Source organism: Dermacentor silvarum, chromosome 9 (assembly GCF_013339745.2).
Source record: "Dermacentor silvarum isolate Dsil-2018 chromosome 9, BIME_Dsil_1.4, whole genome shotgun sequence".
NCBI lineage: Eukaryota > Metazoa > Arthropoda > Arachnida > Ixodida > Ixodidae > Dermacentor > Dermacentor silvarum.
Genome location: NC_051162.1, coordinates 155,237,481 through 155,368,248, shown reverse-complemented (window position 1 = coordinate 155,368,248; position 130,768 = coordinate 155,237,481). Strand labels below are relative to the sequence as shown.

General features: G+C 47.0%; 3 protein-coding genes across 5 annotated transcripts; all 3 read right to left on the bottom strand.

Annotated features, from left to right (window-relative positions):
- Window positions 1-11,623: 11,623 nt before the first annotated feature.
- LOC119464554 (zinc finger protein 329) lies at window positions 11,624-50,062 on the bottom strand. 3 transcript variants are annotated; one of them, XM_049656360.1, is made up of 9 exons: window positions 49,829-50,062; window positions 47,712-47,819; window positions 44,157-44,252; window positions 33,647-33,705; window positions 30,740-30,790; window positions 29,171-29,225; window positions 19,782-19,944; window positions 14,864-16,592; window positions 11,624-13,291 (listed from the first exon to the last, which is right to left on the bottom strand). In XM_049656360.1, exons 1-8 carry the CDS (start codon window positions 49,872-49,874, stop codon window positions 16,127-16,129), a joined length of 1,044 nt encoding a protein of 347 aa, XP_049512317.1. In that variant the 5' UTR covers window positions 49,875-50,062; the 3' UTR covers window positions 11,624-13,291; window positions 14,864-16,126. The 3 variants fall into 3 exon arrangements, with proteins under 3 accessions (XP_049512317.1, XP_037581499.1, XP_049512316.1); XM_037725571.2 differs by having other exon boundaries at window positions 49,823-50,023; XM_049656359.1 differs by lacking the exon at window positions 49,829-50,062 and adding an exon at window positions 48,673-49,124.
- Window positions 50,063-60,831: 10,769 nt separating this feature from the next.
- LOC119464552 (zinc finger protein 184) lies at window positions 60,832-88,711 on the bottom strand. Its single transcript, XM_049656361.1, has 8 exons — window positions 88,373-88,711; window positions 85,843-85,975; window positions 78,580-79,463; window positions 76,951-77,006; window positions 73,642-73,765; window positions 73,002-73,164; window positions 62,525-62,687; window positions 60,832-62,433 (listed from the first exon to the last, which is right to left on the bottom strand). Coding segments are annotated over exons 1-8 (1,800 nt in total). The 5' UTR covers window positions 88,374-88,711; the 3' UTR covers window positions 60,832-62,157.
- Window positions 88,712-115,555: 26,844 nt separating this feature from the next.
- On the bottom strand, window positions 115,556-121,820 carry LOC125939925 (uncharacterized). Its single transcript, XM_049655459.1, has 10 exons — window positions 120,993-121,820; window positions 120,572-120,666; window positions 120,263-120,424; window positions 117,815-117,907; window positions 117,012-117,370; window positions 116,660-116,895; window positions 116,395-116,604; window positions 116,069-116,336; window positions 115,887-116,000; window positions 115,556-115,593 (listed from the first exon to the last, which is right to left on the bottom strand). The coding sequence occupies exons 1-10, from the start codon at window positions 121,818-121,820 to the stop codon at window positions 115,556-115,558; spliced, it is 2,403 nt and encodes an 800-aa protein (XP_049511416.1).
- Between the last annotated feature and the right edge of the window lie 8,948 nt (window positions 121,821-130,768).

Genomic DNA, 130,768 nt, shown 5'->3' with positions numbered 1-130,768 from the left:
CAAGGAGCATCAATAAAAGCGCAAACAAAGGCAATGCCATGTTTGGGTGGTCATGTGCGCTGCCATGAACGCTGCCATAATTGATGTCTATAACCGTTAGGCTGCCAAAGTAAATGATTTCGATTCCGGTTTCTAATTTGGAAAACAGTACCGATTCACACCACCCCTCATATTAATGTGAAGCATTCTTTGCGGTCTTCGGGCGTTTTGAGCGTGTCTATTTACCTGTCTAGCCTCTTACGCCGACGGGGCCTACCAAATTGAGCTGCTGCTTATGTTCGCGTTGGCGACGTTGTCACGGCTGCTCCTCCGATTCTCGCGTGCGCCGAGCCAGCTGGCGCGCGTAGGAAGATCCGGGCATGTCGACTTCAAAAGCAAGAAAAGCAAGAAGCTCTTGGAAAACCGCAGTTTCGTCGAGAAATGCGTCAACTCGTGCATAGCATTCCTCAGAGGTTTACCTGAGCCGCTCGAGGATATGGAGTACTACTGGAGTACTTAATTGGCGCATAGAAAGGGGTGCGTGTTCGCAAAGATCGAGCAGCTAGGCAAGTCCACGTAATTCTGACCAATGCCTCCTTTTTTTTTTTTTTTTTTTTCCTGACCCTCAGCATGTCCCAGCTCCATGATGAGAGCCTGCTTGAAGGCATCGAGAGAGTCAAAGAGCCGATCCAGGGTCGATGCCATAGCCAGCTACCTGCAAAATTCTTCTTTCTGGGGTTTCACGTGCCAAAACCAGTTCCGATTATGAGGCACGCGGTAGTGGGGGGCTCCGGATTAGTTTTGACCACCTGGTATTCTTTAACGTGCACTACAACGCAAGTTTGCGGGCGTTTTACCCGCAAAATGCTTCGCATTACTTCGATTCCCACAATAAGTGGGATCTGCAGACTTTTTTCTGCATTATTTCTTTTCGACATGCCATCTGCTGGAGGGATTGTTCGATTGTGCTTTGTCAAGCAGCCATGACCTGGGTACAACAAAAGGTCATTGCTTGAAATAAAAAAGAAGTACAGGCAGTATACCTACAATCTAAGCTCATCCAACTCTATGGCTCATCCTGCCCACATGCAACAGCGGAATTCACTCCAAGTTGATGCTACCATGTCTTGCAACACAAAATGTAACTCTCCTCCTAGCTCATTAGCCAAAACATGTGGCACTTAATTATTGGCTAGGATTTACACGGGAACATGAATAAGAAAATCACGAGAATGCCGCCGCGAAAATTAGTTATGCCAGAGCTTCAATAACAGATGTTTAATCTTGTCAACATTTGTAGTAGTATTCATCCTTTAAAAAATGATATGTTGCTGAGCAAACAAACGTGCACGGATTTTTAAACCCTTGTTGCATGCCGTCCACTTCAGTGGACAAATTTCCGCGTGTTTCGGAGCAAGTGCAGCGCCTCGGAGATGCTCCTGTGCACATTGGCAACTACAGTGGACAAAAGGGGGTTTTCATTCGCCGTACTAGATGGCGCCACCATACCGCGATTTTTACCATAGATAACTGATTGAGTCAGTATATTAACTCTGATTTTTCCCAAACTGGGCTTCGAAGATGGCAACCGTCTGCTCCGGCGTTACATTCGTCTCTACTTTTTATTGCGATAGCAATTATATGGACACTTCAACTGGACTTCCGCCGTCGGCGTAGCCGTGAGGTTCCGTAAAGATTCCAAGGGCGATAAAATCGTCGCCGCGCGCCGTATGCGCGAGCGAAATCGCGCGGGGGACGCGTGCTATCACGGAGAGCGAACGCACGCACGGCGGAAAGCAAACGCGACCGTCGCGCGAAAGGCCATGGGGGTATGGGAGGGAGGCGGGGCGGCGCTGTGCTCCGGCAGTATCTGGCTACTCAATCTCCCACGCGAAAGCAACAAAGCGGGAAGGCAGCGCGAGAAGGAGGGGGGGGGGGAGGGCAGCTTCTCCTCTGCACAACTTGCCGTGCGTTGACGGTCGCCCGCACCGTCTCTTATCTCCACACGGCTCTGACCTTTGTATGCGCTGTGCATTCGCCGCTTAGTTTCCGTTGAAACGATAGACCGCGCGAGCCTTCGCCCGCTGCGGCTTTTTGACAGTCGTTAAATGTCTACGGTCATTCAGTGTGATCTATTCATGTTTGCTTGTGCGCGCTGACACCACGATTGTTAATTCAGTTAGTAAACGAATGTGTCCAAGTTTATGCAGCCGATAAAACCACTATCCCTACTCCGAATAGCTCTCTACTAATTTGCTATCGCAATCGATGCTTCGCCTTTCGGGCGAAACTGCGACATTTTTTTTTTCTTATAACTCAAACAAAAATTCCGCCATCTTCGCTATTGAGACGCGAAGACTGAGCAAACAGCAGAGCTGGTGGTCTATCACTAATTCTAGCCACTGTACTATCACACACTGCACAGCTGCTGCCAAACTCCATGTTGAGAAACTCACGTTTGAATCGCCCATCGGCGCCAGTCGTGGCCAGTCTCTCTCTTCGTCTAAAACTTTGCAAGGCTCGCAAGCCGGGATCGGAATCTCTTCGCTGCTGGGCTGCCAGTCTTCTCTCTTCGCGGTGGGCTGCGTCGTATTGTCGATCGGCAGCGACATTCCTGACCAGCAACTCATGATCTTCAGCCCTCCTTTGCCTTTTAGCTTCGGCAGTACTCGCCCGGAATTCTGGATCTTCTCGACGCCGCTTGACACGCTCACGGTCGGCTTCCCGCTTCCTTGGCCGACGCTCTTCTTCCTCGGGAGAGGGCAGTTTATTGGGTCAGCCTATCTTATCGGTAGATCGGACACTGCCGCCGAGCGCACGCCGAACATCTGCGCCGCACACTCCCCATTGGCTATCGTCACTCCTCTAAGCCCCGCCCCCTCACACTTCCTGGCCTAGCATTTTCCTCCTCTCAACTTTGCTGCGTCGAGTTTTGAGCGACGCCCGGCAGGGCTCCTTTTTCCCCTTCCCCTGACGCTGCGCCGTGCTCCCTATTGGACAGCAGAAATAAGCGTCACTTCTTCTTCAATAAAATCACTACTACTATGGCTGCATGGAGCTCGAGCTTAAACAGCTCCGCTGTTAAAATCGTGATTGGCTGCGAACTATCATACGCACGCGACAGGGGATGCATTCGTAGTCAAGAGCTGTAAAAATTGCGGCTGAGTTAAGCCAAGATTTTTTTTTTTTTCAGAACATTTTTCATAGCATGTCCATTGTGGTGGACACTATGCCTGGTGGGTACAGTCGCCCATACATTTGCGGGTCTTGTGCGCTGTGTCGCGCTCGCTTCTTGTAGCCTCATATTCGCTGCTTCTGATGTTTACATCAGTTTAGTAACACAGTATTTTCCTTGTTGGTTGCAGTGAGCTACTAAAAAGAAATCTTTGACTGCTGCCGAAATTGATGAACTGTTGGACGTCCCGATCGGAGGATCAAGAGAATGTCTTGCTGGACAATGACGGGCCATCTGGCAGTGATAACGACTGCCTTGAGAGTGAAGGAGATGGCAATGATGAGGCAGAGTTAGAGAGATGGAGCGACATCGTCGATAGCAGTGACGCTGACAGCGATGCGGAGGAACAATGCGTGACAAAACAGCGTTGAGTACAAAAGGTCAAGCCGAAAGGTATGGCGCTGGTAAAAAAAGGGATATAGCTGCATCTACTAAGCTCTTTATTGAGCTCAAGCCTAAAGCTACAGCTGTAAGTGGGAAAACTCCCCTAAAAATTTTCCGAATCATGTTTGGTGAGGACCTTGTCAAGCGTCTGACATTTGAGTCAAACCGATACAGAATGTGCAATCGCCCCAGAATGAAAGTGATATCTCAAAATGAGATGGGAGTGTTCTTGGGCATATGTATGTATATATGTCCATTGTGGATATATAATTTAGGCACTCCTATTGGTCGTCGAACACAAGGCAAGATATGATAGGGGATGCCATGACCGTCAATCGATGGGAAGAAATACTGTGTGTTCTTCACCTCAATAATCCCGCTCTAGAAAAGAAGAGCAGCGAGAATGGTTTCGATCGTCTCCAGAAGATTTGTCCCATGGTGGAGAAGCGACATTCAGTAGTTTGGCTGATCCAGAGACCTGCCAGGCGGTAGATGAGCAAATGATCCCTTTCAAAGGGAGACGCCGACCCAGTCTACACGGCGAAGAAGCCAAACAAATGGGGCTACAAGGTCTGGGTCAGAGCTGGTCAGTCTGGATACGTCCATCAAATCAAGTTTCATGGCGACAATTTGAAGTCGGACCCACCTGATGCACCACTGAAAATTGACGCGTCAGAACGCGTGGTGCTGCGCCTAGTCAGAAGTGTACCTTCGGGTACTTTCCTCCTTTTCGATAACTATTTTTTATCTCCAGAACTATTATCTCACCTGAAAGACAAAGGATTGCGTGCACCATGCGCAAGAACCGAACTGCCAAATGCCCCCTCATGACAGAGAAAGAGCACAATCAAAAAACAAGGCAGGGCTCATTTGACTACAAGGTCGATAGAGACCATAGCATTATCGTTTGCAAATGGTACGACAACAAGCTTGTCGTAAAGGGGTCCAACATACATAAGTTCACCCACTCGTAAAGGTGAAGCGGTTCGACTGAAAAAACAAAAAACACGTTGAGGTCTAATGCCCTGCCCTAATCGCACGGTACAATGAAAACATGGGCGGTGTCGACAAGTGCAACATGCTACTTTCGATGTACAGAACGCACCTGCTGAAGACCAAAAAATGGTACAGACGGGTCATTTTCCATCTCGCAGATTTGGCTGTTGTGAACGCATGGCTCTTGTACCGCTGTCATATAGCAGAGTGCGCCATGCAACTTGGTGACTTCAAGCTCTCGGTTGTGATTGGGCTGATAAAAAGCTCAATCAAGGACCACAGCTGAAGTCGATCCTTCTATGGAATCACCGGCAAGTTCTGCCACAGCCATACGAAGGCCACCTGCCAAAGCAAGTTCAGTTTCCACAGACAAGCGTTACGACAACGTCGGTCATTGTCCCCGTCAGCAAGCATCTGTCGCTCAGAGATGCAAGATGAACAAATGCAAGCGCAAGACTACATATCTTTGTGGAAAGCGCAAGGTGCACTTGTGCATTGACTGCCAAAAGTGACTGCTTTTTCCTTTTCCCTAACGCCGAGTAGCGTGCACCGTGTTCAAAGTTTTTTGTTGAAGCATACAAGTGTTCGAGAAAAAAAGTTCAGCTGCTGTAGAAAAATTATCCAAGTTTCTTCCACCAAAGCTGGTGTTCATACTGTCCACTGTAGTGGACATTCTGTATCTTGCAAAAATAACGTTTGACTTGAATGAAATTTTTTTCTCTGCTTTTTTATAGATAAACAATAATAGAAAACAAAGTAACCACAGTTTGCACACATAGTTTCTCTTCATGCAACAAAGGGTTAACTTATCTACAGAGGCAATAGACTAAAGGGATTAGCAAAACATAAGTGCCCTTACGTGCCCTAGTCTTCCAATATTGAAATAATTGCGGTAGAACTTGTCTCACGATGAGTGTTGATGGCAATGTGATTAGCGTTCGAGTAATGTAGCCACACACGCTGTATTTATGAATTCAACTTAATTTAACAGCTAACAGCTATAGTCATTGTGAGACTAAGTTGCTTTGGCTATGTGACATGATCCGGTGCCCTCCCATGTTCCCATGGCACTAGATTGCCAAGGTGGCCGATGAGCACAACGGCGACTGTAAGATACCGTCACACTGACGATGATGGAATGATGTTGATGGAATGTGACGGCAACAGCAGGACAATAAGATGACGATTCATAAGTGATGACGATGGTATAACGACGACAGCAGGGCAAGGAAATGACGCTGAGTTTATGGCGATGACGGTACGACAGTTGATGCATGGTAGCTACTGTCTACGACAACGATGGCATAATCGCGATTAAATAGCAACGTCATAATTATGACAGAATGACGAAAGGCTGATGTCAATGGAACAGCAAGGACAGTAGATGATAATGGGACGACGCTACTGAAGTGATAACGATGATAATGGTAAAATGATGATATGACGATGAGGGCCTGACAACGCAGGAACGACAGCGTTACAACGATATGACGAGGAATGGATGATGACGACACAATGACGACAATGGTATGACAACGTAATGAGGAGAATCGGATGAAGTCATGTTATGACGATGGCTTGATGAGAGTGACTAACAAAGCTGGAATGATGACGATAGAACGATCTTGACATTACGACCACGAGCACATACCTAGTGGTCCAAGCTGGTAGACAACTTGGGCCACTGGGTCGGCATAAGAGGCTAGAGATAGACAGCCTCAAAACGCCTGAAGTAAGCAAATAATGCTAATTGCATGAATACCAACTAGCCCACAGTATCCATCCTAATTCAGCTAGCACAAGACAGGGGTAATTGGAGACCGCAGGGAAAGGCCTTTGTCCTGCAGTGGACATAAATATAGGTTGATGATGATTCATCCTAATCAGGTCACGTTTTGCTGGCTACTATGCCTCCTATCAAACACGCTGAAACTTCCATTTTCTTAAAGTTTTAACGCCATGCAAATTTGCTGTTAATGGGAATCGACTGCAATTGACAAATAATAAACAGAACATGTCATGTTACGGGAGCAGGCACATAATTCCAAGGCAGGGGCACTGGCCCTGTTCTACGAGTTTCTCCCTTTTTTGCCTGTGAGTGCTTTGTTCTCAGTAGAAGTCATGCTTTGTACATCTTTGAGCATTAATTATTTATTCCATCACTTCAGCATGACTAAATATTTGATTTGGTGTCCATTGAAGATTACTTGTTTATTTGAAGCAGAGGAGCCACTTTGCTTCACTTGAGTAAAGAAAGATATCTCATTTATTTGAATAAAGAGCGATACAAATTGCTTCACCAGATTCTATTAACATGTCCCCCCCCCGACAATGAAAACACACTCATTCAAGCCAGCAAAATTGTATAACTAGGGCAAGAGACCTCACATATTGTGTGCACATGGAATGACAATCTTTTTCTAGAGTGTCCTTAATTCTCAAATTTGTTTATTACAAGCACTTAAATGTGGACAATGGGCATTTTTTAGCTATTTGCAGCCTTTGTGTGCATGTTGCACATATACTGGCAAACACTCCTCGTGCTAGGTATCCATTGAAAACACATATCTATCCATTATCAAGCAATACAAAAAGTGTTGAATAAATGTACATGTGAGAACAGACAAAGCAGTGCAGCACTGTCAGAATGGGTATTTAAGATGAAAACCTTTGCATGCAGCAAAACGGACAGAAAAGTACTAAATTGAGAGATTTTTTAAAAAGAAATGCTTACACTGCTGCATATTGTATAAAATTTGGTTCATCTTTATTCAAACAATGTTGGAGTGCAGATTTCCATTCTCGAATTACCCACATTTGAAAGAAAGAGAACATTGTACATATCATCAAATGATCTGCAAACTTTCAAGTTTACCCCCTCCTATGGATCGAATGCCCTCTGCAGAGGAGGTCAAAGATTGGAACATGAAAGAAAAAAAAAAAAAAACAAAAAAAAAAACAGGAGGGGGTGGGGAGTTACTTGAAAACACATGGGTTGCAGTCGAGTGAAAGCAAAGTACTTTGATTTCGAGGAGTCCATAACATAAGACATCACAAAGTATTGAAACCAGCAAGCTGTACAAACTACTAGTAAAACCCATAACAGTTTAAACATAAGTAAAGCAAGCAAGAGAGAGTCAGTGTAACGCAGAGGCGAATGACATAGCCAAAACGCAAACTATGCAATAAAACTCTAACTGATGTATATCGATTGATGTATATTGTCACGAGCTCTCATAACAGAGGGCAGAAACAGCGCGAATGCCCACGGGGACTGTGGGTGGAGAAGGAAGACGACGTTCGGCTGGTTGCTTTTGTGCCGGCTTGCAGCACGCTAACCATTCTGATTTATCTGCCCTGCAGATTTAAATAAACGCTTCACGGCGTAACATTTGGTGGAGGTGCTGGGTACCTCCCACGACCGACAACGGAATCGTCCGTACAAGACCTTCGGAGAAGCCGCCGCCTTGCCAGACTTTTGCCATCGGCCACCATTATGCCTAGAGAGGAAGATGCTCCGAGTACTGCATCGGCAGGACCAGCTCCGATTCAACACTACCGAGAGTCACGCACGCTCTCCGCAAAGGCAGGGGAAGATGTCGATGAGTGGCTCACCCATTATGAAAGGGTAAGCCAGTACAATCATTGGAACGCCGCCTCCCAACTGAGGAACGTTGTTTTCTTTTTGAGTGGCACAGCGATGGTGTGGTATGACAACCATGCGGACGCGCTAACTACCTGGGCCTGTTTCGTTGACGAGATTAAGAAGTGTTTTGGCGATTCGGATGCCGAGAAGAAACGAGCGGAATTAACGTTAGCTCAGAGGGCTCAGGTCCCCGGAGGGACTTGCACCACATTCATCGAGGAAATTATAAAACTATGTAAGACCGTAAACCCCCGAATGTCAGAAGAGGATAAGGTGGGACACCTTTTGAAGGGAATCGCGGAAGATGTGTTCCAAGTTATCTTTCCTCATTGGGAAAGATAACTTGGAAACCATGTCAGATGTGATACGGCGCTGCCGTACCTTTGAAACACTGAAGACTCGTCGAATTGCCCCGAAATTTGGACGGCTAGCTAATGTGACGACTGTAGCCAGTGTGGACACGAATCCTCCAACAGACTTATCGTCCACCATTCGGCAGATTGTCCGCGAGGAGCTCCTTTGACACGAAGAAGAAGCACGGTATGTGGCCCCACGTTGAGCTCCTGCGCTTTCCGAGACTCCATTTTGTGCAACGTCCTCGACTCATTGGCAGCACTCAGTAAACGCAGCGGACTTTGACAGCTATAGAGATGGTCCACATTATGACCTGAACCAGCCGTCCTATAACGATTATTTTGACCAAAGCCTTGATCAGCGTCCACGCAACGGTTGCTCACGACGACCAGCCACTGCCTATGACTCGCAAGGAGAGAATATTCGTTACTCTCAACGCACGGCCACAGCTGAACAGTGTCATCAGCATCCCGATGTTCGCCCTATGCCTGTGTGCTACAGCTGTGGCACACCAGGTCACACAGCTAGATACTGCACCCAACGTTGACCATCGAGCTATCGGCAATCGATGCCGTCTGCGTGGCACAGTGGTCGTATCATGGACAACCAGCGGCCAGGGAACTCAGCTCTAGGAAGCCGCTCCCGAGATGAAAGGCCACGTAACTACACCTTAGGAAGCTACTTTGGAGAGGGAAGACCTCGTAACCGTTCGCCTGCTTCCAACCGCACCCTGACACCACCACCAGCTTTCCGAGCGTATCGATCACCATCGCCTCGGCGGCGCATCCCGTCATCTTCTCCGCAGCGCCGCTTCCCGTCACCCCCGCCAGAAAACTAGCCAGCGCGACCGATGGGGGTGAGGTCGTTGGAGATACCTCCAACTGACTGAGATACCTCCAACTATTTTCATGCTGAAGAATAGGGTTCATGTGTGTATTGACGGTGTGTCTACTATGGCTTTAGTCGACACGGGTGCAACTGTTTCCCTCATGAGTGTGCTGTTTAAAAGTCTTCTGGGACGCAAGGTCATGTTTCGTTGGGACCAGAGCACAAGTTTTCGTGGAGTGGGTGGTGACTCATTATATCCGGTCGGAGTTTGTAATGTGGATGTGTCATTAGGTGGTCGAATTTTTAACACTGAGTTTATTGTCCTTGCTCGTCCCCCCCACAATGTGATTCTAGGGATCGACTTTTTACAGTTGTGTGGTGCCAATCTTGACTGCCGCAAGGGAGAACTCAGTGTGGGCGAAAGTGCTTTATCTGAGATCTTGGAAGACTCACCCAAACAAGAGAGTGTGTTTTGCGTCTCCGAGGATACCGTTGTGCCCGCTTTATCCGCGATGGGTGTTTCAGTTGTTTGTTCTACTCGCAACCCGTTCGATGCTGCAGTGGACCCTGTACATGCGAACTGCCTAAAGAAAAATGTGTTGGTTCCTCATTGCATGGTATCGGTGCTGAATGGACGCACACGACTATGGGTGATAAATTGTTCTACTGAAGCGGCGGTGCTGCCTCAAGGCTTAAAGCTGGCCACATTTCAAGAAAACTCGCCGATACCCATGGCAGTGCTAACAGAACTTCCGGACACAGCAGAAGCCAGAAACATGCACCCTGTGAACTCAAAATTCGTTTCCATGGTCGCTAAATCGCTCAGTGACCATAAGCGTGATGTGTTGGTGGCGCTCCTTGTGAAACACTTCTCAGTATTCGACTTCACGCAGCACGACGGCCCGACATCGGTCCCTGTGTCTAGAACTTGCCACCGCATCAACACAGGATCTGCTCAACCGATTCGACAAAAACCCTATCGCGTGTCGCCTGCAGAGCGCGAGATAATCAGTGAGCAAGTCGAAATGCTAACCAAAGGAGTCATTCAAGAGTCATCTAGCCCTTGGGCAGCACCAGTGATATTTGTGAAAAAGCAAGATGGCACGTGGCGATTCTGTGTTGATTACCGACGCCTAACAACGTTACCAAAAAAGACGTGTACCCGCTTCCGCGAATAGACGACGCGATCGATTGCCTTTATGCGGCCTCGTACTTCTCCTCTGTTGATCTGCGGTCAGGTTACTGGCAGATTCCTATGCACATTGAGGATAAGGAAAAAAATGCATTTGTAATGCCCGACGGATTGTTTGAATTTAAAGTCATGCCTTTCGGGCTGTGCAACACGCCCGCAATGTTCGAACGGTTCATGGACACTATACTGCGTGGCTTGAAATGGGAAGTTTGCATGTGCTACCTGGACGACGTTGTGATCTTCGGCCGAACATTTAGTGAGCATAACAAGTGGCTGGAGTTGGTGCTGAACTGTTTGGAGAAGGCTGGCCTGGTCCTCAATTCTAAGAAGTGTCATTTTGGAGAGCGACAAGCTATTGTGCTGGGACATCAGGTCGATAAAGAAGGCATCCGACCAGATCCACAAAAGACTGGCTGTAGAGGCATTTAGGGAACCTCACAGTGTCAAGCAATTGCGAAGTGTTTTAGGCCTATGCTCCTACTTTCGCCGATTCATTCCCAGATTTGCTGACGTGGCCCATCCTCTCACGCGCCTTCTCCAGAAAGGCGTTCCTTTTGAGTGGACCACAGAGTGCGACTCATCGTTCCCCGTCAATTAAAGTTCCTCCTGACGTCACAGCCTATTCTTCGCCACTTCGATCCCTCAGCACCAACAGAGGTTCACACGGATGCGAGTGGTGTTGGCATCGGCGCTGTGCTTGTTCAGCGCATCAGTGAAAGCTGCAAGCCGGTGCAAAAGCAACCAGCCGAACGTCGTCTTCCTTCTCCACCCACAGTCCCCGTGGGCATTCGCGCTGTTTCTGCCCTCTGTTATGAGAGCTCGTGACAATATTATGGTCTCTCTCGTTTCACTGGATTCTACTCAAGTATACATCAGTCAACAAACAAAACAAATAAAATGCATTAGAAGACTTGCAGTAACCCTAACACTTGCAAGAAATCGTCATTAAAAAGAAAAGACAGAATTTGCTCACAAGTATGTACTGAGAAATCGTGACCATGAGCGTTAAAATACAAATTTTCTTGATTCTGGGTTCTAAGTTTCAACAGTAAAAACAACTTCACAAATTCCCAGCGCATTCCTGGTGGATAGTATCTCGTCAGTAAGCACTTATAATCAAATTGCTAGAAGTTCGGGCAATAATAGCGCGATTACGAGCGCAAGCGCGTGCGGTGTAGATCACACCGAGAGCAAGGCATCGACGTGGCTCACGGCATCAGAGATTTGCTTGTGTTGTGTCGCACGGCGCCGTACATCTTGGATGTCATGGCTGACCATGCTTAGTGCCCACAGCTGGTGCCCACCAATCAAAAACAAAAGTGTAAAGCGAGAAATGTTTGTCCTGAGCAAAAAAAAAAAAAAAAAGTCACAGTTGCGTGAGAAAGGTGTCAGCATTGTTGGCGATGGCAAGGCAAAGAGGCAACTACACAAAGTAAGCTTCATAGTTTCATCAGTGTCACGTGCACACAGGCAAACATGAACAGATCTCATTCAATGACCACGAACAATGTCCCAACGCGAGCGAACGATTCACACCGTGCCTCTGAAAGATGAGAGTATGCTACCGCCAACACTAGACGCGCAGGGAACGCAATGCACATCAAGGCACCAATCGTCTCGGCTCGGCCTTTGCACTTGCTGCGGAGAGATTGCCTCCAAGATACGGCACATGACCCGCCTATGGACGCGTGCGAGGAGGGCAGATAGGCGCGTGCTCCTGTCCTTAAAATTCCAGGGTTTTTCAAGGACCTGCGAAAATTCCAGGACTTTCAAGGCCTTGAAAACGTGATTTCAGAATTCATGTTTTCAACGTTTTCCAAGGACCGCATGGACCCTGTAACCATTAGACCATGAACTACGCAATGACCCAAGTTGGCGGAGAAAAAAAAAAAAAGTTCCATTCGGACATAGTCGGACTCCGGAAAGTGCGGGAAAAGGAGGAGAAACAAACATTAGGTAGCCAAAAGTTAGCCTCGAATGTTCAAGATCAACATGCAATGAACAAAAAAAGTTTATAACAAATCCGATGCACTACAAGGAGACTTCATAGAAATTCATTACAATGCTTCCATTACGAGATGGGAAGCCTCAAGCTTGTACAATGCCTCACTGCTGCCAATACTTGCACAGGCAAGTGACAGTCTAGGGCAGACACTAGCAGTCACATTCAAAATGTTTGCAAGCTACTTCTGCAATAAAGCAGCCCACGCACACAAACACGCACACACACACACACACACACACAGGTCAAAAGCATTCATGCTGGACATCGAGGACTGCCAACAAGGATGCAGTGGCGAAAAAAAAAAAAAAAGCACCTCAGGTTCATATCTGGAACAAGCTCACAAAGTGCGAAGTGTTTCGTGCCGAGTTTCAATACGATTTACTTTGCAGACCTTCAAAGTCGAATGATTGCACAGAGTGAAGTGGAGTGGAGTTGCAGATGTAGATGGTAACTATTTCCTGGCGTTGCAAACGGCGGCAGTAGAGTCGAAGGAAGGTAGGTTTCAATCATCGGCACTCTTTGATCAGGGAGCTTAAAACAGTTGTCGAAGCAATGCTGTTGAGTCTCTCATTCAAACCGACTCACCGCTTCACAAGCACCACGCTTCAGACTTCCAACACTCAGACACTGTGCTTGGTTCTTTTTAGATGTCTAAGTTCCTCTGTGTGTCCCCTGAAGAATGTGCAAAACAAAGAAAGAACGGGTGCGGATTGAGGCAGGGAGTACAAAATACATCGAGTTTAGCAAATCAATGAAAACTTCAGTCTGGGCTAGTTCTCTCATCGCTCTACTGAATTCATAAACATATATTTTAGGGCCATCCACATATATACAGGGTTTCCTTTATAGCTTCATACTGCCGTTTCATTACCATTTCTTCCTTATATCGAAGTTTCATATGCAACAAGGGATATTAAATAAGGTCTTTATCTCCTTCAGTCACGAATTATGATTGACTGCTGATAAATGTATGAAGTTTACATAATTTTATGCCAAGGTGCTGCAGACTCCATTATGAGCAAGTCAAGGTGGTAGAATGACCATTTCCACATTTTTTGAGTCACCATAATTACAGAGTGATTAAGTATCTAATTACTGTGCACTCGGTAATGATACGTTTAAAAAAAGAATTGAATCACCAGCGCAAATTACTAGCACAAGTTAATTATTGGTTGCAAGCATTACTAGACCGAAAAAAAAAATTATTTCGCAATTGCTACCAAAACGACCCACGTCACACCTCCCGTCAAACACTGAAGTGCCTTCTCGAAAGCGATCTTCGGTAGCGATAGATTTCCCTCAGAAGTAAAATGAAGGTACTCGAGGTAAGCAGAACGTTCAATTTACCCTAATTTTTACGGTCCATTCCTTGCCACAACTGCACAGAAATGGCAAAAATAAGTCGCGTCCACAAATGTGTACACCGTGACTAAAGGGGTTATAAATCTTAAAACACAAAGCAATCGAAAGAGAAAGGTGTTCTGAAATATGCAGTAAAGGTCGACATTCAACTTAAGCAAACTAATGGATGCATTAATGTTTTTCGTTGGCAAGAACTGCACATCACTGGGCTGCCACTTCTAGTCATATATTCGCAATTATGATCAGCCAGCACCTGTTCTCATCTATTGCATTGCTGAACTTCATCATCACACGGACTGCAGACGACAACACTGTCCAATGTAAGGAAGCCTTTTTTTTTTCTTGTTGCCACTGAATAATTTACCAAAGACCTGAGCATTATTCTACCAAAAGATAATTCAATAAAGTAATTTTGGAGTAATGACAAAGAAATTGCCATTTTCGAAACAGCAGCCGAGTGGTGGGCAACTGATGCCTGCCAAGGAGGTAAAAAAAAACAAAAAACAAGTAGTTTTTGTTCCACATTAACATAACACTTGGCAATGTCTGCATGCATTGTCCAGACTGTCAATAAAACTTTGAACATGTAGTAATGATCCACGCATCTGCAACAGCATGCTCCAGCAATGGTGAGGTTACACAATGGGCATTATTTTTTCTGAACAAGGCTGACCAGAAAATATGATTGCAGACAAATTTCGACTTTCACATTCAAGACCACAGCGCCTGTCCAGTTATATGATGCCGCGAATCTCAAAGTAAATTTACCATTGGACCCTTATTGCTCAAAAAAAAAAAAAAAATGTACTAGGTTACGCCTGGTTCTTCTAGTCTAGAATATAATGTAACCCTTGTATATTGATAAGCAAGTGCAGTACATACCTGTTGTGGCGAATCAGTAGCCATGGTGTTCCATTGCAGAGCCAAGGTTGCAAGTTCAATTCTCAGCTGCGGCAGTAACATTCTGATGGGGGTGGTGTGCACAGATGGCTTGTGTACTGCGCTTTGGGTGCACGTTACCGGACTGCAAGCGGTCAAAATTAATCCAATGCCCTTTATAACAGCGCCTCTTACAACCTACCATGAAGTTTAGTCCGGCGATTAGTACGGAGCAGATGTAGTTATGGCATGATATTGCTAACATCTTGCAAGAAACTTCCGCGTTTCATTCTTCACATTTCTGGCTTAGAAAGACTACACTTAGTACTTTGAAGACTCGAACGATCCAGAAGTGTAATTTGCCAATGCAGCTTAACTAAAAGATTTCTATTTTACTGTCCCTTTTATGGCAAATGAGTTCGGCGGAATCCTACAAGGTGGAGTGAGTGTCATTAAAGGAAAAATTGTCATCCATTCAAATGGAGCACAAGGCTACAAATGAAGGCTATAAGGCTCTACCATCTGAGCTAGCCAGGAAGTTAGCAGATCGCAGTTTGAGTTGTCAATGAGTTTGCCCTCGCGCTGCAATCTGCTAGCTTCCTGCTTAACTCAGATGGCAGAGCGAAAAATTTTTCCTCGGGCTTTCTTCGTGTGGATGACAAGATGACAATTTTCCCTTTCATACCTTTTTTAATTTGAAACCGGACTACAGGCCTGTACCAAAAATCTGCAATCAAGCTCATCGCTCTATCAAATCTTCTGCTGCCATCGGACTATTTCTCCCTGCCTTTGGCCTTCATTCGTTTACCCTTGTAGGCAAACCGTTACATGCTCTATGCTATCTTGGCCAGAAATGACACTTTCTCTAACCTTAAGACCGTCGGCCCAGATCTGATCCTTAGTCTATATTGCCATCTTTCTATAAACGTTACATCAGTTTTTTTTTGTTTGTTTGTTTGTTGGCACAAAAACTGTCCCTCAAATGCAGTTTGCTTCTACAAGCCCCACTGCCCCAAGAGTCGTAGTGTCCAGAGTTCCAAGACCTTCGGCTCGAAGCTGCCAGTCAAATCCCTGTCAAAGCACAAGCTTGCAAACACTCAACAGCTGAGCCTGACTCGGTCTTTCTTTTGCACTGCACTGCCACACCTATGATGCCAGACACTGCTTCACCGCACTTCGTCCCCTCGCTAAACACTTGGTGCATTTCCAACCGCATTCATTTCTTCGTCGTCGTCTGCGTCGTCTGCTCCTTCTCGTCCACCGCACTCAAACTCGGCACGCACGGACGTGCTTCTTCAGTTTGAAGTTGTTCGCCAGGCCCTTGCCGCAGTTCGGGCAGTGGTGCGGGTACTCGCCCGCGTGCATCATGCGCTCGTGCTTCCTCACGCTGCCAAGCTCGGTGAAGCGCTGGTGGCACTGGCTGCACTGGTAGGGCCGCTCGCCCGTATGCGTGCGCAGGTGCGACTGGAGGTGCGCCTTCTGAGCGAATGTCTTGCCGCAGTCGGGGCAGGTGTGCACCTCGGCATCCCCTGTGTGCATCTTACGGTGGCGCTTCATGTTGGAGTGAACATTGAAGCACTGGCCGCACAGGTCGCACTCGTACGATTTCTCATTCGTGTGTATGCGCTTGTGCCTCTTGACAGCGCCGGCCCCGGAGAAGCCCTTCTTGCAGACGTTGCACGTGAACGGGCTCTCGCCCGTGTGGACCCGCTCGTGCAGCGTGATGTGATTCCTGCGTGCGGGCGTGCAAATATGTGAAACAATTTGTTAGCACATCTGCTAACACCTGCGAACTTTAAAATTAGCAGAGATACTCACAGACATGACAAAATAGCGGGTGAATGCGGAGCAGGAAGCAGCAAGCACTTTTGTTTATGTTTGCTCTGAGCACACCCTTTTGTGGGATACATATGTACTACAGCACAAGTCAGGTTAGCATAACAGCACAAGTAGTGTCATAGGGCTTACTGTATTTACTCGACTCTAAAAAAGCACTATTTTTTTCTGGAAACATTCGCTAGAATAATATATGCTCATTTGAAAAGTGCTCAAACTGAATCTCGACCCCCCATTATTGCATCCACCTCGGTGGCCTCGTACACTGATGCCAAGTGATTCCTGGTCCACTGTGGCTAAGATGGAACTTTTCCTAAGTGAGAATAAATTGCTGCTTTTATCTCTTACCGTGAAAATGAGCAGCATATTTGAAAGTAAGTAAACTCTTGTTGTAAACCGGATAACTCGAAGCATACCAACAGGCTGCTCTGCTTTTTTTAACTGGTCGAGCTTATTTAACTACTCAAGCTTTTTTAACTGGTCGGCTGAAAATGTCACGGAGGGAGTCTATTCGTGCCTACGCCCTTGAATTAACTAAAGGTACCGACATCCCTCCCCTCCTGGCCTTTCCTTCTCATCGCACGCGCCTTCCCTCACCGCTCGCCCTTTCAGTTTACTCTTTTTGATCGTGACGATCGCGCCGAGTGTGGTGATCGCTGGATCCACGACCAAAAGCAACTGTCATGGCGCCGGTGCAAGTCAACACAAAGACCAAGAAAACAAAAGGCGTGGTCGACAGCTCGTGGACGCTCGTGCTCTTGTTTCTGCGGAAACGGTGCAAGTGCAACCACGTGACTCCGCTCCACCACATGGATATGTGGATAACACACCTCCTCACCTGCCCTCGCTCGCTGGCTCAGGTGGCAAGATAAACGAATGTCGCTACCTTTAGTTTTATTAAAGAGACGTATTCGAGTCGAGCGAGTGACCCTTTCCGTCAGCGCACCTCTCTTCCTCCGTGCTGCGCAAGCGCGCTATAAGCTGCGAGCTACGGAACAGACAAATAATACTATGTGCCGCCTTCCGCATACCCGGCATGGCCAAAGTCACCTGAACCACCCTATAGATTGTTTACAGCTCCATACCCAAGGGCGCTGCCATGTTTGGTCATGTGACAGCTCCCGCCACTGAGCGGCATTGAGCTCTTGTTTGGTGTGGTCATGGCAGCCGCAGGCACGGCTCAGACAGCTCCTATTTGGGCCACGATGGTGAGCAGTGAATTGGTAGACGACACCGACACTTTGGCCAAAGATGCAGAGGCAGTGTTCCGTTCTGTCTAAGCTGCAGTCTTACTAGTGTGCAAGCTTATTGGCTGAAGGCGACAAATGTAGCCGGATCTTTTGCTTTTACTCTTTACCATTCAGTCTTTAGAGCGGTAGATTTGTAAGGCTGTTACGAGCGTGCGCCCTCTGTCGTCATTAACACTATGCGTGCAACTACTTCGTTCGTCCATAGGGGGTGTGACCGCATGCAGAGAATGCATATTTGCGACCTGCTCTGACCATGGTCGTTCGTTACAACCGCATCATTATTGTCGCCAGCGCCAATCAGAGAACTTGAGAATAGTTACAGTCAAACCTCGATATAACGAACACGAACATAACAAATGTATTTTCAGGTCAGATATGACTTCGTTGCGACGAGGTCCAACTGTACTTATAGCACATATTAAAATGTATTTGCGTACGCGTGGACAGAAATGGTGCGAGTAGCTGAGCGATCGTTTGCCTGCTGTCCGATTCCTGGTGCACAAGTAAAACTTGCGGTGCCTGCCTATTATTACACGTTTGACTTCGCTGCTATAGAAAGGGCAGTTAATTAAGAAAAATTTGACATTGGGCTTGCTGGTTGAACATGCTACAGTATGTGCACAAAGACAAACGAATGAACCAGACCTTGAGTGAGTACACAGACACTGGCACTCGGTGTCCTGTGCTTGTGTACTTGCTCCAGTCTGGTCCTTTCGTTGTTTTTGCGCACAAACTCTACTATGTCAGTAGCGTGTGCGTGGGGCAGCACCGACTTGCATGCTTATCAAAAGTTTAACATTCCGTGACAATTTGTGCCAGCGGTGGCAGTAATGTTGTGTTGTTGCTGCAGGCAGTGTTAGCCTGGAAGTCAATGCCGGCAACTGGCTATCCAGCACTGGCGGTTGAGCGAGTGGCTTGTGCAAGTGGTTTGTGCAAGTGGCTTGATCGCGATCGAAAATGACACCCGTATTAGTGACACCTATGGGTGTCACCCGTCTTACACTCCCGTCTTATACTTCTGGGTGTCACCTGTAGTGACACCCGTAATACACCTTCGCAGAGCAGCACTATTTCAGATCTACTTTTTTTTTAGCTTTTGTGAAGCAGTTGGTTTTATCTGCTTTTATCCCCTTATGTCGAAGTCTTTCGCTGTCCTGTTCATTTCATTATAATGAGGGTTTATTGTCTTAAAATCAGAGTATTACAGTTAAGGGCATGTTACGATTTAGTAAATATGGTAACTTCTCAGCAACAGTGCAGCTGTAGAGGTGCCTCAGCAAAAGGGCTCCACATTTAAAGGGGCAGTAAAAGAAATAAATAAGTTGAGCTGTATTAGTAAATCACCCCGGGGCAATACCCCCCCCCCCAAAAAAAAAAAAAAAAACACAAAAAAAAACAGAAAAACAAACACGCACAGTCTAAACCATAACAGGAGGCTTAGTAAGCAAGAAAAGATGCAAATACAAAAAACAGGGGGCAATGCAGCTTTGAAGTTCCTGCCCCAGATGACTTATAAATTTTCACAGCATCTGTTCAAGGCCCGACAATCCTTTAATGCGAAGTATTTTTCTCCGAGCCAGGCCAGTTTTTGTGGTGTATCTCACCATGCATTGGACTTCTTGTGGGTCAATGAGCAGACCAGTACCGACACCACCTGCAGTCAAAGATGGCAGGTAGCTCAGGCTTCAGTTGGTGGCTGCTACGGTGACGACGGATAAAAGGGTTCGCAGCCTTTTGTACCTTTCATGTCGCCGACGCCGTTTCACTCAAGCTCGACTGACTAATGAGACATGCAAGGCTCTTGCCTAAACAAGAGCAACAGAAGAGAGGCTCACCTGTTGTCGCTGCTGTAGGCGCAGTAAGAGCATTGGTGCTTGCCCTCTGGCTTCGGCCAATGCGTGGTCTGCCGATGCTTGTGCAGCTGCTGGGCCACCGGGAATGTTTCGCCGCATTCCTCACAGCAAAACACCACACGCTCGGTGATAACATTGTCCTCGCCTGCAGCAAAGAAAATCGTGGTGCTCATGCAACAGCACTTTTTCATTGCAACTATGGTTTCAAAACCTGTGCTTTAAATAATAATGTATACTACAGTAGTATCTCGATAATGAATTTCTCAGGGCCTCGATATGAATATTCATATCCGGAATTTGCATACAGTTTAACCACAGCATAACTAACACGGATATATAATGAATCATCGAATATAAGGAAGTACTTTCTTCTTTCTGGGGTTTTACGTGCCAAAACCAGTTCTGATTATGAGGCACGCCATAGTGGAGGGCTCCGGATTAATTTTGACCACCTGGGGTTCTTTAACGTGCACTACAACACAAGTATACGGGCATTTTTGCGTTTCGCCTCCATCGAAATGCGGCCGCCGTGGCCGGGATTCGATCCCGTGACCTCGTTCGTGCTCAGCAGCGCAACGCCTTAGCTGACTGAGCCACCGCGGCGGGTCGAATATAAGGAAGTAGATATAAAATTTGGTTGGTTATGCTTTAAAGTGTCCCTGAAATGGTTCCGACAAATTTTGTAGACGCGTAGGGTACAGCTACAGTAAAACATTCGCGTCACAATTTAAGTGAAGCATCTCATATTAAGAAAGCCACAGACTACTACAAGTTACCCTCCTCCCTAGCCACGCATTTCCTCAACTCGTTCGCCGAGTGACCGGGGCTAAGCTCCGCCTTCGCTGGCTCTACGTCATGTTGTGACGTGATGTCGTCTACTTCCGGTTGTCTTGGAGCCAGTGCGCGAAGGCTCTCCAACCTCTCCACTAGCCGCCTATCCCCAACAAGAGTGATCAAGCAGCGTGCGTTGCGAGCGTCCTGTCGCAGCGCCGAACGTGTCCGGCATTCCGGTAACCACAGGCGAGCTGGGTGTTCTGACGGATGGGCGGAGGCATAAACTAAAGCCCCTCCATACTACTACAGCTGTGATGAAGGAGCTTCGTAGACGTACGTGAGCGGCCTGATCGGCATGCACAGTCCAGCCATCTGGTTGCGCAGAGCTTAAACAGCCAAATACAGAGCTAATATTGTTGTAACCAAGGGTAAAACATTTTATACATATAAAAAGACGTGTTCAAGATTACGCTCCTGCTGAAAGTTTGAGCCAGCAGCAAAGTAGAAAAAACTTGGTTACTGCTATATTAGCTCTGTATTTGGTTGAGCTTTGTGCCGCCAGGTGGCTGGGCACCGTGCAAGCAGTTCACGTTTGCGCCTCCGTTCATCACGTAAAACGCCCAGCCACTACAATGCACAAGAAAATATCGTTCACTGCACCCAGCAGACTTGCGCTTACCCGAATACCTGACACACTAAACTCTATTGTGGTAGTAATCCTTTGGCATGAAGTGACGGCTGCAAACGCGTAGATGCTGGCACCGTTTGGATACCGACAGTGCGATGCACTGCAGCCACTCCGCTCTTCTGCTGCCTAGCAGAGGGACAAGATGTCGCAGCTTGATATGTCGCCGATCGCTACGTCTGCAGCCTACAACGCAAGGGCGAACCATGGTGTTCACGAAAAAAAAAAAAAAAAAAGAACGAGACCAACACTGACCGCGCAGCTCTTGTCAACAAGGAGCACGTTGTAACACAAGCAGACGACACTGGCTGTGGGCCGGAAGTGCTTTTAACGTAGTGATACATGTCCTTGTGCATTCTCTTTCTGTTACTTTCTTTTTTATAGAAACAAATTAACATCTAAACTATTACGAAGAACATTTGTTCACCATAATGTTGGAAAAATTATCGATGATGCGCCCTGGGCAGCCAATCGGATAGCTCGCCCTACTGACGTGATATGGTCAAATTACGTCACTTGGTCAGGGCGGCTGAAAACTCGGCCGATTGGTGCGCTGCGATCGGTAGCGATATACCTTTTTAAAACCTTATAATAAATTACAAGCTTTACGTGGAGCGCTTAGATGCATCAATTAACCCTTTAAGGACGAGACATATAAATAGCCAGAAAAAAATAATTGTTTTCTATCTAAATGTGCAAAACATATCAAGAATAGGCATTATTAACAAAAAGGAAAAATGTTTTGTACAAATTTTTTCAGCAATAGGGGGAAAACCCTAGGCGGGAAATTGGAAGTGGGCTTCACCCCAAGGCACCTAAGGCTTTGTTTTCAATTTGTACAAACAGCTCTCATCATATGTGAACCATAGGTGTACATTTCATTTGCTTTACATCACATGTGTGACACCACTGCAGCTAGATAGATACCTTGGATCGGCTTTTCTCCACTGACCTCGTTTTCAAAAGACAGTAAGTCGCGTGCCAAACTTCTTCCTCAACCAGTGTTCCTGTTCTAAACCGATATATGATGCTTGCTGCCTGTCATTCGGTGTTGGCCGAAGATATTTAGCCAGGAACTTCGTACTTAATGCTGCAACTGGGTGAGATTTTTTTTTTTCTGGTATGTTGCCTGTAGGCAACACTCGTCAATAAAGGGTTAATGATCAGATGGGTCTACTCTAACGACTCAGTACGGTTGTACAAAATCGTCAAAATCGTTTCAGGGTCCCTTTAATTCAATGAAGTACTTTCTATAATGAAATAAAGAATGTGGAAGCTGACACGATATTGGTTATATCGAAGGAAATATTTTTTTTGTACATGCCTGAAAATAAATATTCAGGTGGCGAAAATTTCAAATACACTTCCCGACCAACTTTACCCTAATACTTAGGACCCTAATAACGACCCTAATACTTCGGACCTGCGTGGTTATATGGATTTGCTCGTGGTCGCCAGAGATGGTGGCTGTGAATGCGAAACAGGTGGCAGGTGCACCAAATACTGGCAACGTGCACGCTGTGCTGAGGAATAAGGCCCAGTCCAGCAGATTTCAACCACCGCAAAATGCGGCAAGCAGACACAACAGGCGACACGAAGTGGAGTGCACACACTGCATCGGAAACACTCCCACAGCGGGAAAACTCAAGTTCCGTCATGCAAAATGCTACTGCTGTCATCGACAAGGGCAACTTGGCTCGTACTTGCCAGCAACGACAGCTTCAACAGAGCAGCACAGCTCACTGTGAAGGGCACTGGATGGACAATGATGACTTTGAGAAATTCCTGCTCGACCTACAAGTGCCGTCGGTAAACATGGTTCAGCCAATTTCCTACACCCTGGAATGGGATGGCGTGCCGCTTCGAATGCAAGTGGACACCGATTCAACCCCTGTGTCGATCATCATGTGGCCCACATACGCCGAGAACCGTCAAAGCTGGCCTCGACTTCAGAAGATATCTTTGAAACTGACCTGCTTCCTCGGTCAGCTTCCCATCGAGGGTCAACTGAACGTCTCAGTAATGTACAGCAGGACAACTCTGGAAGCTGCCTTGGTAGTACTGCGATGCTCTGGGCCTAACCTGTGTGGGCGGGACGTCATCAGAGCGTTTGAACAGCACAGCAAACAGGTGCTCGCAGTTGGAATCAAGGCTGCTCCCGGTAGGTCTTGGTCTACTAAGGGCTCGGTGCAAGTGAAGCAATTACTTAGGGAGTTCGACGACTTGTTCTCGGACGAGCTAGCAGTAATTAAAGGGCCACCCGTTCAGCTGCGATAGAACAGTACCTTTTGTTTTGTTAAAGCTCGCTCGGTACACTATGCAATGAGAGAATCAGTTGGCACGGAGATAGACCGCCTCATTGCGACAGGATTTTTGATGCATGTTGCTAGCACTGACTGGGCAACGGCGCTCATTTCGGTCGTAAAAAAAAAAGGGTCAATTCAACTGTGCAGCGATTTCAAAGCAACTGCCAACTATGTGTTCCACACAGAGAGATACCTGCTGCTTAAAATACAAGACATCTTTGCAAACTTGAGCGGAGGAAAAGGAAAGTTATCACCACCATCGATCTGAAGGATGCAGAGTCAGCTGCCACTAGATGAGGAAACAAAGATGCTTTTAGTGGTGAACATGCAGAAGGGACTATTCTGCTATAACAGGCTACCTTTTGGCGTGGCTTCTGCCCCGGCCATTTTCCAGAGACTCATGGAAGCCATACTGCAGGGAATACCGAGTGTTCAAGTCTATTTGGACGACATGGTTGTGGCAGAGGAGGAGGATAACTGCGACAAGTTGCATGAAGTGTTCCGGAGGTTTCGAGAATGCAGTGTCAAGCTTCGTCCAAGCAAATGCAAAGTACGACAGAAAGAAGTCGAGTATCTCGGGCACTGCATATGCGCAGATGGACCATTTCCGAAAAAGGAAAACATTGAAGCTGTACTAGCAATGCCAAGGCTGACGTGTATGTCTGAGCTGCGTTCCTTTATCGGCTTCGGGACATATTACAATGTGTTTCTGGGCAATTTGGCCCCGGTTCTCGTGCCACTCTACAAGCTGCTAAAGAAAACCACGTGTTGGCAGTGGGGAGCCAGACAACAAGACTCGTTCGATGCAACAAAGCACTTGATAAAAGGCACCAAATTTTTTAGCTCATTACGATCAGGAAAAGCCCATCGTCTTGGCAAAGGACGCGTCATCGTATGGCATCGGCGCTGTTTTATACCACCACATCAACGGAGACTCGACACCAGTCAGTTTCCAGTCACACACCCCGACGGCCGCGGAGCGGAGGAGGACGAGGAGGAGAAAGAAGAAAGGAAGGCAGGGAGGTTAACCAGACGCACGTCTGGTTTGCTACCCTACATGGGGGAAAGGGTTTAAAGGGATGAAAAGAAAGGAGAGAAAGGGAAGAAAGTACGCGGAATTATGCACAAATCGAGTGTGAAGCGCTGGCAGTGGTCTTTGGCGTGACCAAATTCTTCGGGTACCTGCTTGGCAACACTTTCACATTAATTACAGATCACAAGCCGCTGCTGCGACTTTTCAGTCCAGACCTGCGCTGCCAGCCGCACGGATTCAACATTGGTCTCTGCTGCTCAGCGGCTACTCGTGCAAAATAGAGTATAAGCCGGGAAAGGCTCTTCCGGTAGCAGATGCTGGGAGCCACCTCCCGGCATGCCTTCCACACGATGACAGTACCCGGGAGTCCATAAGCAAGGACTCCATCTGGAGTGCCTCGGAACACAGTTCTGGGACACTCTGCACCCTATTTAGTTCGTGTACCCTATTTGGTACAGGAACTGGAAGATGTAAGCCAGGCGTTGTGCAAGCCCCGCAAGGCTGCCACATGGCAATGATCAAGGCAGAACACAGCAAGCTTCATCATCGACACGACTCCTTTGTAGCAATTGCTACATTTGGGTGGATGTCTCTTTTTCCCTTTAATTTTGACAACCAGTTGAAGGCTAGAAAGATCAGCCACGAGGCATCCGTTTCCAGTGACATGGGGATCGAGCATGAGTCGAATGTTCAAGCAGAGCAAGCCTTAGCTGCAGAACCCGACGCTGTGATGTGTTTGTCACCGATCGCGGGGGCGTGCGGGTGTTAAAAGAGACAGGATTGGGAGACGCATGGCAACACAGCAAGCAGATTTTTAATCACACTCAAAACCAAAAAACCTCAAACTGAAAACTCAAATACACACTGAGCTAAAACACAATGATTAAATAAATGTTAACAAAAATATACAGCCTAATAAATCTATCAACATGCACTTAACTTCGCCTCCGCTAGTCCTGGGCGTTTCTTACACAAAAGTCTGGCAACTCTGGCCTACTGGTATCTCCCTACAAGAATAGATATCTCTCACTCAGTTCGTCGCTGTTGCTCGTATTTTCCCTGGCGGCAATCTCGTTGGTCCTTTCTCAATGTTGTTGCTTTCACCGAGTGTCGCATAGTCGTTGCTGCCTTGCAGTCGATCCTCCAACTTGTTCGCCTCCGAAGCCTGTATAACCCGGTCGCTTTTGCTGACGTGGCAGGGAGGCTCGACAGGTTACGCCTAGCGACGTGTTCGGCCGCCGCTTCGGTCCAGCTCCTTTCCTGAGTGCCGACGTGGCGTTCCGGGGATCATCGAGTGCGCTGGTCTGCCGATGAAGGGGGATCCTCTCTGGAGTGCCCGGCCATGTGATGCGGCAGCTGGTCCAAGTAGCCTCGCTCGAACGTCTCCGAGGTCGACGGCTGCACCTCGGACTGCCCGCTTCATGGACTCGGCCGGACCTCCAAGTCTCCCGTCGCCAGAGCGTAGCTGACGATGCGTCCTTCCCGGCCCAGAGCCACGTCGATAATACCAGCTCAGCCTCGCTTACGGTTCGGTTCACGCGCCTCGCGCGCTCGTGCCGTTGGGAGCGCTCCGTTCAAATAGTCTTTCTCTTTTCTTTCGCCGCTGGCCAGTTACTCATGACAGACGCACAAATGGAAGAAAACCCCAAGAGCGAAGGTGTGCCAGCAGGCGGCAGCCAACAAATTATGGATGGTAGCCAAGTTCAAAACAACATCCGCGGCGAGAATGGTGATGCCAATAAAGATTCTGAACCCGGCCAGAACATGTTCGAAACCGACGCGCTCCGGATCGTTAGCAGTCTTGAGAGGAAACAAAGATGATGCAGCATCATTTGGCACATGTCTTTTGTCTACCGTGCATGTTCCTTGCGTATACTGCCCGAGGCAATACAAAGCCTCCGTTCCAATAAAGCTTGTTCACTCTCGCACGTTCTTGTCTGGACGCTTCAGGTGGGACTGTCACTAGCTTGTTCGCTGGGGCTATTAACTTACACTGACAATCGGCATCGATGGTTTCTGCATAACCTTTTCTCTTGTGCCTCCTAATGACATGGCAAGATGCTGAGGAATAATAAAAAATCGGAGACCCCTTGGTGGCCCATGAGAGGCACTCCGCTTGCATTCCTTTCGCATAGACCTGATCGCACATTCTTTTTTTCCGACAGTAGGGCTATCTTTTTAAGGCGAAAGCCTTAGATTTCTGTTTCAACATTGCATTGTGAGGTACAGAAAATGACGTGACCCAAGGATGGCCAGAAGCGAACCAAAGCAAGTCCAGCCATGTATAAGAGATGATTAATGATTAGCAAAGTTAATTAATGATGGATGAGTAATTAGATTATGGTGGACTAAGGTCGATTAAAGTGTATTAAGGTGGATTAGGGTGAATTATGGTCGATTAAGATGGATTGAGGTCGATTAGGGTGGATTAAGGAGGGTTAAGATGATTAAGGTGAATTACAGTAGGCTTTACAAGGCTTTCACCTTCGCGTCTGTTAGGCAATAGCTAAGGACACCTGAGAATTTTTCAACCTACACTTCATGCATGCTCATGCAGATGAGTGTAGTGCAGGGCAGAGGCTATGACATTTTGCACTGCATTTGGCTGGCAAGATTTTAGCCAATTAGAGCCAACTGAATGCTGTCTTCTGCTTTAGCAGATGAAAATCGCACGACTTCGCACCAGTGGCGGTCCAAGACATTGCCATGGGGGGTGAGGCACAGCAGGGTTTAGTTTTTCAAGAAACAAAAACGATAGCATTTTGTTAACAACCTGATGCATTTATGTAACGTATGTTGGTGAGCTAGTTGGTGCGTGACTAGGGGGAAAAAAACGCCAACAGGACTAAACAAATACAAGACAGTGCACTCTCTTTTAGTCCCATTTTTAACGCTGTTTGTTTTTTAAGCATTTATATAAAGCAGCAGTATTTATGAACCCATAGTGAACATTGTAACCCCTAGTGGCCCACCATTTGCAGATATATTCTGTGCATGCGCAAGAGATACATTTTCCAACCACAATACTCTCGTTCACAGACTAGCAGAACAAACTACAGTGCCCGTTTAACAGCTTCGCCTTCCTGAGTTCACCGGTATCAAAGGCTCTTCAATGTCAACAATACATTCCCGCTCGACAGCTAGGTTAAGGGAATCACGAGGACATAAAATTTTCGAAGGAATTCTAGGAAAGCCTTTGCGCTCGCACTACATCCCTAGAGGGACCTCAATTAGAGGGAGAAATGCAGTCGGTGGAGGGCTTCTGGTTAGCAAATGCCAAACAGCCGGGCAAGGTAGCAAACCTTGGGTTTTTGCAAAGGATTGATAAGAATTCGCCATCTGCCCATTTTTTGTGAACGGAAACGGACTGGAATTTCCTTCAATCGTCATTTCGTGTAGAAAAAATCCGGCAGAACCCCGTCTCACAATGACTGTCAACGGTAATGCGTTTAGAATTGAATCAATATAGCGACACAATATATTGCCACCATCGAAACGAGTTATGTATGAGACATGCACTGCAGCGGCTCTCTCCTTTCGCACTTTCCTAAGAACACTCAGTGCCATCTGATGGCAGTGGTGCAAAGCCTGCACATGGCCTTCGAAATGCATGGCGCACCGGTGCGTGCAAGCGTCATACGGTAGCTGGGTTTTTTTCTTAGGCTTCTTTCTGGACACTCTGAGTCATCTAGTGGCGCTGCTGAGAAGTTAGTGCGTGGCCTCCGAGACGAGAAGCGTGGCACGGCGGCGCGTGCGAACGCTGAGAATTGTTCCTTCGCTTGCCGGATACCCAGTGGCACGTACAGATTGACTGAAGTCGGCGAGCGGTTCGCTGAAGAGTGGCGGGTACTCAGCGAATTTACGGCGCAGCTCGTCAAAGCGTTGGCGTGAAAGACGTTCATTGAAAAGCGGCACATACCCAGTGCATTTGTGGAGCAGCCTGCTAAAGCGTCGGCGTCGGAGAAATTTCATGGATCCTTTTTTTCGTGATTTTATCGCAGCACACACCTGCTGGCATGTACCCATTGACTTAAGTTGGCATCAAAGAGTTTCGTGGGACAGCGGTATGTGCCCAGTTCGCATCTACAGTGACCCATGCTGGCGTGAAAGGGGTTCGTTGAAGAGCAGCACATATGTACAGATTGCCACATACTCGGCCACCCAAGTTGGTCTGACGGTTGGTTTCGAACCCTGTTTTCTCGGCACAGCAGCCCAATGCGCTACCCATTTGACCATGTGACCCAAACCCAGTAGACCCAGGAAGTGGAAAAACGGTTAGATGTAAACAAACGTACATAGAGACATATATAGTTAGCTAGCCTCCAGGAAGTCTGCGAAGCACCCTGAGAATGCACTTAAGAACTTCGCATTAAAACCAGTGAGGAGAAAAAAAAAAGGCACGGAAAGAGATCCGTTGAACTTGAAGCCCAGGTAACAGCGGAGATCAGCGTGGTTTTACAACCCGATATTCTAGTGAGTGGTTCAGCCACAGCTATGGATGAGAGTGCTGCACTATTTTGCAAGTTGCCTATTACTGAATCGGGCTTCCTGCGTTTACAGGACTCCTGCTTACCTTCTTCCTCATCCTCCGAAGCAGCCTTTTTCCGTTTCTTGGTGGTTCTGGTCGTCTGTGCGCAGGCAACAAAAAAACAAAAATATGTCGTTTTATGCATCGAAGCACAAAATTAACAGGAACTGCCCAATGCATTTCTCTGCAAAGTTCAGGAATTAATATCTCGAAACTGGTGTCATCCTGAGAATTCGTTCCAAGTCGATCCACCTTGCGAACTCCACAGCTAGAATTTGTAAAGAGCAATATGGGCCATAAGGTAATCAGTTAAAAACTTAAATAGTTAATTTTGTTAATTAGTCAATTATGCATTTCAACTTTTTGTGCAAGTAATGTCCGCCTCTTCAAGTAGACCTACTCATGAACTAGAATTGTGTTTATCTGCCACAGGCAACGTTTAAAAAATTTTGAAAGTGTTCGCTGAAACACCCGGTATGTCAGCAAGCTCCCTTGCGGATGCTGAGTACGAGCATCTAACTCACGGCGCGAGCCTTGCTTGTAGTACGGTGGAAGGAAATCGGTGCAGAAACAATCTACAAGCTTGCCCCAGGACACGAAAGCTTATAGACCAATTAGTACTTTCTCCAAAACTCACTTTCATTGATTTTGCCGGTGAGTGGCCGATTGCAAAAATATAAAATGAAGGACAAATGTTAATGTTTAAATTACGCATTAAAAACGCCAGTGCCAGTACCGTCACTGTACACAGACAAGGGCTCTAAACACAATGCACAGTACAGTTGGACACCGTTATAACAAAGTGGTATCCGACACGAAAATACATTCGCTATATCCGATATTCGTTATAAGTATACATTCGCTACACCCTAGTACTGGCGAGAATATTTTATCTTTACTTCGTTATATCCGATAATTCGTTATATCTGTGTTCGTTATATCGAGGTTTGACTGTATGCGTGGCTTACACCTCCCTTCAGTGGGGGATAAGCCAGTGCGTGCCACATTATGCTCGTCACCTTTTAATGTAGAGGAGCATCAGCTACGCATACAAAAAAGCTGCTACGAAAAGCACCTGTTACCCCTGACAAAGAAAAGTCTGCTTCTTCAAATAACAGCTTCAGTGACATTCTTTGTTTGGCCAGAGCTTTCATTACAGGTACCTTCCCATGTACAGTTGACCAATTATTTAACATTTAACAGTACCATGCGAGTGTCGACTGGCCAGCCGGTTGAGATCAGCAGGGCAAGAGAACAGCAAAAGATTAGCAAGACGTTGCTGATCACATCACTTCACGCCGTCAGAAGGCACTGACCGGCTGGCCAGTCGATGCTCGCGCAGTCCTATTAAAGAATCGGTTGACTGTACATCGTTTCTCGTATTTGGAGCATTCTGGTATAAATAACTAATACAATAAATACTATTATTCTAATATACTAATCAGGTAATGTATTAAATATAATCTAGTAATATAGCTCAATTTACATTTCTTTTTAACGTCCTTTTCACGGGGCACCATAGCTGCCGAGACACTATGAAAAAAGGCGGCGGGGGGGTCTTGAATGTGACTACGTTTATACCAAAATTTAATGCGTGAAAGATAGGCATCATACCTGACATGCCTTGGAGACCATTTTCTGCGGTTTTTCTGTAGCTATGCTGACCTGAAAAGAAATTTTGACAATTGGTGCGAAAACAATTTCGAAACTACATTCGAAGAAAACTCGGGCTATCTTTTTTTGTACTAAAAGTGCTATGTTCTGTTCTACACAAGGGCTATACTTTGGTACTGAAGCAAGAATTTTTATAAACGAGATTAAAGCTCTGGGTGCAACATTTTCCGAAAGCGGGACTTGAACCTAACATATTAATATGTCTGTAGCAATCTAAATAGAATATCAGGGCTACTAAATCATCACTAACATATCAGTATGTAAGATGTAATCGTTTTTTTTATATACAGGGTGTTCATTTTTAAGTTTTACAGAATTTTTAGATCGCCTGTGGCAGGCAGCGTAACTATTTTCATTGAGCTGGGTTATTCAATGAGGCAGACATTAGTAGCACGAGAAATCAAAACACATATTCAACTAATTAACAAGAATTATCTAATTAACTTCTTAGTTAATTACTTTACGACACATATTTCAATTTAGGAATTGTAGCTGGTGAGCTTGTCAGGCGCATCCACTTGCAATTAATTTCCAGAATGACAAAAGTTAGGAGATATGCACCATCAAACTTGGCATAAAAATGCACTGTTGTTCCACTTTTTTACCAAAATGCTGTTTTATACATTGAAGCACAAAAGTAACTGGAACGCCCATGCATTTCGTCCCACACTTGGGGAAAATATATCTTGAAACTGCTGTCATCCTGTAAATTCATTTCAAGTGGATGCGTCTTGCAAACATGCCGGCTACACTTCGTACATTTCAATATGTGTCGTAAAGTAATTAACTACGAAGTTCATTAGTCAATTTTCGTTAATTAGTTGAATCTGTTTCAATTTCTTGTGCTATTAATGTCCGCCTCTTCAAATAATTCAGCTCAACGATAAGAATTATGCTACCTGCCACAGGTGATTTTTAAATACAGTTAAACCTGGATATAACGAAATTCACAAATTCCCGCAAAACTTCGTTATAAAGACGATTTAGTTATATGCAGGTTCAGCACGAAAGTTCGAAAAAGAAACGCTTACTGTATTTACTCTATTCTAACGCGCCCTCGATTGTAACGCACTCCCGTTGTCCGTTTTCATCGAAGCACTCATCCTTGGAATGTCACACCAGGTACTGGATGCGTGTCGTTTCGCACAAGCGTGAGGCATTGGAAACGAAGAGCGAGCGTCACAATGCGTCGTAGCGTCATATAGTGTTACAGTAGAACCCCGCTGTTACGTTCACGGGTGCTGCGTTTTCCCGGCTGTTACGTCGTTTACGGCCGGTCCCGGCACAGCTCCCATAGAACCCAATGCATTGGTAACCCCGCTGTTGCGTTTCAACTGTGGGACTGTTCCCGCATCATATGTTGCGAACTGCCACCCCGCGCCGGCCCGAGCAGCCATTTTGACTTTTCATGTCGCTTGGCTTGGTGGCTTGACGATGGCATTGGCCGCCTAAAGTGCCGGGGGCGACAACTATGACATATTTTCGGTTTCCGCCAGCAAAAGTATGGCCCTTGAGATCCGTATTTGCTATCTAAAGATGGTGTCTATGACGCATTGTGGCCCTAAAATTGGTTTTGGCTCATAGATGTTCCGTATAATGTCCAAGGGCGGTAACGCAGTCGCCGCACGCAGTATGCTGTATGTGCGAGTGAAAACATGCGAGGGGAGCCGACGACCGCTTCTAAATCTCGCGCGCACACGAAAAAAAAAGCAGGGAGGAAGCGCGCCTTCTTCCGTTGCGCTCGAGGTACCGGCGAGGAAGCAAGGGGGGAGGGATAGCGGGTGGCGTTGTACTGTACTCTGGCATCAACTGCGTACTGCGCGGCGGCGCGCAGTCGTGCGGGCCGTACCTTGAAAGCGATCTGCGTTGGGGGCAGAGTATACTCAGTGTAGGTGCGTCGGCGGCTCGTAGCTTTGTGCGTGCTGTGTGTTCTCGGCGCTCAGTTTACATTGAAGCGACAGACAACAGCACAAAGGTCACTTCGCTCGCTTCTGCAGCGGCGCTTCCACACGCCGGCAGCGTTTGACAGCGTGTGTCCGCGCTCATTGAGTGTGATGTGTCACAGCGTCTGCCAGCGTGTCAGCAACATCAACTGGAAAAGGAGAGTGCCGGCTTGGCAAGCTAGGCCAGCTGCAGCAAGCGGCAGGATCAGGGTTGAATGAAGAGAGCGGGAAAGGTCACGCTCGCGGCGGCAAGATCGCCGGGTCGAGGGATGCAGGCCCGGCCTCGCACACGGTCGCACGCACGCACAGGTGTGCTCGCTTCGCATTCCGAAGAGGCGGAGAAGGTGCTTCAGGTTGTTGCTCGCGCAAAAATGACGAAATTTGGGGCGAAATCTCTAGGTTGCCGGCGGGGAAAATTCGTTATTTCGAGGGGGTCTCCCGCTGCCACTGCGTTACGTAGAGGTCTCAAATACATGTGCTTCTATGGAGTAACGGCGGGGAATAGAAAAACTTCGTTATATCCAGGAATTTGTTATATGGAGGTTCGTTATAAGTAGGTTTAACTGTATTCCGTAAAGCTTAATTTTGAACACCCGGTATATTATACTACTGTAATTTAATATGAGGAACCACAACTAAACAAAGCAAGCACAAGTTGATTATGTGCCAAAAGCATGCCATTCGTAACATTGAAAACACACCTTATGGTGCACATACATATTATTTTTCTGAGTGCAAAGTACTCCCCACTGAAACCATGCACACGTTGTGTTTAGTTTGTAGATGTCGATAAGCTATCATAACATTCAACAACTTAAACAAGTTGTTAGGGACAAGTATGCTTTTGTCAGCCGCAATAGGGAGAATCAAGTAAAAAATTTGATGCCCGAGATAGCCATCATACCTGACATCCCCTGGACACCACTTTCTGTGTTTTCCGTGGCTTTTCTGTAGCTGGTGTTTCTGTAAATAGATTGGTTTACTGATAAGGGCATCATAAAAAAGAAAAATAAAAGCGCTTATCTTTTTCATCCTCAACATGGCTGAGGTACTAAGCAGTAGCCACACTACGGCATGAGCTTGAAGGCCAACTGCAGCAAACTTTGCAGAGAACAATTGCGTTTGCAAAATGGGTACGACTGCAAAAAAAAAAAAAAAAAAAAAAAAAAAAAAAAAAAACTTGATAAATTCTGTGTTTCTGTGCCGAAAAATAAAAGTAACAATAAATAAATGGAAAGATCCCACTCATATGTGGGAATCGGTTATGAGTATTAGAGTTATGGCAAAGCGAAATGGTGTGCAACAGCTCGCTTTGCCAAGCAAACTGCAACATGCTTTCCGGGCGCACGGGAAACCGTAGCCACGAGCGAAACGTGTCGAAACGGACCTGTCAAGTGAGAGCACTCTCCCCGTCGGTAAGACAGAAGCGAAACACAAGTCAAACAGTCAAATCGAGCTGCGCTCCAGCTATCATCAGCAGCCAAAAAAAGAAATAATAATAAACATACCGAAATAACAGCCCACAACACTTCGCGGCGCTGGCGTCAGTCCAAGTCGGTGCAGGTCACGCTGCGGAGCGTTCCGTGTTAAGCGTGCTGATGACGATACAGTCACAGAACAAATATTGCAAGACGCAGGAGCGCCGTTTGAAAGCCGCCTTTTGGACACTAGGCGGCGCAGTGTGCGTCCTATATTCGCTCGTTTGCCTCACCGATCGCCGATTTCGCGTGAGGAGCTCCTTATGCTGCGCTCGGGCCGTACGGCCGTCGTTCTCGGCGCCCGCTGGTTTTATCTCACGTCTTTTACGAGAGACGAGGAACACCGTCTGTTTTTTTTTTTTTCTTTCGTTTGATAGTCTTATTTATCATTTCCTTTTTTGCTTTTGAGAGACGCTTTGTTTCCCAAAATTGCCCGCTACAATGAAAACCTTTTATCGTCACGAGTAACTCGGGCCGCAGATGGTGCTCCACTTCTCTCGTAAAACCAGTGGGCACTGCGAACACATGCCATTGGGTTAGTTAACTGATTGCGTGCCGAGAATGCCGGCCGCACAGTTCGAGCAGTGCGAGTAGTGCAAAGCGACTTGCCGTGCCCGAGCGCAGCATAAGCAGCTCCTCAAGTGAAACCGGCGATCGGTCAGGCAAACGAGCGAATATAGGACGCGCATGCGCTTAGTAGTCGTCTGAGCACCCTCGACTAAAGTCCCTAGGGACTTTACCCTCGACGCGCGCACTGCGCCGCCTAGTGTCCAAAACGCGGCTTTCGAACGGCGCTCCCGCGCATTGCAATATTTTGTCCGTGACTGTACGTAGGTGCATTGCGTGACTGACGCCGACTCTGGCCGCCCACGAATGTGGTTTGAAATTCAAGCTCTTTCCGCGGTGGGTAGGGATGTCCTACTTAGCAGACACGATCGTTAGCACGCATTGTATGCACTGCGCTTGTCAGCTCAAAATGGCCAGACCTGGTGAGGGGCCCTTTAATGAAATGTCTTCACTTAGCTACGTTACTTCTATATAGCTACCGTATTTACTCGAATCTAGGCCGACTCCGATTCTAAGCCGACCCCCCAAAAGTTCGAAGTCCGAAAAAAAAAAAAAAAAAAAAAACTTACCTCGAATGTAGGCCGAACGAAAAAGCGAGGACAGCATTCGCAAAATGAAACAGCATTTATTAAATTTGAACATGCCGAGCTCATTCTATGTCACCATCGCTGCTAGCCTCGTCGCTATCTTCCTTACTGCTGACATCTTCAAACAGTGCGCTATATTCAGTACCATCCAGCGCATTAGAGATGCTGCGTTTTTGGAAGGAGCGCACGTTGCGGCGCACGCAAAAACCATCTCCCGTGGCCCCCTCCAACGAGTAACGACAGACCGATGCCGAAGTTCCGCCCGGCTTGAACGTTTGACGATGCCTCTACGGCTAGCTCAACTACCGTATTTACTCGATTCTCACGCTTCCTCGATTGTAACGCGCACCCGTTTTCCGTGAGGAAAAATTTGGAAAAATAGATTTCCTCCCGATGCACTGATGTTGCGATGAATAAAAAAAGTCGCAGTTTCGCCCGAAAGGCGATGCATCGAATGCGGTAGCAAATTAGTAGACCGCTATTAACAAGCACGGTGTCACGCGCGCTCAAGCAAACATGAACACACCTCGCTCGTTTACCGCGGAAACGAACTGTCAAAACGCTGGAGACGAAGCGCGCCTTCGTGCTAGCATGCCTCTCGCTTCAACGCGGCGAAAACACAGCGCGCGGCGGACTTTACCAGTCGCAGATTGCTTTCAAGATAGGGCCAAGCCTGATCGTATCGCCGGAGTGGATCGTCGCAGATTACGTCCTGCTTCGGTCCACTGAAACCGTTCCGCATTGCTTTGCTGGCGAAAATCCTCTCCTTCTGTTTGCGCCAGTCCGCTCGCAAGTTTCGGATTCTCCGAACGCCCGTGATGCGGCCCGATTTCCGTCCGTCTCCGCACAGATGATCACTTTCCCTTTAAATGCGGCATCATGATGAACTCGGTACTTCATGCTGATAGATAGAGCAGACGCTGAGAACGTGAAGACAGACGGTAAGCACGTGTACTGCAGCACACGGAGGAAGTTTCCGCATGCTACGGTAGCTAGGCACGACGCGCGTGCGAGGCGGCCATTTTGAAATGCCGACGCAGATTTAGGGTCGTGTTGAAAGTGCGCGTTAGATTCGAGTAAATACAGTATTCGTTTAGAAAACGGCACTATATAGTGGCATCGCCCATTTGGTGCCATTACGATAACGCCACACCGCGCGCCGATGCTGCACCATACCGATACTACCGATACGACGCAGGTCAAAATGGCGACGTCGCTCGTGTACTTCAGCTGGCTACTGGCGCGACTAGTAGCGGCTACGATACTGACTTTTCTAGATGGCGCTAACTATGCACCATATTTATCAGTTTTAGTTAAAAACTGGCGCGTTTTTTAAAATCCTCGAATCTAAGCCGACCCTAGAGTTTCGTATGTGATTATTTGAAAAAAAACTATCGGCCTAGATTCGAATAAATACGGTAAATGCTCCTCACTTAATGCATGGGCTTTTCCTATTTTGTTCACTTAACTTCTTTTTCCACATTCAGTTGCTTTTGATGCTGACTTCTTCACACTGCCTAGTTTCTGCATCTGGTGCCTCGTGATGGCATCAGGTAAAAAGTGTGAAAGAACAAAGCACTCACGTTCATTACAAAATGGACATCATGAAAGCCGTGAAGCGCGGCGAAGCTTTGTATTCTGAAGTCCTTGCTGTCATACATCGATAATGAAGGACTATGGGAAGATACACACTCCCCAAAACGCCGAGCTGTGTCCCTGCAAGTGCACTTCTCTTAACGAGACAATTACTTTTTGTGTCATCAGAAATATTATTGCCAACGAAATGGCACTGCTTTGGCAGATGCTGTCAAACAAGGCACTGAATCTGAAATGCCACGGAGGAAAATGAGCAGGGTGTGTGCCTCAAAATGCGGCGGCTCGTGCAGCAAGGGCCTTATTTGTGCTCCATAATGGCAGGTTTTCCTTAGTAAGCTTCACCGCAACACACACAGCTATGTAATACTACCTGAAGCATACTACCTGCGGCCGCTCGTTCTTGGAAAGAGGATCGCCACGCTGCTTCAAAATCGTAAAAGGCCTCCCGGCAGGATAAGTGCGTTCCACAAGTAAGTGTGGATGGCAGTAAATTTTTGTAGTTTCCGCAAACGGCACTTTAGGGTTCCGTGAGCAGCAAAAAAAAAATAATAATAATAATAATCCGACCCGACAGCAAATAAAATGCCCAGTAATTATAATAATAATGACACCAAGGATGATGACAATGTTTATTTCTTCAGCGTTTTACTCCAAGTAATTTAAGAGTGAATAAATAAATACAAGACAGTGATAGAGTGTTTTTGTTAACCAGGAAAATTCGACTTCAAGCGACCTCCTGAATAGTAATGACAATGTGAACAGAGCACTGAAGGTACACGTTGGACTGACGGGGCTAGACGCGTCGGGGGGGTTACAACACCTGAAATCCTCCCCCCGGTTTGTGCGCCACTGTAAGCAACCACGGCTGGTGGACTTCGGTGTTCTGCAGGCTGAAAGCCAACTTTTGAGTCTCACAGCGTCTGCCTGGATGACTTGTTGCTAATGTACGGCGATCGGCCATATTGTAACGGACACGCGTTTGGGCTCTTTGACATGTGATTCACAGTACAAGTGCACGAATGGTGGCACGGCGCATATCCATAAAGGCTGGCTTGCTTCCGCGCTGCGTCCATTTTTACCTTATCCTGAATAAAAACGCGCAGTAAGCACTTCGACACACGCGAGGTGCACAGCAGTCGGGCGGCGGGGCGATGCAGGCTTTTCAGGTTAGCATTGCAATAAATTTATCAAAGACCATAGTGCTGCGCGAGTGACTTGCGAAATTCACTAAATAAAAGCAAAAAAAAAAAAAAAAAGAACTTGTGTGTATTTAACATGGCTTTGGAGAGAAACAAGTAGGTAAATTCTTGCTTTTCGTGATCTCAGGGGACGGTGTGAGACATGCGAATCAAGCTTTCGATAAGCTTCAGATATACATATTTCATACTTCGAATTATTGACATATGTAACTATTTCGCAATGCTCTTCGAGTTCGATATACAGTGTAGACCGCTTATAACGTAAGCCACCGGGGTCGCGAATATCCGCACTATAACCAAAACAGCGATTTTATTGAGATAGCAATTATAAGGACACTCCAGGCACATTTCTGCCGTTGCCGTGAGGTTCCGTATAAAGTCCAAGGGCGATAAAATTGTTACCGCGTGCCTTATACTGTATATGCGAGTGTAACCATGCGAGGATGAGCCGGAGATTGCGGCTCAATCTCGTGCACACAATGGAGGAAAGCAGGAAGGAAGCACGCCGAATTCAGTTGCGCGCAAAGCTCCTGGGGGGGAGGGGGGTCTCTATTTCGCGCGCGCTCACCTGCCGGGGCCACTGTATCTTAAAAGCCATCTGCGACGGGGGCACAATTCACCATGCGCTATGTTTTCGTGGCTTAGTTCGCGTTGATGCGAGACGCAGCACGGAGGTCAATTCACTAGCTGCCACGCCTCCTCACTCCACCGTTTTCACAGCTAGTTTCCGCGGTCATCGAGTGAGATGTGTTCGTGCTTGCTTGTGCGCGCGTCACACCATGCTTAGAGCAGCCGCGGCAGACGCGCTTTCGAGCGCTCCCGCCATTGGGTCATTCTGCCTGCTCCGCGAGAGGCATGCTGGGATATGTGGCAGGCCCGGCGGGCGAAAGATAGGAGCGGAGCTATTCACGCGCCAGCAACATTGGAACGTGCCCAACGGCGCCAGACACGCCGGGTGCGTCGTGTCGTTAGAGTATAGACGACGGTTGTTCGCCACCGTAACGTTGCGGAGCTCGACGCGTGCACGCTTGACATCGGAATATATCTACGGCTTGAGGGGAGCATTTGCCGTCTCGGTTGACTGCCAAATATCCAGTGTCTAGATCGCAGATCGCTTTCAAGATGGGGCCCACACGGCCGCTACATACGTAGCCGCCGCTGTAGTACAGTTGATCACAGTTCATAATGGTTCGACGCGGATAGATAAGGCGCTAAAGAGCAATAACAGCTTACAATGATCAAAATGTCATGAGCGCACCTGGCGCCAACACCTGCAGTAGTTTTCTTGCGTCAATTCACCTTGCGCTGCTAACAGCAGCAGTTCATGTCGCCGCAGTGCTGCAATTTATACTGGTCAGATAAAGTTTCATAACATTGATAATGACACTGGCCTGCGAGTAGACGAGCAAGTGGCACAATGGTAACACATAGTTAGATAACTTCCAAAGGGGTTTCTGCGTGAATGTTTTTTTTTGTGTGTGTGTAACCCGGTTAAACAATTGCCAGTAATTCAGTCGACTTCCTTTAATCGGTCGCCTGACGGAACCAACGAAACTAATAGAATTCTCTGGCAGGTCGAATTAAACAAAAGGCAGTAAAAATGCCAAAACAAGCTGAAACACGCCGTTGATTTACTTCACAGTATGGCCTTTAAAGTTCACTTTGCTGTGATACAGATGTCTTATGCGGTGAAGCATACCAAGAAACGAAAGGTACCACTGTTATGGGACATAGCACAAATTACACACACACACAAGTGCTGTCTCTGATTACAGTACAAGCACTGAGATGCCTAATAAGTTTATTGGCAGGCCTTCAGAGATTTCTTTTGTTGGCTTTAACGTCCCTTCAAACTTCAGAGTATTTTTCGTCTTACCGCCTTCCTTTTCGCTAGCTTTGCCAAAACACAGATGGTTTTTCTCAGTTTCGTGGTGCATGGCGTGCGTATAATTAAGGAACGCGTACTAGGCCCCATTAACAGTCTCATATATGAGACACACATGGCGGGCGAAACAAGGGCTCAAATCGCCACAGCAACGTCACAAACAGCTCTGAATGGGTGCCAGTATGCTTATCAGGCATCTAGGTGCTCGTACTGTGACCGGAAACGGCAGTGAGTGCCTGTATAATTAAGAAGCACGTACAATGTCCTGTGACAGTGACCCCTTTTCATTCTTGATATGCTTCACCCTAATAAATTGCGTATGCTTCACTGCATACCATAGCTCTACTGCGGTGAAGCTGACCAGTCAAGTTTGAATTATATGGCAAAGGAAAATTTTAAGATCATAATAACGGAAATTTGGGGCCATATAAATGTATGGGCGCCGACTGGGACCTTCGGTTGGGATTGAATTAACCAAAACATTGAATTACCCGGAGTCAAATTAACGGAAGTCTGCTGTATTATAAATAAAACTTTCTTGGCAGTTGAATATTGTGATAAATGGGTTCTACTGTATTTGTGCATTCTACTTATATGTGCACCGAGTGAAAGTACCTGCGAAATGGCATATATAAGCTTGTATGCTGACCAAGTAAGTGCACCTCTGTTTTGAGCAACAAAATAGTCGCAGTTTCGCCTGAAAGGCGAAGCATCGGTTGCGATAGCGAATCGGCAGACAGCCATACGAAGCAAGAATAGTAGTTTTATCAGCCGTATAAACTTGCAAACATATCTTACTAACTATACATAGTTTGCAAGTGACGTCATACCCGCCGCCTGCCCCGACCGTCCGCCATCGCTAGGCACCTCGCTACTAGCCTCTGGTCCGCTGCATTTGTGTTCGGCGTTCGCTTCTACGTGGTAGCGCCGCATGTTTGCTATCGTGAAAGCTTTGCGATGGCAAAACTCAGGAGCCCTGAATTTTGCCCTTTCTACATGGACGAGCTTGTAGGGCCGACGCGGGCTCGCTACAAAGAAAAGGTCGGAATGTGCGACGGCGTGGACCCATACTAGCTGCACCTTGGCGTGGATACTACTCCCGTATGTGGATATTATTATCTTGTCCCGTCCACGAGCTATGTTACGCTGAACGAAATAAAGGCTTACAAATCGCTGAAGGTGCACAATTACTTCACGAGCGGTTGGATGAGGAAGGTTGCAGCGAAGCGCCTGTCGTCGGGTCTTACCATCGTCCTCGGCGAGGTGAGTCAATGAAAGCATGTGTTTCTTGGCGTGCGGCAGAGAAAACTATCTCAGTATTTTTTGTGCTGCTCCATTCAGGGACAGCTTTCTTGCCATAATGGTTCACCTATATGCACTTTTTCCCCAAACTTCAAAACGTGTGTTCGCTTCTTTCTGCGAGTTTTGGTTTAGAGTTCGGTGCATGTCCGTGCATGTGAATTTTGTTGCGTTAGATAGAAGTAGCCCACTATATTGAAAGCACGCAGACATTCAAATATTGCTTAGCATATCGCTAAGCGAAGCACACATACCAAGAAATGACGATGCGAAGCAGTTTGTAGGCCGTTAAAAAAACAAAACTGGGGTTTTCCGTACTAAAATCACGATCCAATTGTGAAACACGCGGCAGTGGAGGGTTCCGGGATAATCTTGACCGCCCAGAGTTCTTTAACGTGCACTACAACACAAGTACACGGGCGTTTTTCAGAGCGGTAAAGGCGACTATGCGTGTGGGAGCGGGCGGTCACCAACCAGTACGGGGCTTTCGCTGCCGCCCTTTCACGATCGTGCGTGATGTGCAGTGTTTTGGCGTGTTATATACTCGCCCGAAACAAAGTGACGACACGCACGTTGTTCAGGTCCTTCCGATTTATCCGGGAAAGCCACAGGCACCGACGTTTCTCCGACAGCTTTTCTTGTGCGTTCGCACTGCCATGTTATTACTTTTGGTGTGGACCTATACGCCCGGTTCTGCATAACTCGGCTTCGCGGCAGTGGTAATTCTTGTGCGGCAACCGAAAATCACGCAGATTGGCATGATCACGACGCGAGAAGAGACTTCGGATCAACAACGCGTCAGCGCGCGCAGCCTGCCCCAGCACGCTTCCGCAGGCCCGCAGGTGCCTAAAGATGGCGGACAGGCTCGCGGACCAGTGCGGAAGTGACGCATGTGGAAACTATGTATATTGACAAGCATGGCGTCAGCGTGCCCAGGCAAACACATGCCCGCACACACAAGCAAACATGAACACATCTCGCTCGATCGCCCACTCGCTGTCAAAATGCTGGGGTGACGAGGCGCCATGGCAGCAAGCGAATTGACCTTCGTGCCGCCTCTCGCTTCAACGCGAACCAAGTGACAAGAACACAGCGCACACGAAGCTTTGAACCCTCCGCACACCTAGACTCTGTACTCATCGCGGTTTGCTTTCAAGACAGAGCTCACGCGGCCGCGCCATACACAGCAGCCGCAGGAGTAGAACGCCCTCCCCTCTCCCCCCCCCCCCCCCCCCCGTGCCTTGCGTGCAACGGAAGACGGCACGCTTCCCTCACTTTCTTTCCTTGCGCGCACAAGATTGAGCCTCCATCGTCGGCTTGCCCTCACACGCCTTCACTCGCACATACAGCACACAACGTGCGGCAACAATGTTATTGCCCTTGGACTTTACGCAGAATGTCACGGCGACGACAACGGCAGAAATGCACCTGGAGTGTCCATATAATTGATATCGCAATAAAAAATAACTTACTGCATAAAACCTGAACATATAATGTTGGTTCACAGGCATCTTAAAGCACACCAATCTGTTAATGGAATGGTGAATTTTATCAGAGAAATTCCTTGATTTATTTAGCCATTCGGTATGTGCCACAGGGGTGTGACTGTCCTTGGCGGATCCTCCAGAACAGGTGTGTCCCACTGACGGAATACCTTCAATTTCATTTCAATTCAATTTATTTTGAGTTTGTACAAGTGAGAGCGGCGAGAAAAAAAAAAAAAAACAGCCTCGTAGCACTGCTAGACAAACGTTGCATCAGCAATGTTGCTTGATATGTGTAAAACATCTTGAAGGGGCAGCGCAATACGACTAAGACAAAAAGCAGGAAAGACGCACGACAGCGCCGAGTACTTTGTGTAGTACTTTTCTGTGCCTACACCTGTCGACACCATTCTTTCCTCAACAAGCATTGTACAGTCGGTTTCACACTTAAGGGAAAACTCGGAGCGCATTGCAAGGCGCTCCGAGTTTTCCCTTAAGTGTGAAACAGACTGTACATTGCCTTCATCCTTGCGACCTCGCTGCGTGGACGTTTCGCACCACGTGCCTGCCCGATTTGAAATTTGCATTTCGACACAGCACGTGAGCGATGTAGTGCATAAACATAAAAACTGCATGACCATAAAGTTGTGACCTTTGTGGTCAATAAACATGAACATTCCACGAGATTGCACGTTGCATAGCATGAAAGCTGCATGCACTGTTGTTAGTTGTAGAGCATTTTATTAACCTTTAAAAAACGGGAGGGTGAACCATACAAGTGTTTAGTTTGCTACCGTACACTGGGGCGTACACTGGGGTTTAGAAAAAAGGGGAAATAGAAACAGGAAAAATAGAAGAGGTTGAGCACTGTATGCAAACACAGCAGTAGGATGCACCGCAGAACTACAATCAGTCACTGAGGCCAGTGTTCCTCAAGAGTTGTAAAAAAACTGCAGAAGCGGCGTACAAATCCCTTTCTACGCCATGAACATATGTGGCCCAAGGTGAGGGTATTTTCGTTTCAGAAAGTCTTACGAATCCAGTCGGCTTAGCACGGTAAACAGATGTGCTGGATGTTGTGCACAACAGGTGTTCGATAGTTTCTTCAGACCCACAAGTACCGCATCTCGGTGTTTTGGCAATTCCCAAGAAGGAAAGAATAAGTGTTTGTGAATGCCGCACCCAGCCATAGGGGGTACAGCAATGTCGCATTGCTGCGAGAGAGGCTAGTACACTAGTTAGCAATGTGATTAACAAGCCCAGGCGCAAGCCGTTCTTTGCTATGATGCTTCTGTGGCTTGGATCAAGCAGGTACTTACCGACCAGTGAAGAGCCGCACGAGCCCTCGGCTGCATGGTCGACCTCCTCCACCTCAGACTTGATAGTGCAGGGCCCAACATCACCCTCACTCGAGCCTGCACCAACAAATGCAACAAACTTGCAGACACTCGAGAATAACATGTTGCAGGGCTAGCTGAAACAGGTTTTTGAGCCAAGCGGACGACCACAAAAGGAACACGCAGACAGACTGGACTGTCCCGTTTGTGTGTGTTCTGTTTGTAGGTGTCTGCTTCATGCAGGAATCTTGTTTACTATCATTCCATTTTATTACCTTAAAGACCACGAATGAAAGGGGTAGGTATAGTCGACCGATTCTTTAACAGTACCGCGCGAGCGTCGACTGCCCGACCAGTTGACGCCTCCTAAAGGTGCGAAGCGACAGGATTAGCAAGAGCGCTTATCACGCATCATTTAAGCGCCTTTAGGCGGTGGTAATTAGCGAGACCGGCAGTACTCTCAAGTGCACTAAGCACTCTCCTGTGCAAGAGTCGTCTAATGCGATGTTCCCTTCAGGACGACATACGACCATATTATAGTGTTCTCGCGCGATATAGCTAAAAATGTGGGAGGCTGTACATACGTTGTACAGATACTGTCTTGCAGAAACTGAATACATGTTTTCTTGCAACACAACACTCCTCTAAAGACAAGGAGAACAGAAAACAGTTCCTCCCCATAATAATATTTTTACCCCTGATTAACCACGAAATTTGGCTGACAATTTAACATTACATTTCACTTCCACATAAGCACATTGGTGTTAGCAGTGGCCCAGTGTTAACAAGTAGGACGACAAATCTTTTTTTTCATTAATGTAGCTCCAGATTATTTCATCCAAGATCTCAGTGCAGGGACATTTTTCCCCAAATGCACTGAGGTCAGGAATAAAATATGAGATCTTAATCCACAGCAGACCCCATCAGAAAATCAGGTCATACACTGAATATTGTAAGGCACATTCCGGGAACCCTTACAGGATTTGCCAATCTTAAAAACGTAAAATACACTACTGTTAAAACGAAAAAATAGCAAAATATTATGAGAAATAATAAAACGTGTTTTATTACTCCTACATACACTGTTTTGTAAAATGAATTAGCCAGCTTTGTTCTGTAGAGATGCTGCGAAGAGGCAGGATGCTCTATACTCGCAAGCAAAAATGATCCGCATCACAGAAAAACGGAAACGTTCAAGATGTTATATGTGAAATGTTCATGTAACAGCAGGCAAAAATTTCAGCTGCCTATTTAGTATTGCCGCTGCTGCTAGTACGCCCAAATAATTGAGCGGGTCTGAAAAGTCAGGCTCCAAAAAATTTATCGATGGCTACCATATTTATTCAAATCTAAGCCGATAGCTTTTTTAAAAGCACGAGTTATGGTACCTCAGGGTCACAGACTTAGTTCGAGGATTCCGCCAGTGCCACCGCAAAAACACATTATAGTCATCACGATCCGCTAGGCAGCCAAGTGAAGCATAGGTATAAGGTTGCCGTTTTGACTGTTTTGAGCGCATGCAATATGGGCGTGCATGCATGCAACGTTTCTTGTTTTCTTTTTTTTCTACGTTTGCTTACGGCCAAACGACAGTACTATAACGGCACTGAGCAAGAGGCAAATGTGCGCTGCAGGAGAAAACAAAAAATTGTCACGGCGTGGGACGACATCCCAAAAGACCCTATTAAACATGCATCTAGAAAGCGTTGCATTTCAAATGCACTACAGAGCACAGAAAACTGCGCTTCATTAAGGAGACAGCCGCAAGAGCCCCAACGATGACAATGAAAACGATAAACCCAGCGACAATGACGGCGGGTGAACCGGGACAATTCTGCGGCTGGTGCCGGATGCTGGCAATAAATGCTATTTGCCTTGGTGGCTGTTTGCTGTATCTTGGGCGGCTTGTATTTGAGGAACTTTTTTTCTTCTCCGAGCTTCCGAATTGAGGGTTCAGCTTAGATTCAAATAAATACGGTATATTGGCCTTCTGCAGAGATTAGTTTTGGCCTAAATCGGATACGAATGAAAAGGCATAAAATTACTGCCGTCAATAGAACAACCCTAACCCACTTCTAGAAACAATCGGGCATTTTGTGATAAAATCGTAAAAGTTAACAGGTATACATTCCACTGCAATATTTTTTTTTTTTATAGGGCTCGGTAATAGCGGAGATACTATAAGCAAATGAAATGTTGCAAGACGATGTGAATTGAACTTTATTCCACAACAAAGTTGCAAGAATGCCCAGGCTCAAAAAGCTGCAGGTTGCAGCTTGAGAGGAACCTGGCCACGTAGTACACGGGACAGTTTCTTAACAGATGAAAGCATGTGCTTTACATAAAGCACTATAAAAACGAAAATGGAGACTTCGCAATAAAAGACGCAGAAACCACTGATAGATTACATAAACAATTATTGTGTAAAGGTTTTACACGGCCTTTTAAAATGGGTGCACTAAGTCGAGACAAGACAGAAGCCAGGTAGGAACCCAAAAATTGGCGGACATGGCGGAGTGCGACATGGGTACTGAGACACTTTCTTTTGCCGAGCAGATAAGAAGCATTTTTATTGCCTATTTATGCTTGCATGCAAGTCACACCAATGAGGAAAGACTGTTAGATAATGAAACCGAAGCCAAAACAAAGTTGAGGAATATTAAAGAGCGGCTGCAAGCGAACGCTTTCACAAGTGTAGTGGTAATTTCAACTACAATCAAAGTTAATCAAGACCACTGGAGTTTCCAGTGAAACGAGAGCTGGATCACCTCTGCAATGAAACGACCTGTATAAAGAAGGATTGATTATGTCCCGGCCACATTTCTCGCTTTCATGTGCATTGTGAAAGCCTCTAAACGAAGACCAGAACAAGAAATTTGCCTGTAAAAGTAAGGAATTTAGGCATTCCCGATGGCAGATTTGCTACTTCACAATGAACACCAGTGGTGCCCCTGCCAGGTGCCATGTGGGAAGGCGTAAAATATTGGTGGAGTGTCCAGTCTCCCTCTCCAATGTAGAAAGAATTTGCGATGCACTTCCAAGAATTCCTGCCAACTGGATACGAGTTCAAGAGTCCAGCATGAGCTCGATTTGCAAACGCAGCACCCAGACGAAAGCTTGCTCAATATGCCCAAACAATGCAGGAACTTTATCACAGAATGACACCAAATGTGCCTGAGGTTGACAGAGTAGCTCTGGTTATTCGACAGAGTAACCCCTGGTTCAGATCATTTTTGTATGGATGCACATTCGAGACCCTGGAGCAAATTGCACGGGTAGCGCGTGGGATTCAAGACGCCCTGCTAGCCGAAAGCACCTATGTGCCACTGCTGCCGCCAAGCTGTGCCCTAGAAGCCTTATTGGCCTGGCAGTATTACCCAACAAAAACCCAACATGTCATTTACAGATTGTGCACATGCAGAGGCAATGACCCTATTTCTCTACGAAGCCCCGTAACCTACAGCTGTCTAAAATCAACAAATTTCAGGCAATAAAGATGTCACAAAGTGACAACCACCGAATTAAGCAGGTACTTACCAATATGGGTCAGCAGAAAGCCATCTGAGCAGTCGACAGCACAAACGATTTCCTCAGGCTCACGCTTTGGCGACAAGAGCTCGATGACACCAGTAATCAGGCCAGGACCTACGAGAGAGGACAAATTTGCCTATTAACATTGTCATAGCACATTGTCATCGACATCTATCACTTTCAGACATTTTCCACGTAAGATCAATTTCTTTTGCACTAGTACAATAACATGTCCACTTGCACATTCACCCTCATCTGCAGGGGCCAGTGTTAAAACTGTTAACGACAACCAACTTCATCCAGTCATTTCCATGTTTTATATATAAAAAGTGGTTTCCTCATACTTCAGAGTACAGAAACGGCAGAAAACACGCACGGCCACATTTCCTGGGTTGCAACTCTTTCCACCAGTTGCTGTAATGCTCTTTCAATCTTGCATTTGTACATCTATCTGCTTAATATATCTTCTGGAGGACAGAGAGATGCTGTAAACAACCTCCTTATGGCATTCAGCAAACATGTGTAAATAATATGCTGCAAGGCCTGTTCTGGATCTAAATTGCATGCATGCTTACTTCCTTATGCTTAACACGCATTCAGTTATTTGAGGGCAGCAAATAACTTGCGCACCGTGCCTGTTACCCACCTTTTTCATTTTATAGGAAACTGTGTATATCAGAACCTTCCTTTCTTTTGTTATATCTCAAACATTTAGTTTTCCCTGTCAAGCTTCTTTTTCAGTTATCGGAGAGGGTACAATCTCTTGAGACTAGCTGCATTTTAGTCCAACAATTTTAAGTCTTCTTCCAACCCTGTGATGACAGGACTTTGCAGCATACAGGGAATGGCCATGCTCCTTTTCACAAGCCTTGAACGACAGAAATCGAGTCGCATGATTGATTTGTTTCCTTTTGTCATAACAGCTTATCACAAGAAAGCCAAGGCCAGACTGCCATTGCTGGCTCACCTTTTCTACTTCTTTTCTCGCAATAAGCTATACTTCTAGCACATCCATGTTGCCATCTCATGCTCCACGAATTGCTGTGCAACTTGCAGTCGCTTCCAACATGTTCGATCACTTTTGAAATGCTCCATTTAAACAAGAGGGAGCCCTTTCATCGTCATGGTCCCCCCAGGCATGACGTGATGCAGAGCTTGCTCTGATGCAGGCCCCCATAGACAATCGGTAAGATGGTTTTCAGACGACACCCTCGCAGAAAATAATGCTGCCCGCGATAGCAGACTCCCTATGGCTACCAATGCACTGACTCTCAAGAGACGTGGATACCGCTTCATAACATCGGAACCCGCTATCGAGCGAGATTTCGTCTCTGTTCCAAATTCTGTGCACAAAGCACTAACGGCGGATCCGATAACGCATAGGCATCGCGATTCCATCACCACCAGCCAAGGCGCTTGAGGTACACTCTACATGAGGTTCCCTACGCTTGACCACGGTTGTGGTTTTAAACCACCCGTCATCGTCGGTCGTGCAGAACTGCGCTTGGGGTTCCCTACGCTTGACCACGGCCGTGGTTTTAAACCACCCATCATCGTCGGTCGTGCAGAACTGCACCATTTGAAACGGGCTGCACCGATGTACTTTTTTTCACGTGACGCTTCCGCGCAGGGGCCAAGCAGTACTGCTCGCGTGTATTGAAATATAGCAGAATGAAGTCCAGCGAGCAATAAAGACGGAACTTCACGGCTGCTTACTACATTGAAGAAGAATCTTGCCGAATTCAGAAAAAAAAAAAAATTATGAACACAACAGCCTCCCCAACAATGCTCACGCGGATTGCCACTAACATGCCTGCGCTACGAGAAGTCAACTGCAGAAGCTGTCTTCTCACGCGCCCACAAAACACACTCGATAAAAGATAGAGAAGCTCTCGTAATTCACTTTATATGTCTGCTTGCATCACTTGGTGAATAAATTATCCTTTGCTAAGGAGCGAAATCAAACCGTCGCGAGAAGAACCCGCGCACAGACGACTTGCACAGCGGGAGCGCATACGAATTGAGCACGCCGAGTGCGCATGACGTTAAAAGCTAAACCTTGTAGGAAACTATGTGTCAGACATGTGAAGCAGGTCACAGAACGTAAAATAACTTACCGTCACCGTCAAATTCTTCTTCGTCACCTCTGTTATATTCTGCCTCGTCCATGCCTTCGATATCTTTTATTTATTTATTTCCCTACCGCGCAGGGCTGCCAACCTCCGAAGCGAAATCCACTGGCCTTCCACCTTCCGACACGTGCATACACGCGCGTGCACCCTGCGACAGCCTTTCTCTTTTCCCAGAATTTTTTGCCGAGTCAGCGCCAAGTGTGCTGTTCAGTTAGTCAGCCTGTAAAATTTTGTTTGTATTATGAAACTAGCTGCACATACAATAGGTTAAACTTATTTCTAAGCTCCCTCGTATCAAAATATTTAAATAATTAAGTCACTGCACAGAAGCTGAAGTGATATTCTCGAGGAAGTTATGTTAAGTCTCCTGCTTGAAGCCATATTCACAGAAGACGTCAGCACGTTTGTGCATTGCTCCGTATGGGATTAAAACAAGTTTGGACAATAACGAAGTGCCAACTATAGCCGGAAAAGTTGAAAGCAGTCGAATCTCGGTATAACGAACACAACACGGATATATAACGAATTATCCGATTATAACGAAATACATACAAAGTTTATTTGCACATCCTTTATTTCAATGAAGTATTCTCCTGCCATAACGCGAAATTGAAAATGCTGGAACATAGATGCGAGTAGGATTCTACAGTTAAGGCTGCATTTACAGTATATGCCCCTGCCCAGTCATGAACATAAACTTCAATATAACCTCCAAATTGATATTTTACAATAAATCAACGTGACATTAACTCATTAAATAAAAGAATGTGCCATAGTATTCATTATTCTGCGACCACTAAATTAAGCAGTATTTACCTGACCCCCCATTCTACACTGCACGCCATGTTTGCTCCCTGTGGCAGGAACCCTCCGTGTCAGGATTTGTGGTAAAGCATACAAAAAAAGAACATGTACTGCAGAAGTCAAAGGTGATGATACACAGGTTGACAGCAGTGCAGCTTCTATAGTTTTTGTGGCGTCGATGCGAATAGGGAAGCTAGGGCAGAGCAGACAGAAGTGGCACGTGCACATGCTGTAAAGATCACTTACCAGCAGAAGCACAAGCAAAGAGACAGCAAAACTGATCATCCGCAAAATAGTCTTTGCTCGCACACCACACACAATCAACCACCGTGTGATTTTTTCAAGATTTTTCCAGATAAGGGCAAATTTCTCTACGGTTGGCCGAACTGTTTGAAGGCCCTTTAGCAGTGCTGCATGCATGTTTTCGCGTGAGCTTTGGCGGTAGCACGCCCTCTCCTGTTATTTCTTGATTTCCCTCCAAGATGCCCGGCTCCGCCTTAGTACTGTCTTGCACTGCGCGCCAGCCGTTTGCCAGCTTTCGTGCTTTTTTAAGTTGTTGGGTGTTTTCGCAATAACAATAAAATAAGTAGCCGTCATGCACCATAAATAATAATGGTGAAATAAGTCGCAATTATGTCTCTTATCTGGCCCCTAATTCACACCTCAGTCAACTTGCAGATGACGAGTTTAACCTGCACGTTGCTCCCGGTGGCAGTTGAAGGTCCATCTGTTTGCTGCAACAGTGATGTTCTGATTTTTTACTGACCAGTATGCGCTGTTTTTGTGGGCCGTTTTGTTCCTCTAGTCAGTGAAACAAAGAACCAGGAGTGTCCTTTAATTCCCGACATAACCGTGGACAGCTACAGGAGCGATGGCTATGAGCTATAACAAAAAAGAGCTTAACTCAACTTCAAGTTACTCGGCCCTGTGAAGTCTCCACTTTCTTCAAATCAACTTTTGTCAGGATACGAAAGACGCATCTATGCTCATGCATGGGCAGTTTAGCAAGATTTCTTTTCCCAACTATCCGTCCAAAGGCACAGCTAAGATGAGGAGTTTCAGCAGCACACAGGAAAGGAAACCCAATTTCTCAACCAGCTCCGCTGGCTAGTCTACCTTCTGCTGATAATGAAGTCTATTCATGCCCTGTATCAGCATCAGGTGCATTGGAAGTTCATGTAACATGCCCGATCAGTTGACTGAGCCCATCATCATGCAACAGCCGTCAGGGTGCGTTTCTGCAGTTTGCAGCGAAGGTAATGCACCTGATGTAGCTCCCTGGCATGAAAAAGTGGCTGCTGAGGACCTGCAAACTTCTTCGAGCGATTATACTCCCGCTGGTATTTGTTTGTTTGTACGTACATTTATTTAACATTTACGTTTAGAGTTTTTCTGAAACTGCGTACTCTTTTAACTCAAGCAATGGCTTTCGCAAACTCTTGTCTATATTGGCACGTTTTGCTCTGTCACTACAGCCTGCATTTCAATTTCATTCCAAGTCGGGCTTTTGCTGCCAGCAGAGCACTTCACAACGGACTCTCCGGCATAAAGAAACGCAAGTTCTAGAACGCTCCTTCCCACACCGTGCTCTCGTAGGCTAATACGAAGGATTTGTAAGCACTGAAGACTACAAAAAGATACTCTAAAAAAATTCAGGCAGCACCCATCTCACGATGAACATCGATGCGAATGCGATTAGCACTGTAGCAATGTAGCGACACGCCATATTGCCAACACCGAAACAGGCATCCAACTCGGCTCCTCGCGCTTCCCACTGCCCTGCTGCTCCACCTAAAAGTGCCGCCGCCGCAAAGTTCATGCACGGCACAGGTTCAATTCCACAGAGCACCAAAAAATTTTTAAAGGAGCTTAATTGTCATTTAAGAGCGGCTCATACACAGTGGCATATGCCCAGTTAATCAAGTTAATTAAGGGTGACAGGCTCGTGCCATCACGCCGTCACTTGGAGAAACAAACAGAGCGACAATCAGAAAGCAATCGGAACGGGTGTGACGCAACAGGCACCGATAATGAGAACTGTTAAAAGTATAATAATCATAGGCGCTGCCTTCATTGATGTTTATGGTCATTAGGCTGTTAAAGTGAATATTTTCGATCCTGGTTCCTCTTGCCCCATTCATTTTTCATGCAAGAATTCGGTGAAAAGTAGTAATACTTGCTGGTGAAAGAAGCCTCACCTGTGCCAACCACATGTGTCTTCTTTTTTTTTTGCTTGCAAAGACTTTGTTTTAAATAGAAGTCATGCTTTCGACATATTGGAGTATAGTCTACCCACCACAATTAATCCACGACTTCAACATGACTTGAAGATTACTCATTTATTTAAGAAGCAACTAGTAGTTTGTTTGAATTGTGTAAGCAAATATATGTCATTTATTTGCATTAAAAGATACAAATTGTTCCAGCATAAATCTATTCACATGTGGACAATGAAAGCACACACTCATTCCAGCCAGCAAACTTGTGTCCAGTACTATTAACAAAAAGGTAAAAAAATCAGATATTGTGTGCACATGAGCTGGAAGTCTTTCTCTGTAGTGTTCTTATTCATCCATTTCCTTATATCACAAGCACGGAAATGTTGACGAAGGTCATGTGAAGCTGTTCACAGCTTTTGTGCATGGTGCACATAACTGTAACACTGCTTGTGCAAGGTATCCATTGAAAAACAAGGGCACACATCATCAAGTAATGCATAAATGTAGATTGTACATACATGTGAGAACAGACCAAGGAGTGCAGCACTGCCAGAATGGACATTTTAAGAGGAAAAAAAAGCACCTTCACTACCTCATTTTGTATAAATGTTGGCTCATGTTGATTTAAACGCTATTAGACCACAGATTTACATTCTTGAGTTAACCATACTTGGAAGGAAATGTGGTACAAGAGCTACAAGAGCAGAATTATATATATATGTATCGTTTCATTGCTGCATGCTAGAAAATTTGCCTAAATCTTAAAAAAAAAACCTCGAGTGTGGGGGCAGGTTTTGACTAGAATGCTTTTTTTTTTCTGTCAAATTTTTCACACTTGCTTGTCATTTGTATGCAGTTTTAAACATGCATTTCAGTTCCAAATTTTTACGCTTTTCTTTTTTTTTTGCATATAAGTGTGCTGTTTGTACACTTGATCTCTCAATCTCGGTTTCTTGCACAAGTTCACAATAGCTAGAACATTAAGAGTGCACACACTTTAAGCATTCATATGCCTAAGTAATGTCCCATCACCTGCCATTTCTGGCTAGACTAGTCAGTCTTGAGAAGCTAAGAAGTCTTTATTAACCTAATGTTTCTATTAGGTGTTTCCAAAATGCATTGAAAACAAACTGGGCTAACAAAACATTGTTTGTTTTACACAACTGCCATTTCAATTTTTAAATGTTTCCTCGCAGTTTTGACCATCTTTTTTTTCTTTTGCAGCGATAGTGCAGCCTTTTCTTTCCCTGCATATCATGACAGTAGTGCCCAGGCCAGCGTATTCTAGTTTCTAACCATCACAACTAGTTAACTTAACAAGAAAAGAATAGTTGCAGTGCAATCGAACAGAGACCACCCACCAACAAACCAACAAACTCTGTGGGTATTATCATGCACAAGATAAAAAACAAATAATGATTACAGCTCTGAAATGAAGTACTGAGAGGTGCTGCATAAATGATAAAAGTAAAAACTGTAATTACTACTGCAGTAATATTTGTGCACTTCTGGCTTCAGCACACTCAATCCCGATGCAACAAAAAAAAAGAAAACAAGGGGGGAGGGCACCATTCCAAAACACATGGGATGCAGTCAAGTGAAAATAAGGTTGTTTTTGTGTCCGAGATGTCCACAACAACATAACATGAGAAGGCGTGCAGTAGAACTACTACTTCCAAGATGTGGGCACGAAAAAGACAAACTCTGACTTTGCTCCCCAAGAACTATGTTAAAAAAATCATTACAATACACACAGAAGCATATCAAAGATGAATGATGTCGAGCAGAAGAACATCGCTACAGCAGATTATTTTGAACACAATAAAAAAGAGGAGAAAGAAACACAAAAGTTACCTTAGAATTTTCAAGATCAACATGAAATTAACAAAGAAAATTGCAAACAAAACCAATGCTCTGCAAGGACTCTGTTGTAGAAAATCGTCACAATGCTTCCATTAGGAGATGGGAAGCGTCCAGTTTGTACAACGCCTCACTGCTCTTGATACTTGCACAGGCAAGCGATGGTCGCGGGCAGACAGTTGTGTCACATTCAAAATGTTGACGTGCCCCTTCTGCAATCAAGTACACGTGCTGACAAAGACACACGCACAAGATTCTTGCTGGAGCTCGGGGACTGTCAACTAAGTTGCAGCGGCAAAAAAGCACCTCATATCTGGAAACGACAGCAAAAACTGCAACCTGCATTTCACGCTCAGTTTCAGCCTTTTAAAATTTACTTCACTGACCCTCAAAGTCCAGCAGCTCGGCAGTGCAGAGCAAAGTGGAGTGGGGCTGCAGATGTAGATGGGAACCGTCTTCTGTCATAAACGGCGATGACACAGCGGAAGGTGATTTCAGTCATCGGCAGTTTTTGAATGCGGGGCTCGAAGAAGCTGCTGCTTGAATATTTGGCTGCGTCTCGTTCAAACCAATTCACCACACAATGTGTGTCGCGCTCACGTGACACTCTGACAGACACTGTCCTTGGTTCTCTGTATCCAGCCGTAGACGTCTGAGCTCCTGCATGTGTCCTATGAAGAATGTGAAAAACAGAGATTGAAGGTGCCTGGGTTGGGGCAGGGGAGTACAAAATGCATCGGAACTTAACAAATTGGTTTTGCAGAAATCCGCCAGGTGTAGGAAGTTTCATAAAAAAAAATCTTACGATCCATGTTCACATGACAGTAGCAGAAGGCTACAAAGGAAACCTATACGATTTCATTAAAAAGCTTCGCAGTTTGTCCTGCTTCAGGGCTTCCTTCCACAACTTTGTGCTACTACCATGTAGATGACAATTCCTTACATGTTATCTTTTCCTTTAGGTAAACGGCGCGTCACACAAAGCACTTTTGTGTGCCTCAATGTATGTGTGTGTCGTCATTTGCGCCCCTTTTTACCTATAGATGTCAAACCAATATGCCCAAATTTCTATCCCAACACCTTACATCATAATTTGACATATGCATCAAGTGCAACAATTAAGTGATGGCAATAAGTAGAGAAACCAGGATGAGTCTAAAATGCAATGTAATCAATGTTTTAATGATGAGCCATTGATTAGTCTGTATCCACTGCGGTGATGCAGTGTCCATGGCATTCTACTGCCGAGCGTGAGGATGCAGGTTCGATTACTCGCCATTACGACCACATTCCAATGGGAGTGGAATGCGAAAAAATGCTCATGAACTGTGCCTTAGGTGCACGTTATAGGACCCCGAATGGTCAAAATTAATGCACAGCACTCCAGCTAAAGTACCCTTCATAACGGCCTGTTTAGTTTCGGGACGTTAAACTACACAATTTTAAGTCATTAGTCCAGAGTGGGCGTACATGTCTCATAATCAGTATTGCCATTCTAGTGATTTTGTCGCTAGATTTATTGACCTTTTTAGTCTGATTAGCGTCAAAATTTTCCATTTATCGACCAGCGACTGTTCAGTGAGCAGGGAACAATTCATGACATGTTATCAGCCTAGAAGTTAAGCTGAGCCGAAAATGGCTTTCTGGAACGTACTTAACTATTCAAGAGCTGCAGAAGATGGTCGAAATAGACTATACAGTGTGTGGGCTCTGTAACCATGATGAAGGCACAGTGGTGTCTGCTCACGGATGCCATACGCTGTGGTTAATTACACCGAAGAAAACTTGCTTCCCATTCTGGTCGCAAAATGCGAGTTTTTTATTCTTTATTAAACCAACCTAATGATAAGGACGCTGCACTTTCACCAAAGACCTTTGATTGGTGGTCGTTTGCAAACGTTGAAGTAAATTATCAGAACATTGCGATACACTTTACGGCGAGATTTGGGACACAGCAGGTGACTAATTAAACACAGTTCAACTGCATGTAGAAAGGCACGCATATCAAAGTGGCTGGGCATGTTCACACGAATCTGAGCAGGTTGTTTTCGCTCCTTGTGGCTTTTGGACAAGGTTGATACTGCATGGAGTTTTCAGGTGGATCAAAGGGTGGCGACTTAGTATTTGACCTGTATAAAGGTCACGTAATTACCATCACCGAGTTAATAAAGGAAATGTGCGTCACGGAATTTAGTTATCCTTCTACGAGTGCTGAAAACTTGAAAATTTGCAGGCACGACGCCAAGCACGTGTTTTTGTACAAGGCTAATCAGGTTACCGTGTTTTCCTTCTTTTCAGCTGTGACGAATTTGTGAACTTGCAATCTCAAGGAAAACAAATAATGTAAGCTGCCATCACCTTTGTTTTGTAAATATATTAGTAAAGCAAGAACCCTCTGCTACAACTTGCTGCTAATTCTTCACCTGCATGGACACTACATTAACACGAACGTTTCAGTAGATGCATTCCGCCATGTTAGCCTATATTAGAGTTTCGAAGCGCAATATGCTTAATTAAAATTCCCTCAACCGTGTTAGAGGCAATTTTAGCGACAAACTTAGCGACATTGAAGCTAAATTTAGCAATACGGTCTAAAATAAGTTGGCAACACTGCTTGTACTGTCACAAGCACTCAGAGCAGTAACTCGAGCCGATTCTGGCTTGCCAAAACTCTGCTCACTTCCAAGACGTTCCTGGTACAACTTACCAATCCAGCTTAACATGCAACATTCCTATTTAGTGTCCCATTGAGTCAAACTCCGAATAAAGGCCTCTCCCGAAAATCCACAATCAAGCTCATTGCTCCATCAAATTCTCTGCTGCTCTAGGACCATATCTCCCTTCCCTTGGCCCTTATCCGTTACACTTGTAGGAAACCCATTATGTGCTCTATGCTTCACATGGTCTGTCAACCACACTTTTTCTAATCTTAGACATATGCCCATATCTGATGTCTAATCCATATTACCGCTTTTCTGTGCACTCATCACCTATGAACCCGATTGGCCCACGACGGTGTCCACTGTACACCAATACCATTGTCGAGAACGGATGCAGTCGCAAGGCTTCGCTCCGCTCGCTCGCGAGCTAACACTGACTCTGTGAAACACAAGTGAATTTCTCTCTCCCCAGATTGGATCCGCGTCTTCCACGAGGAATGCCCCAAGCAAAACCAACAATTCTGTGCCACCTGTGGCTTGGCGTGACCTTCACAAACGCCTATCCCTTCCGCATTGGAATGGCCGTGCTTGCGACAACTGTGACTGCGAGGAGACGATCAAGCACCTCCTCTACGACTGTGCCCGTTACAGTGCGGCAAGAAAAGTGCTTGTGACTGCGCTCGAATAACTGGACAATCACCCCGTCAAGGGGTGATCGCCCCTTAAATGTCCTTGGCTTGCAGTAGGTATGTATTCTTTTTACCTTATTTGCATTTTCATGACTTGCTCCTTTTCTGACTGCCGGGTGAATGAAGGGCTAAGTGTGAAGGGGTCCCTAGACTCATGTACGTGGACGACATGGTGCTACTAGTGGACAATGTAGGGGATTTACAGACTTAAAATAGTATGCAACAAGGAAGTGACATGTCAAGGCCTTGATATTCAAGGGTATGGTCATAGACCAACAAGCAAAACTTCTTAGCAAACATAATTTTTTGTAAAACTGCGGAACAATCCCAAATTCATAAACCTTTCAAAGAATTTGGGAGGGTTCGCAGCCGTCGTTTAAAGGTGTCAGTAAGCTGATGTTCACAACTTTAAAACCGTCATCCAAATGTGCTACACTAACATTACACATAATTTTTCCTTGTGTCGTCCTTCAGTCAAATTACAAGTTTCCTTCTTTTCCAGTTACCTCCCTCATGAAATGAAGAGGATATTTGTGATTATGGCTCACTTATCTCCTTCACAAACCAAATGCATGCCACCTTTTTAATAATTTCGTAAATGGACTCACAAGTATGGCTGAATGGGTGAGTTGGTGCATCATATTCTTGTCTTGCTTTACAGCGCAACTCAGTTTGTGTATGAAGGAAAAAAGCGCTCACCCTGTCATCTTTCTGTTCATTTTTCCTTCATACTCAAACTGAGTTGAGCTAAAGCAAGACAGGGTAAATGGAAGTTTGCTAAAAATTCTCTACACAGTGTTCAAAGTGATTTTACACGTTACACAACATTAAAGTGCGTGGTTTACCGTCCCAAACTGCACAATCTGGACACCATGTCGGAGAGCTTCGGATCATACGTAGCGGGCAACACTACAAAAGGCAAAAGAGACTTCTCTCACTGTTCCAATCCACGAGCAAAAAGTAGCGCATTACGCATGAAAGATATTAGGCATGTGCCATGTAATTCAATGTAAAATTAAGTCTCATACTTTCGCGTTAAAAAATACAATGTATTTATTACAAGACAGGCGCTGGAGATCCATACCCATTTACCACCAATTGAGCGGAGTAACATGTTTCTGCGACCTGCGGCCACAATGGATCACTTGTGCTCGCAACCAAGATGTAGTATGTTGCTTACTAGAAGCACAGATATGCACAAGTAACATTATTTGACGTAAAATTCTCTTCACAAGTTGTGGTTGTAATACAGTGGAACCCACTTATACCAATATTCAAGTGCCAAGAAAATCACATTGTTATAACCGATAATTGTCATAACCAGGTGGCACAAGAAAAAAAAAAAAGCAGAGGCAAAAACAAGAGTAAAAACATTCAAGCATTTTATTTAGACAGAAAGAAGCACAGTCAAACCCCCTTATCGCATTAATGGTTTTAATAATACTCAAATGTAACGATGAGCAGCTGTCCCACCCTGAACTTTTGTGCGTGTTCTACAGGTAAAATAAACCGCTCACTACAATGTTCCCATACCGCAGTATTGGCTATAATAATGTGTCTGCACCTCAAGAAGAAACGCGAAATCCTGAAAGAAAAGAAATATGCGAGCCGCTTTTCCACCTCCACTTTTGCGCCGCACACGTTGCGCTTCAGTCACCCCTCTCCAGTCTCCTTTCCACGCCTCCGACGTCGACGAGAGGGTGCAACGAAGGCGTAGCGTGCGGATTGTGCGGCACAAAGGTGGAGGTGGCAAAGTGGCTAGCGTTTTTCTTTTTTGGGCAATGCGACGAAATGCTGTGCGGGGGCGGCGGGGTGTGCACAGCACAAAGGCGGGTGTGACCAACGGCAGAAAGGCTCGCATTCATTATTTTTTTCGAAGCACACGCTATAACCGATAATGTGGCATGGGCGCATTGTAGTAAGCAGTTTATTTTACCTTAGAACACACATAAAAGTTGACTGTGAATAATTGGCTGCTCATTGTTATATCCGATATACTGTTAACCCCGGTATCGTTATACGAGGATTTGACTGTGTATGTAGTAGTTTTTTCGTAGAAAACGTTTCAAATCAAGAACTGGGGCGCGATAGTTGTTCGAAGCGCGCATTCAGTTACGCCGCGCGCGATTGGCCTAGGCTGCGCCGACTTCGCACGGCTGATGAACTTGGTGCAGCCTAGGCCAATCACGTGCGGCGAAACTGAATGCGCGCTCCGAACAAGGATCTCCGATCTTGCCCCTGCACTACGAAACACGCGGGATGGAGCTTCTCTAGCCACAACTTCCGTAGCTTCAGCAGGGGAGCCTGCTACGTACGAGATGGAGTATAGTTTTGAACATTCTTTAACATCTACCGAAAGACCCATACACGAGCACTATTGCAATCAGAATGTGGCGGCAGGGGCCGGGCATTGAACCCATGACCTCAAGTGCAGCAGCAGAACACAATAGCCACTAACCCGTTGCAGCGGGCAATTTCAACCATCATTACCAGAGTCTAATTTACGGAACTGAACGGCACACCGTTAGCATCCTTGCAATTGACTATGCATCTCGAGACACAATTTGAAGTATACAACTTACCTATTCACTGCTTGTTTACGCTATAGCCAGGTAAACAAGCTTCTCCGTGTCTGTGAGTAGCGTCTTTTAACTTTCAGTTCTTCGACCACTTCCCTCAAATTTATAGCCTGTAAAAACTTAAATCAGGATTTTCTGACTTGGCGATTTCACTCCCCCTCACCCTCTGCACAACCTCGACAGTTCCCAACAGAATCTGTTTATTATTGTTTTTTGCAACACACTGTGGTGAAGCATATTTCTGCATACACAAGTGTTCTTCCGACTTCCAAGTCCTTCTTCACCAAATTCGTCTGAAGATTAAGGTCACACTCCATGCACTGCTGGACTCGCCGGAGTGCTGGATGGACACATGATGCAATTCAAATGTGGCGCCATGGTATTTTCCGCATATTTTTGGAATTCTACTTTTCCCGTCATGCGTGTTCCGTTGTGCTTAATTGCCTTGAAGTGCTTATGAAAATAAAGCCAGGTCTGCAGGTGGTTCAGTTCAAGTCGTTCATCAAGCTGCTGCCTTTACCAAACGTTGTCATCTGGTTTTTCTTCACAATTCCTGGATGTTCCACACGAGCACGACCCTGTCACCACTGTCTTTTATTCTTACTATTCACGAGTGCCTATTTGTAGTCCACTTTGCTCTCAATTTCCGTTGTTCTACCAGAGCACACAAGCCGGACCCATAGGTGCAGGCATGCCAGTTCTTCCGTTGTTTGCCAAGCCCCTTTTGCCAGCTCAGGCAGTAGCACAAGAACTGCAGTTTTCATAAGAACGCACTAAAAACGAAGATGAAAGGAACACATACGACAGGACGGGCGTTGAACTTCAAATTGGTGTTTATTTCAAACGGTCATCTAATTTATGCACTGCGCATCAGGTACGTCATGTACGCAACATCATACAAAAGAGTGTACAAGTCGATCAGTTCATACATAAGATTGTATGGCCAATCAGTTCACGTGCCTAGATATCTCGAAAGAAATGTCACTTCTTTTTCCTGCAACAACAAAGATGGACAGCTGACAAGTGTGTCAGCTGTCCATCTTTGTCCAGTTGTCAGCTGATTGACCATACAATCTTATGTATGATGATGCGTGCATGATGCACCTGATGCACTGTGCATAATATAGATGACCGTTTGAAATAAACGCCAGTTGGAACTTCAGCGCCCGTCCTGTCGTACGTGTTCTTTTCGTCTTCGTTTTTAGCGCGATTTTATGAAAACTGTCAAGATGAACCAACTCGGCCAAACCGAGGTATTCTTACAAGAACTGCCCTTCAAATGCTGTTGGCTTCTATGAGCATCACAGCTGCAACGCTTATAGTGTTCGCAGTTCAGGACCTGCAGCTCTAAGCTACTGGTCAAAGCGCGAGCTGATGCTTCCAGGCATGCAAAAGCTTGCGAACGCCGGACAGCCGAGTATGACTTTCTTTTGCTTTGCACTGCTGATGCCAGACACTGCTCGCCGCACCTTGTCCCCTGGCTACACCACCGTGCATTTCATCCCGCTTTCATTCTGCCTTCACCGTCTCCGGTGTTTGTTCCTCTTCGTCCACGTAGTCCTCCATTTTGAACTGAAAGTGGCGCGCGCGGAGGTGCTTCTTCAGCTTGAAATTGTTGGCCAGGCCCTTGCCGCAGTGCGGGCAGTAGTGTGGGTAGTCGCCGGCGTGCACCATGCGCTCGTGCTTCCTGACGCTGCCGAGCTCGGTGAAGCGCTGGTTACACTGGCTGCACTGGTAGGGCCGCTCGCCCGTGTGTGTCCGCATGTGCGACTTGAGGTGCACCTTCTGGTTGAACGTCTTGCCACAGTCGGCGCAGGCGTGCATCTCGGCAGTCGTCCGAGTGCAGCTTCTTGTGGCGGTTCAGGTTCGACGAGACGTTGAAGCGCTGGCCGCACTCGTCGCACTCGAACGGCTTCTCCTTGGTGTGCACGCGCATGTGTGTCTCGACGTCGTCTGCACGGTAGAAGCCCTTCTGGCACACGTAGCAGGAGAATGGGCGCTCGCCCGTGTGGGTCCGCTCGTGCATTGTGACGTGGGCCCTGCAAGCGGGTGCGGAGAGAAGTAAAAGAACTCGTTAGCAAACCTGACAACCCGCAGGAATAAAAAAATTCGTAGGAATACTCATGGACATGACAGAGAGGGGGGGGTGGGTGAGGGAGTAGCACCTCTTTGTTTGTTTGCCGTGAGCACACACCTTTTGTGGGATACATAAGCACTTTATTTACGATTGTTTATGTTCAGACGCAGCATATAGGGCGCAGAGCAAGATGAGCACAGCAGAGACCAAGAAGCAACACAGTGTTTAGATCACAGTGACTTTTTCAGCAGCTTTACTTTAGCCGATTTAGCCTGGTTCAGGAAATTGCTTGAATAAACTTGCTTGGAGCAAGTAGCCCTGTTTTGTCTTGCATTGCCACAAAAGGGTGTCACAGGTACCATATATGCATTTTTTTTCTTTTGTTGCATGCATTTTTTTTTCTTCCAATCTTGGCTTGCCTCATCCTCTAACACGTCTGGAACATTTTCAAGAATTGAATCTATTTTAGTAAATCTTGAAGCACAATTCATAAAATAGTCGAAGGAGCCCAAATTTGTAAACTTTATAGCAAACTTGGGAGAGTTAAGGAGGCTCTGAAACACTTTTTGAACATATCAAAAAAAAAAAAAAATGTTGCCGATCTGTTAACAAGGCTCTTGTGAACAAGTGAGCAAAATATTTTTGCACTGCAAGCAGCAAGGAATTTACAATCTCGTTTCAAAAGCAGCGAACAGACGGCTCATATCGCATCCGCAATGTCGTTATCGAAAGCAGTTGGCCGACCAACACTATTGGCTAATTTCGTGATCGCAAGAAAATTCTCAGCAATACATAAGTTTCAATTTTGAGCGAAATAAATTACGAATATATATATATATATATATATATATATATATATATATATATATATACGAAAGAAGAATGAGAACCGAGGGGCTCAATTTTATTAGTCATAACCACATAAAGCCAACAGACAACGAAGCCAAGGAAAGCATCGGGGAAATTAAGTGCAGTTGAAATTGGAATGTAGAAAATAATGAAGAAAAGGGAAATGAAAGTGGACGAAAAGATAACTTGTCGCCGGCGCTGCTGGTGTGTGGAGGCACGGCAATAGCAGTGGGCAAATTGACCTCTGTGCCGTCTCTCGCTTCAATGTAGGGAAAAAAAAAAAGAAATCGAAAGCCCAGCGCACGACTCTACTGGCACTAGTTGCACTTTGCCCACATCGCAGATCGCTTCGAAGATGAGGCCTGGGCGGGCATGCTCGGGCAGATCACTTTCAAGATATGGCCCACACGCAGCCGCTCTGCAGCCGTTGTTGTCAACAAGATGCCGTCTCGCCGTCTGGGGAAAATGACAATCGGCTACACACTGACTCTGGCGAATGCTTTGAAAGCAATGGATCCTTTTGACCTCATCAGTAAAATTACCAGAACCCACGACAATGACATTGCTATGGCTCTTTTAACGGACTGTGAGACTCGCATAACGCCTTTGCTTCCATAAGAAATCCAGCCAGGTTGACCGACTTCTCTGAAATAAAACTTCTTGCAAGCGCAAGCTAGCCAAGCTTGCTGACTTTGCCATAAATATGCAGTGAAACTGTGATAATTGAAACCGCCTCATTACGACGGTGCACGAGTGTTTCGCGATCGGCCGGGCACGCGCGTTGGGTTAGACGTCGGCCGCAACGTACGAAAAGTGCTGTAACAAAGGTGCGAAATGCATTCTACCGTGAAGTTGACACTTTATTGACTGCCTCCAGTACCTCTCAACCTTTGCACCCCGCCATCACGAAGATTTCACGGACGATGGTTTCGGTTTCGTTCGCGGCTTTGCTGTTTGGCGTGTGTATAGACATAATAATTTCGCGTCAACGAAGTTCCGTAACAACAAAATTTTTCACACGTCCCGTGAATTTCGTTGCAGCGGGACTTGACTGTACTTTAATGATGATGTGTGGTGTTTTATGGCGCAAGGGCCAGTTATGGCCAAAGAGCGCCATGCCAGTGTTTGTGAGTGTGCAGTGGAGCGATGAATTCTGAGAAGTTGATGAAGTGTGGCTGTAAAGGGGCCTAAAAATAATCGCTGCAAAGTGCGTAAAATATACAGGTACTAAGATCATGCAAATGACTAATGAGGTGTACTATGAAATGAAGAATGCATTGAGAAAGAGTGACACGATATTTAAAATATTTAAAAATGTAGTAATTGGACAGAAGCACTACTGCCTAAACAGAGCCCTTGAACCACAAGGGCCTGGAGGCATGTGCTTATACAAAACTACTATCACAGCAGCATCCTCTGGAGGGAGGATGTGCTATGAATTTATTGGGCTTATAACATGCAGTACCACGTCGTTTAAGAAAACGAGGACTGCTTTGGTGCTAAACAGCGGTTCCTCACCAAGAAACATGCTGGGATGCAGAGGGACATGATAGCGGTAAGCTAAAGGGAAATGTTTTTTTCTATCTGCTTCGGCATCCCGACACTCCAGGAGAACATGGAGGACGGTTAGCCTCTCACCACATCTACCACAGGTTGGTGGTTCATCCCCGGTCAACAAAAAACTATGGGTGCCAAATGTATGACCTATTCTGAGACGACAGAACAGGACATCAGTTCGCCGTGTTCTCGTTGCGGAGGGCCAGAAACCTAACTGTGGCTTAATCAAGTGAAGCTTATTATTTGTTTCTTCATCCCACAGGCGTTGCCAATGGCTTCGCAATTTCTTACGCAAGAAATGTTTCAAATCTGTTGCAGAAACAGTAGCTGTAGGATTGGTAGCGTGCGATGTTATTGACGTAGCCATTCGGTCAGCTAGCACATTACCCTCAATGCTTCTATGGCCAGGCACCCAGCATATAATGATATGCTGGTTAGATACATACGCTCTACACAGTACGGAATAGAGCTCAATGAGTATAGGATTTTTCTGTTTACAGGGTGACTTTAAAGCGTTTACGACACTTAGAGAGTCTGTAAATATGATTGATTTTTGAAGTTTAGATTTCCTTATATGCCTCACAGCTGACAATAGTGCATAAGCCTCAGCCGTAAAGATACTTGCTTCCGGGTGGAGTACACCGGATTCCGAAAAGGATGGGCCGACGGCTGCATACGACACCCCGTCACGTGACTTAGAAGCGTCTGTATAAAACTCTGTGCATGTGTACTTGGACTGGAGTTCAAGGAAATGCATTTTGATATGTGCCTCTGGTGCGTGCTTAGTGACCTCTACGAATGATGTGTCACACTCTATGAGCTGCCACTGCCACGGTGGTAACAGTTTCGCTGGAGCCATAAGACAGTGTTCAAGCAACGGAACACCCATTTCCTCACTAAGATTCCTCACACGCAAAGAGAACGGTTTTCTCGATGCCGGTCGATTTTCGAAGAGTGTGGCCGTGGTCATGTCGTTTATGGTTGAATAAGAGGGATGTTCAATGTTCGCGTGTACTCTAAGAAAATATGTAAAACTACTATATGAATGCTGCAGATGAAGTGACCACTGATTCGACTCTACGTAGAGGCTCTGGATCGGACTTGTTCGGAAAGCACCGGTCGCGAGGCGGATGCCCAGATGGTGAACGGGGTCTAGAATTTCTAATGCACTTGACGTTGCAGAATTATAAATTATAGCTCCGTAATCAAGGCGTGAGCGGACAAGACTGTTGTACAAGTTAAGGAGGAATTTTCGGTCACTACCCCATGTTGTGCGCGACAACATTTTTAAAAGGTTCATCGTCTTCAGACACCTTGCCTTCAAATATTTAAGATGGGGGATAAAGGAAAGCTTCGAGTCTAGAATTAGTCCCAGGAATTTATGCTCACTGCTCACGGATAGTTCCTCTTGATTAATCGTGAGATTAGGCACTGGTGTCATGCCTCTTTTGTTTGAGAAAAGTATGCACGTACTTTTCTTTGCATTTATTTTAAATCCATTTACATCAGCCCATTTAGACAGTTTGTTTAATCCAAGCTGTACCTGTCGTTCGCAGATAGCAATGTTGCATGATTTGAAACCTATCTGTACATCATCAACATACACAGAATAAAACATGCTGCGTGGAATAACTGTATACAGGGAGTTCATTTTTACAATAAAGAGTGTGCAACTAAGCACGCCCCCTTGTGGCACACCAGCCTCCTGGGTGAATGTTCTAGATAAAACATTGCCCACTCTTACGCGAAACGTGCGGTTAGACAAGTAGCTTTCGACTGTGTTTAACATATTACCGCGGACCCCCATCGCACAAAGATCTCGCAGAATTCCGAAGCGCCATGTCGTATCGTACGCTTTCTCTAAATCTATAAATACAGAAAGTAAAAACTGTTTATGAATAAACGCATCTCTGATGTTTGCCTCGATGCGAACAAGGTTGTCTATTGTCGACCTACCTTCTCGGAAGCCACACTGGAAGGGGTCTAGTGTTTCGTTATTTTCTAGGAAACTGATTAAACGCCGGTTTATCATTTTCTCATACAGCTTGCACAGGCAGCTTGTTAGAGCTATTGGCCTGTAGCTGCTGGCTAAGGACGGGTCTTTGCCTTGTTTAAGTATCGGGATGACTATGGCTTCTTTCCATGAGGACGGGATACACCCAGCCGCCCACATGGCATTAAAAAGAGACAGGAGTGTTTTCAGTGTTTCAGGGTGTAGGTATCTAACCATTTCATACATAATACGATCGCCACCTGGCGCCGAATTGTTGCAACATGTGAGAGATGCTTTAAGTTCGACTAAGGTAAATGGTCGATTGTAAGCCTCACTCGAAGAACCTTTGCGGTTAAGGGGCTGCCGTTCTTCGCGTTCTTTGAACTTCAGGAAAGTTTCTGTATAGTGCGATTCACTTGATACATATTCAAAGTGTTCACCTAGACAATCCGCCTGGTCTTCCAGGCTATCACCTTGGCTACTTACTAAGGGTAGGGGATGTGACTCCCGGCCTATTAGTTTATTTACCCTATTCCAGACTTTCGTTTCATCGGTGTACGAATTTATGCTGGAGATGTACTTTTCCCAACTCTCTCTTTTAGCATGTCTGCGCGTTCTCCTGCCCTGCGACTTTGCTTGCTTAAAATTTATCAGGTTTTCAGCTGTTGGGGAGTTGCGAAGCAATCCCCAGGCTTTGTTTTGCTTTTTACGTGCTTTTTGGCATTCCTCGTTCCACCATGGCAGGCGACGCTTATTAGCCAGTCCATTAGATTGTTGTATGCACCTTTCAGCAGCGTCAATGATAAAACCTGTTATATACGCCACAGCATCGTCTATGTTAAAAGAGGCAATGTCATCCCGGCCTAAATATGTTATTTGTCGAAAAAGTTCCCAGTTAGCCGAGTCAAGCTTCCATCGGGGAACGTGTGGCGAGCATCTATCTTGTTCTGTTAAGCCTAGCATAATTGGGAAGTGGTCGCTCCCAAAGGGGTTCTTGAGAACGGACCACTCCAGGTATGGCATTAGTGTACTCGATGCTATACTTAGGTCAATGGATGAATATGTGTTATGTGTAACGCTGTAATACGTAGGCTCTTTCTTGTTAAGTAATGATGCGCCTGAAGAGAACAGAAAATTTTCAATTAGGCGACCTCTCGCATCGCAACGTGAGTCTCCCCACAAAGTGTTATGTGCGTTGAAATCTCCGACAACTATATATGGCTCCGGAAGTTCATTTATGTAGTTTTGGAATTCAGTTTTATGTAGCTGATAATTGGGAGGGATGTATATAGAGCTGATAGTGATCAGCTTGTCAAACAACACCCCTCGGACAGCAACTGCCTCTAGGGGCGTATGAAGTTTTAATTCCCGGCAGGCAATACCTCTATCGACTACAATAGCCACACCACCGGAAGACACGACTGTGTCATCGCGGTCTTTACGAAAAATGGCGTATTGCCGGAGAAAGTTTGATTGTGTAGGTTTAAGGTGTGTCTCTTGTACACACAGCACCTTAGGATTAAACCTGTGTAGGATTTCTTTGACGTCATCGAGGTTGTGTAGGAGTCCTCTGACGTTCCATTGTATTATTTGTGTATTCATGTTGGAAGTGTTTTTTTGTGCTGTGTGTTTAAAAAAGAGACTAATTTAACTTACAGAGCCCTTGTCGGGCCCTGTGATGGGGCTTTTTCTTTTTTGGAGCGATCGCGAGATTCTCGCGGCTCCTTTGGCGCTTTGGCTCCTTTGGCAGGTTGTTGTGTCCATCGCCTCTTGCGAGGCGCTGGACACGCGCTCTTGCGAGCGGTTGTTTTGACGGGAAGGCCTCGTTTCGAGGGACGAGGCCCTTGAGGCCACCAGCCCGGAGGTTGATGGCCCCTTCTTGTGAGTTGGCGGAGCAGCGTTAGCTGCAGCCGCCGGGGGGGGCGGATGGCGTCACTGCCGGCTCGCTGTGTGCGGGCCGGACAGCTGCCGGAAGCCGTTGCGACGCTGCCCCCTGACGCGCCACTTCGGCAAAGGTGTTCTTTGGCAGGTAGGATACCCGCCTGCGTGCCTCCTTGAACGTTAGATTTTCCTTTACTTTAATCGTTACAATTTCTTTTTCTTTTTTCCAGGACGGGCACGACCGCGAGTATGCGGCGTGCTCGCCATCACAGTTCACACAGTGGAGAGAGTTTTCGCATGTTTCAGAGGCATGGTCACCGGAACTACATTTAGCACATGTCTGTCGGCCTCGGCAGTTCTGGGAACTGTGGCCGAAACGCTGGCACTTGAAGCAACGAAGAGGATTTGGTACATAGGGTCTGACCCGTAGCTTTACATAGCCTGCCTCGATTGTCTCGGGCAGGATGCTTGAGCCAAAAGTAAGTACTATATGTTTGGTTTTGATCTCTTTGCCGTCCCGTCTTAGCATGATTCGTTTAACAGTGATCACGTTTTGCTCGCTCCAGCCTTCCAACAGTTCAGCTTCTGTCAGTTCCATGAGGTCATCGTCGAAGACAACACCACGGCTGGTGTTCATAGTTCGGTGCGGGGATATTGTCACTGGGATCTCCCCGAATGACACTAGGTTAGGAAGCTTTTCGTGCTGTTTCGCATCGCGGAGCTCCAAAAGGAGGTCGCCGCTAGCCATTTTCGATGCTTTGTAGCCTGCTCCAAGAGCTTTCGTCAGACTTTTCGAAACAAGAAAGGGTGAGATCATTCTCACCGTCTTTTCGGGTTTATCAGAATGGATCACATGAAATCGGGGGAAGATTTGCAATCTGTTGCCATGGAATTCAAAAATATCTTCGGTGCGCCCTCGTTTGTGAGAGCGATCAGGGAGTCGGGGGAATGAAGAAAAAGCCATAAGCTAACAATGATTTCGGTAACTATGCCAGCCGCCCACCACCGAGCCCAACAAGGGGACGCTACAAGACCCGAAGGAGATGCAGACGCCAGCTGTACATAGTCACTATAACCTAATATAATAGACCCAAGGATGGATAAACTACACCAGGTTAACCCTTGCTGCCTGGAAAATAGGAAGTAAAACGAAGTGAAGAGAAGACAGGAGAGATGGAAAGTAAGAGAGAAAGACGAAGGTTGGAGGGAGAGAGAGAGAGACAGGAAAAGGCAACTACCGATTTCCCCCGGGTGGGTGAGTCCGGGGGTGCCGTCTACGTGAAGCCGAGGCCAAAGGGGTGTGTTGCCTCTGCCGAGGGGCCTTAAAGGTCCAAACACCCGGCTTCGGCTCAACCCCCAGGATCCCCTTTTCCCCGGACACGGCTAAGCCACGCACGGTTAAACGCGGGAGGGTCCGACCCTCATGTGCTCGGGTCCGTGGTGTCACAACACACCAAACGCCTGCTGACGCAGACGCCCCTGCGGGGGACTGTACTTTAATAGGGAGGCCATTCTACGATTAGTAAGGAAAGTGTTTCAGGTCCCCTTTAACAGGCATGTGTTAGGTTTGTTAAGTTAGTGTTGTTAAGTCAGGTTATTAAGTTAATATTACGAGCAAGTCAGCTTAGGACAACAGCCCAAGTCGAGTGACTCGGCTTACTGTATTTACTCAATTCTAAAGCACAAAAATTTGCTAGAACACGACGTGTGCGTTCGAAATGAACAAGAAAACAAAGCTGCAACTTGGATTGCAACAATGTCGAGCCCACTCAAGGTGGAGCCAGAATTGCCTGCACAAGTCGAATGTTGCAGTGATTGAGGTGTGTCAGGTCGCCTTGGTACAGGTATTAGCCTACTCTGCTGCCATTGCAGGCAGAAGACAGAAGAAGAGTGCACAAGGTAGCACTTCCAGCTTCTCCGCAGGGACTTTCTAATGAAAAAACATGGGTCAAACTTTCATGGCCCGTTTGCTCAGAATGTATTTTTGTTGCTGGTAGTGCTGAGGAAGACCACTTCTCGGATTTGCGTGCTGTTTTTTCTTTTACTCTGTTCCCGAATGACTTTACCAGGGCATAACAATCTCCTGTTTTTCAAAAACTGTGTTGTGAATTTATAATAAACAGTTTATTTTTAACAATTGTGGTCCTCTTGAACTATGAAATTCAAAGTTGTGTTAAATTTTTTCAAGCGAAAAAATAAAATAAAATAAATAATAATAAAAAAAACTCAACCTCGCACTCGACCGCGCAAGGCTTGAAACAGTGAAGCTAGGCGATCATAGCCCAGCATTTTCCGGAAGTGCGTGCATGCTTTTCATCTTATTACTCATGATGATGATAATGTCTTTTCGCGTGTCACGGACTTACGACCGTCACTGCGCGTTGCGTAGCGCAGCTTGAAACACCGACACCGCGTTCCACTGCGTTGCAATGCCGACAACGCATCCCAGCAGACCCGCTCGGTGAATGCGTCTCTCTCTCTCTCGCTCTCATTTTCGTTATCTCTCTCCCGAGCATAGCGCGCAAAACCTCTTCTTCACCACGCAGAGCATTGGCACGAGCGCGTGTGAACGTGCCAGCTGGGGATGAAGACGACAACGCTTGAACGCAATCATATGGTTCGCATAAATGCATGTTCTGCAAGCATGGCTGTATAGCCTAGTGGTTATGATGCTCACCTTGTGACCGTGGGTACGCAGGCTTGAATCCCGCCTCGGCCCCAAGAAAGGTTATTTCCTTTTAATTATTTCTTTGTTGCTGATGATGATAGCTTCTTGATACGAACCACAAATTACGACTGGCTTAAACAGCTTTGCTGTTGAAAGAATACGGCTTTGTTACACCCTGGGATATCTATCAAGGGACCATCACAACTTCAGCTTCCTACTGCATCCTGGGATTTCTCCAGGCTTTTCCTCAGGAATGCATATGAACCACATTGTTAGACCCTTGTAACTCTGCAACTAGTCACTCAGCTACATGAATGTTCACAGTTCCTCTAATTTTAGTGGTGTGAACATACCCTGAAAGTTCCATCCAGACATCTTCAGAAATAAAAAAGTTGGGTCTCAGGGGTAGCCTCCCTCCTTAATATGCTCGTGGAAAATACTATCTCTCGGTAGCAATGTTCAGTACATAGCGAAACTGCGATTGTACGATACGTTTTCTGGCCACTAGATCTCACGTGAACAAGAAATGGCGGGAGGCAGGCGTTGGCGATAGCAGTAGGTGCCTGGCACAGCAGCTTCCGCGCAGTACTCGCCTGCCCCTGCCTCGTGAACATACAGGCACACAATAAGCTTCCTCTTCCGGTACCAGCAGATCTGCTTACAGATTGCCGCAAGTCGCAATCACAGCCATCGCTGCCAACCCTACTGCAATAGGCACGTTCACCTATCTGTTTCACAGCATGTGTGGCCTCGTACCAGTGGAAGTGCACTGCGCGCTTCTAATAGGCGATAACCCATTTATAACCCAAGCGGTGCGAAGTGAGTGCCACATTTCCCTCTGGCAGCACCACATTACGGCGTCGCCCACCAGACAAATTTCATTTCGGTTTGCTATCGCCGGTCTTAAAACACTACGCACAGGAAAACAACCAAGCACGTCTCGGGCCACAATGATTCTCGCCGCATGGGCACGTCATACTTCCCGCCAAAACGCTCTGCCCGAAGAAGCTGCCGACCCTGGCAGAATTCGAAGAGTGCAAATGTAAGCTTGTGGAAGTCGCCAACACCGACAACGCGTGTCTCGGGCCGGTTGGGCCCCTACCAGCTCGGAGCGCATTGGCGTGTCGTGTTTTAGCGACTCCCACAACACTTCGCATTACGTAACGTCAGCTACAGTTGGGTCTGCCAAATTTTTTGAGTGACTTCGAATCGTACGTTTTCCCAGCTAGTATGCTTTTCTCGCATTCCCCCCCCCCCCCCCTCATAACGTATGGATGAGGTTCTACTATAATTATCATCACAATAAAGAGAACAGAAGACAGACTCACTTGCGGTCGCTGCTGTAGGTGCAGTAAGAGCACTGGTGCTTGCCCTCTTGCTTCTTCCGGTGCCGTGTCTGCCAATGACGGTGCAGGTGCTTGGCTGCCGAAAACGCGTCGCCGCATGCCTCGCAGCAGAACACCACGCACTGGGTGGTCATAGCGTTCTTGCCTGTACCAAACAACATACGAGGTGCTCAGGCAACAGTACTTTATAATAATAAAGTACCTACAGCAGAATCTCGACAAGAAATTTCTCAGGACCTCGGGGAATATTCGTATCCGAAATTTGCACGACACACGCCAGACCACAATCAACACACCAAAAATGAAGCTACGAGCGAGATTTATAAGGGGATCCGAGGGGACAAGATGTTTGGTCAGCCACAACCGTGCTCAAAAATAGTCAATGAAGCCAAGGAAGGCATTGGGGAGATCGAGTGCTACGTTTAATTGAAATGTAGAAGTACAGTGGAATCTCGATATAACAACATCACGCACAACGATGCCTGGCATCGGTAAAAATCCGACGTGTTGCCTTGAGGGCTGTCTCGCTCAATGGTCCTCGCGTGCCAAATGTCCAGACTTGCTGATGTCCTCGAACGCCAAAAGTGTGTGTACAATAAACAATCTCTTAACCCATGCTCACCTTTCCTGCGCCCCTTACGCTTATCTGGCTGGGGGAATGTCTTCACGAGTGCAGTGCAGGGCTCCTGCTCAACTTCGGCACGGGCAGCCTTTTTCCGTGTCTGGGCCCTGGTGATTCTGGTGGTCTGCGCATGATGAGCAAGAGCGAAAAACCCAACCAACTTAAATGAACACCAAAGAGAAATAATTAAAGCAGACAGCTGGGCTAGTTAGGAAATTGGCATTTCATGCGCTTCCAGTGCTTGAAAGAAAAAGGAAAAATAAGAGAAGAGGAAAGGAAACAAGCAAGGATAGGTAGGACACTGTGCTACCATGGCACAGTGTCCTACCTGTCCTTGCTAATTTCCTCTTCTCTTATTTTTTTCCTTTTTCTTTCAAGCGCTGGAAATGCATGAAACCAAAGAGAAAGCACTGAACCAGTTTAGAGGCTGATAAAAGCTTTTTCCAAAACGCAATCTCATTAATTTTGTGCTTATGATTACTGGAATAGAAAATGAAGGCCAAACATGCATTTCTTGGGATTTCACAACAATGCAGATTTCAATCAACACAGAAGTTCAACCAACAGGCCCAGCCACATGTTTTACGGCAATACACTTAGTGTGTGCAATAAGACACAAGAAACAGCAAATCACATCTTTTGAAACCAAGCTACGGCTGGCTGACAGACAAGGCTGCATGTTCCAAAATACTACAGGAGCTATGTCAGGCTACGTTGATCCTGATTTTGACTGCCCAGGGATCTTTAACAAGCACCGAAAGCATGCTAAGCGAGTGTTCTTTTTTGCATTCAACCACCTCGACGTAGGAGTCAAATGAGAATACCAGGGGGTTGTGTTCCTTTAAAACTTCCTCAAAGTGCAGAGAGATGGCGCCAAGATGCACCAGTTTAGAAGCAACAAGATTTTTTTGACAGATTCAACAAGATTCAAGGCAAACTCCTGAATGAGTCCCGAGTCTCTCAACAGCAAGATGTGGTTGCTGCGCCCAAGAGAAAATTTGCTTTATGCGCTTTTGTGGAGATTGCCACTTCTATAACCATACTGTCGTTCAACAAAGGCCAGAACAGCTTAAAGGCAGTTCTACAGGAACTGGGTGTCCTTCTAATTGATTCGGCTGTTGTTCGCTCTAAGCAACCAGAGACCGGAGAATAATCAAATGAATTATTAGAACAGGGACAGGTGAAGCTAAATCTCGTCATGACAGCATAGCAAGGAAAGCCTGGCTAGAGTAGGAAGCTGGTGAGGCCTGGTGGTGAGGAAGCTGGTGAGGGAAGCTGGTAAACATGTTTGAACAACATGTTTACGAACGTTCAACTTCCATTCTTTTTGAATCTTACGCTCAATTTACCACCTGTTCACAAAAATTCCTGTAGTTAGTGTGAAATTTTACATGCATACGCACAACAATGAGTAGAATACAACTATTAAGACATTATTGTAATCTGCTGCAATCGTGATTATGTGCATTTCTGGAAACCAATCATAAATGTTCTCGATAAGTATAGTCGAGATTAAAAATGTTTTCTTTTAAATAATAAAGCGGGCAAAAATTATTTTTGGGTTTATTTGCAATTATTTGTTGATAAGGAGCAACACAGGCCATGTTATAATCCTCTCCTAGGCTGCGTACGAATCGCCAAAACTTGCACAAGAAACCTACTTCTCCCACTTGAGTAAGCAAAGAAATATAACCAGGGGCACGATCTTGTACGAGTTCCAAAATGGAACGGAGGTGGTCCGTTCCATCGAGCCGCACACGATTGGTCAATTTGATCGTCACAGTTCAAATTGACCAATCGTGTGCGGCTCGATGGAACGGACCACCTCCGTTCCATTTTGGAACGCGTGCAAGATCGCGCCCCAGATGTTGGGAAACTAAAATCATATTTGAAAATAGGGGAATAAACTCTACATTGTGCATAAATTCCGTCTAATTAATTTTGCTATTACCAAAAATGAATCTCCGAGGTGTATCTGCCCTTAAATAGACACTAAAAAGGAACACTAAATCACTTTATATTGAGGTGTCAATTCCCTCAAAACTCTATTTTCATTAATTTCACATAAGCAGTTGATTGCCGGAAGAGAAAAATTAGCTCAAAGTTTCAGTTTTTTTGTTAGTTTTGTGCACACACAGCAGTGCTGGAAAGTCAGTGCGACGTAACAAGTTTCAAAATATTAGTATTTTTTTTTTTTCATATTTGTGGCCAAGTATGAGTGCTTGAGGTTTTCCAAGCCGAGTCTATAATACAAAGGTACATAATCCGTTATTACCATAAAAATTTTAACCAGTCAGCAGATGCTGTCAAAATCCATTACGTCAAGACAAGCTGGAGCCAGAACTTTCACGGTTTGCATTACCAACAGCCTTTCCCTTTTCCCGCCTTTTTTCTGGCTCGCCAAACCTCCTCTAACGGCAAAAGTGGCTGCCGAAAGTTTTTTTTTTTTTTTGCTACAGTGGCCCTCGAACGTGCACCCCAAAGCACGATAAATGAGTGTTTTTCATAAACGTGCAGCCGCCACGCCCGAGCCAAATGCGTGACCAACTTTATGCATTGTATTCTGTATTATGTATAAAATTCAGTATGTATTACAGTCAAACCTCGATATAACGAACTTCGATTTATTTATTTATTTATTCAAAATACCTTACAGGCTCGAAGATTTGGGTAAGGGGAGCTTCAAAAATTTTACATAGTATAAATAGCATACAATTATACAGAACACAAAGCACTTTGTTAATAATAATACAAGGAAGAATCAAGTTTAAACAAACTCTAAAATCTTCAGATCAAAAAAAGAAAGAAAAAATGCATACAAGATGCATCGCAGCAAAAAGTTATTTAAAGTAAGAAATGCATGTTTATGTCGTGACAGAATTTTTCTTTGTTAGCTTCAGCTACCAGGATATTGGGAAGGTCGTTCCACAAGCGGATGACACGTGGAAGCGCAGATGAGTTAAACGCGTATGTTTTAACATAGATGCGCGATACCATAGAATTTAACGAAATTCGCGATGTAACAAACCATTCTTATTTCCCCATCTTAGTTCTAATTAACTAATGAAACTTCGATATAACGAAATTCTTCGTTGCAAGTGCAACTTCGTTATATCGAGGTTTGACTGTATTTACTGTATTTTGTATTGTATTATGTATAGGTATTTACACAAGTATTATGCCTTTTATGTATTGTTATGCATAAAAGCTGCCAAGTCATCATGGTAGGGGCTTGAAAGGGACGATCGAATTTTCATCAACTGTGGTAGACTCAAGCCACAAATTTAATGTGCGAGATGGCCATCATACCTGACAACCCTTGGATACCGTTTTCTGCGATTTCTGTTGCTTTCCCGTAGACGTTTCTGGAAGGAGAAGGATTTAATGGTAAGTGCATCATCAAAAAACACTTTGTCTTTATGATTTCAACACGACTGAGGCGCTTTGGAATTGCCGACACCACAGCATGCGCTCGAAGGCCAACTGGAGCAAAATTTTGCATCACATAAAAAATATTTACAGTAATAATGCAGCTACAGAGAAGGTGCCGAGCAAAATGCTAACGACTGCTTAAGAAACAATTAGCTAAATTGTTCGTTTTTAAAACTGAAGTCACACACAGTTCCAATGCATTTTGGAATCTGGGCAAAGCAAAAATTTTGTGAAGCAGTTAATGAAACGCTACAGTCAAAACTCAATATACTGAACACTGATATAAGAAATTATTGGATAAAATGAGGTAAATATAAAATTTGGTTGGTCATGCTTCATTTCAATAGAGCATTCTACGGCTGCAACGATACCGAAAATGTGGTATCCAACTAAATTTCGGTTATAGTGAAGCAAATTTTTGTTTGCAGGTGTTTCAAAACATATATCCCTCGTGACAAAAGTGACAAATACAGTCGCCGGCCAATTTTTTTAGACGCCCGACAATTCGTACCTTGGAGATTATTTGAACTTCCATGCAGCACTGACACCTACTTCTAGAACTAAATAATAACTGAAACTTAGGACGCCGCACAACGTTTCGGGCATGAACTGCAAGCACATTGCCGGAGGCATGGCTGCTACAAACAAAGTAGCCATCATATCTACTGGCACGAAACCACCGCTTTGGTTCCCGACTCGCACTGCAATGGGGCTGGTTAGGCCCAGTGGCCTAAGCATTGCAGCCTTGTGTAGTCTGTTTCGGTAGTTTTCCGAGCGTAGTGGAAACATCACGCCATTGTTTTCGAGCCAGGCTAGTACAGAAAAGTGATCATTTTCATATAGATGCAAAAATTATTCTTTGTTTTGATAACGCATCATACCAACGGGCCCAGCCACATGTTCTACTGAACTACACTTGCTTGCTGCATGTTATGCTATTACGCACTACATACTAGTATTGCAATTAGTGAGTGCAATATGACACAAAAGACATCTTTTCAAACCAAGGTAGAGCTTGAAATGTCTTGGCTGATAAACATGGTTCCATGTTCCAAAGCACTGCAAGTGGTGTGACATGCTAGGTTGATCCTGATTAATTGTGACTGCCTAGGGTTCTTTAACAAAAAAAAAAAAAAAAAAAAAAAAAACAATGCACGCAAAGTGATTTTTTTTTTTCCGCATTTCCCCACCATAAAATTCCAGCCAACCTTGGGACTTCACCAGCAACCTTATACTTAGTATATTCACTGCCGCACCACATTCAGAAGTCTCGATTCTTGTGCGTGATGGCTCAGTGGTGGGTGACTCGACAAATTCCTCAGGTGTGTCATGACCCACCAGATAGTCACCAGGGAGTTGTGTTCCTTTTAAACTTCCTCAAAGTACGGCGCCGCAGTGCATCAAAACAGAAGCACCAAGAAGAACCCCGGTGGGTAAAAATAAATAAAAGGTTAGAACGTGCCTTAGAATGAGAGAAAAAAGAAGAAAAAAAGAAAGAACACTCACTACTAGTTTGCGGCGGCTGCTGGAGGACCTTCATGTGCACGATCGTGAGTTTCTGTGGCGAGTCTGTGCCAGATGCACCACTTTGTTGATTTGAAGCGGGATACATGTGAACCGGCACACGAATCGGTTTGCCGGCATCCTTCGCCTTCACTAACATGGTAACTCTGGACTGGCTAGCAATGGGCAGTGACGAGTTCCGCATTGTCTGCGTAATGTTCGCCCCGGCGGGCTGCAGAATACACCGGCGCACAATCACGGGACCCGGGGTCCCCGATGGAACGGGGGCTCCGGCCACGATCACTCGGCTCTTCAGTGAAGTCTCGGAGGAGACCGATGAAGTGGTTTTCGCCTTCTTCGCATCGGGAGTTTGCGTGTCAGCGGGAGCAGGCCTTTTTTCCGAACTCTGGTGGACGAATTTGAACGAAACCTGCGTGTCGGGAAGGATGCATTCGTCACTGCTGGTTAGGCCCGCTGCGTAGCAGTGGTCCTCGTTGCAAGGAGAGCTTCCCGATACGCTGTTACGCACTCCGCCTGCTTTCGCGGGCGACGGACTCTCCGTGACAACGCAGTAGTCCGTGGTCGAGACGGTCTCGCAGGCTACGTCGAGGTTTGCCGTGTCCACGATGACCGCCGACGAAACGGACGCGTCGTCACCCCCAACTGTTTCATTCGCAGCGCAACAACTTGGACCGCAGGCCGGCCCCACAATAACTGCATTCACGGCATCATCTTCGGTCATCGTTGAAGCGTTGTTTGCGGATGAGGTTCCATCTTTCGGACAGGTAGAGCAGTCACTCAGGTTTTCTCGCTGTAGCAACTCGCATACTTCATCTAATTTTGCAGCTGCCTTGTCTTGAACGGTGCTATCGACTTGAGCCTTGGCCCTGACAGACAGAAATAAGAAGAAGCATGGTCAGTCAGCGGTTGCAATCAGAAAAGCATTTAAATACCGTCACATTCCTCGATGTTTGACGGATCTATCTTGTGTAAAGTATTACGGCACAAGAGTCATACAAGTAAGTCTGGGGAAAACGGCTATCCACAAGAAAATCTGGGCACGCATTCAGAAAAATTTGTCTTACACAAGTGCTGTCTGCAAATGACCACCGTTGCAGCATTCGCCTTGTCATATGAATGCCACCAGGGTTGGCAGGCACCTGAATGCCAGCCATTGAGGAAATGCTCTTAGGTAAAAGAAAAAGCTTTGTGAATGAAGGCACTGACTATGCTTTCCAGGAGAATGAAGCGAGTGACTGTAGGGAACACCGAGTGAGTTTTTGTCAAAACATTTGAACAAACAAAACAATATTGTTGCCTAAATGGCTTGTGAGCTATGTCTTCCAGCAGAAAGACAAATGACCAAAGGCTGCATTAGGTACATTGTGTACCCTATTCTAACTGTGCACTTCAAAGGAAAGAAAATGGGGGAAGTGTCGGAAAATAGTTTGTGCATTACTATCGGCTACAATGCCGAAACTGAGTTAAGAACCAGAGCCATTTCATTTCAATTCACTTATTTACCTTAAAGGGCCCCTAAACCACCTCAGATATTTTTTGAACATTTCAAGCAAACATGCGCATCGAGTTCAGAATGCTGTCACAATCAACGATGCCAAAGGCTGCAGCGCTACGCGCCGCGGGCCCACCACAAAAAAAAAAAAAAAAAAAGAGAAAAAAAAAAAAACATGCCGTCCTCCTGTCCTGGCCTTTCCGGTATCCGAAGCGGTCGTCATGATGTCACCAGGGTGCATCTGGTGATGTCAACGGCGGTGACGATGTCCATTCGTCGAACAACAACCTACGACTTCTGGTTTGTCTGCTAGCAGGTACACGCGCTCCCTGCTCTTTCTCGTGTTGCTCGCTTGTGCGCACTAGCGAATCAGTAATTACAGCCCGCAACTCAAGTGCCAAATCAGTCACGTTCGAACACAGTCGTGCTTAGCAGTCTGATTAGCTGCGTGAACAGAATGCAAGACAGTGTTGGCCTTTCCAGACGTGCGCGCGACACACGGCATGCTTCGCATGAGCACCGGCCGGCATGGCAGCAACAGCGGGTAGCTGAGAAGCGCTGAGTCGCGGCTAAGACTCGTCTACGTTACCGGCACGGTGATTCGCCGCACGCCATTTGCCATTTGTGGGCCGCCGTTCGATGGCGGTTTTCCTCGCGAACGGCAAGATTTCCTTGCCGTAGAGAGGATGAGACCGGGACCCATTTGTGCAGCAGCCTCACCACTCCCGCTGCAGATCGCTCGATGGCGCCGATATCGTCGCTAGGCCTTCTCCGATTCACTTCAAAGCTAAAGCAGACAACGCTTTGGAATAAATCGCCGACGCTCACAAGCCGCAATATTTTCTTAGCATTGTTGTAGCACTTAGCAATAATTGTACACAAAGAAGAAAATACGCTGATATTAGCGGTGCCATTGGCTGCAATGCGAGCACAGATGAGCCGGTCGTCTGCCGCCGGTAGCCGTGCACTGCAGCTGAGCTCGACAAGTATCGGAGCTCTCGTTCGTGTTTCACGTTTGGCAGTGGATATCGTTTTTCATGAAACGTACAATTTACGGATCACTTTATCTAGGGGAAATTATTTTGCTTGGAACAGAAGCTGCAGCCGATGTTTGCGTGGCCACTGGCGGAGGCGCGCAGCTTCGCGGTTGTCAGTTGGCACGTCGGTCGTGCGGTGGGCGGTGCGCCAGCCGAACTGCCGTCTACTTCGGACACCTCTCGTGCAGCAGACGTTTACGGCACTGGGGGCCGGTTCGCCGTCGGTGTATTTGCCGCTAGTCTGGACATGCCTTAACCAAAAGTGGACAGTGTATTGAGAAGCACGTTGGCAATGACGTATGCCACGGGACATTTGGATGAACTCTTGGCGAGGAGGAGAGACCAGCCAACGAGGAGAGTAGCGAAGGAAAAAGCGAAACGAGCGAGGGCCGTGTTTCCATCATCAAACACGTGTAACTCCGCTATCATGGCACCATTTCGAAAAATTCTCGCAGCTATATGTAGGTTGTAGACTCGTGCACAACTACAACACCACAGCTAAATTTCGACCTCTGGGTGGTTTAGGGGCCCTTTAAAGACCCCACAAGGGGGTATTACATAAGGGGTGGGTGTACATAAAGAATCAATAAAACATTCAAAATTGCAACTGGTATTCAGTCACATTGGCAGAAAAAGATGATGGACAGGTGATAGTGACGATATTGTGAGGAAGGCCGTTCCAGTCTTAGGCTGCACGAGGAAAAAAAGATGATGAACACAGTTCTTACACATGTACGAGAAACTTGCAGTTGATGACTAGTGCGACGAGATATATATGCGGGTGGGGTGATGCAAGGAGCACCATCAAGTGAAGAATAGAAAAGCTTGTGGAATAGAAAAAGTGTTGCTATGCGCCGGCGGAGTGATAAAGTTTGGAACTCAGATTCCGCTTTAAAGGCAGTAACACTGACTTTGTGAGAATAAGAGTGAATGAATCTGGCGGCACGATTTTGTACCGCTTCAAGGTCATCTACGAGGCATACTTTATACGGGGACCATATGGCTGACGCATGATGTCGGATCTGATGGAGCTTTCCATTCTGCTGCGAAGGGTGAAATGCAGTGGCTCGTTAACGGACGACTGACACGTCCACATTGAGAAGAGTTGGCAAGATTGAAGGTGCGCTCAGTGGCGTCATCGCCAGTCCAGGAAGGAAAAGGCACGTGATGAGCGGACTGAGCACCTGAATGACGAAGTTGAAACGATTAGTGGCCTGCGCAGTTGCAATGCCACCAAGCCCACCTGCAAACAGGTGGGCTTCAACAGAACAAGGAGGTCGCAACAGAACAAGTTTCAAGTTTTGCGGCGCCGCATTAATTTTGACGACCTGGGGTTCTTTTAACGTGCCCTCGGCCGGCACATGCGCATCCTTGCATTCCGCCACCACGGCTGGGAATCAAACCCGCGACCTTGCGGTCAGCAGCACAACGCCAGAGCCACTGAGCTGCCTGGGCAGATGCGTGGAAAGGTGGTCTTGTTGGCGACACGTCACTAGATATACAGCGCAGTTACAAAGGACGGACAGGAGCAGACACAGACAACACCGACTTAGAAGAAATTGTATTGCAAATGTCAAACAGCAGACATACACTCGGAAAATCATTGAAGCTGAAAAATTTCATGCAGTCAGGCAATTCCCGTGTAAACACTTTCTCGACAGCCCTATGAATGAAAGAGTTAAGCTTCCTTGCACCTGCTCAGTGAGAGTCGCTTGCCGAGTTGGAAGGAGTTGTGCCGTCGTGTGGTTGATGTTTTATCAACATGCATGGGTTTGGCACGTGCTCTTCCTGCCGAACCTTTGTGTGGTGTGGCGCACAATGGCTGCGCCATGCTGGTGGTTATGTGTGTACATAGCTAAGCCATGTAACAATGGTGAAGAACTAAAGACTGTCAAAAAGTACAACTCAAAGGGTTGCTAATCAGAAGCACTAGATCAGTTTAGACTGATAAAGTATCCTTTCAAAACTTTATTTTTTGTTAAGTTTCGCTGTAAGAGATTGATTACTACCATAAGAGACCATGAAGGATAAGTTTTCACTTCTTGCACTTCAAGCCGAAATCCCAGTGCCACGATGTCAGCATGACAACACAGATTTCAAAGTATTTTCTCCTTATTGGGCTGTAGTGGGGTAATCCTTGAAACTTCTGTGTAATTCCTTCAGAATACAACATAGTGCATATTTACTGATAACCAATTAACTAGACTCAAACAGGGTCAGTTAATATCTATGATGCCGTGGCGAGCTGGCACTAGACTTCCAAGTGACTAAACTAGAGTTCAATGTGGTGTTGCCACATTGGTATCTACGTCTATTGTGACTTAGCAAGCGTATTCTCAGTGTGAGTGGATTTTCGCGTACCATAGAATCATGACTGACTTATCCAATAAATACGAGGGCGATTCAGAAAGTGATGCCTCTAAGCCCACTGCTTTGCCAATAGTACAGTAAACATTTTGAACACTTCTCATTAGAGAGTAATCGAGCAATCCATGGCATTCAGTGGCGACGTCCGGTTAAAACAGCGGGCTGTAATTAAATTTCTGACTGCGGAAGGTTGTGCAGCCATCAACATTCATTGCCGTCTGACCACAGTTCACAGGGATGCCTGTGCTGACATCAGCAGTGTGCGGAGTTGGGCAAGGACTGCGTAAGACCAAAAGATAGCCGCATCAAATCTCCACACAAGCCACCACCTTCCGCACTCAGAAATTCAATTACAGCCCGCTGTTCCAACCAGACGCTGCCACTGGATGCCATGGTTTGCTTGATTACTCGGAACGAAAGGGGTAGAAAGGCGAGGCAAGTGACATTCTATAGCTTAAACATCAGTGCATTATTGATAAAGATTTCAAAATGGTTGCAGTACTAGTGGCAAAGTAGTGGGCTTGGAGGCATTACTTTCTGAATTGCCCTGTATAACTTTTTTTTAAATGTTTCTTTACTGCTGGATTCACAGAGACGAGATGGATTACCCATTCAGTCCACAGACGACAGTCACATGGCTAAGGCACAACAAATTGCGTCGCTGCCAGCTTGTCTGTGACATTTTTGCATGTAGCATGATTTGGTGGCACTGAGCTACATCATGTTCATCCACTGGCTGAACTGGCAATCTGTCCCCGTCGTGTGAATCCCACTTGTGCCGAAGAAGACGGACAACACTCAAATGACAATTGCAGTGGCCAGCACAGTTGTCGTCACCAAACCTTAACAGACGGCATTCATACACAAGTAATCACTGGTGCTTGGATATATTCGAGAATGTACAACACTACTATTAGCATTGTACATGCAATCTGATTAGAGCAGTGTCTCTCGCAATAGATTTGGTCACAACATTCAAGATAACAATAGATCGATAACAGTGATAACAGGGTGAATGACAGTAACTGGCACAAAAGTACAAGAACAATGTATGTATGACAATATGCAGTGTGCCTTTTTCAATAAAATTTGTTGTCAGTGGTGAGTGTGCGCCCCTGTCCATATGCTGTACGTCTAAATATACATTCCTGTTTCATATGTAGCAGGAAATGCAACAAAGGCTAGAGACTTTTCTCACGGCTTGCCTTCGCAACTCGGAAGCATAGCACATGAAAGAAAGGTATGGCATTGCGTCATGCAATTTGACGTTACAAGTCTTGTACTTTTATGTTGCAAAATACAGCAATCATTCACTGAAGGCATCGCAGCCCTAAACCTATTTGCCACTGAACGATCAGAGCGACACATCACCCCACCTAACGTTCTGCCATTCTTGACTGCGCTTCCCTTCTCTTGGCATCCATTCTGTAATTTTAATGGTCCACCGGTTATCTTCCCTATGCATTACCCCATGGCCTGCCCAGCTCCATTTTTTAACGGCGGAGCTGTTGTAGGTCGAGTCTGCACCGTCCGTCCATCCGCTGGTGTCACGCAGGTCACGTGACCAGGAGAGGATGAGAGCCAGGCCAGGGGAGGGCAGGTCACGTGACCAGCGGAGGAGGGGAGGCGATGAGTATAAGAGGTGTTTCTCTGCGGCATGCCCTTTTGGATAACGCGCAGAACTGCCGCTGTCCGCGTTTCCCTGCGTTCGTGCGCATTGTCCCTGACTGCAGCCGATGCCTCTGGCGGCAGCTCGGCCAGAGAACTGGACATTCGTCGAGTAGTGTCGGAAGTCGTCTCTTCTAGCCTCGCAATGTTTCAATACAACATAAGTTCATGTTGTAGATATGTGTTTACTTGTGTTTACACAATTGCATCCATCCCGTGCAACACATGCACATGTAACACTCGGTGTAACTAACACAGCTTCGCTGTTCGATCATCTTCACGGAGTGGAAGGAAGGTATAATTTTTTCTCTTAATGTAAATTACAATATCAGCTATCCCTGTTTTTTCTCTGATCCACACTGCTTTCTTCCTGTCTCTTAACATTATACCTAATATTTTTCGTTCCATCGCTCTTTGCACGGTCCTTAACTTTTTCTGGAGCTTCTTTATTAACCTCCAAGTTTCTGACCCATATGTTAGCACCAGTAGAATGCAATGATTACACTTTCCTTATCAACGACAGTGGTAATTCTGGAAGATTATCACTGTCATTGAAATAAAGCACAGCTCTGTTCAAACATGCTGCCAATCACAACGGCAGAAGACGTCTCAAAGCACCTATATAGCTCTGTTCAAACATGCAGCCAATCACAACGGCAGAAGCCGTCTCAAAGCACCCACCTGGCTTTGGCAAGCCGGGCACGTATCTCCTGCAGTTGCTTGCACAACTGCAACATGTCACTGTCTGATAAGCCTTGCATTGTCGCTCCTTCCTCCTGCAGCTTCTCCTGCTGAGAGGGTTGCTCCTCTTCCACTGCAAAGACAACCACACCTCTTGGAGCGCCAGACAAGCTCTTAAACACAACAGTGCCTCTAAGCTGCAATGGTAAAATTTGTAGCGCACATTTTTTCTCTTCTCTTTGGTCATGTACACCAAATGATACTACTGAAAGTTTTAGGGACACCGATGGGCTCGATTTCTGTTAATCACGACCATGTATAGCCAACAGACAATCAAGCTAAGGAAAGCATCAGGGAAATTAACTCGAAAATAATAAAGAAATAGGAAATGAAAGTGGGTGGAAAGATAACGCGTCGCTTGTGGGAGACGAATCCACAACCTTCGCATTACGCGTGCGTTGCATTACCAATTGTGCTACGGCTATCAAATTGTCCAGTAACTTGGGTATTTATGTTTACTAGATCTAGCCCTGGGAGTGTTAGCCAGCGCCCCTCAGAGCCAAGGTGGGCGGACGTGGAACACCCTTTTCTATCCGATGGCATCACGTAACACGTGAACTTAGGAGAGCAAGCATGCGGCTGAAAAACCATCGTACGCTATCTAATGAGATCAAGGCTGCCAGATTCGAGACCCTTGCTATGAATGAATGAAAGAGGAGAAGGGGAAACTGAGGGGCTTGATTTTTGTTAATCATGGCCATACAAAGCCAACAGACAATGAAGCCTTGCTTCATTGTCTGTTGACTTTATATGGTACTGAAAGCTGTGTAGTTTTTCAGTAAGCCAATTTGAAAGATTTGCATGTGCAATTTTGCAATAAAATTTCAGTATTCCCTTTAACTTCATTGAAATAGTGCAGCTCGCTTCCAGCTAAAAACCACACTAATTGGCTTTTGACAAAACTGCCTCACTGAGTTTGCACTGGAGCTTACTGAGGAATGCCACAGGTACACTTCAGGGCCTTCAAGGACGTCGACGGTGTGCCCATTAAGACACCTGTTAGCATGTTTAACATGTTGCCATAAGTCTCGGAGACCATGAAATTGTCCAACATTCTCCTGCACGCTCCGCTCAATGGCACTCGTAAAACCAAATCATAAAACTCTGCGACCACAGAATTGGTTATTACACTGCTGCAATCTGCTTGATGGAGCTCGTAAACCGTAATTTTGGTAATTTAACTGAACTTTACAAGTTTATTTTCAATCTGAAAGAAGCAATAATATATTTTTATCCAGCCTTTGCAGTGACCCATTGGAACCATTTGTGAACTAGGAGAGTAAAGTTATATGGCAACTTTTATCTCTTTTTCTTGCAGGCAACACAGCGTCCATATGACAGTCATGAGGCCCTTGATTCAAACAACAAATAATCGCCATTTTTTCTTTATTGCAGAGATGCTCCATTGTGATGTTACACGGATGGCTAGATTCTGAACTTCTGAATACTTAACACACTGAAAATCGAAAAAAAAAAAAAAAAAGTGGCACGACTGCCCAAAAGCTCAAAATTACAAGTAATGTTTCACTGTGATTTCAAGTCTTAGAGCACAAGGTCTCAAAAAGAGGACTGCGCTTGTCGCACAAATAGCGTAGATTGACACATGAACCAAACTTTGACAAATAAATAAATAAATAAATAAATAAATAAATAAATAAATAAATAAATAAATAAATAAATAAATAAATGCATTCTCCACACAAGGAGTAATACGAAACGAATACGCTCTTTTCTCAATGCACAACTCGTGCAGTTTCCGCTATGAATGAATAGACAACCAAAGATAGCATGTCTCGCGATTAAGACATGCTACACTACCTTTGCGCAGGGCGGCACGTAGACAATTATCTATACGCTGTTTATGAATGAAGTGCGCCTACCGATACATAACTAAGGCTTAAATATGAGTGAATTTCACAAAAAACGGGCCTCTTAAGCGGTAACGTGAAACAAGTACGCGTCAGCAGTCATAGATGACATAGATGATAGCCTGCGTTGTTAATGGTCGTCAAACACAACTGTCCGCACGCTTTTATTTCTGTTCGACAGTCTGTCAGCGCCTCTCTCTAGTTCATGCTTTTCAAGATCAGTTGTGATGCAGCATTCGTGTAGAGCTTTTGCTCAATTTCAGCCTCGACTGCCTTTGTACTGCTGCTGCCGTCATAACACCGTGAAGCCGCTGGCTCGCAATGCAAACGTTACAGCGAACACCATTTTTTTTTTTTCGCGTAGTTTACGGAGAAAGTTCACGGTGAAACCACGCGTTCATGCCTCTATCGGTTCATGTAAAACTTATGCAACGAATCATCAGCGAGCAGCTGTGAGCATTTCAAACGAATAGTTACAAGTTTCCGAACTACGGCGTGGCGTGATTCTTCAAATGGCGCATGGGACAGTGGCAGTTGCAACGTCGGCAGTACGCTAACATCACTTTCATGGCAGTTAAGGAGTGAGAGAGAAACAAACTCACTGGCTGGTGGTTGTAGCCCCGCGAAAACACCGCGCGCCGCTGGCCGATTTACTGGTCACGCTAGCCTCTTTTCAGAGACGCATCACTTCCCGCCGAACGAGACGACAGGATCGTCAAAAGGCTCATAGGGCGCGGCGTGGCTGTTGTAGGTTTGTTATATGATCCTTTTTACTACAGGTACAGGCACTTTAAAGTCACCGGTGGTACAACTACGGTAAACTTTTCTAGTGTACGGCAAGCATGCTAGGGTTACGGAGGCCAGCTATAAAAGTAGGGTTGCATGCCACACAAGCGCACTATCCGTTAGCCAGCGTCTCTAGCCAGCGTCTACAGGCGGACTCAGCCTGACTTGGCCTGGCTTGGCTTCTATGAGCTTTCGCGCGAATTTTGAAGTGCAGGAAGAGTGGGGCAAGCGGCCTGAGCGATGCAGAAACTTAAGCTCCTGCGATGACCTGCAGCCAAGGGGCGCTACTGTGCCATTCCCCGCATATTGGAATAACTTCTTAAACTGTAGAAGGGAAGCATCCAATTTGATCAATGAGAAGATCAGAAGAAAGGGGAGCCAATGGTTGTCAGAAGTAAACAAAAAGGATAGAAAAGCAGCGAAGAAATTTTGGAAACATCTCAACTCCTTGAGTAATAAGACTAGCCTAGAGCAGAGGTTTATAGTTACAGCTCAAGGTGTTCGACTAGAGGGAGATGAGGCAATGGAACATATAAGAACAATGATGACAGAAAAATTTAAAGAACGAAACATAGCATGTGCTCAATCAGGTGAGGATGGACTAGTCAGTGCAGTGGCTCCACTGGCACAAAGCGAGTGGGAAAGGGCAGAGAAGAGGGTTCCTAGTAGCACGTCGACAGGTCCTGATGGCATCCCAATTATGTTGATAAAGACATTGGGCCCAAAATCTAAGAAAGCATTAAGAGAGGCAGTGAGCAAAATGATAATGGACGGTAAAGCCCCCGACGGGTGGAGACTGAGCAGGATGAGCATGATATATAAGGGAAAGGGGGACAAAGCCGACATAAACAACTACCGTCCCATAACAGTGACGTCAGTGGTTTACAGGGTGGTGATGGAGATTATAAAGGACAGACTGCAGGCATGGGTGGAGAGCGAGGAGGTGCTGGCGGAACTACAAAATGGGTTCCGAAAACAAAGAAGGTTAGAAGATAATCTGTTCTCATTGACACAGTGTATTGAAATAGCAGAAAAGGAACACAGGCCCCTATGGCTTGCCTTTCTGGATATCAAGGGAGCCTATGACAGTGTAATCCAAAAGGATTTGTGGGACATACTGGGCACTCTAGAGGTGGAAGATGGAGTAAGAAATCTTTTAAAAGATATCTATAAAAGTAACAAGGTGCTTATAAAATGGGAAAACAAGGTATCTGGGCCTATAGAGATACAGCAGGGGCTTAGGCAGGGGTGCCCTCTGTCACCTCTGTTGTTCATGCTGTATTTACAAGGATTAGAGAAAAAATTAGAGAGGAGCGGACTTGGCTTCAACCTTTCATATTTCAAGCAAGGAGAATGGATTAAACAGTCATTACCAGGACTGATGTATGCGGATGACATTGTACTTATGGCTGACAGCAACGAAGACTTGCAGAGATTAATGGACATCTGTGGTAAAGAGGGAGATAGCTTAGGTTTGAAGTTTAGTAAAGAAAAATCAGCAGTCATGACTTTTAATGATAATCAGGGCAGCGAGCATAGGATACAGGAGGTTACGCTGGAGGTAGTGGATAAGTACAAATATCTTGGAGTGTGGATAAACAATGGGGCTGAGTACCTAACGGAACATGAAAAATATGTGACAGCTAAAGGTAGCAGAAATGCAGCTGTGATGAAAAATAGGGCACTGTGGAATTACAATAGGTACGAAGTGGTGAGAGGGATTTGGAAAGGGGTGATGGTCCCTAGTTTGACTTTCGGCAATGCGGTCCTGTGCATGAGATCAGAGGTTCGAGCAAGGTTGGAAGTTAAGCAGCGAGGGGTAGGTAGGCTGGCTCTGGGAGCACACGGAAATACACCAAATCAGGGGGTACAGGGTGACATGGGGTGGACGTCATTCGAGGGCAGGGAAGCCAGCAGCAAGATAGAATTTGAGGAGCGATTGAGAGAAATGGCAGAAAAGCGGTGGGCAAGGAGAGCTTTCAGTTATTTGTACATGAGGAATGTTGATACAAAATGGAGGAAGCTGACCAGAAAACTGTCAATCAAATATTTGGACTGCAGGAGGGGTGCAAACCAGGAAACAGCGGTTAAGAAAAAGGTTGGAAACAGAGAGGGGTCTGTGGAAAACAGGGATGCAGACGAAATCAGCACTGGGAACATACCGAACTTTCAAGCAAGAAATTGCCAAAGAAAATATCTACGATAATTCTAGGGGAAGCTCTTTGTTGTTTGAAGCCAGGACGGGAGTATTGCGGACTAAGATGTACCGAGTCAAGTACCAAGGTATAGACACGTTGTGCTGTGCGTGTGGAGAAGAAGAGGAAACGGCTGAACACCTCATACTTTTCTGTAAAGGGCTTAACCCTACAGGGCAAGGCAACGGGGCTGATTTTTTCAAAGCATTGGGGTTTAGGGACAGTGAAGGCAAAATAGACTTTAAGCGGGTAGAAATAACCAAACAGAGGTTATCTGATTGGTGGATAAAATCAAGGCAGGGGTGAAATTTCACCCACCACAAAGTACAAATTATGTTAATAGTCATGGCTAGGTGGCGTATGCCACCGCCCGATTTAAAGGGTTCAGCCTCATCCATCCATCCATCCATCCGTTCGGGTACCTCGATGTGCGCGCTCTTCGTTAGACATGAAAGAACTTTATGCGCACAAGACGAGAGCAGAGAAGTAGACACATGGGCGCAAACTCACAACAGTGTTTTATTTCGAAGCAAGCAGCCACATATATAGCAAAACCTGTGATACGTCACGTCTGCGCCGCCCGCAGGAAATTCATATCTTTACGCTCCTTCTTAGATAGGGCGATAAACAGTTTTGACACACAGGTGTCACCAAACTTGTAAATCAATTCCGCTTCGATGATTTCGCGAGTTAACTGATTATGACTTCTGCTTTTCACGGTGATCCAGTGGGCGCTGCCATGTTTTTAGCTGAACTGGACGAATTTAGCATCACAAAGACATTTAGGTACATGGTACAAACGCTAGCTACAAGTGCACTTTCTTTCAAACGTCAGCGCTTATTAGCTTTAACTCATGAGTTGCCGTCTGATGGAAGCTTACGCTTCCTCGATATTAGGCTGTTATTCTGAGACAAACGTATACACTGGAAATACGAACCTTGTGGGCTCTGCTCCCAAATGCGTCAGTGCACTCAAAGCTGGTAAAAAGGGACATCGCGAAGTTATGCCTGTCCAATTCTTTAAGCAAGTCTTGTCCAGGGTTCATGACCGACAGCTTCTCTGAACCGATCCTTCGCCTCAGGAACGCAGGGTACCCCACGCATGTCTTCGTCAGCGTTGCTGAAGACCTCTTGCAGCGCAAGTAACCACAAACAACTAATGCAACTCAGTCTTCCACAAATTACAACAACGGTACAGTTATTCCGTACATCCACGGCATATCGCATCGACCGAAAAGGATCGACCAGCGTGCCAATGTAAAAGTGTTTTTTTTTTTCTGCCGCCCCCGATAAACTGCAACCTTTGTGCAGATTGACCAGGGCGTGTGCCCTCAAAGACGTCGTCTGCAAAAAGAGGCATCAGTCAAAGTTCGTTGACTGTGCGGAAGGAATCGTGTACAATCTGCCTTTGAACTATGGGACCAACCATAAGTTGCATGGTCAGAGCGGTCGGTGTCTTAACGACAGGCTTCGGGAGCATCGCTGCAATGTATTAGAAATGAGAAGTGGTTTTCTGGATGCGCACTGTAGAAATTGCATGCATAATCAGGCAAATGCCAGAAATAAGGCTAAGTGCGTAGTCCGGTATATAATTCGTGCTAAATTGTTAGCAGAATTCGTAATCAGTTAACCCGCGAAATCATCGAAGTAGAATTGATTGACATGTTTGGTGACATCTGTGTGTCAAGACCACCTATCGTCATTTCTAGGAAGGAGATAGGAATTTTCTGAGGGCGGCGCATGCACACGTGATGTGTCGCAGATTTTGTTATATATACGTGGTTGCTTGCTTCGAAATGAAATACTGTTGTAAGTCTGCGCTCGTGTGTCTTAGCTTCCTGTCTGCCCTCGTCTTGTGCGCATAGAGTTCTTTCATGTCTTACCAACATACCCAAACAGTCACCTTAGTGATCTTCATTGGAGCTCGAGTTACGTGTCGTGGCCTCCGATGTTTTCGCGGCTGCAGGTTTTCCTCTGGCCGTCTTATTCGCACCGAGAGAGCATAAGTTCAGTGGCGTGGAGTGGCCAAGGAGGATAAAAAAAAATTAAATCCTCCTTGGGAGTGGCCGACTCCTTCTCCCCACCGCGGCGCGGCGCTCGCAACCGCGGGCTTTTAAAACTCCTGAAACTTCGTAAAGTAGCGACACTCTTCGAAGAATGCTGCCTTCTCGCGCGCCCTCTCCGAGGCCGACACCGCGTCGCTATTGGCCTACTGGCGTCACGTGGTACCTGGGGGACTGTGGGAAAAGTACAATGTCAAACTTAGTCAAACTATACCATTTCCCGATACTCAAAGGTGTCCGTAATATACGTAAAAAGAAAAGAAAAAAAAAAGAGCAGATTTGAGACACACGTTGGAATCCATGAGAATGGAAGCTTCAGTAAAGCGGTTAATCAAATGCTTTTTAGCTAACGGCGGGACTTCCACACTTTTGTTTTCTTTTATTTAACGCAACGTGTACTCTAAACGTGTGTACGTTTATATCCACCACGAAGGTCACACATTTATTACCATGCAACTTTTACGTTTATGCGCCGCATCGTCCACAAGCTATGCCGAAATCCAAACTCCAAATCAGGCGAGACGCAGGCACAGCGCGAGACGTGTATGCAGCGACATCACAAGGACAAACGTGATTTAAGAATATGATGCAGGTCAGGGGAAGACTGGTGATGACAGGTGTATGCGTATACATAAAAGCAGGACATGTATCAAGCAACATATAGGGATTCCGTACCTCTTGTGTCACAGTGGGACATCCCTATTCTGGAGGACATACCAAGAACGGGCGCTCCTCGATCCAGCGGCACATGTGAGTGGCCAAATAAAAAAATGTAAGTAAAATCAAACTGGACTGGGAAAACTTTATTTAGGACCTGTAGGATGCGCTTAGGGCGTAGCGGGCGTCTCCCACGTAGAGACCAACAGGGAATACCAGGCGGCCGCTTCATGGGCCTGCTGGACGGCCCATTGCTGGTCAGCGAGAAGCGAGCTTGTGAGGGACTTCTCCCACTTGTCCGAGGTAGAGTCGGGGTGAGCGTTTCTACACTCCCAGAGCATGTGTGCGAGTGTCGCCGTGTATCCGCACGAGGGCCACGTCTCGCTGGGGTACGCGTCAGGATAGAGAACGTGGAGTTTGGCGGGGTTAGGGTACGTGTCTGTTTGAAATAAGCGTAGGGTTAGCGCCTGCAGCCTGTTGAGTTCGGGGGGGGGGGGGGGCGGAAAGATGGTCCAAGGTAGAAGTGTTTTGTGATTTCGTTGTACGTGATGGGTGCATCCCGGTTGGTCTCTATCTCGGCGAGGTGGGGTTGACCTGAGACGGCGCGAGTCAGTAAGCGCATGCGCTGCGTCAAAGAAATCTTTAAATATAACTCACCTTTCCATTAAATCTTTGGTGTGCTTTAGAGATGCCTGCAAGCTGACTATATGTTCAATTTTTTATGTATGGAGTTATCTGTTTTTAAAGCGAAGCTTTATATGTCTAGGCGAAATCGTATACGGCTAGGCGAAATCGCCTGTGTACAAAAAACTATCAGCATTGGCTTGAGCGTCGTCGTCTTCTTCCACAGCTGGCTGCGTTGCCTCTCATCATTCCAGCGTAGAATTGAATTTCGAGGAGTAACAAGCGGCAATGGCGGGCGAGCGCTGCTAACCACGCCGCCGAGCAAACTCGATACATCGAACGCAAGCGAAAACGGCGGACTGCGTGCATACCGTCAGTGACGTCGTTCTCCGCGTCGCAGCCGCGAGCGCGTGTGTAACCTCATAATTGAGAAATACTTTAATGAACCCTCGGGATTAACCCAGTGATAGACATCGGGGCCGCGCGTTTCAGCTTCACTGGTTAACCGTCTTCACGGAGTGGAAGGGCCGACGAATTTTAGATGCGAAGCAGCTTATGGTCGGGGCTATGTCACTCCCTCCCTCCATCCATCCGCCGTGCGGCGTCCACACCCGCACTGCGCATGCGCATCCTCCTCCCCTCCTCTCCTCGTCTCATCTCCTCGCCTCTCAGCATTCCTCCTCTCATCTGCGACGCTCCTCTCCTCTCCGGATTGCGCAACGAATGGCAACACCTGCGGCTCCGCGCGCGATAATGCGAAGCAGCTTAGGTTAGAGGCGCGACGGTAGGCGCTGCATACTCCGCTGGGAGGCGCCACTGTAGCTCGCGGTACATGGAGGAAGGAAACCCCAGGAGAGGCCCCGGCCAGCACGGACGTATTGGAGAAGGTGTGGCGGAAGTCACGTGCTGTTTTTCGCAAAGGAGCACTGGGACGGGTACCCCAAATGTCAACGTTGCCATAGCAACCATGCTCTTGAAGCTTTCGCTGCTGCTGCATCTCACTGAAAAGTGGGATGAGATTTTTCCACCGGTGTCTTTCTCGCAGCACCTTTTGTTCACGAGAAAAGCTGACTTTGGAGTGCGGTGTGTAAGCTTGAAAGTTGTGTTTTGGGTCTGTGAGTGTGAGTGCCGGCCAGCAACAGATACTCTCAAGCAATCACGACGCGGGTCTTCGTTGTCTTCTTCAACGTGCCACGGTAAAACACAGGAGCGCGTCTGCTTCCCTAAAACTGCTGCAGAAGTTTTGTAGGCCTTGTTTTGACGCGCGTCAGGAGCACACACTTCCGGTGGCTCGTAGCAATGCAAGTTCAAAGTTCGCGCCCATCTGCTCCGGCGAGCTGCAGAACCCCTGATTGGAGGCGCAAATAGAGGTGGCACACCAACATGGCTGCACTTCCGGCTTCAAAAAAGTGACTTCAGGTAGAGTGAACACTATACTTCAGGGCCTCTCCTGTTTTGTTTCCTTCCTCCATGTCATGACGCGCGCGCGCGCTCCGCTCCTCTCAATCTCCTCCCGCAACGCCGCGATGAGTGCCACGGACAGCGCCAGTGTCAGCGCCGTGGACAGCGCCCCGGAGAAAAGGGCTCGAGCCGCTGCCACGAAACGGCAACGGCGACAGGCCGATCTGAAAACTAATGGGAACTTGAGTCGACCCCATGGCTGCTTCGCATACTACTGAGGGTTCCCCTACGGGAAGATGGTGTAATGTTTTTTGTTCCGCAGTATACAGATGGGCGTGTACTTGGTCAGCATACAAGGGTCATGTAAAGTTATATAAGTTAGTTCGGTATTGCTTTCATTCGACGCACACATAGCTTATATATATATATATATATATATATATATATATATATATATATATATATATATATTGTGATGTCACAGTAAGGTCGGACCTTTATTGAGCCCGAGAGACGACACGGCGAATAAGGGCGGCGTCCACAACCAGCCTGAACAGCCTTCGACAGTACACGCTGATGATGATGCGCCCGCACGCGCGATGAAGATGAGGGGCACACGCATGATGATGATAATGTACAGATTATGAAGAAGTGCACAATAAATGCCCACAATATATATATATATATATATATATATATATATATATATATATATAAGTACACGCCCATCTGTATACTGCGGAACAAAAAACATAACACAATCTTCCCGTAGGGGAACCCTGAGTAGTATATATATATATATATATATATATATATATATATATATATATATATATACAAATAGACCCACCGAAATAGCGACCGACCTAACAGCAGCCAGGCAACCACGCAAAACCCGAGGAAGAGGGCAAAGAAAGACTGAACACATATTTAAAGAAGAGATCACAAATACATTTTAAAACGTACGATTGGATTAAGATGAACAGTCAACGAGTGCATAATCAGCCTGTTAACACAGCGATCAAGAAAGAGTAGTGACAGCCCAGAGCTTAGTCCAAATCATACAATTAAGTAAAGATGTATCGAATCACTGAAAAGAAACGAAAAAAAAAATGTTATTTGTTCTTCACAACAAGTAACTTTTCGGCAAGAAAGGTTAGTTAGGCAGCCAGGAAAGAACGCTACGTAGTAGGCAGCCGACACAAAAAAACATATAAGGCATGTCATAACATGTTCGAAACGCATACGAAGACCATGTTGATCAAGAAAAAAAGCACTAAAAGGAAGTCAACGCTAATTTCTTCACCCACATCGGATCCAATCGCCTAATTTTTAACACGCCTCTGAAGTGTAACGTTCGCTCCGAAGGACGACACCGCAGTCGAGACACGATAATCTTGCGACGGCGTCGTCACTTCTGCACCGACTTGTGACCGTGCCTGCCACGCACGGGAGGCTCTGGAGAGATTGTGGTGGAGAGTGTCTGGGCGACTCCATGTCTGTGGCCGTGGCGCCCGCCGGCTGTCTTAGTAGTTCCTTCGGCGTTGCTAGCAATGCTCCTTCGGTGCTTCGAGTTCTCGTTGGTCTTGTGATCTGTCTGTTGCTCGAGCGTTCGCATCATGCGTTCCATAATAACGCTCTTCCTGTGGCAATCCGAATCGTTCGGAGCACCCTTAGCTTGCTCGATCATTGTCGTGCGGGGAAGGACGCGGATCGCGAGCAGCGAAGCGAAGAGGAGGGCCGCCGCAATGCCGAAGGCCACGTCTTCGTGTCCCGACAGGTTCAAGACAAAGGTCACGGACGCTAAGATGGCACCGACGCGTCCACACGCGAACATCCAGCACATTACGCCGCACCGCACGGCCGACGGAAAGAGCTCCATGACGTATACGAAACAGTGAAGGATCACCACTATTGAGGCCCCTCTGGACAGCACGAGCAACAGACTTTCGATCGTGACGAGTCCGGCACCTGCGGAGACGCTCAGTAAGCAATGGATGACGCCGGTCGCCACGAAGCACGCGCTAAGAACCGTCACCAGGGCGACACCGGTAACCAGGACGTGCATCGCCCCGTACGCCAGCAGCGTGACGGTGACCTTGACGTATGGGACCCACGCCTCGTCCGTTCGCCCCGATGAAAAAATGGCGACGTAATATGCGAACGTCATCGTGAAGTAGACGGTGAACATCGCGAGTGCTCGCCGTCGCAGAGAGTAAGAGTCTAGTAACTCTTCCTCCTTGGCTGTCTGGGAAGCTTTTCTTGCCTCGAGCTCTTCTCTTAGTCTGTCCATCAGAGCGGCCGTGTCGGTAATAGGGAAGTCGTTAGTCTCGGCCGCCTGCATCATCACCGTCTCAGCCTCTTCCAGTCTTCCTCTCGCCACGAGCCAACGAGGCGACTCCGGTGCGAGGAAGGAGGCCGGGAGTAGAAGGGCAGTCGGTGCAAGGAAGATCATCTGTTTCAGTGACCAATCGATGGACAATCGCTTTACTACGATAGACCACACGTCGCCCAGAAACACGCCCAGCGCCGTCCAGAGAGGACTTGCAGTGGCCTGTGTGCGTGCGTCGTCACCTCGAACGGAAGCACGATGCTGAAAACTTCATTCAAGCCGACGCTGCTCCCGACAAAGAAGCGTGCCAGAGCGTAAAGGTGGTAACTGGTTGCCAGAAAGGTGCATACCGTGGCAGTCACCAACGCTGCAGCGGACGTGAGGAGTGTGTTCCTCCGACTTAGCGAGTCAGCGAACGCTCCGAATGGGCCGAGGAAAAGAACGCTACCGGCGTTTTGCAGTACGCTGATGGCAGCCAGTCGCAGGCGTCGATGACACACCAAGTTCCAAGTACTCACCGCCGTGGTCTTGGCCGTCCGGTTGTCGTAGTCCCATTCCTCGCAGGCAATCTCTTGTGTGTCGTTGGTGGTTCCCGGATTGCGGTCATTGGTCACGCATTCGTTGTACCACGAGTTCGTCTGCGCTTGCATGGTGCTGTCGATCCACTGCCGCGTAGAAAAGTTTTGGCCGGCTGGCGGCATGCATCGTTCGTAGACGCGGCAGCGGCTGGACTTTCCGTCGGCTTCGAGTGGTATGGCAATATTCTTCCAATCGGCCGCAGAGATGTTGAAGCCCTCGGGCCGCTTGCACCAGTGGTCCACGTCACCGAAGATGATGGGCAGCACGGTGGTTTGGCAGCTGAGGGACAAGGCAGCCAGAAGAAGAAGAATGAACAAGCGCTTCTGGAAGACACCGTAGCCGAAGCCTTCTTGGCAGTCGAAGGACTCGCTCGTCCGGAGATCGCATCTGGAGAGGCGATGCGGGAAGAGGAGGTCCATCCCAGAGGAGGCTCTGAGATACTTGCTCTTAGGATATGCTGCCCAGAACTTCGTTGGAGCAGGATACTGAGATTCAAACCTAACGAAGCAAGTCAAGGTAGTGACGATGATCTTCTTCTTTGTCTTCTTATCCCTCTGTTTCATTACCGCGTGCTCATACGCGCATACGGGTTAGCCTTACCCAGCTTTCTGAACAAATTGTCAGTTAATTCAACCATCGCCTTAAACAATGGTTTTAATAGACTTCATCAAACACTCTGCAGTCCTGTGCGTATTCGCCGTGCATGCAGCCAGAGCGATAACTTCACTTCTTGATCGGGCATGCACAGATGATAACATAAATGAAAAGCTGCAGATGTTTGCGGAGCTGAGAGCTTGGCATTTCACTCCAGGTGTTGGGTTAGAAACCTAATATACACCATGACCAAAACAAAAACACCATGACGCCGCATGTACCTAGGGACACACATATGTTGTGACACACAACACGTGTGGTTGACTTGGGATCTTGAATCCCAAAGCTGCCCACCATCGTTGCGAATAGGGTCTTTGTCTGAGCTGTCACCAATGTTGCGTATTCTAGGAATTATCTATCATATATCGCTGAAACCAATGTTGTAAAGTTGCAATGGCCACTTGCCGGACGAGTGCGCTCGAATTGGTGTAGCGTGCCGACGCATCGTTGTAGAACATTACCGCTAAAACGGCTGGACGGATGGGCGGAGTCTCAGATTCCAGAAATTTGCTAGGCCAACCAGACAACCAGGTCGACTGGACGCGTCCCTCTTGGCCGCGGTCCATCTTCGGGGGTAACAAAGGTGGGGCGGGTGGTGACGACAACTGGTTAGGATTCTTTTCCCAAAGGAAAGAAGTCAGTATCGAAGAAACTTCAGAATTAATTAATTGGCCTTGGACGTTGACTGGGCTGCGTGTGGGCCAAAAAGCGTATCCCCAGGTGCTAATTTGCCTCCTGGAAGGAATGCGAAGAAGCGTCCGTCCCCTATCGCCATGATGGGGCGGTGTGGCACAACATACATTCCCCAAATTCGGTCCGGTTAGCTTTCAGAAATACCAGAAGGCCTTTTGTAGCGCTCAAAGAGCAGGAAGTAATCCTCAACGGGCCAAGAAAGTCTCACAGCTTCCTGGTCAAGTGATGGTACAAGTGCAGTACAGAATTGAGAGATCGCCTGTCTCACCAGTGACGACCGCAGTCACGTGCTGCAAGTCCTAAAGGACATTACGCACGGAATATATTGCGGGTGACTATTCGCGACTCCAACTAAATGCTCCCCCCCCCCCCCCCCCCTCCCCTATGCCGAGAAGCAGACGATCTAGGTTCTGCCTCAGGTTCTCACATTACAGCGTGCGCTGCAAATTGCCTCGCAGTTCTCAAATTTTGATGCCGCCACACACAACTCCGAAAAAAAAAAGACGGATGCCGAAATACTTTTGTTGTGTACCATTATGGCGTGTCATCACGGCGGAAAGACAGCAACGTAATGTTTCATCGTTTCCAGAAAGAATCACACGACGCGTATCTGAGAGCGACTTGAATAAACTTCCACATTGGGAAAAGGTGACATAGTATACCGGTTTGTTACGATATAACACTTCACTCGGGACCACTTCTTTCTTCCCGGCGAGTAGAGCATTGCTTTCCTTTTATTTATTTTAGATATATTGCTGGCGTTTCAAATCGCGGAGTGTACTTTGTTTAGTCAGGTGATTTAATAAATTATAGTGATGTGCGCTTAAACTCCATTTCGTTTTGTTCGTTTATAGTTTTCTGCCCCAGTATTAGTGTTACCAATGCTTCAAGCAGGAGGAATATTCTCGCTAATGTACTTTTGTCTGCAGGCACGGTAGCAGTAATGATAACTACCACGGGAGATCTGAAGTTCATCGTGACCAGGCTATGCCGCGAGGCGACATCTCGTTTTCATAGCGTGCTTTAGTTTGACGTTGCAAGCAGAACATGATGTTTTCGATCATTTAACGCGTTGAGTTGTCAGTTTATTTGATCGCAAGAAATTTAGAAGCAACTGCAAACAAGGCTGTTGCAGCTTTGGAGGGTTCGACATGCGCACAGCGCCGCTAGTTTGCTTTCCGACACTGTGCACATAGGTAAATTCCATTACAACTGGTTTCCAAGTCAGGCATTCACACTAATACGAGTGATACTAGAACATGAGTCGCTGTGCGGAGTTGCCTATGAAGGTCGAAAACAGTCAAGTATCGTACCTGTAGTAGTCGTGCAACGCCGCGAACGAATGCTTGCACCTTTCGCATAGGCTCGCTACGCCCTTTTTTTAACCTCCGGCTAGCTTGAAAGGCTCCTTGTCATAAAAAAAAAGAAAAAAAAAAAAAATCTGACGCGGCTCGCTGGGCAGGCGGGACGTTCGCAAGCACAGCGCAACCATTTCTGCGGTTTGGTCGCCGAAATCCTTGAGACCGACCTAGATAAGGTGATATAGGAGCAAGGACGCTTTCGGCTTCGACGGAACACCTCGATTCGACGCCGTAAACGAGAAACGCGAGCACAGCCAGCAAACGAAAGAGCCGCCGTGAACCTGGATGTCATGGCCATATTTGTTTATTTAGACAGTGTTGCCAGCACAAGTAACGAATTCTGGAGTTAACAAGGCTCCATAGTTTGTATTTCGTCTTTCAGACTTCTGCATATTGGGATTGCTTTCTATTGGCACGCGAGCCAGCTATTGAGCATTCTCCTTTTAGTTATATAATTTGTATGTCCCATTGCATTATTTCCCCTGCTTTGTTCAAATCTGTATTTTGTTATTTCCTTATTGAGCTTTCTTTCTGCTTGTTTGCCTTCTTTTGTCATTCTATTACTATATTGTGGATCCTGTAAATATCGTAAGTAAATAAATAATTGAGCTATGAGATGGAAAAGTCACAGGAGTGTTTCTTTCGTTCTTTCTCTTTTTTTTTTCACATTTCGGGTTTCAACTACGGCCCGCGGAAGGCTCTATAGCCCCCCGCCCCCTTTTTTTTTCTTCACGCCGGCGGCGGTGCTTGCGATGAGCACTGGCCGTTACCGCGCACAGCCTCCGCTGCGCCTCCACCTGAGAGCTGGGCTTCTCCACCTTGCGCTATAAATACTGTTTCACACAATATGATCAATCGCCATTCACTTCTATTTAGGATTTTTTAACAGATAATGATTATCGACTAAACTGAGACTCCTAATGACAAATTACATTTTCTCTCTTTGTGCTACTTGGGGGTTTTCCGGGGGAAGGTGGACTGGCAGAGTCAGTTCGCTACTCGCCTCGCAATATCAGCTTTGTTTTTTTTATTGCGATATCAATTATATGGACACTTCAACCGGATTTCTGCCGTCTGCGTCGCCGTCGCCGTGAGGTTCCGTATAGATAAAATCTTCGCCGCGCGCCGTATGCCCGAGCGGAAGCGTGCGGGGACGCGCGCTATCACGGAGAATCTCCCACGCGCAAACAAGGAAGCGGGAAGCCAGCGCCGGAGGGAGCGGGGGGGGGGGGGGGCACTTTTACTCTGCCAACAACCGCGCTCGTCGCTCGCCCGCACCGTCTCTTATCTCCACACGGCTCTGACCTTTATGCACTGTGCATTCGCCGCTCAGTTTCTGTTGAAGCGATAGACCACACGTACCTTCGCCCGCTGCAGCGTATATGCGCTTGCTGCCAGCGTTTTGACAGTCGTTGTCTGCAGTCATTCAGTGTGATCTATTCATGTTTGTTTGTGCGCGCTCACACCACGCTTGTTCATTCAGTTCGCAATAGTCGGGCCACATTTTCCAACGCACGCTACACATGTAATGCTGCCCGGATCGGCAGTGCAGCGCTACATGTGTGTCCCTTCGCACGCGCTGCCCACGGGAAGCGCTTCTCATCAACACCACCGTTTCACACGCGCCTTCTCGTGGTCATCGAGTCTCTCTTCATGTCGGTCTACTTACGCCGCAGCACACCTGCTTACTTAATCAGCTCATGTTTACTACAATTCATATTGCTACCAAAGCCGCTCACCTTACTTCGTATGACATTGCTGTGTTGCTATCGCATTCATTGCTCCGCCCTTAGGGCGAAACTGCGGCATTTTTTTAGTGAATAACCTGCTTCTGCGTTATGCTGCAATTTGTAGCTTCTGATTTGCGCCATTCTGATAGTACAGTGTGATATATTCCACGTTGCGGTCCGCGGCCCCTATAGTTCTTAGTAGTGAATTGCAAACCTTCGCGATTATGTAAAATTTAAGGGTGCGGCGATGCAATACAACGCCTTTATATAGATGCTCTTCGGACCTGCAAAATCGTTCGTGGTATAGGCCACTTCGTTGTAGGGTGTATGCATTCAAGTTCGGCCGCGATGCGGCGCTGCGGTGCCTCGGCCCCCGTCGCCATATTTGTGGTTGCTCCGCGGCAGACAGCGCGTTCTACCCTGTGTTCCTGTACACAGGGATCTTGTTTTATAGCGCGTGGTTCCGCTTCTGCAAGAAAACTGGCGTTAAATGCTTCGCTGAAATGTGCCGCGCGAAAGTGCAATATAGTGAGCTTCGTGGTGTAGGTGTGAGCTTCGCTTAAATATGTCAATCGATCTCCGAGTACGCGCTTGCGCGCCAAGACGCATTAGCACTGCATGGCGTGGTTCACGCGCTCGTTCTAACAGCTCAAGAAACAAGAACAACGAAGTCAGCATTCGAGGGCGGTTTCCTAAATCTTGCCTATACGTAGCCGAATGTGTGAACAAGCATCTGCGATTGCGGACTGTGCAGCTACAAATGCGTAAGGGATAAGGCAATATCAGCTTGCCTATTTCATTGCGAACTGCTACTTTCATGCAATATAAACGTTAAAGTCAGAAAACATCGCATGGCTTGACATCGCAGTAGAAATTGGCCTACCGTGCGCTCTGTGACCGGAGATTGCTGGCTCAAAAGCAGTATGTAAGAGAGAGAGAGAGAGAGAGAGAGAGAGAGAGAAAGCTATTTAACGAAACACACATATTTTTGCCGGTGAATGTCTGAATGTGTGCCTACAGGCTACTTTGAATGGCAGCCATCCTTTGGATGACAGTCAAGTAGTCGTTTCAAGCGCTTGCCTGCCTAGTTTCCTTCCGCTCTCCCGGCGTGGCGGTCCCGTCACGCGTGTCTAGTTTCCTCCGGTTCCCCGAGGTGGCGGTAGTCTTCCACGTGAATGTATGCCGCCGATCAAAATAAAAGTGTGTGTGCGTGTGTCTTTCTTAGGGATGACTGCCGTCGCCGCTCAAGAGAAATAAAATTCGCTCAGACCTTCTAAATTCTGTGTCACCTCTATATCGTGTGCTAAACTGCTTCGCTGGTAAACCACCTTCACAGCAGTGGAATGGCTCGTGATTTTTTTCTCTTGAATGGCGACGGTGGTCATACCGAAGAAAGACACATGCATGCACACTTTTATTTCGATCGGCGGTCTTGATCGGCGGCATACATTCGCGTGGAAGACTACCACCTCGGGGAGCAGGAAGAAACGACGGGACCGCTCCCCGGCGGAAAGTAGGCACGCGCGACGGAACCGCCGCCGGGAGAGCGAAAGGAAACTAGGCACGCAAGCGCTTGGAACGATGACAAAGAGACGGCGGTGCCAGCGTGCACATGGCCGACGTGGGTCGCACAGTGGCAAATCTTTGAGAAAGCATTATCAACCTGAGAGTCTACTGATCTTGAAAACGGTGCCTATTGATAACTAATCTACTGAAAATACATATCCAAGTGATGAGGTGTATAAGCTTTTGTATAGAATGAAGCGATTTTGCATCAATTTAGGGAGTTTTTGCACACGCAGATCTGTTGACGGACCCGAAAAATGCATAGAACCCTAGTCATATCAGACAGCTTCGCTGTAATTGAGTGCATGGACACAAACAGCAGCAGACAAACCGTCGCAATATTTTCTCAGCCATGCGACATGCTCGCCATATTAGAGTGACCTTCACTCTATCCATATGCTCTCCGCGCTCTCTATTGGGGTGCTATCGTTGCCAGACGTCAAACAGGGCTTCCGCTTAGTCTATCAGTTGAACCGGTCGAACGCTCATTGTGGCAGCGTTGCCGAGCTAATAATCTGCATTTCGCCATGTTGTCGTATGATGAGGAAGATAAATGATCGAAAACATATATATTTCTTAAAGAATTGGGCTTTTCCTAAGCACATTTAAGAATAGTCTCGATATGAGACACTTTACTCGTTCGGTGCGCTTCACGCGAGTCGAGGGCGCATTTTCAAGGCGTTCCTCGGCGGAGAAGACGTGGAGTATATGGTGTTAATGAAACACAACGGCACCTTGAGTGAAGGAAGGCCCGTCGCCTCGACTTGGCTGAGTCGAGGAGAAGCGTTGAGTGAAGGTGTTTTTTAAGAATACAGGGGTTAAACACGTGAAGGGGCGCAGGGGCGGATCCAGGTTTTTTCTGAGGGGGGGGTCAGCTTTTGTCGATGATGATGATGATGATGAAAGTAGCCTCTCTCATTTACCGAAATTCACCGTTTCTGCTCACGATAAACCCGCGTTTTATACGGCTAGAGCAACACCTGTAGCCCGCCGTGGTGGCTCAGTCAGCTCAGGCGTTGCGCTGCTAAGCACGAGATCGCGGGATCGAATCCCGGCCGCGGCGGCCGCATTTCGATGGAGGCGAAATGCAATAACGCCCGTCTGCTTACGTTGTAGTGCACGTTATAGAACCCCAGGTGGTCAAAATTAATCCGGAGCCTTCCACTACGGCGTGCCTCGTAATCAGAACTGGTTTTGGCACGTAAAACCCCAGAAAGATGAAGAAGCCCTATAGCGAAGCCAGGTATCGGTTTCTCCGAGCTTATAGGAAAATGACATTACCCAATACAGCCATGTCCTTGGCGGCTGTGCCTGATAATACAGGGTGTTCAAAACTAAGCTATGCTTTTCTTAAAATTAGGCACTGGGAGGCACGCGAAGAGCAACTGTGCAAATAAGTTATGTGGTCAGGCGGGCACAAAATGAGATGATAATTATCGCTCTGAGCAGCCCAATTAACTAAAATTGAACAATAATTTTTGTCGACTGCAGTAAGTGGTTATGTTTGTATTGAAAACTTAGAGGCAGTCGTGTGTCTACACAGCATCAGTTGGAAGAATTATTCTAGCGTGTTCGTGCTCCGAGATATCCGACTCCAAATTTCAATTGTACTTCGCAGAGTTATCGAGTCGACGCGAGAGCGGTTTATGCTTTGCATTGCTGTGGAAGGGAGGCATTTTGAACATTTTTAGGGCATTGACATCTTGATGAGTGAATTGTTGTCATGAAATTTGTGCGTGACAACACCTAATTTAAAGCGGCAGTATGAAATATTCGTTAGCATAGCTAAAAAGGTTTCTGCTGTTGATGGTACCGTTGTTGCATTTGATTTCAATAAAACTTACAATACTTGGAAATCAGCAGTCACTTTATTTGCGTAGCCCAGGCAAGGACCATGCCCGGTCGTCTAGTCACCATTACGCACGCGCACTGCCCTCCGGCTTCTCTGCGCGCGCCATTATCTCGGCATGGCAGCTGCCGCCATCTTTACAGGCTGCGCGGTCGCGTGTTACGACAGCGGTTACGGGTTCTTCGATTTTTTTTTCACCAGCCGTGAGGGGAAGGGGGACAGTTATTATCTTTGCCAATGCCTCCGCCGTGTTGTCAGACTAAGCGCCGTACCCAACAGCCGCGGCACATCAGGGAGGAGCTTTGCGCCGATCCTCACTCTCTTGCATGCGTAATCATGCAAACGACAATTAAAATTTGTAGTTGGATATCTCGGAGCATAGACACGCTATACTCGCGGACAACTTTCTGTGGCAATGAAGGGAAAGCTACGGGCGCGTGGATGCTGCACATGTGTTACCGCGCCAAGTAGTCCGGCAGCGTTTGACAGTGCTTTTGGTTGCTCGGAACAGACGCTGAATCGACGCAACTTCCACGTGCGACGATTTCGCGTTTGCCCAGACGCGGAAGGGAAAAGCGGCAAAATGAGTAAACTTTTACACTCAGTGGTGTGTTCTGTCTTATTTAACTGTTGCTAATAAGCTATTTATGTTTGGTCTTCGCCAACATAAAACCAACGTGGATTAAAACGCGGGACCCTTTTCAGAAGCACCCTCACTTGTGAGCGCATTGCCTCCGTAGCTTTCCCTTCATTGCCACAGAAAGTTGTCCGCGAGTAAAGAAGGATTCTTCGAAGTGAAACTGTGTAGAAACACGACTGCCTCTAACTTTTTAATACAAACGTGTAACTGTGCTCACAATTGGTGCTACAGTTAAAAAAAAAAGTCGCCTATGCGTAGTCCTTAGTTTAGCTGTTAGTTGTTATATTTATATATGAACACTTCAGCGAGAGATCTCTTTCATTAAGCAGGTTGGTCGCGGAACCGATGACAGCCAATGAGGCAACCGTTGACACCCCAGTGGGGAACTGAGTTGATCAGGCGCGAAGGCGCTCGCGCGGACATCGGCATGCTTGGCAAAAGGGACTTCCCCTCGTTCATTCGACGCCACCGACGGGACGAATAAGGCACGGCCGGCGCCAGGAGGTCCAAGGTGTTCATTAGAAAAAATAACTACGGCAACTTCCCGACACCACATTCCTACGGAATACAACTAAGCTTGTGAGCGAGCTAGCTTTACTTCTACATGGCTGTTACCACTGGTACTAGCGAAAAATAATTTTGAAGAATGCTGGTGGCCATATTTTTTGCGACAGGGCCATCCCCCTGTCAGCGAGGGGGCGATGCAGAAATCTGAGGGGGGGGTCAGGACATCCGGACATCCCCCCTGGATCCGCGCCTGAAGGGGCGTATAATTGCAGGTGAACTTTACGAGCCCAGTACAAGAGCTACTGATATAGGGAGCCTACATTCAACGCCGTTGCATGTAGGCTCCCTATACTGGTAGTGGCATGAACGCCCCCTATTCTAGCGGACGTTGAAAAAGAGCTATAAATTAAAAAAGAGTGAACTACAGTAGCCTTTCCTTTAGCAAAGTGTACCCTGTTGGTCTAGCTGGTGCAGAAATGTCAATTTTTGCGACACAAGGGTTTAGCGGAGGAAAGTATAGGAACGCACAGAGAAAGCGTCAGCTTGCAACTAAATTTAGTTTGTTAAATCACCCCTTATATTGGATGCTTTGATGCGAAGACGCTCTCGCACAGCCATGGCTTTGCGATAACGTCGTGGTTCACGTACATTGGTTCTCGTTGCTCTCTGTGGATCTGCGCATCCAAGCATTCAATATCTGGGCACCCGTATTGCGAAATAAAGTCAGTGGCGAGTTCGCGCTCTTTCTGTTCATACTTTTCTCCGGTAATCTCTTGCGCCGCAAACGTCGACGTCATTCCTTTACGCACCACACCCAGCCGAAATTGATCAGAAATTTGATTTCATTTGAAATAAAGATTATCTCGTTTTCAATTAAAACGTTGCTTTTCTTTACCAGAGCTTGTTCCCTACTCACCTTGTGGATTCCCTACTCACCTAAGTGGATTCTTACAGAATACCTCTCCACGTCTAGTCGGCTTGTCGAGTTCATGTGAACACCATCGGGTCGTGCTGGGTATAGTGTCGAACCGGGGTACGTTGGGCGAGCGTCATGTGGTAGGTTGACCCAGCCCGACCACTGTGCCGTGCAACCTCATCCATGTAAGGATAAGATCAATTAATTAGAGCTTTGCTGAGGGCTGCGGAAAACGGTAGCGTTGATCGAACAAGTTGATGTCTCGGCTCGACCCTGCGTGCCAACCTTTGTCCACACCCGTCAGAGCGAGTCCATGTGAATGCGGTCACGTCGGGCTCGGTCAGTCCGATTTCCGACATGACCCGCTCGCGTCGTACCCGACAACAACGCAGTCAACAAACAAGCCATGCTGGGCAATCGAAGGAGGGCACGCGGACGGCTACAAGCCGAGGTGATGATGACGGTGGATGGGCTGTGGACAAATAGACGTTAATTATGGCTCTGCTAACAGGGTAGTGGCATATACGTTTGCATTCCCCTTCCATCTATAGGAGCGCGCAAAGGGGATTCCTGGAGAGAAATATACTCTTCACATATCCTACTCTATAAGTCGTGAGCAACATGAGCGGAAACACTGAATTTGGTTTATAGAAACAGTTGCTCTTAATGCGTGAATTGCAAAAGTGACATTTTAACATGCATCAGGCAGCTCTCCCCCTGATGTTTAGTGGCACAGAACACTCTTGCCTGGAATGTGTGTTTAGCCACTGCAGCGCTATGAAAGCAATTTTTTTTCGTTCCCTTTCAAATTGCTCGAAGTGGATGCAATTATGCAGCGTCTATAAGGTTCACCGTTGAATTCTAGCATCACGACTACTGAGCACTAATTTCTACTACGCATGCGCGCAGGTGTCGTAAACAACACAGATTAACAAAAGAAGAGTCACGCTGGCCACTGCCAAATCTTTGTGATCTTTATTGAGAAGATAAAATGAGAAGTGCGAGGACATTTCTAGCAAAGCGGGGACGTGCAAGAACTTGGTAACAATGAAGCCGACAACAAGGTTGTGAACAGTAAACGGCGTTTTAGAAGAAACGTTCACGACATGATAAGAGTACACTTAATGCGGAAACAAAGCTTAAAATCGCTAAAGGCAATCTTGCGTATGCGAAGTGCTCGCACGGTCAACAAAACGGAAATGTTTGGCAAAGCCGCGCACACACAGAAGTGAGGATGAAAGACACTTGGGAGCGAGGATGGCAGATTGCGCGCGCACGAAATGAAAATGAAACTCGGCGGGGAGCGGAGTGCACGAATGTAGAATGATCGGAAGGCCCAAAGCCATGTTCTATGGTCGCGCACTTATTTAGCCCTCATCTGGATGCGAAGTTTCTTTGGAATGGGCCTCGTCTGCTGCTCACCACGATTCACGTTGAACCAAAGATGCACACAGGGTCATTGGACGCCTCTGCCGGTGCTTTCGGCGATTCCCAGGCGGGGGTCTCTTAGGCCTCTTCATCAGAAGGCAGCTCAGGTGCATGCTCGGGCAAAGGAAGTTCTGACGAAGATTCTTCGGGCTGAGGCTCCTCGGGCAAATGCTCTTCTTCCGGCGGAGGCTCCTCGGGCATAGGTTCATCCGTTGGAGGGTGCACCACGATCGAGATGTGCGACTGTTGATCGACAGGCTCGTCGTCTTCCGAGTCGGTTAGGTCTTCTGTATCCGCCAGTGGCGCAGCACCAGAAGGCGAGCGTGGTCTGGACACAGGGGCCGCGGTGTCGCAGTTATCGCACTTGCCGACGGGCGCCGCACTGCTAGGCCCGGCCACGGATCCGCTAGCGCTCTCGCCCCAGTTGTAGAGCCGGCCGCAAACGCATCGATACCGCTTGGTCTTCACTTCCTTCATCCACGTGTTCACGGGAGGCGCTTGGGTCTTACCCTTTATGAGCTTCTTGACCTTGGTGCTGATGTTCTCCACGGCGATTTTGACCGCGGTTAAACCCCCGGGCGGAGAAACGGGAGCGCTTCGGCTTCTGGCCGGTATTGGGTGAATGATGGGTTCCTTGGCGAAGCCGACGCTGCTGCGTCGCAGCCGCTTGCTGTCCGGGCTCCTGGGGCTGACGCTCCTCTGGCTCGCCGGCGACGCCTCGCGACTCTTGTCGCCGCTCTTGGAGGTCGAAGTCTCGCCGCTCGTCGACGACAGTTCTAGAGCGAGCGATATGCTGTGCGGCGTGGTCAAGCCACTAGACGAGGTCGTCTTGGGTGAGCCGCCGCCAGCACCCGGCGAAGCGGGGCTCTGAGACGGCTGGTCACCTGGCGACTCATCGTTTAGCGGAGGTTGTCCCTCATTGGACGCCGGCTGCTGGTCCATCGGCGACCGCTCACCACTCGCTTCGCTGTCGGACATTGCGCTTGCAGCTAATAGTAGAAGTGGAGTGCTCTCTGAGCACGCCGGCTCTCCGAGGAGTGACTGTGAAAACTTAGTCGAAGAAACACCGACTCTGACACGCGCTTCTTCGTCGATACGGTTCTTCCGTTGTAGTCGACTGCGCGCAGATTCACACTCACGGCCAGCCTGTGATGGCTTCGAACAGTTCCAAGAGTACAACCGCAACGCGGGAACAGGAACCAGCTTTCGGGGGCTTCAGTGCTATAAGCTTTTCCGGGCGGTACAAATGTTGATATCTTACCGTTGGCACACTATTGGACGAAAAAGAAAGTTACGTTTCACCCAGATGGAACCTTGATATGTCGTCACGTGACCTATTATCGACTTGCACTCGCCGAGACAGTGTCCTTTTGCGGCCCATATTTAGTCATGGTATTCGTGTCTCAAGCACGTGCAAGGAAATTTCCTATCCAACGAGCTGGGTGGCTTGTTGCTTCATCGCATAAAATTGTGGAAATCAGCACAGCTTTCTGAGGCTGCGTTTCGCGTCATAGTTTGATGAGATTAACAGTAAAGTGCAGATTACCATGCGCGTCAAGCGTATGTACCTTCATTAATAGCTGTGAAAAATGGGAAGTTTGGCTACTGAAAGGATCAACCATCGCGATAGATTGCCTAAGAAAGGCAACAAGAAAAAGAGCAGTTCTTATTGCGAGATTCACTTTTCCCATACCGCATGCCAACATACATCGCCACATCAGGAGGGAGGCTAAAGCCTGTGTGTGCCTGACGAGGCCTACACCCTCCTGGCGGTGACAAACAGTGCATTTTCGACGGCAGCAAGCTTTCTTGTATGGCAGCATTAAAATCACACAAAAAGAAACATCCCCAATTCGGTGCAGTGTATAAATGTTTTGACATACCAATTTTTTTTAGTTACAGCTGTGAAAAGAAACAACTAAGAGAGCACACAAAAAGAAATAAATAATCTACCACGTTAAGACCACACGAGGTTGAAGTTATGTGTTATGACCTGAGTAGTAGATCCATGGATTCTTTTTGTACAGTATTTTACTTGGGAACTCGAGCATTAGCGTTTCGATATCTTTGTTGTAATTCAAAAAAGTTATAATGGTATGCTCAAAAGTCTGAAGCCCATAGTTAGTGCCAACCTCGCGAGTTCTGCGAGGGACATATCGGAGTTCATAAACATCATCAGGCCGTGCAACTGAACAAAAGCTAAGGTTAGGTTTGCTGTGGATCAAGCAATGGGCCTTTTAAATTATGGGGTTTTACGTGCCAAAACCATGATCTCATCATCAGGCACGCCGTAGTGGGGGACTCCGGAAATTTGGACCACCTGGGGTTCAAAAATTAAATTATGGGGTTTTACGTGCCAAAACCACAATCTGATTATGAGGCACGCCGTAGTGGGGGACTCCGGAAATTTCGACCACCGGGGGTTCTTTAACGTGCACCTAAATCTAAGTACACGGGTGTTTTCGCATTTCACCCCCACCGAAATGCGGCCGCCGTGGCCGGGATTTGATCCCGCGACCTCGTGCTCAGCAGCCCAACACCATAGCCACTGAGCAACCACGGCGGGTACCACCTGGGGTTCTTTAACGTGCACCTAAATCTAAGTACACGGGCGTTTTCGCATTTCGGAAACGCTCCTGGAAGGCGGTGTCGGCATTGGAACGCGGTGTCGGTGTTGCAAGCTGCCCTATGCAACGCGCAGTGACGGCCGCAAGTCCGAGACGCGCGAAAAGAAATTATCATCATCATGAGTAATAGGATGAAAAGTTCACGGGCACTTCTGGAAAATGCTGGGCTTCGATCGCCCAGCTTCGCTGTTTCAAGCGTTGCGCGGCCGAATGCAAGGTTAAGCGTTTTTTTCTTTTGGAAATCATACTGATCAATTATTATTTGACAGTTTTAGCTTAGCGTTAGCGTAATACCGGCTTACGGGAAATAGCGTTACCGTTCCGCAAACGAACTTTGCAGAAAGAGTTTTAGTATAGCGTGATAGCGTAGTTTACGTGCGGGACGCTATTCCATTACGCTTTGAATTTCGCATACATAGGGCACCTAATTCTATGTGTGTGTGCGTCCGGAAAGTGCGAGAGGCAGCGCAATGGAAGCCAGGAGCGCGTTGTATTTTTACTTCACATGTCCGTCGATCTGCAACGAAACAGACAAGCAGTACAAGCTACCTACCATAGCCTCCGAAATCTTCCCATCTCAGAGGCCATATGCAGTCGTCGCGCCTATCTTCCGACTTTATCGACAGGTGGCGCTCACATCTCAGAGAAAATTTCTTTCGTTAGGCTTAGGCGCGTTCGAAACGAGAAGCGATCTCGAAAACTCCGCTAAATTGTCCATGAAAACATATTGTCGATCCTGCCTGAAGGTAAGCGAAAGCCATTTACGCAGTCATTTCCTACCAACGAAGTGAATTATTCAACAGCAACTCCAAATTCAGTTCGAAGCGGACGGCCGGGACCGCCGCCATGTTTTACGTACACTACTGGCGTTTTTCACTGGTCGATCTGGAGCGGCCGCCGAAATTCTAGAGCGAGCGCTCGCAATTCACCAACCCTAATCTGCCAGCGGAGAGCGAAAATGCTCCGCACTGGATCGTACCGGAAGTCTGCGCACACACGTCACAAAAATCGACTTCCGCTCTGCATGTTTCCATGGCTACAGTTCTAGTTCACTGTACCATGGCCACCAAGATTACAGCGTACTAGATAGTACTAGAATACCTTGGGTAGTGGAAAGAGCGGCGGTAGGGTGGCTAGAATGTAGGAGGTGTGAAAAGCGGCCGCCGAAACCGGTTCCCAAAGCGCGCCGATGCCGCTTGGGGCGCTTCACGCACAGGCGCGGGTAACCTCGCGCTGGCGGCATACGAACGAGCGCGCGCTGCTCACCGCAAAAGTCTCTCAGGCTGTGTGGCGGTCGCCCATTTTCGGTGAAAACCTTTTTATATTGAACCAATGTAAAGGACATGACACCTAAGCCATTTAACATCGGCATATAGTCTCACTTCTGAAACAATTCTCGAGAAGGCATACGAGCGACACTCGACGCCAACTGTATATTGCGGTTACTCACGGCAGAACTGCAGGCTTGTTACGACACGTTGGGATTACTGGAAGGCTTATTACTTTTAGCATGCCAAATTCCTTCATTAACGAGCAGAAACGTCGGTACAAGAGCCTCGTTTCGCTGCTCCGAACGCATAATCTTTTGCGAGTGGCAGCTTAAATTATCGCTTGGCGTTCAATTATCGGTTTCCAAACGTAGCAGTTTCAGCGGCCTACAGTCACTCATTAACGTAGACTAGTCACGCATTAAGAGCATAAAAACTTGCATTTGTCATGAAGCTTGTGACTTGACAATTGCCCCCAGCAACAGAAATTGAGCACACATTTTTTTTTTTTTACTAAAACAACTTTATTTTCATACATGTTAAGGTTTTCATGCACTGCAACTAGAGCACACATGGCTTTACTCTCCGCCCTTTCTTTTCGTCTTCTTTTTGGTTCATGCCTTTCAAAAAAAAAAAAAAGTGGACACGAGTTACGCAATAAAATCTCACCACACTTCTAGTCAAAACCACAGCATGCTTTGGGCAGCCAATTTGCTGTGTCTCCCCTATTCCCTTCAGCATCTCCGCGGCCGATTTCGCGTGAAGACGCGATTTGCTGAAGAAATTAGTGATTTTGTTTTCAAGGCTGAGGATGAGGCTATAGATTGAATTCGACGGATATAAAAGTCCGCCGAGATCCCACAGCTTGCATGCCTGGGCTGGGAGATTTCCTGGCACATTTTCTTTGGAAACAAGACAGGCGTTTGTGCATTCATCGCAATTATGACAGAGTACGCGCTTTCTTGCTACATAGCCTGTGAGATAATACACAAGACGGGCGTCACTTCGCTCATCAGTATATGATGCATGATCTAAAGACACTTCCAGAGCATCAGATGGAAGTGTCTCATTGTCTTCCTCGTCGCCTTCAGTCTGATGCAGAACTTCTTCTAAAGAAAGAAGGGACTCCAATACCCCATCAGCCACATTGCCGCCCTTCGGACTTTTTGCCAGGCTATAGAAGCTGAGGCATCTATAAATAAACAATGCATAATTTACTCACAACAGCAGTGAAATGTAGTCAGATATGTAACATGTTTATACGACATGCAACGTTAGAAGTGAAAATTGATATTAAAATACCTCATGATGACAACAAACTGCGCGGGGGTCGGGTGATCATTGCCGCCACCTGCCTGCCGCACAATTCCAAAACAGCGCTCAAGGCAGTCTTGGCTTAGGCGAGCAGTCATCAGGTATTTGAAATTAACTTCCTCAGTCAAGTACTTCAGAAGGTGCTTTGTGCTTTGCAACGTCACACGCAATCCTACTGCGGTACTTTTGCTTAGAAAGCCACGCCCTTTTGCATGAGCTTCCCACAAATCAAGGAACTTTAGTGCCTGGTCTAGCACATCTTCCTTTCGGCTGTGAAGTCTGAAACGAAGCGTAGAAAAATGTTTGTCTGGCCATATTATTGACAGGGTAAGCATTTCACTCTTACCGTAAAGCTTCTTCTGGGAACCTAGAAGTCATAACCTTGACCAATTCCGCCAAGAGGCCAATAACTAGTCTCGTTGGTTCAACATTTGCATATCGAGCCTCGATTTGATCTTGGTAGAAATCCAAACCCCGAGACACTTGGGGACTGAAAACATGAAATGCCAGGTCAACTCGCATTTTCTCAAATCCATTTGGGAAGATATGCGATCGAGTCAGCTTTGGTGCCACTTTCAAGGTGATGGCACTGTTGTCAAGCTTCCACATGGTTGACACATGATCCCAATGGGCCTGTAAAATTTCCACATAGCATCAGGAACTGTTAAGCACTAAAATTAGCATTGAGCAATACGTATTAAGTCTAAAAATTGTGCAGAAATATAAGAGTAAGCCTACCCGTCCATTGTGGGTGTTGAAGCCCTGCTTCATCATGGTGTTTCTCACGCATTTCATAAGGTGAGGAAAGTAAGATATCAAATACAAAAATCTGTGTTTGTCGCACGGATGAACAACTCTGCATTGAATGTCACTGAGGGTGGCACGTACTCCAAGAATGTTCCACATGGATCTGTTCCAGGGCGCACCATCACAGCATATGTAATCCAAGTAGAGGCCGGCTTGCTCACACAGAATCGTTGCTTCTATCAAAATTTTTGTCAGCAGCCTGGCTTTCACGTTCCCGCTGGACGAAAATACACCTGAAGAGAAACAGAACATCGTAAGACGTTTTTACAAGTGTGCCACAGCAGTACTAGAAATATATTACCAATGATTTGGGTCCATTTCCCCACAAATGGCTGGAACATTATGACCAGCCCATGGTCAGCCTTCTCGTGTCTTTCACTGGCGTCGGTGAACTTGCCTAGGTCTACAAAACCTTCAATATGGGTGGAAGACTGCATGTCCAGATGCGCAGAGAGCTTCATTTCGTCCACTACGATGCCCCCATGCCTCTTCATTTCATCCATGTCTTTAACTTTGGCCTTCAGACAGCTCAGGAGTTTGGTATTAAACCCATAGGCAGCAGTGAATCCCTGTTAACAGAATAACATTAGCAACCATCTCTATTGCACACCATATAAAGTCACATACCTTGATGTATTTTTGGAGGCAAGCATGGCTTGGCAGTACAAGAATTTTGTGTGCTCTAAGATGCTCATACAGTCGTGCACTTTTCATTCTGAGGATGATACACTCAAGAAGCCATTCTTTACTGTAGTGGTATCCGCGCAATGACTTCCGTTTAGCGGCGTCAAAACAAGCCCGCACTGCAGCCTGTTGCTTTTTCGGAAGAAGGTTCAGCTGAAAGAAGAAGCTATTTGTAATGAATCTATTACAACTAAATGGGAGACTGTACCTTTTCCTCAAACACAGATGCGCTGATTTGTGAAGTCTTTTCTCGCATCTTCTTCAGGGCATCCTGCAAGGTAAGCAGCTTCATTTTCTTTTTCTTCAATGTACGAACTGCCCATTTGAGTCGTTGAACAGCTGTCCTTGCAAGTGGTCGCTTAATCTTTTTTTTCAGACGGAGCAGACGAGCTTTCAGTAGGTCTCTGCATTTTTTGCAGGCAGTGCAACGTCCAGATGAGCCATCTGTAAAGTGTACCATAATTGGTGAATAAGTCTAACCAAATCAGGTGCAGGCATCTTTACAGACTGTAATAAAATATTTTAGGCAGGGTTTTGGCAACTATTATATCTAACAATACCTTGTAACGAGGGCGATGAAGACCCATCGCAAGAAAGGGAGAAGGCGTGGTTTTGAGAAAGCTTCGTCATGCTTTCAGAATTCAATGGTTGGAACTCTCCTATTTTCCCAATTCCTACGCAGGGTGTCAAAGTGTCCGCGGACATGAGCAGATCCTGTGCTTGGCTTTGTCTCTGAAATCCACTTTTTTTGAATAGGAGCCCGTTCAGGAAGATGCTGCACTGTGCAGCTGCTCCTTCCTCAATTTCAAACAACACTATCTTGTTGTGAACAACAGGAGGTGTTGCATCCCTATCCAATTTAGCGGTCTGGTAGGATAATGCGTTCGTTTGCTCGAACGTCTGCATCGACCACAGTTCGCTAGGACGGTGAAGCACAGCGCTTAAGGCATGCAGCTGTTCGGTCAACGTGATATTGTCTTCTGAAATAATCACGCCATGGCTTGTCGCCGAGTTTGCTTCAGCGGTGTCGTGGTTCACACTAATTCTTTTGCCCGCAACAGTGCATTCGGCCATGCTTTTTCGTCTCTTTCTCTCCTTGGGCAGAGCTTTCGTCAAGTATTTAGGCAAGTTCGGAAAAATCGTCGGAACGGCGTCATTTGTTAAAGTCGGTACAGCGCGCGGCACGTATACGTCTTCCCCATTTATCTTATGTTTGAAAGCCCGCACGATAAACCTGCAAGAAAAAAACAGCAAATTGGTTAAGTTGCAATGCAGCATGCGACACGATCGAGGGATGCAAGTACGCAAAATTGGTCCACTGCTGAAGAGTGCGAACACCATGCCTTCAATGTTTTGCACATACCTTGGGTCGAAGTGCTTCTCGCACACCGCGGAGTACTCGTCAAGCTGTTTGTCCGCTCTTGGAATAGCGCGGGTCCATTTGTCGAACAGCTCCCTACACGTGGGAGCTCGAAAAAGTGAAACCTTCTCTGCTGCTGACGATTTATAATATCCGGTGTTGCACCCAGGCACAAAGCACCATCTCTGGGTCTTTTTTCTTGGTGGCATCTTCAGGAATTTCAGAGGGACCTAGCGCAAGCAGCGATTCACGACATACTAGTAATGCAGCGACTGTTAGCGACGAGAATCACAGCACACCTGAACCAAACAAAGCGGACCGTGCCGCCATAGAATAAAGAACCAACTTTGGCAGTGCCGCTCGCTACCCGCGGCACTGCCATCAGCGCTCCTAGCGGCATCGGCGCACCGAGGGACCCTCTCCGGCACGCGAAAAGCGCCGCGCTTTTCACACCTCCCCATTCTAGCCACCCTAGCGGCGGGCAGCGCGTGAGGCGCTTGATGTTAACACTACCAGGTGGCGCCAGCGGCTCCTGACCGAGCACCGGCAAGCGACCGAAAGCTGTCAGCCAGGCGCAAGCGCGGAAGTTTCATTTCATTATTACTGCAGGTATGCGTAGTACTTGCGCTGAAAATGCTTTTTCTAGCTTATGAGCGAATTAATCAAAGTAATATGACTTCAGCAGGGCCAAGCTTTCGTCACATTACCTCAGCTAAGCAGACGACCAAGGCACGAAGTGCGTGAAGCTTCGCGTTTACTTCAGTAACCAGTCGTCTTAGGAGATCTTGCATTGAACGGCGACGTCTGCGTCATTTTACTGTCGTGTTAGTTCGAGCAGCCCCTGTGACATGGAAACGGCACGTTGCGAGTGCACGCTCCGGGCCTCTGTACTCCCGCCGGTTGTCTTCTCACAGGCATGAGCCTCTGCGGCACTCAGACAACATCGCCAATAATGTGAAAACGTCGGAATTGTTCCAATGTTAAGTGCAGCTACTATGTGTTACTGATCTAATGTCAATGCCAGGTGCTCTGTGCGTTCTTTTTGAATGTTTTTGGAGTAAATTTTCTATTAAATTCTGTGGTTTTACGTGCCAAAACCACGATCTGATTCTGAGGCACGCCGTAGTGGGAGACTCCGGAAATTTAGACCACCTGGGGTTCTTCAACGTGTACCTAAAACTAAGTACACGGGGGTTTTCGCATTTCGCCCCCATCGAAATGCGGCCGCCGTGGCCGAGATTCGATCCCGCTACTTCGGAATTAGCGCAACGTCAAAGGCACCAAGGCGGGTAATGTTTTGCAGTACCTGGCCCCAGGGGTGGCCAACCTCTTTTTTGTTACGATTTTGTTTTGTTTCTCAAGCACACAAGACGAAGCTATCATTTCATTTAATACTGAAGCAGATAAATACAAAATTGGAAGAAACAAAATTTTTTACAGACCAAATGTTTATTTAAGATAATTCGTTTAAGACAAGTGCATCAGGTATAATCACAACACAATTTCTTCAAAGCTAGTGTATGTAAACTGTTCACATGAAAGTGCAATGTAACGTAATAAGGTTCCCCGAAAAATAAGAAAACACGCTCATGTGCAGCGGCTTAGCTTTAAGTAGTTGGCAGTTTCCCGTTTCTGGCACCTGGCGCGATTAAGAGCCCTCACAAAAAAGTGCAGACGGGTAGTCACATAGAAGGCAACCATTTGCACTGTCAGCGACTCGGAATGATTAATACATCCGATGCTCTCTTGCTGCTTTTTCTTTATCTGATTAAGAATGTCCATGACACTGTCATGATGAAGCTCCTGTAAGCTGAAGCAACTGGTGAAGAGATCTTCCAGTTTACAGATGAACCGGAACAGGCGTCCATGAGGGTATAGAAGACCACCTTTGTCCTTCAGCCTTGTGTAATGAGCAGCACCCAACAACTCTACACTCTCCTTGCTTGTAAGGAGCAATGTGTGGCACTCTTCACAGTTTGTTTTGAGAACAAACTTCCTTGCTACATATCCACAAATGTAAAAAATTAGTCTAGCATCACTCTTTGCAACAACACATGGGCCATGGTCTAGAACAACATTACTGAGGTCTTTGATTTGTTGCTCTGCACCAGTTAAGTCGCCATCTTCAATCAGCTTTTCAATGATATCCTGCCTGCACTGCTTACTAGGGCCTGCTCCATCTGGCTTCAGGAGGGATGTCAGCACACCTGGCTCCGCATTCCCATTTGACACAGACTTGGCTAGCCCATAAAGGCTTAGGCAGCTAACTGTTATTAGGAACTGTTGCGGTGTGGGATGACTGTTGCACCCCGATGACTGTCTTGCGATTCCGAAGAGGTTTTCGACAGGGTCTTGACTTAGCTTTGATGTCATTATATACTTGTAGCCAACATGTTTTGACAAATAATCAAGTATCGATAAGACACTCGACACAGTGACTCGAAGCCCCACTGCTGTAGATGTGGACAGGAAGCCCCCTTGTCCCCAGCATGCAGTTCCCACTCCGTGAGGTAGGCCAGGAAAGACAGCAGCTGGTCCTCAGCCACAGATCCAGGCCGCAGGGCTTTGGCAGGAAACCGGGATGTCATAATTTCTATCAAGTCTCGAATCATTCTGCAGTACAAAGTATGATAAAGACATATTTAAGATACTGAAGATAATAATTTGTTGTTACACTAACCAGCACTGTATTCTATTTGACGGCAGTCAAAAAAATTGTTTTCATGCTTATAAAGCAAGTTCATTGAGGAAAGGACTTACCCAAAAAATGTGAGCACTGGTTCTAGGCTTCCCCAGCTTGCTTCAAGCTCGGTCTTGTAGAGGCGGAGGCCATTGAGGATGGTATCGCCAAACAGCTGAAATGCGTAATTGACTCTCAGTTTCTCAAAATTATTTGGGTTGGTGTGGCAGCTTCTGATCGCAGGCATGGCTTGAAGAGTAACATTACTTCCATCGAGCTTCAAGGCTTCTCGCACAAGCCGAATTGACACCTGTAATACACATAAAATTGCATGAAGTCGAGAGTATGACGGAAGCCCGTCTGGTCGGGATGATGCATACTTAAAAGGAAGGGATCGAGACACCGACCAAAATTGTATATGTGTATATGACTACACATATGGCTCAATGCTGGTTGCTTCGAGCAATTAAGAAAAGAACAAAAGAGAAGGCCGGCGATTACCTCGCCTGCTGGGGTGTTGAAGCTTGACTTCAGGAGTCCATTCCTAAGGCACTTCACCAGATGAGGGAAGTCGGACACAAAATGAAGTGAGCGGCCGGGATCCACAGGATGCTGCACCTTGCTCTTAGTAAACGTTGGAGTTGCCTGAATACCCATGAGTGTCCACATCCTCCTATTCCATGCAGCGCCATCGCTGGTAATAAAATCAACAAACAGGCCTGCCTGTTCGGCAAGGATTACAGCCTCTGTCATGATTTTTGCCAGTAGATTTCCTTTGACGTTGCTGTGTGTAGCAAACACAGCGATAATTTGTGTCCAACTGCCAACAAAAGGCACAAAGACAATGACCATCCCGTGGTCACACACTGCATGTTTGTCACTGTCTGGGGTAAAAGTGCCCAAATCAACAAACCCATCAATGTGGCCACTAGGCGTCACGGAAAGGTTCTCTGAAAGTTTCATTTCATCGACCAGCAGTCCACCGTGTCGCTTGAAGACGTCCATTGAGCTCGTCTTCTCCTTTAATACACTGAAAACCTTTCTGCTAAATCCAAATCCTGTCCTGTATTCCTTAGTGTATTTGCGTAGGGTGGCTTTTGATGGCAGAACAAGGATCTGCTGCTTGCGCATATGTTCATACAGCTTTGGCCCTTTCATTTTCATAATGATGCATTCCAGCATCCACTCCTTTGAGTAAACCATACCTTTTATGCCTTTACGCTTTGTCGCTGCAAAAATATGATGGGCTGCTTGCTTTTGCTTAGGCGGCAGGCTTTCTATTTTTGTTTTGAAAACTTCTTCAGTAATGCGACTGTTCTTGGCCTGCATTCTGAGAATATGCTGCTGCAGCGTGCACACACGTGAGAGAAGGCGCTTTGTTCTTTGCCGGGAAAACTTCAGCAAATTTTGAAGGTTTCGTTTCACTGGCATCTGCATCTTTACTCGGCATCTTCTTGCCTGGATCCCTTTCCTGATGTAGCGACATGCTAGACAGGCAGTACCTGTAATGTAAAAGTATAGGAAGTAAAAGATGCTGCTTACAAAATCTGAGCACTATATACACTATGCTACATTGTAGTTTCTGTAAATGAGTGGTAATGAAAGCCTTTGGTGGTGTAAGTAAAAGGCGCATAAGCTAAAGGAAAGCATAATACCAAGAATATGATTACTGTGATGGGAAACGACAACCGACAAACTCGCCGGTGTTTCCAGTTGGGCCCAGGATCCTTTAATAATGACACGGCAGACGGGAGCTTGCTACACGAAACACAGACTTTAACAGACACGCTAGCACGATACAGACTATTTACATACAGACGATTTACATGTACGTGGACTAGAGTCCGCGAATCGTTTGTCCTATATAAGTATGTGCCTAGCCCTCATGCGTCACCACTCGCCCTAGTGCCTCGTCGTTGCGGTGCCCGTGACGGTGGTTGTGACGGTGGAGCGTCGTTGTGGCTAGGTCGCTGCTGTCGCGCCGCACCTTGTCGCGACGTGGCAGCAGGAAGAAAACAGCAGGCCGGTAGAACACCAGGCCACTGCTGTAGCTGGCCAGTAACGCCTGGCCTGTCACGCCTCGGCCGCTATAACGTCGGGCTCGGTCGGTGGACAGGTAGCTCAGGCGCCCCGGTGGCCAGCAGGACGCACTGCACCAGGCCGCTATCATAGCAGGCCGCTGGTAGACAGGAGAGCAGAGCCACGAGCGGGACACGACCAGGTCCGTACTGTAGCAGGACGCCCGGTCGCCAGTCCTCGGGCTCGCTCAGCAGGCTGGTAGCTCAGGCGTCCCGGTCCAAGCAGGAAGCACTGCACCAGGCCGCTATCACAGCAGGCCGCTGGCGCGCAGGAAAGCCCAGCCACGAGCTGGATCTCCGACCAGGTCCGCACGGTAGCTGGACGCCCGGTCGCCGGTACCCGAGCCTGCAGCCGCCGTTTTTGCGAGCTTGCGTTCGAGGCTGCCGCTCGCTCTCACGCTCTGCGTGCTCTCGTCCACTTCTTCGTTCATGGCACGTGGTCATCATCCATTATCACCATCATCAATCCTCTTCTTGGTGCTGCCATACAATCATCATTCCAAGCTGGTCTTCTCTCCACCGCACGCCACTATCCACATCATCACAAGGGCCCCCCACTTAAGATAGTTGCCCGCAACTATTCTAAACAACACAGGAGGAGGGGTGCATGAGTGCAGGCACGTGCGAATAGTTTAGGAAAAGTTCGTGGTCCACAGAAACAATTCATGTATACACACTGATCACAAACGCGTCGAGACTTTGGAACACAAGCCAAAGTTCCAACAAGTGCCGCCCCAAGAGGTGACACAGTTCAGATACGGCTTAAGTAATCTGCGCCTACATTGTTCGACCCTTTGATGTATTCCACAGTAAACGAATACTCCTGCATTAATAAGCTCCACCGTAAAACACGATTGTTTACGTGTTTGGCCGACTGCAAGTACTGCAATGGCTGATGGTCGCACTGAATAACGAAAGGTTTCCCGCAAAGGTAAATGTGGAACTTCTGCACAGCCCAGACAAGCGCTAAACACTCACGTTCAATGGTGGAATAACGGGTTTCTCTAGGCAGCAGGTTGCGACTAGCATAAGCAACAGGGTGTAACACACTGTCTTCGCTGATCTGTAGGAGTACTGCGCCTAGACTCGTATTCGAGGCATCCGTGCGGAGCACGAAAGGCTTCGTGAGGTCCAGAGCTTGAAGTATTGGACTTGCGGCGAGCTTGTCCTTGAGGACGGCGAAGGCGTTTTCTTGTGTTGGTCCCCAAGATACAATGTGGCTTTGACCTTTTTTTGTGAGGTCGGTCAGGGGCTTGGCGATCTCGGCGTAGTTGGGGATAAATTTCCTGTAGTAGCCGGTTACTATTACTCATAATCAGCAAAACATTTATCATTTTAGGATGATAAGCTTCGATGAAAGCATATTTTTACTAAGATCTACCTTGCTAATTAAAAATACTTTCATTGCAACCAATATATATTTCAACAACCAAATCTAGCTGCTTACCGTTGTTAGTAACAGTCCCAGTACACGACTTGCTAAACACACCATCATGTAAGAGGAGCACAGAAGCTTTTCAGTCGGTTTGTAAGGTGCTCAGAGTAGTCGCTGATGTACTGCTGTCGGTCCATCGCTCCTTTGCAAAGAACGACAATGGCTGTTTGGTGAAGAACTTCTCGAGCTTCTACTATAGACTTGATCTCAACTTCCTTCGCTTCCTTGCCATGGAAATAAGGGCGAGCGAAGATCCTTTTCCTGTCATCTGCAGTAAACAACAGCAGCTTCTCGTGCGCGACAACAAATGGATGTCTGGTCACGGTAGTTGTAGCGCACAAAACTCCATCAAAATCGGGCACATGAAGTCTTGTCCACGTGCTCGGAAGGCTGAGTTTCTCAGCGATGTTCCGTAGTGAAGCAGGCTCACTGGGATCGTTCAAGTTCGGGCTCACATTCTCGTCTTGCACATTTGTGTCCTGTAGACAGGAGTCGTGAACGTCGCGACGCGACATGCGACCTTTCTTGGCCGGTGCCACAGTACAGGCTGCTGGACGCTTTCTTTCTAGTCTTTTTTGTCGGATTTCCTTAGAAAGGTAGGCCGGCAAGTCGGGCAGCAAGGTTGGTACCGCATCGGCGGTCAGCGCAGGTTTGCCACGCGGGATCCTCACCTCTTTAGCGTTGATTATGTGCACATAATCGCGCACGATGAACGGCGCTTCGAAATGTCTTTCGCACACCGCCGACGTTTCCGAGAGTGGCTTGTCTTTGCGGTGCAAATTCCTCTCCCACTGCTTTCGTTGGGCTTCGTCTTTCGGGGCTTTAAACAATGACAACGTCCGTCCGTTGAGCTCACGAAATCCGGGGTACCCGGTCTTGCAACCTGGCGCGTAGCAGTGCGTGTCCGCTCTTTTCGTTTTCTTCTCCATGGCTGCGAACCACTGCTTGGGCGTACGACGCAACTCAAGAAAATATAACTTGTCGGAAACGCGGTAAAAGAAGCAGTAAATGCGTACACAACCTGTCATTGACAGCAGCCTACACGTGTGACGGCGGCTAAAGCGGTCGCGATCTCCTTGGTTTTTTGACGCCAGCGCCACGCGCGGCGGTTAACAAAAGGAGCAACAGCTCTCCCATAGGCGCCGCCGCCCGCTCATTCCACTACCCAAGGTATTCTAGTACACTGTAACCAAGATCACCGTTCCCCAGTGAGCGGAAGTGACGTATACTCTCGGCCTATTTCCGCCCGAATCCGCGCCTCGGCAGCGGAGCAAGTGAGAGCGATCCGGCGCCGAGCGAGTCGATCCGAAACTACCAGTGAAAAGCGCGAACCCGCTCCAGCTCGACCAATGAAATTCGGATTCGCAGCCGTGGAGCAAAAAATCCTGCTCCAGATCGACCAGTGAAAAACGGCATGCGTAAACACGCTAACACGGTAACGTTAACTCTGAGAAGTAGCGTGCGCACGGTAAACGGTATGGGTCATTTAGCCTTCTGCGCATGCGCATTTCGATCCCGCTATTCCGGTACGCCCGCTATTCCGGTAACCACGCCAAACTAAAACTGTCTATTGTTGATGTTTTAGTGAGGTAAAATGTTAATCGCCTCTTGTTGATTTTGACAGCTTTCTGCGTCGGGGACACGGTCCGCCGTGCGCTGTGTTTTCGCGGTTGCCCGTTGTAGAACGTGCCCCCCCCTCCCCCCGGAGCTTTGCGCGCGTCTGGAAGACGGCGCGCTTCCTCCCCCCCCCCCCCCCCCCCCCCCTTTTTGTGCGCAAGATTGAGCCGAGATTGCTGGCTCAAGCAAGCATGCTTTAACTCGCACATACAGCATACGGCGCGCGGCGACTATTTTATCGCCGTTGGATTTTGTACGGAACCTCACGACGACGGCAGAAATGTGCCTGGAGTGTCCGTATAATTGCCATAGCAATAAAAAGACGAGCGGATCCCACGCGCAATGGGAGTCGGCTTAAGCGAAGGTTTCATCGGTGCTTGCGGAAAACGCTGTTCCCGCTAAATGCCGATAGATCACACGACCCAGTTGGACACGTTTTCACTATAGGAACCAGCTCGCTCAACTGAAACTTGTTGCGCCCGATCACGCATATACGAAGCATGACGAAGATGAATCGACCACGGCGTCATGAAGATTACTGTGTGACGACGATGCAGTAAGGACTACGTCATGCCGACAATGGCAGGACACGAGGGAATGGCGACGACGTCATAACGACGACAGCGTGACGTCAACGTGAAGCCGATGGCTGAAATGACGCCGATGGTATGACACCGACGATGTGACGAAAGTAATGACGCAACTGGAATGACGATGCTAAAATGATTACAACAGTATGACGACGATGGTATGACGACAACGGTATGACGATGACGCAATGACGACCACGACTGTGTGACGACGGTTTATCGACGATATTGCTTTCAAGTTCGACCGACATGTTCGGCAAGAGCTATACTTGGAAAGACAGCAGCAGCGGGAAAGTCCCAGGTAGAGGCAAGGCAAGCTTCGCATTAGTGAATCCGGAGTGCTCCAGTCCGTCGAAACACACTGTGCAGTTTAGAGACGTTGAACCGCACATTTCCTTATTCTCTCTCGCACAGACCTCCTTATTCTTGAAATGCAGCTTCAAAGGTGTCTTGCACAATCCTTACGGCACTGTCAGAGCGCTTTGAAACGACCAGTCGAATACGCCACCCTCAAGCCTTTGACACGGTGCCTTGCCAAGCCTTCATAGAGCTTGGTTGCGTCATCATGTAATTATTGCGTACATATATTAACATCATGCAACCATTGAGCATGCTTGCCTCGTCACTGATCATGCCTTCTCGTGGCCCGCATGCCGCAGCACTTATCGTCGCATCGCGTCAGTGATAGCCATGCGGGCAATGACCCTACACATTGATAAAGTTAGAGATTTGATAAAGTTAGCAAGATCGACCACCCATGTAGCTCAGTTTGGCAGGCAGCAACGTGAGCGGTTCCCCGGCACTTCGAGCAAACGCTAAACCTTTTCCTGTCACGACTGTTTCCAAGTGCGAGCGGTGAACGCAACCATGTCACACATGCTCGGATTGTGCTGCTGCAAGGCGTGCGAAGATTGCCGAAAGGGGCTGCGCGCCCGGCTTCCGTCGTGCCTAGGCGGCGGCGAACAAGGGGTAGAGGAAGAGCAGCAGCAGCAGCAAAGTACGCCGGGACAGGCACCGGACCCGGATGAGGCGCATCCCTTGCTCCCACTGCGCCCAGGTACAGTCACGCTAGAGCCTACGTCCTTGTCTTCCGGAGGGGATTTACCTTCGGGTGCTGCTGCAGCGAGGGACATGCCCAAAGGCAGCTCGGACGATTCGGACACGTCCTCCACAATCAGCAAGGCGTCGTGCAGTAGCAAGGACACCACATTCTCCGTAGTACCGCCACATGACTGACCCTCCACAGCCCGGAGCCAGCGGTACGGCAATGGTCAGCGTCGATGTAGTGAAGGCCTCGTTCAATACCTCCAGCGAAGACTCTGAGACCCCAAGCCTTTAACATTGTTCGGGAATAACCTCCGAGATAACGCGTCGCCCGCGGCGCACTGAAAAAAGTTCGGAGGAAGTGTGCTGGGACTTACGTCATAGCGACAACCGCCAGGTTCACGCGTCGTCTGCTTAGGTGCTGTTTGAAGGCTCCTAACAAGCGAGCTTAAAGGTTACCAGATTTACCTTTGCCTAAATTGCTTCTGCAGTACATACTCCTTTATAACAAATGTAGTGAAAGGTCAATTTCGTTGCAGTAGGCCTTTAAACGTAGTGACAGACGGAGACAGGCACTCAAATGCTTGTCTGTGCACCTGTCCCTGTTAGTGTGCTCAAACATTCCTATGTATGTCTTACCAAGTACGCTAAACGTTAACGATGCTCACGTTCAGCTTGGTTTGCGCATGCTCAGTCTTGAGTGCTATATGCTTTCAAAGAATCCTTCACTTGGCTATCGTCGTCCTGCTTAAAGGATTCCAGTTTCTCGCAGTTTAGCCCCATGGACTAGTGGTTGCTAAGAGTGGGTAGACAGAAATGACCCGCGGAACTGTCTTAGACTAAGGTGGATCACATATTGCAACATTTATTTCCGTTCTTCCTTTCTTGGCATCCATAGCGTCGAGTGGCCGATCTTGCCTACAGTTTGAACGTGAAGCCATGGGATGGAATTATGGATAATGTCAAATTCCGCCATATTGTCGATTTCGCATCTCACCAGCTCCGATTGGCCCAGAGGGCTGCTACGGTGTCTGATTGGTTCAAAAATGCCGCTAATAAACATTTTGAACTCATGGTGGAATTTTACCTTGTCCAGAACAGCACCCAAGGACACACCTTCTAGCTACCAAGATGACGTCAGTGCACCTTATCATCGCGCGTACATCGTTTTAACTTTTTTTTATGATGGATCATCACTGTTATCGATTTGTTGCTCTGTGCAATGCATCTTTCCTGCTGTCGTGCTATCACGTTTTTTGTTTACGCAGCTTCTCGACGTGCCGGTATTCTAAGGTGGCAGCCACAATGAAGTCAATGCGAACAATCTAGAACACCCACTATAGCGATGGGCTAAAAGAATAAGAAATGAACCCTATAGTTACCGAATAGTGCCCCTAGACTTGTTTTCTAGCTAGCAACCCATTGCAGAATTACTGAAAATAGCTCAAGTTGGCATTGGTTTCGATTTGCAACAACCAGACAAACAATGTACAGAAAAGCGATACTAGATGGCTCTATCAACTTGATTAGCCTGTCATGCACCACGTCACCGCTACAAATCCCAGCTGGTCACATGAAAAAAATTGAATTATGAGGTTTTACGGGGCCAAACCACGACACGATGAATCACGCCGTACTGGGGGACTCCGGATTAATTTTGACCACCCGGGGCTCGTTAACGTGCACCTAAAGCTAAGTGCACTAGCATTTTTTTTTTGCATTTCGCCCCCATTGAGACGAGACCGCCGCGGTCGAGATCAAACCATCGAGCTCAGCAGCGCAAAGACATAGCCACTGGCCTCTACTGTGGCGGGATACCTGGTCGATTTGTATGACCTGTTAGCCTGCTTGTCTGCAACACACGGTGTCTCGCTGTTGCGAAAATCCCTGCCGCCGCTGGCTTTTTCCACTTCTGGTTTGCTTGCCGATGTGTCTGCCTTCTTCCAGCGTTATATAACCTTGCAGCATGGTTGCCGTATTCTCACCTTGCCGTTTGCTTTACTTTCCCGGTGTAGTTTTTATTTACTAGCACTCCGTTCTTTTCTTTCAGTCTCCGTAGGCGCTGCTCTCCGACCTAGGTGCAGCGCTCCTGCAGAGGGCAACGTGCCGCATGCGAATTGACAGTACTTTTACGTCACAGCTCTGTTGCACCATTCTGCAGCTTGCAGACGTTTTATAGCAATTTTACAAATAAACCTACCATTTTTTTAACTTTGCCGAGTGGTCTCCTTTCGCGTTCATTCTTTCTCATGACTGAGGTCATGGCTCTTTCTCGTTTACGGTGGCAGTCTCTCATGCTCGTCTGCCTTCTTCCATGACCGGCTTCCATTTCGCAATCGCATTAGTATGCTTTAAGACCGTCCAAATTTTTGTGGGCGCACTTTACTGGCACCCCCTTCGTAACGGGGGTGCCAGTAAAGTAATGTAAGTGCGCCCAAGTGTGTTATCGTTACTTTTTATTGCGGTAGCAATTGTACGGACACTCCAGGCGCACTTCTGTCGTCGCCGTCGCCGTGAGGCTCCGTATAAAGTCCACAGGCGATAAAATCGTCGCCGCTCGCCCTGTGCTCTATGTGCGAGTGAAAGCACATGTAACCACTGCTGCAAGGGCCCTAGGAAGGCCTGCAGTATTGTGACGCAAATAAAATAAAGCGTGCGAGGGTGAGCTGGTGATCGCGGCCTAGTCCCACACGCAAGTGAACCAAGCCGGAAGGAAACACGCCGTCTTCCAGTCGCGTGCAACGCTCTGAAGGGAGGGTAGAGAGAGGGAAGGGGGGCGTTTTATTCCATGCGCCAAGGCTCCGGGGGATGGTAGGGAGAGGGGAGGCTTCGTACTACGTCGCGCCCGTCCGCCCGGGCGGCTGTATCTTGAACGCCATTTGCGGCGGGGGCAGAGTCCTTCCTCCCTGGGCTGTGTTTTCGCGCCTTAGTTCCCGTTGATGCGAGCGGCGGGACGAAGGTCAATTCGCTCGCTGCTGCTGCCGCGCTTGCTCACTACAGCGTTCTGACAGTGAGTTTCCACGGTCATCTAGTGAGATGCGTTCATGTTTGCTTGAGCGCGCGTGACACCATGCTTGTTAATTTAGTTAGTATGCCTATGTTTGCAAGTTTATACGGCCGATAAAACTACTATCCTTATTTCGTATAGCTGTCCACTAGTTTGCTATGGCAAACGATGATTCGCCTTTCGGGAGAAACTGCGACTTTTTTCATATGAATCCATAAAATTAATTGATCTAGAACACAATGCTTCCATGCAAAGCATTCTTGGTTTCTTACCAAACACTTAGCGCAATAGGCATTTAGGGTGCCGCCTCACCTCGTTTGGGGCCGCTCCATCTCAAATGCGTTTCGGATGGCGGGATTTGAATCGCAGCCCGCCGCGCAACAGCCCTATACTCTACACATTGGAGACAGCCTTATGCAGCACACAAGTGAATATTTCCTTCCGAACATCCTTACTTTGTGCAGTGGCTCGTTAGTAATTCTTGCTTGTGCCTTGAACGGGTTTTC

Coding starts and splice junctions, on each gene's coding strand:
- LOC119464552 (XM_049656361.1), bottom strand. Junction 79,464..85,842: donor GCCCGGCTTGCCAAAGCCAG/GTGGGTGCTTTG, acceptor TCTGTCTGTCAG/GGCCAAGGCTCAAGTCGATA. Junction 73,165..73,641: donor GCGTAAGGGGCGCAGGAAAG/GTGAGCATGGGT, acceptor TGTTTGGTACAG/GCAAGAACGCTATGACCACC.
- LOC125939925 (XM_049655459.1), bottom strand. CDS start 121,820: ATGCAGGCCAAGAACAGTCGCATTACTGAAGAAGTTTTCAAAACAAAA. Junction 117,371..117,814: donor GAGAAGCACTTCGACCCAAG/GTATGTGCAAAA, acceptor TCACCGTCCTAG/CGAACTGTGGTCGATGCAGA. Junction 115,594..115,886: donor GGATTACATATGCTGTGATG/GTGCGCCCTGGA, acceptor GAAATTTTACAG/GCCCATTGGGATCATGTGTC.
- LOC119464554 (XM_049656359.1), bottom strand. CDS start 48,733: ATGAGATGGCAACATGGATGTGCTAGAAGTATAGCTTATTGCGAGAAA. Junction 19,945..29,170: donor TTCGGAGGATGAGGAAGAAG/GTAAGCAGGAGT, acceptor TCTTTGCTGCAG/GCGAGGACAATGTTATCACC. Junction 16,593..19,781: donor GCCTACAGCAGCGACAACAG/GTGAGCCTCTCT, acceptor GCCCGCACGCAG/GAATCACATCACGCTGCACG.